Genomic DNA, 144179 nt, shown 5'->3' with positions numbered 1-144179 from the left:
AGAGAAGGGGGCTTAGACAAGAGCCTTGTGGGAGGCCCATGTAACTTATTCTGAGTGTCGCCAAATCGCCATATGAAAAATGCATGTGCTTTTCTGACAATAAATTGTATAAATAATTATTTAATATCGGTGAAAGACCACATTGATGTAGCTTCTCCGAGAGAACATCAATAGAGACTGAGTCGAATGCTCCTTTTATGTCTAAGAACACAGACGCCATTTGTTCTTTTTTGCGTAAGCGAGTTGGATTTCTGACGAAAGTAGCGCCAGACAATCATTCGTTCCCTTTCCCCTCCGAAAACCAAACTGGGTATCTGATAGCAAGCCGTTCGCCTCAACCCAATTGTCGAGACGTCGTAGGATAATTTTTTCCAACAATTTCCTGATACAGGATAGCATTGCAATCGGTCGATACGAGTTATGATCGGAGGCTGGCTTTCCCGGTTTTGGAATAGCGATAACTCTCACTTGTCTCCAGTCGTGCGGCACAATGTTCTGCTCAAGAAGCTTATTGAATAAATTCAACAAGCGTCTTTTTGCTAGGTCAGGCAGATTCTTCACCAAGTTGAATTTAATTCTGTCTAGTCCCGGAGCATTATTGTTGCATGAGAGGAGTGCAATTGAGAATTCCATCATTGTCAAAGGCGAATCTATGAAATCGTTACTTGTGGAAGCATCGCGAGTGATTTTCTGCGCAGGAGCAGAATCGGGACAAATTTTCTTGGCGAAATTAAATATCCAACGATTCGAAAAATCTTCGCTTTCATTAGTCACGTTTCGATTCCTCATTCTTCTGGCTGTGTTCCAAAGAGTACTCATTGATGTTTCTCTTGACAAGCCATCAACGAAGCGTCTCCAATAACTAGACTTTTTGGCACGACGTATACTGTCAAATTTGTTTTGCAAAATGAAATAATTTTCAAAGTTCTCACGTATACCCCCTTTCTGTTTCATAATCTCTTTGTAGGCAACTTGTTTAGCTTCATATGCATCAGAGCACTCTTTGTCCCACCAAGGATTAGGGGGGCGTCTATTTATTGTCATTCCAGGATTGCATTTCGTTTGGGCTTGTTCTGCTGCTTCAATAATTAAACCCGCTAAGAATTCATATTCTTCGGTAGGGGGTAGCTCTTCTGTAGAAGCAAGAGAAGTGGAAATTAATGTTTCGTATGTTTTCCAATCAATATTTCGTGTTAAGTCATAAGGAACATTGATTGAATTCGTAAGGCCTAATTCACTGTTAATTGAAACAACGATTGGCAAATGATCGCTACCGTGAGGATCAGGTACAACCTTCCACGTGCAATCTAACCGAAGTGATGTCGAGCACAGAGACAGATCTAATGCACTTGGACGTGCAGGAGGTCTGGGGATGCGTGTTGTTTCGCCAGTATTTAAAACTGTCATATTAAATTCGTCACACACATTGTATATCAAAGAGGATCGATTATCATTGTAGAGGGAACCCCACAATACTCCGTGCGAGTTGAAGTCTCCCAGTATCAGACGCGGAGCAGCCATGGATTCCACTACCTCAAAAATTTGATGTTGTCCAATTTGAACTTTGGGAGGTATATATATATAGAAGCGATAGACATGTCTTTGCCTTTAATGTTCGTTTGGACAGCTACAGCCTCAATGCCCGCAAACAAGGGGATGTTAATTCTATAGAAAGAATAGCACTTTTTAATTCCTAGAAGCACTCCTCCATACGGGGTGTCTCGGTCTAGGCGAATAATGTTGAAATCATTTAAGTTGAAATTAATGTTTGAGGTAAGCCATGTTTCACATAGAGCAAAAGCATCGCATTTTAAATTATGCAGTAAAGTTTTTAAGGAATCAATTTTAGGTATGATACTTCTGCAATTCCACTGTAAAACAGTGATGGAATCTTTCATTGGTGGAGGTGAATTACCCATTGAAAGATACAATCGCTGCAAGGATGGGCCATTGAGCAATCAGCTGCTCTAAAAATGTTCTAATTGTTGGGAGGAAAGCTGAAAGTATACTCTTTAGTGGTTCAGAAATATTGAATGCTTTAAAAATCCAATCAACAATTTCAGAAAATTTCAATAATCCTACCCCCGGCTGAGGCTCAGAGGAAGTCGAAATTTTATTATTTCCAGTAATGGTGTTCTGTTTGGATTGTACGTTCCCAAAACCGGGCGGAATTGATTTCGGTTTTGAATCGGAATTTTTCGGTTTTGGGCGCAGTTTATCTATTGGTGGAGAAATTTTAAGGCCCTTTCTTGGCAGCTTGGGAAAAGAAGACTGTTTTCTTTTTCTGGAATTTCCGGGTAAAACAAATGATGTACCTTCGCACGCTCCGTCAGAGTCAGACTGTTCCGAAAATAGAGATGTGTAAGTGTTTTCTAAGAAAATGGGTTTAGGGGTAGCATTTTTCAACATTTCTGCATAGGAGCGCTTAGACCTCTCCTTCAAGGATCGTTTAATTTTATCCTCACGCAATTTATAAATGGGGCATGCAGGGAGCTCATGCGAGTTTTCTCCGCACATTAAACATTTTTCTGAATTTTCATTGCATGTATCCTCTTGATGAGAACCCCCACATTTGCCACACCGTGCCTTATTGGAACAATAAGTGGCTGTGTGGCCAAGCTGTTTGCAATTAAGGCAATTCATTACACGAGGAATAAAAAGGCGAACAGGGAGACGAATCTTATCGATAATGACATAGTTGGGCAGCGCAGACCCAGCGAAAGTCACTCGAAATGAGTCAGACAGTCGATAAACTTTTTTATCTCCTTCGTGTGATACTGAATGCAATTGCTTGCATTCAAGTATTTTTACGTCTTTAAGTATGGTGTCTTTGAAACGACCAACCCCATGCTTAATTATGTCATCAACAGTCAAACTCGATTCTGTGATGACCCCATCAATTTCAATTTCCTTTGAAGGAATATACGCTCTATACTCACGCGTAAAAAGCTCGCAAGAAGCAATTGCATTGGCTTGTTTGAGACTACCAACGACAATGCGTATTTTATCTTTATTGACTTTGACGATCTCTTTTACATCCGAGAATCGCGAAGTCAAATCTTTAGAAATTTGAATAATATTTAGCGCCTTTACTTTACGCCTAATAAATACAATCCATGGTCCCGTTGACGACTCTGGGTAAATTTTAATTCTAGTCGGATTTACATTTTCAGCATAAGGCTTAGGGGGAGGGTCTGTTACTCGTTCTCCCATCTCTTCATCCATTTTACCTAGCAAGAAAAACTATCACAAAAAGGAATGAAAAATATACCTGTTATACCTGTAGAACACACCTCATGTGTTACGTTGTAAACTCGGTGTCCGTTGTTTGACAATGTGACACTTGCTGTCCTTCTTCGTCGCGTTGCTTCTTCAGTAGAGAAATAGGCCTACCTGCAACACTTCAAAACTCCCGGTTAAGCTGCTCGTCGGTATCACCACCACAAGCGCGCTCTCTCCGTTTCCACCGCCGCGGTAAACAAATGTGGCTACCTGTGGCTTGCTGCGAAAATCGCACTGTCGATGCGGCACTTTTCGGTGCCACTTGTTTTCCTTATTCGTCGTACCACTTCTGCGGTAGACGAATAGAGCAAATGACCTGTGACGCTTCCCCTCTCGTCGATTAGAATTGCCCGACGACACCAATACAATATATTTTTTCTGTGTGTACAGGCACGATCACTGTCGATTTCTGCCACCGCGGTAGGCAAATTCGTCTACCCGCGGTTTGCTGTCAAAACACCGAGGATGCCGTTGACCACGCCTCCGACGTATCAACTGTCGACTCACACTTAACAAACTGGTCTCTCTCTCTCTCTCTCTCTCCCACAAAAACGCATACAGCGTCTCGCACTCCGTCACTCTCTCGAGAACAAAACCTTCCACCTGGAGGCACAACCGTCTCGGCCGGTTGCAAAAACTGTTATGGATAAGTGATTCTTATGTAAAAATGTCTGAGGAACACGACGGCATTAGAATTTTCAAAATTAAAATATGTGTATTGTGAGAAAAATTAATTTTTAATATTTAACTAAAAAAATCGCATAGTTGGCAGCACTGCCTTTAAAAATTAATTTTTTTTTTTTCTAGACGCCTTGAACAATTTTCTTCAAAAGCCATCTTGCGGTTTGATTCTAGAGTAAATAGACCCAGAGATATGATCAAAAGGAAATCAAGCGTTTTGGCAATTTGTCAAAACGGGGGGTGCTCCCATGACCCGAGGGGTAGTCCAACTGACACAAAAATTTGGCTTTTTGCCTTTCTCATATAGAAAGGTTATGCAATCACTCTGAAAAACGCCAAGCTAATCCCGGCCCGGAGGGCCGAGTGTCATATCCCATTCGACTCAGTTCGTCGAGATCGGAAAAAGTCTTTATGTGTGTGTATGTGTGTGTGTGTATGTGTGTGTATGTGTGTGTATGTATGTGTGTGTGTATGTATGTGCGTATGTGTCAAATAATGTCACTCATTTTTCTCAGAGATGGCTGGACCGATTTGCCCAAACTTAGTCTCAAACGAAAGGTGCAACCTTCCCATCGGCTGCTATTGAATTTTGGATCGATCGGAATTCTGGTTCCGGAATTACGGGTTTCAGAGTGCGGCCACACAGAAATTTCTCATATAAACTATAGGAAAAATTAAAAATAGAATTTTTATTTTTGATGCTAAATGTGTTCAAGGTGCATGAAACGTCGAGATTTGATGCAAACTGGAAAAAAAAATTTGACGACGGTTCACTTTTTTGGATTTTGGCACATTTTTGCCTTTCTCATATAGAAAGGTTATGCAATCACTCTGAAAAACGTCAACCTAATCCCGGCCAAATTTTTTTTTCGACTCGCATAAGGTTTCTGAATTTTAACAGGGGCGTAGTTGATGGTTTACGGAGAGGAGTTACACCCCCCCCCCCCCCCTCTACTGTTCACTCCCCTCCTTTAAAAATCTCTTTAAATCACCCCTCAGACCACCACCTCATCTAGCCCTCATACCCCTCCCTTTCAACCCCATCATCTTTAAACCACCACTATATCACAAAGCATACCAATTTAAGCTGGGGAGTCGTTCGTTCATGGGACTTTCGCCCTCCTCACATACCCACCCCCGCATGACAAAATGAGTTAGCAAGCAGATAACATTGATCTAATGCTGATTAGGCTAATGGAGTATGATATTTTTTTGTTTCCAGTGTTTCACCATCGTAACGTAGTTCATCAAGTTCGTGGATGGCATGCCATTGTATATAAGTGCAAAGTGTACTAAGAATGTAATAGACATTTCCACAGTTATGTTGAACATAAAAAGCCTCCGTGCCATAGTTTAGAGAAATAAGAAAGTCACAATTGCACCGCTAGGTGGATTAAAACAGGTTTTATATATTGTCCCTAGATGAACAATTCTTCCTAATTTGGTTCAAATCCGCGAAGGTCGATTACACGTGCCTTGTTCACTTCGCGTGGAATGACCCAAATTTAAGTTGCAATTTTTTTTTTTAATTTTATATATTTTGTCAACAACAGTTTTCCAACAACAACTTTTGGCATATTTTTATAATTCATACTATTTGCAGTCAAAAATACAGTTTTATTTAAGAATAAATCGCCATTTTAAATCAAAATGCTCTTAACAAAAATTTGTAGTTCTTTAGATAGTTGTAGTTCTCTAGATAGTTTAGATTTTCTTTTAACAACACAATTATTTTGTTTTATTACGACCTTTTCATAAGTTATTCGCGTTTCTCCAACAACAACAATAGGTTTCTCAAAATGCCCATAACATTTCCTTTAACTTTTCCATTGACCTTAAGTCGATATTGTAAACAATTTGAAAGCTATACAAAGACAATCAAAATATTATTCAACCATAGGGTCTAATGATTTAACTATATAGTTGAATCACATTTCTGTTGGTTTCATGTAGCTTTCAAATGGTTTAAAAATCGCCTCGATGTCAAAGGGAAAGTTATAGGAACTGTTACTTGCATTTAGAAAAACCTATTGTTGTTGATGGAGAAACGCGAATAACTTGTGAACAGGTAGTAACAAAACAAAATAATTGTGTTGTTTAAACAAAATTTTAAATATTTCGAGAACCACTGGATCTCAGAAATTTTTTGTTATAAGCATTTTGATTTAAAATGGTATTTAGAATCATATCCAAAAATAAAATTGAATTTTTGACTGCAAATAATATGAATTGTAAAATTGCGTCAAAAGTTTTTTATTAAAAGCTTCTCCATGATCCAAATACACAAAAAGTTTCTTTTATCTTTAAATCGATAAACATTAAATTATTGTCATTGTATGATGGGGTAATGCGAATAACTTAAAAAAATAGCATAATTACACAAATAATTGTTTTTGTTGGAGCGAAATTCCAAATATCTCGAATACTATCGCATTTTGGAAGATTTTAGTTTAATGCATTTTGATTTAAAATGATTATATTTTTTAAAAATTATAATTTTGTATGTCAATTAGTATGAAATTTAAAAACCTGTTTTAATCCACCTAGCGGTGCAATTGTACCTTTCTCAAACATGAACACGAGAATTTTTGCGTTGTTTATATTCATTATAAGCTTCCAAATGCATATATTACATTTTTATTATGCACGACATGACAACTATATACAAGAATAGAAATCATTATTCGAGTTCTAAAACTTTGTAAAAGAAAAACAGCCACATTAATATTAAATTGAAAAACCTGTTTTAATCCACCTGGCGGTGCAATTGTGCCTTTCTCATTTCTCTAAACTATGGCACGGAGGCTTTTTATGTTCAACATAATTGTGGAAATGTCCATTACATTCTTAATACACTTTGCACTTATACACAATGGCATGCCAGCCACGAACTTGAGTTGACGGTGAAACACTTGAAATAAAAAAATATAATACTCCATTAGCCTAATCAGCATTAGATCAATGTTATCTGCTTGCTAACTCATTTTGTCATGCGGGGGTGGGTATGTGAGGAGGGCGAAAGTCCCATGAACGAACGACTCCCGAGCTTAAATTGGTATGCTTTGTGATATAGTGGTGGTTTAAAGATGATGGGGTTGAAAGGGAGGGGTATGAGGGCTGGATGGGGTGGTGGTCTGAGGGGTGATTTAAGGAGATTTTTAAAGGAGGGAAGTGAACAGTAGAGGGGGGGGGGGTGTAACCCCTCTCCGTAAACAATCAACTACGCCCCTGTTAAAATCCAGAAACCTTATGAGAGTCGAAAAAAATTTGGCCAGGATTAGGTTGACGTTTTTCAGAGTGATTGCATAACCTTTCTATATGAGAAAGGCAAAAATGTGCCAAAATCCAAAAAAGTGAATCGTAGTCAAATTTTTTTTTCGAGTTTGCATCAAATCTCGACGTTTCATGCACCTTGAACACATTTAGCATCAAAAATAAAAATTCTATTTTTAATTTTTCCTATAGTTTATATGAGAAATTTTTGTGTGGCCGCACTCTGAAACCCGTAATTCCGGAACCAGTATTCCGATCGATCCAAAAATCAATAGCAGCCGATGGGAAGGTTGCACCTTTCATTTGAGAGTAAGTTTGGGCAAATCGGTCCAGCCATCTCTGAGAAAAATGAGTGATATTATTTGACACATACGCACATACATACACACACACATACACACACATACACACACATACATACATACACACACATACATGCTTTTTCTGATCTCGACGAACTGAGTCGAATGGGATATGACACTCGGCCCTCCGGGCCGGGATTGGGTTGACGTTTTTCAGAGTGATTGCATAACCTTTCTATATGAGAAAGGCAAAAATGTGCCAAAATCCAAAAAAGTGAATCGTAGTCAAATTTTTTTTTCGAGTTTGCATCAAATCTCGACGTTTCATGCACCTTGAACACATTTAGCATCAAAAATAAAAATTCTATTTTTAATTTTTCCTATAGTTTATATGAGAAATTTCTGTGTGGCCGCACTCTGAAACCCGTAATTCCGGAACCAGAATTCAGATCGATCCAAAATTCAATAGCAGCCGATGGGAAGGTGGCACCTTTCATTTGAGACTAAGTTTGGGCAAATCGGTCCAGCCATCTCTGAGAAAAATGAGTGACATTATTTGACACATACGCACATACATACACACACACATACACACACACATACATACATACACACACATACAGACTTTTTCCGATCTCGACGAACTGAGTCGAATGGGATATGACACTCGGCCCTCCGGGCCGGGATTAGGTTGACGTTTTTCAGAGTGATTGCATAACCTTTCTATATGAGAAAGGCAAAAATGTGCCAAAATCCAAAAAAGTGAATCGTAGTCAAATTTTTTTTTCGAGTTTGCATCAAATCTCGACGTTATGCACCTTGAACACATTTAGCATCAAAAATAAAAATTCTATTTTTAATTTTTCCTATAGTTTATATGAGAAATTTCTGTGTGGCCGCACTCTGAAACCCGTAATTCCGGAACCAGAATTCCGATCGATCCAAAATTCAATAGCAGCCGATGGGAAGGTTGCACCTTTCATTTGAGGCTAAGTTTGGGCAAATCGGTCCAGCCATCTCTGAGAAAAATGAGTGACATTATTTGACGCATACGCACATACATACACACACACATACACACACACATACACACACATACACACACATACACACACATACACACACATACATACATACACACACACATACAGACTTTTTCCGATCTCGACGAACTGAGTCGAATGGGATATGACACTCGGCCCTCCGGGCCGGGATTAGGTTGACGTTTTTCAGAGTGATTGCATAACCTTTCTATATGAGAAAGGCAAAAAGGTGCAAAATCGGCAAAGTCCCAAAAAGTCGATTTTTATAAAAAAAAATTTCGTTATAACATAAAATCTCGACGAAAGATGTTTGGCATCAAAAATACGAATTCGATTTCTGAAATTTCATGGGGACCCCCCTTTGAAAAAGTTTTTGTGCTTATATGGGAATTTCATATGTGACCGGACGGTTTAGTCTATATTTCCGGACCCATATAAGCGATCCGTACGAAATTTTATAGACATCTGTGGGGATATTATAGCTATCATTTGGGACTAAGTTTGTGAAAATCGGCCCAACCATTTCCGGGAAACTGATGTGAGTTCGTCAATTTTGAAAGATGTCCGCTTTTCCGGGCACTTCCGGAACCGTCTATGGTGGTCAATGTAGTCAACGAAAGTTTGGTTGGCCGTCGGTGACCTAGAACAGCAAATTGAAGTTGTTTGAGAGACATTTTAGCTAAATTTTTACCCTTTTTGCTTTCATCGGAGTATCGGTTTGAATCACAATTTGCTATGTGATCGCACGCCACAACCTGTAACTCCGGAACCGGAAGTCGGATCGGGATGAAATTAAATAGCCATTTACGGGGACGCCATACCTTTCATTTGAGGCCAAGTTTAGTCGAATCGGTTTAGCCATCTCCGAGAAACCGATGTGACTGTTATTCTGAATTTAGATACTTCCGCCGGGGTTTCCGGAACCGATGATGGTGGCCAATGTGGCCAAATAGACTTTGAATGGATGTTAGTGACCTAATACTACAAATCGAAGCATTTGTGGGCATATTTTGGAAAAATTTTCACCTTTATACATTCATTGCAAAATTTATTAAAATCGACATTTTCTGCGTGTTCGTACTCATCACCCTGTAATTCCGGAACCGGAAGTCGGATCCATTAGAAATTCAATAGCAGCCTATGGGAACGTTGCACCTTTCATTTGAGACTAAGTTTGTCAAAATCGGTTCATCCATCTCTGAGAAAAATGAGTGACATTTTTGGTCACATACACGCACATATGCACATACACACACATACATACATACACACATACATGCACACACATACATTTGCCGAACTCGACGAACTGAATCGAATAGTATATGTCACTCGGCCCTCCGGGCCTCCGTTAAAGAGTCGGTTTTCAGAGCAATTGCAATACCTTTCTATTGAGAAAGGCAAAACGTTTATAAGTTATTGTTATAAAAACTTATTTTCTCCATCATGCAATCACATTCAAAATGTTTCTTTTCTCTTTAAGTTGTTCTTGACAAAATATAAAAAAATAAGAAAATGGGGTTTTCAAATTTAAATTTTTAACATAAATTTTTGTATTGTGAAAAATGACAACATTTTTTTCAGTGTATTAGCTGTGGAAAATGTGTAGTCTTTCAAGCCGGTGTAACTTTTAAAGTTTCATCGGAATCCAAGATGATCGGTCACGATTTTAGAAATTTTCGTGGAATTCCTTACCTGAAAGTTGCCTTAGCATGCTAAATAGAGAAGGTATTCGTCAATGTCACTCACGTAAAAATTGTAGAGAAGAGGGCTTAGACATGAGCCCTGGGGAAGGCCCATGTAGCTAAATCTAGATGTCGATAAATCGCTATGCGAGAAAGGGATGTGTTTTTCAGATAAGTTGTGCAAAAAGTTGCTCAAAAATTGGTGAAAGACCATGCTGGTGCAGTTTCTCAGAAATAATGTTGATGGAATCTAAATCATAATCCCCATAAACATCAAAGAAAACTGATGCCATCTGCTCTTTGTGAGCATATATCATATTTCTGTTGAGAGCAACGTAAGGCAATCGTTCGTCCCTTTGCTTTTGCGGAAGCCGAATTGTGTATCGGACAGTAAGCTTCGACCCAACTGTCGAGTTGAGACAAGATCAGTTTTTCGGACAATTTCCGAATACAGGACACTATTAGACAATATTTGTCAGCACAAAATGTTGGAGCGACTTACATGGGATTCCGTTTCCGTTTGTGATTCCACGCACTATCAATTCCGTCAAATTTTTCCATTCTGCAACAGGGTTTCTGCCCGAGGATGCAAAATGCCTACCTTTTCTGCGGCTGTAATTTTTTTGCCTACATTCTCATTTCTCTTTTGACGCTGCTGTCGTTCGCTATTGCAGGACGCCCAGCGCTGTACGGCAGTCTGTAAGCAAAGCAGTAACATGACAAAGAAATACTGCCCCCAGTACAGCCACCAGACGCGAGCGGTACAGCTTCTCTTTCCTTATTTTACACTTTTTTAATATTTTAATCTATTCAATATTTTCAATCATAAACGGCGGCAATAAATGCGGTTCGTTCACGCCACGACCGGCATCATCGCTTTCGTGTGCGGGCCTCTCCCTTTGACTACGCAGAGAAAAGTGTACAAAGCGAGAGAACAAACTTTACTAAGCCACACTCTCACCGAGTAGTCGGAGTACAGCAGCAAAACAAAAATGTATTCTACTGCTGTACGGGAAAATGTACTCGATTTGGCTACCGTTCTGGCAAGAGCTGTAGTGATGCGTCGCTGTAGCGGGCTGTACGGCTCGTGCAAATGTAAATATACCGAAAAAATGTAGTTTACCAGTACCTTTAACATCCCTGTTTCTGCCACGCAGATTGTTCCCACTCACAGGCGATTTTCTTCGCTAGCAAAAATCTTCACTGCACTCAGAATTTATTGTGGGTAAATGTTCACAATAGCCAAATAATCACTCGTGACGGCGGACTTGTATTTGTGGGTAGACAAGCACTGTACTGACTCGATCGAGATATTGTTTTCGGCTGCCTTTGTTAGCTGATTTACCTATTACATCTCACACGGTGCAGCGATCATTCTTTCTGTGTACCGGTGTGGTGTATGATCGATTGGTACGGTCTTGCTATCGCAGTTTTATGCTGCATTGCGGGATTTTGAGCTGATTAAAAGGGGGCACACCAAGGGGTGAGTCGCTTAGCACAAATCGAATTGTGCCCACAATCAAACAGCATGGTAGCTTGTGCCGCTATGTGCCACGGTGTGCCACGATGTGCCATGGTGTTCAGTAAAACAAAAGCAATGGTTGCTATGATTATTTAACTACACTTTGTTGACAATTTTTGAGTTGTCAAAAGTGTGCCTCATTGTGCCACACATTGTGGTAACGAGTGAAATGATCGTGCATTACTGTGAATCGTAATCTCATATCGTGTTATCGTAGGTGATACAGTGTGTATGGCACATTGTTGTAAGCGACTCACCCCTTGGGGCACACCTTCTGTTCGGGGCTTAGGATGGTAATTTTTAATTGGCTTTAGGCTCACTGGATGGCTAGATTAATAAATCACGCTTGTTTGTAATTAGGTTAAGTGTAATTTAAGTTTAGATATTTAGATTTCTGAGTTAACATAACGCATTAATATTCCGGCCAGCGCGGACGGAGAAGCACACGAAGGTTTCGTTGTACTCTTTCGATTGTGCACAGTTGCGTTTCGGCGAATTCATGTAGTCTGTTTACAGTAGCCTACACCCTATACGAAAAACGGTTTAATTGGTAAGACTCGCAAGGACGGTAAGTTTACCATGGTTTGCTAGATCAAGCGAGACTTGCGACACTCATGGTACGAGCGACGAAGGAGGTCATATACTCCGATTACCCATAACTTCTGGCACATAGTTATCGAGTGCCTCGCGAGGTGCATACTCGTATGCTTCATCTCGTTGGAAACTATGACCGGCTGGAGTCTCCCACTGACTCGGATAACGCCGTCTTTATACAGCTCCGGGTTCAGCCACATAAATGAAGCTGGAAGGGGGTCATGTCGGGCTACATTGCTGAGCATTTTGGAAAACATCACGGCTAGATCAGCCTCGCGTAGATCGGTTGCGGAATTATATTCAGATGGCTCTGGCTTGATCTCTTGGGAAACCGGTCGTTCAGAGCGAGAATATCGCGGCCAGTACGCGATGGAATGGCTGAGCTTCGTATAACTGGAATATCGGCTAAACAACCGTTCGGAAAACAATACATCATCTACGATGATTGCAAGATCAACCAATTCGAGCGATTCGTCGCGATTGGAACACCAGGGAATGCGAATAAAGGGACGGTCCTCGAAATGCATGCGGAACCTCACAATAATCAACAGCAGGACCGCTTTCGTTGTAGTGTTGGATTCCTTGAAAACAGAATGGTGTAGAAGGTAGCAGTGAGTTCACGTTGTCTACTGGATCGACGAGCTTTTTCAGGTGCGCCTTTTGTGCGAACTCGTCTATTGATTTGCAGTTCTTGGTGGGTCACGCTCTAGTTGTTTCTCAAGGCTCAGAAACCGACATTCAGCGAAGGCTTCGGATTCGCTGAAGTTGACTAGCGGATCGCGGGTGAGTGGCAAACGAACGAATTTTACAAAAACCCTAATAATGCTTAAATCAAAAACTTCTCGATGTAGTGATTGAACAATATTCTTCCAAAAATATTTTGTACAATATTTAATTAAATTAGTGAGCATCAATTTTTTTTGATTCCAAATTTAGTTTGGTGGGGAGGGGTGTTAGCCCCTAAACCACCGCCCCCTGGCTACGCCACTGCTGAGGAAGTAATTTTCGCCTATCTCCCAGTACAAAAATGGTATTAAAGACACGGATGTAGAATCTAATAATATAGCCGTACTTAACTTGTATAACGACATCCACATGAAAAGTCACATTGCTGCTTCACTATTCTACTAGGCGAATACCGGGAAACGCGCATACACAAAAGAAGAAAACATGCCGAAAGCTCGACGAGGCGGAGAACGCTTCAGATAACTTTTATTATATTGTTACGTTGCATGGACTGGGGATATTGGACCGAGAGTCGCCGAACGAATGTCTGAAACTACTTTGAAATCCAAGAAGGCTACCTCCGGCTTGAACGAATTTTTTATAACCTCAACAATATGGGTATGTGGTTGAAGAGAAGATGACGGAAATCGATGTCGAAAGCTATTTTTTCTTTCAGTTTAAATTCTCTATAACCTCAACAATGGTGGTATTTTTGTGCCAAACATGCTTTTCTATCTTTTATACGTCAAACCTGTTTCAAACTTAAACCGGGAGCCACCATCTTGGATTTCGAAATGATTCAGAACATTCACTTTCATCATCTACTCTTCAAACCCGTTCCAAAAATATCAATACGTTAGGATTATCGTATGCACTAAATGTCCATTTCCATCATCTACATGTCAAGAATATTCCAAAATACCCATATTGCCAGATTGTTATTGAAAATATTGCTCAACCGGAAATCGCCATCTTGGATTTCAAACATGCATTTCTATCATCTACATGTCAAACATGTTCCAAAAATATCCATATTATTAAGGTTATCGAGAATATTTCTCAACCGAATATCCATTTTCATCATCTACTTGCCAAGCCCGTCCAAAAATACCTACGATAGGGTGATGAGCCTATTTGCGTTATGTTTCTATTATCACCCTATCCATTTGAAGCCGTTGGTTAGAGCAGTGTCTGCCATCTTTGTTCAACGCATTGAGTCAAATGGTAGCGCAACAATAGGGACACTCGATTCGAGTTTTCATTGTGCTCAAACACGAGAATTTTACTGTTTTCAACGCATTTGTGTTATTATATTGGTTCTTAACAACGAAGCAAAGCGGTTGATGTCAATTTTTACGCATTCCATTGATTGTAAGGCAAAAGATTACCGAATTAGTGAGGCACCTTGCTTAGTATGGTGAAAATAGGCTCATCACCCTATATGAAAGGGTTTTCAAAAGCATTGTTCAACCGAAAGTCGCAATCTTGGATTTCAAAATGGTACGAAATATCCATTACCAGTATCTACTCGTCAAGTCCGTTCTAAAAAATAGCCATATTGCTAAGATTGTTGAGTATATTGCCCAACCGGAACTCGCTATCTTGGCCTTCGAAATAGCGCCAAACATTGGTATTCATCATCTTCTCGTCCAGTACGTTGTAGGAAAATATGGATTAACTTCACTTCTTTTTGGACAATTCGCTGTTATTGCCATTTTTGCGGCGGCAACGCTTGCAGACCTGTACTCAAAGACGTTATCGGTTGACCTGCGTCATCCGTTGAACTTTCTACTGTATTGAACTTAATTTCATGAACCTCATGGATTTACAGAAAAAATCATTAACTTGTTACTTAAGGCGCTGTAGATCTTGTGTTCTGTATTTCAGAAAGTTCTTGGATAACCATAAACATCAATAGGACTCAATATCTTACTCAACTTTATATTATAACCCTCTATGAGTATGTACCGCATCCACAAACGTCCGAAAGATATAACTGGTTACGCTTGTTGATCTTGCGACATACACTCCAGGAAAGTTTTGGAATACCTGTAACATGAGAAATACTATAACCATACCAACCTAACTATTTAATAAAGAAAATTTTTATATTATATAATCATTCAATTCTGTGAACTGCTTTAACGAAACGATTTTTTTAATAATTTGAAGCAAACTTTTTTTTCGAGCTTTTCAAAAATAACGAACATTTTTTCACGAACCAATTCAATTTACGAACTCTCAGTTTGCTTCGTAAATGGAGGTTTCAGTATAGTCCTCGCAGACAATTGTCAATAAGCAGTCCGACAAGTGTTCAGGAAGAAGATAAAAAAGCGAAAAAAGAGGTTTACTTCATGCACGAGAAACAGCTTAACAATGCAACTCCAACAGCATCAACCCCAAGGCTCTCGATTTACAAAGTTGACAGAAACGCTGGGTCATAGTGCGGAAAATTACCACCGCCAATACAGGCGAACATATTCCACCAGCATAGTTTTATTACTCAATTATTGTTATAGTTCACCTGACTTCAGAAAAGGAAATTGGTGCTTTGGTCCAATATTTTCGGTAACTCATTTTTAATTATAGTGGTAAACCGCGATGACTTGTGCAACCTCATACTTCGCCATGGAAATTCTTGTCATATCAGGCGGCCGTTTGGTTGCAAAACAATTGAACGGAGGTCAATCGATCGTGCGGACCTCAAAATCTTCGAGTCATCGCAGAAGAATAAAGATCTTATAAGTGCTGCTGATATACCGTCTGATAATGCAAAAGGACCAACATAGGGTTGTCAGACCAAACTCTTACACCACGACGTCCTTTCACTTTTCTTTAGCTGGAAGATGTCATTTTAGGCTCATTTTTAACCATATCATGTTCGCCTCTTTAGAGGTTGCATATAAATTAGTAGAAGACATAAAAAGAAAACAGATCGATGTTAATAATAACAGATTAAATGCAACATTAAATTACTGTAATAAGAAGCTTTGTCCAACCGATTTCTTATTCAAAACTGTATCATTTTCGGATTTCTCTAATCAATTTACCTTTATTTGGTGCATTTGATGTCCTTTGTTTCGTCACGATTAGGAGAGCGCGGGGTAGCTGGCAGTGTTTTCATTTTGACCGCTTTGATTTAGGTAGATCGTTCAAAATAGAACACGTTGCGTAAAGGGCAGACTTTTGGCGACGTCTCTGAATTTTATCAGTGTTCGTTGCCATGTTTTCAATTTTCTATACAAAAATATGTGACGCGGCAAGCCCGCCAACTTACTCCGGCGCCAGGATAAGTTGACGGTATGTTTTGGATAGTTGGCGGTACACCAGAGAATAAGTTATCAATTGGAATTTAAATTACCTATGCAACGTGTTAAATGTTTTTTCAAGAAAATTGTAAATTAACCCATTCCCCGCATGTGATGTCATATCGTCGCTGTTGTGCTGTCTTATGACAAACGCCATTTTGGGGTAAACTGAATTAGGTATGCCACATCACTTGTCTAAAAAATCTTTACAATGTGTCATTTTCAGAATGTTGGGATTCTGCTTGGTTACTGAGATATAGCGAGAAACGTGCTGAGAAATTTTTAATTTTTGTTTCAAATGACTGTGTCTAGGGATTGACTCAAGTTATATTGAAGCATCAAATGTTTTTATGTGTAAAACTTTCTGAGAAACACAATAGCATAATCATTTTCAAAACAAATATACACGAATGGTGAGAAAAAGACAGTTTAAACTTTAAACTGGAAATATAGCATATTTGGCAACACTGTAACCAAAAAAACTATATTTTCTAGATTTCCTACTCATTTCCTTCAAAATGCATCTCACCAATTGTTTAGAGACCAAATGAAGCCAAAGATATGAATACAAGTTAATAATTGATATTTTTGTCTATGGAAAATTTTCCATGCACGATTATCACACGCCATAGAGTGGATGTACCAATAGTCGCATTCTTAAGGAAAACTTTTGCTAAAAATTCGATAAAAGACCTATGGGTAATGTTAATACATTAAACGAAAGCTTTCAATCCCTACTTCATAAGAAAAATATAAAGATGGTTTAATAACCAGCTTATGTATTCAAAACCGCCTGTACCACTATAGGAACACGTGTACCAATAGTGGTGCAATCACTAATTTCGGTTCCTATTGTTGTAAATCCCATTGATTTCTTATGGGACTTGCAACTATAGGTACATTATATCACCTATAGGTGCAAGGGAGCTCAAATTTCAAAGAAAATCATTTTTTCAATAGTTATTTCAGCAAATTTCAAGGATAACAGTTTTACTGTCGCATAATTTTAGTGCGATGAATCGATAAAAAAATATTTGTTGATGGTTGGTACCTTAGTTAGGCGTATAGCCCACTACTGCAACTATTGGTACACCTCAACTATAGGAGCACTAATCCTACAAATTTTGTCTGTCATCAATACACACCTATGACACGTGTGAGAGCGACTTTTGTGTACATTTATAGTAAAAACTCGCAACATATTCGACCGATCTTCGGAATATTTAAGAGATTAATACAGAATAGATAGACGAATCAATTGTCTTTTATGTATTGTTTATACCATTTATAAGTTTCAAGATATTCAATCTCTAGCTTTAAAAATCGTTTTTCTCGAAATGTGCTGAATGGCGCTTGTCATAAGATAGCACAACAGCGACAATATGGACATGACTTGTGCAATTTTACCGTAATAGCTGGATTGAGCACATTCGAACTGGTCAGTGGCGGGTCCTGGGGTCCGGAACCCTCCCGAAAATTTTCAACTGGTTGAGAAATTTTAAATTAATTTGAATTTTATATTGGTTTCAAACTCAAAATCTTTTCAAACTAAATCTGACCACCAATACTGATTTTCATTAAATGAGATTTTATTGTAGATACAATGTTCATTTTAAAATCCAAATTTCGAATTCCTCCCGATTTTTTTTCGGGATACAAAAAAAAAGATTCTCTTGCTTTGGTGTGAATTGCAGAAATATAAATATTTGATGAATATTTTTGCACTGTGACTAGTACTACAAACTTACAAAAAAACATGCTCCAACAGATTTGATTCAAATTTAGCATAGGAGTTCGTTGAACAATTACGAATTATTCTAACTTGGTTCTGTAGTATTAATTTTTTTTCATTCATCCTCGTGCCACCCTAACGGGCAGGCGGTTTCCTCGATGCGCCACTATCCAGGTATAATCTAATAACTATCTTAAAGTAATTGGCTGTGAAAGGTTCAGCAGCACTGATGCACGCAATATGATTGATGATGTTTGCAATACCATCACACCTCCCAGCCTAGGGGATGAGATTTTGAATGGGCTACTTATTATACAAATATCAAATTATTACAAATATTTAAATAAAGGTCTTTCCGGATCAGGTGATGCAGAGCCGTAGCGTGCGATTGGCCACCTCAGGGGAGCGCTAAAATCTTGATCTGCTTTTTAAAATAAGTGAGGTTAAGTCATGAAATCAGTCAGGATAGGAGTATCATTCCCAGGTACACACAAAATTATTGTTTGAAAGTCGAACTGAAAAAGAAAGCCAAAGCAGACAGCAAAAATGCGCATATCTGAGACTCTACCAAAGGCATCAGAAGACTACGCTACGGTCCTGTTAGTCCAGAATAAACAACAAACAAGACTTTTCTACAAAAATAGCGAAAAAATTGCAAACTTTTCCGCTCGTTATCTCATTTACATAGGAACAAGGGGAACGGAAATGCGGTCATAATCTTGCTTCAGATATGTGGCAGATCTTTTTTTTGCTGGTATATTTCGCGGTCTTTCAAAAGAGAAAAAAATATTGTTACGAAGACTCATTTGCTTGTAATTAGTGCAATACAATCAAATCGATCCTTGTCGAAGAAGACGCAAAGCAATCTCGCCAAAAGGTCACCCGACACTAGTTTGAAGGTCCGATGCGATTGTCACTCAAAATCATCGCTCACTGGAGCAATGGGCCATGGAACCAGATAATCCCGTCGCTCAGTAGATCCATGCATGCCAAGTTCGAATCAATAACTACATCATCGATCTCAACTTTGTGCGCGGGCATGCAAACGCGTTAATTCTTCATGAAAGGTTTGTCTCCAGTAACGTCATTTGTTTGCTTTAGACAAAATATCTCAATCCTGAGCTTATCTAGGCGAACTTTCGAGATATCTGGCACAGCTGAATATTTCTGCGTCTTGCGGAATATTATAATACCGTCGTGTGGGGCTTCTTTGCGCACTTTTTTATCAATTTTTCAATTTTGACGAATTATAACTCCTTTAATAATTGATGGATTTGTATCATATGAGCACAGATTTATCATCATCGTGTGTGTATTATTTATGGCAAATATGAGCAGAATTGGTTTACACATAAAAAGTTGTTCATATAGCGTTCAAAAATATGTTTGTGGATTATCTGGGGGCTACTTTGCATACTTCTTGAATTCGTTACAAAATAAAAATTAACCAGTTTTATTTACTTTCATTGAAATATTATTAATTTATACTGATATCAGACGCTTTTTCAACAATAAAGCATCACACATTTATCGCATTTTCTAAAATAAGGGATTTATTTTAATTTAACATTTTCAACGTCACTTGTCAGAAAAACTTGAGTGGGTTGAGACTGCATATTGTTTTTCCTATAGAAAAAGGAAAATTGTGAAAAATTACAATATCAGTTTATGTTTAGTATGTCAGAATAGGTTTTTAAGAGCATTTAAAGATTTTTTGATTTATCAATTATAAAATAGCCAGGTGGGATTGTAAATCTCGCAAAATAAAAAAAAATGAAATAAGGAGCTTATGACTTATGACGTATATTTGAGTGCCAAATTGAGGGCGTAATTAGTACATCAATCATATTATGCACTTTTTATGTCAAGAATTCTGAAATAAAGGTTCGAAAACAGTTTTTTCACGGCTAAGATCACATTATTTCGCAACCACCAACTTTGGAGGTTCAATGTCTTCAAAGAAACTATACAACATAATACAGACCATCTCTTGAAAAGAACAATTTTGGTAATTAATTCTCTTGGACATAATTACGGAGAATAAACTCAAAACATTATTTAGAGGCTTCGTATCTTCGGTAAAGTTGTTGATAATGATATTAAAAACAACTTTTTTAAAGACACAAAAATCTTCAAATACTCATACAAACCCATCCTCGCATACTAGAAACAAACGAAAAACGCCCTTTTTTCATCACACAAAAACCTTCAAATGCTCATAAAAACCTATCTGGACGTATTAGAAACAAACGGAAAACGCCATTTTTCATCTTTTTGCTTCTTCTTTCCGAAAAACAGTATGTGGTCTCGGTACACTTAGGATTTTCTGTTTTGTTGAGCAGTCTTATTTTACGAGCTTCCAATCACTTTTATCGACCCTTAAAGTGTTTTGTTTGTTTTGGTAATCAGTGTTAAGGAAAATGACAAAAGGCATATGCAACATGTTTAAAAGACATGGCTCTACAAATGTCAAAGGTATAATAAAACAAATAAAAGCGCGTCTGTTAGTAAATATTGGAAAACTAAAGTGTGACGGTACTTCGCGGACCATCTTTGATCCACAAGATGGTCGGATACGGTCGAACCCACTTCAATATGTTTGATTTTAAATGGAAGCTCGAAGCTTTGACGACGAATCTTGTTCGACATCAATTTTAGGATCATGTGGTCAATTGAGAAGTACACTTAATATACGGTAGAGTGCTAATTTTCATGATCTAAAATTTCAAATCTGACACACCTCAAAAGTATTGGTACCTCTAAAAAAGTCACCGTGCAAAATTTGAGCGCAACCAAAAACAATGTCATGGAGTGTCGAGATCTGATGTTGAAAAAATGTCTTTGTGGTATAAGGAATATTTTTTAATTGAGATGGGACTTGAACTTGGAAATGCAGTTTTTTTGTATTCCGACAATGTTTTAGAAATCAATGAAATGCCTAAATCTAGTGTCAATTCGAAAAGAAACAAATTTTTTGATTTATTTTTAAAAATCTCAGTTTAAAGATTAAAAATACCAGACAGGAAAGTTTTGTCAAAAACAATTTTTTATGGGAAGATACAAGACCCTTTTTTTCATGCCATTCTAAGCCAATTGCCATAGAAAATAAATTAAAAGCAGCCTTTTCAAACTCCAACTCAAATTCAGAATTTTCCAAGTTTCAGCTATCTTAAAACAAAATTCAGGGTGGCAGTAGATATCGACGTTTCATTACATCCTAAGCCATTTAGCACAAACAAATTAAATTCAATTATTGAATATTCTAAGGGTTCTTTTGTGTTTTTTCACGGGTGACAATTTGTGCACTTTGGCCGCTTTGCGCAATTCCTTAATCACGTCCGATTGAGCTAAACTTTTTTGTTGAGGTGCGTCCGGTTATTAAATTCGACGATCACCTGTTTTCATACATGCCATTGGCACTCTAATATACAATCGTCTGAATAGATACTCCCTCCATCGCCTTCAAACACCTAGCGTCAACTGATTTCCTAAATGCACAGTAAAAGATTTGTGGAATGTACATGACATGAACAACGGTCAAACATGAATTAAGTAGGGAGTAGGTGGCCCATTTCCATGTACATACACAAATTAGGGTAAAGAGGTCTAATACGCCCCCCTTAAGCAAAAATAGCTATATTTCACCATTCGACGCTATGATCTTCTCACTAACTACTCTAATTTATTGTTATATTAGTGAGAAATTAGTATCCGTTTCATTTTTTATTAAAAACATCCTGATACAAGTACTATCAAACATTTTTCAAAGATGCCTAAATTCTAGTTTTTTCTTTCACCCAGGGCAAAATGTCCCCGGTGAAAGTGTAATATGCCTCACAACAAGAGGACGGTATGCCCCACAGCAATCGGTGAGTATGCCCCACAACAATGGGTGGGGCATTTTGGCCGGTGATGAGCTATTGTGAATACATGAATAATTCTACACACACATAGTTATAAGCCAAGCTAAAAACTAAGATAGTAACTATAATATTCTAGTAAGCTACTTGAAATAGTTCTATCGAATCCGACTGTTTCTAATTGGTTGTAATGCTATTGGAAAAAGTCGAAGCTTACAAAAAGTAGCTCTTTTGAAACTTTTGTGTATATTGTTGTTTTGCAACATATTAAAAATACCAAACTAACTTAGTACGTTGATTTCATGAAACGATACTGTTATTAGTCATTTTTACTTTTTAGATAATTCAGGAATCCTGGGAATCGAAGAGGAGCGTTTAGCCCCGGTGGGGCGTATTATACCCTTTTACCCTATTATTTGAAGGTCGAACTGAAAAAAGTCAATGTAAACACCAAAGGGGCGCAAAACTGAGACTCCGCCAAGGGCGCCAGAAGACCACGCTACGGCTCTGGGATGATGTATAAATGATTAAAATGCTTCTAGGAATTATAAACGTGCATAGTTTCGTTACATATGAGATATATACGAATTTAGAATTACACCTATCCCCAGATAGTGGAACAAGACATTTTCAATGTCAAAAGAAGCGAGTGACCCTAGGATAAACACCCCTATAATCAAAATTTGAAAACGAATACAATAGAATGTAGGTGTATAATAAGAAGGGACGAACATAGCGTAGTCGGTAAGTTGATTGCCTTGCGCGCAGCACCTTGCACCAGAGCTCGGTCCAAAAACCCCGCATATAGAGTTAGAAACATTTCTAACCCGAAAAAAGATCCGAAGAGCCAAAAGGTTTTAAACCTCTACAATCGAAACAAAAACAAATAGTATAGAACAGAAGAGAATAAAATATAGGATAGATAAAATATAATAGAAAATAATTGAAGATAATATTGATAACTATTGGGACTAAATAACATTTTTCCCGTAGCAAAATGAAGACCGAATCAAGTTTTTTATTACAAATGTCTTCATAGCCCATTTGGAAGGATCCGAGTAGGCTCTGGTGAGAGATGGACGTTAGTTTTCAACTGTCGCGTTTTTTCACGAGCAAAAATTTCCGTCGAATAAATGCAGGATGGTTTTAAAAGTGGTGCATGGAGCTGTACTAGCCAGTGATTAACCACCTGAGCACGGTGGTCAAGTCGCCTGTGTGTGAATCTTAGAGATCCTTCGATGACTTATCAGTGATAGCGGCAGGTTCTGCTGCCACCTTGTTTGCAACAGAGGAGGAGGAGGTGACTGGCCCAGGGCCGCCCGTAGACCCCATTTCGATTGCAGTGTGCAACACTGATAGTGGCGTTTCGCCGGAGAGCTCCCACACGGCAGCAGTAGTGGCAGTTTGCAGCTACCATATCGTCTTCATTGGCACGGAGCATCCAGTCACAATCGACGCCGACACGACAGCAGGAGCAATGGTGAAGGCACTATTAAATACTATGATGGCTTTTGTCGGTTCCAACAGATATGCCGGCTCTGGTGTTTCGTTGCCGCATATGGTCCCTTCCAAACCATCTCAGAAGTTGCCGACAAAATGAAAGGAATCGAATCAAGGAGGATGTCTCTTTGAAGTAGGATTTTTTTGGTCTCCAGATTTATTATCGGTAAGCTCGTTCTGATTATTTGATTATGCAAATCTTACTATATATATATATATATATATATATATATATATATATATATATATATATATATATATATATATATATATATATATATATATATATATATATATATATATATATATATATATATATATATATATATATATATATATATATATATATATATATATATATATATATATATGTGTATATATATATATATATATATATATATATATATATATATATATATATATATATATATATATATATATATATATATATATATATATATATATATATATATATATATATATATATATATATATATATATATATATATATATATATATATATATATATATATATATATATATATATATATATATATATATATATATATATATATATATATATATATATATATATATGTATATATATATTGATATCTAATCCTTCTCAAAATTTGACGTAAACTTGATTACGTGCTTCTGTAGTGTTTCTCTCTGTACCAGTAGTATGCCAACAAAATAGTGATTAAATCAAAACTCGCAGAATTGAAATTAGAATCACTTTTCATTAGATAATTAAATGAGTGCAAATATTTTGCGTGCTTTTAGTTGTTTAGGCGTTTTAATCTTTATGTTTAGTCAATTTTCTCTATCATTTCGTCAATTTACTCTATCATTATTTCAGAGAGCGAGTGAAGGCGCTATAACCTGGCTCATTAGCCAGGACAGGGCTAAATACCTGTCCCATCTCAGGAACCAAGGGAGTGACATAACCCTCTTAGCAAAGTCACTCCCAACGACTTATCAAACCCCCATCAAATTGAAACGGTTGTGTACGGTTGTCCACGTTTCTTCCTTATTCAAGGTCCAAAATAATCCGTTGATTAAATTATTCATTGAATGAATAATTTGATTGCCGTATAATTTTGAATCACCTTTATTTTTTACGCTGCACAGTTGGCCTGGCCGCTTTAATGCTTGTGTCATATTCAATATGTGCCAAAAACATTAATAATGACAAGGAAAATTGTGGACGAACGTCTGCAATTTTCCAGGATCCCTACATGTATTGGCTGTGTATGTGTAGACTAGACTAGACTAGACAAATGTCTTCATAGCCCATTTGAAGAATTAATTATGACGTTAACTCATAGATGACGCATTAATTCGCCAATTTATTGATACCAATGTCCCCGTTCTATTCAAATTTACCAAAAATTTTGGACTCTCTGTTTCCTCTTTAGCGTAAAATCGGTCATCAATAATATTTCATTTTAGAAGCAGCAGGCACTTGTAATGATAACAATAAAGTTTTATTACTCACCACAGTTCCATGTTCGATTGTTTCAATTTTTCAAATTTGTTCTTTTTTTACTTTTTGGCTTCATTTCAGGTACAATTATTGCTTCACCCAGCCAGAGGTAATGATAACCTGTCGTGGCAATTTTCGCGCGATTACTCCTTAATGCGAGGTCTTTTATTTCAGACTTTCAAATTAATTCCTTTTGTTTTATTATTTCCCGAATATCGAACCGATGAAAATTTATTAGCTAAAATTATACTCTCAAATCGTTTGGGTGTTCTTTCGTTCTGAAGTCCAAGGTGTAAAAAGTCCTCGGTTCCTACAGAGTTTTTCTTAACAGGGGCCTCGAAATATACAGTCCGGTAACGAACGAACATTATTCGAATATCTGCAATTAATTAACTTTCCAGTTGTTCCATTCGAGAAAGGTAGTTTTGAATTTCTCCTGCGACGCATGATTTATTCCATTTCGAGTTCAAAGTATTTTTGATTTCAGGCCATTATCGATATTATGCAGTAGTCATTCATTAATTTAAGGCAAAGAGGATACCTTCAGCAAGTCGGTTGTTGCCACAATGTAAGCCAGAGCGAAGGGGAAAAGGCAAAATTAAAATGATAATTTAATAACACTTCTGAGATTCTTTCATGTAGCTAAACAAAGTGCAAGTTATAGCTATAGCTTCTAGCGTAAATCTAAAGACATTCAGAAATTGTATTTTCGTTAGCCACCAATATTCATTACCAAGGAGGTAGAGTCTTCGAATACATGTCTGAGATTAATTACTGTTTCTCGATATTTGCTATACATCAGCGCTCGTTGTGTCATTTTGTTAAACATGTATGTGTTTTGCTTTAAGAAGATTTCTCGTATTTGGAAGATTGACGTGGTTCATATCATCAATGATACATATGTCAGCTAAATAAATCTAAAACCATTTAAATGCATTTCCTTGCTCCGGTGGTTGCTGTAACTCATGCAAACGTAGATTATCGCTTTCTGCCAATACACTGACCCGAACACTTTAGAAATGACAGATGAATATTTCTGAATATATTATCAGCACTTTGCTCTGAACGCCTTCAGCGTTCATCGTTGTTGATGGATTACCGACCACATACGTTCAAGAATAATTTATGAAACCATAGTGAAACCAATTGACTGCTCTCCGTACGGCATCTGAAGCTTTGAGCGACTTGAATCATGCATGTAAAGTCGAAGGGTATGAGCTAGGGAGAGGATTTCCAGCTGCCGAACCGGTCGCGTAGGATCTGGACTATCATCGAGACACACCGACACCAGCTGAGCTAAACCAACAAATCGCATCAGTTAATATCATCATCATCAACAGTTGTGCTTTCGGCAGTTTGAAGAACATCACAGGAAGAAGGCTCAAACTATGCGATCTATGGTGAAAAATAATTGAATTGTCCAGGTTTTCCAGTTAATCTGTGATAGATTCACATAAATCACAGGTATGTCGAAAATATTCTCATTGGATATCGTCGAACCATCCTAAGTAGCTGTTATTCATAATACGTATTAGGGACTGTTCATATACCGCATAGACACAAAAGCTTATTGGACTCCTTGTTCCCCTCCGAGCCCACATGACACGCGTGAACAATTTTAACAACACTATTATCTTGCCTGGACGTCGACGTGAACCTTACTGTTTGTACAAATAACTGTTTAACCCTCTAGTTTCCAACACCGCCGCTAGGCGGTCTTTATAAAGATCCAAATAAAACTACCAAAACCAAAGAGAATAGGAAAAGAGACGAATAGTGTGAAGCCAAAAATACCTTATTGAGCAGACCAATCGTGCAATGTAAATAAACATTACTCATGCCTGAGTTGGAGGAGATAAGTATTGTAAATCTATCAAAAAAAAATTTGAATTTTCGTCAGAATTTAGTGCAATCGTGATTGTAAGGTGCATTCTAGAGTCTATGTATGAGTAAAAACAAGTTTTAGAATTATTTAATCTCTTTGTTTCGAAATGGACATCGTTTGATAAACAAATCCAACGATCGACAAAAGGTTTGTTTTCAAAATATAATAGGAGTCATTTAAAGTGCTGCCTTTGGAAACGGTTGCCAAATTCTAGTGTTGAAATCATCGTAAAGGGAGTGTTGCCGTTTTGACTGATTTTCACTCCGCGTCTCTTTCACTATTCTCTTTGACCAAAACATGATTGTATCACAGACCTACCAGACATGACACTCGAGGTCACGAATGTGTTGCAAAAATTTAACGGCTTTTTCAAACGTTAATTGCTCATTACTTTCCGTGCTCGCCGCAAGAGGCGCGCATCCATATGACATAATTGACAAGAAAGCCCAAACACACACTATTGAGCGCCCGTGGCTGTTATTGTTATTGTGCCACATAAACGGTTTTAGATTGAAACTAGATTAAAACTTAGGTTCGACAATTACTTTTCATAATCGTTCGTCTTGAAATCGAGACTCTAAGTGAGTATGACGAAAACGGGGGTGTAAATTTTTGAGAAGATAGTTTGGGGAGCAATGTCAGGAAAAAGCAGCGGACATCTAAGTGCACCGCAACGACGATGGTTAATTGCACAGTGAGTTAATCATGTATTTCTGCTGAAGTCAAATGAGAGTAGATTAGAATATGAAATTCATAATAGCTAAGGGTAATTACATTTGCATATCAAATAACTGAATCAATGGCATTGTGCGGAAATATTTTATTCTTCAAATCCAATTTAACAGCAAAAACACTGGTTTGTACACTTTCCACTAACTTCAGAAACTGACTTGTGGGGAATAGTGCACATCACAGCACCGAAACAATAAGATTGCCCACATCATATTCCATGTTAATGGGATAATCCTTCTTGCTCACATACTTTTCCAGGAACTCGATCGGCAGTACAAATAAGGATCTAGGCGTCTCTTCAGACGCACTCCCCGCGGACACGGTGAGCCAGTTTAATGTATTTAGCCTGAAAGTTATGCGCTTGGCTCACTATTTTGCATCCTCGAACAAACCGACCAAGTAGGCATCGTTGGCTTCTCGGGGCATCATTACGACTGAGCTTTGTAAGCGTAGCTCGACTTTGCAGTCCTGTACAATCTCTCGAACCAGACGCTGGAACGATAGCCTACAGATTAGTTGCTCTGTTGCCCTTTAGTTGGGGCGAAATTCTTGCAGGGCGACAGTTCCTGATCGGTAGTTGGTTGCGATGGGCCACCAGTAGCTGGGGCACTTTTTCGGACCTTCGTCATTGCCAACTGCTTTCCGCCGGTGGACTTGCTGCTTGCTAGTACTTGAACGAATACAAATGACGAGAAAAATCGACCGACAGATATTTATATAATCGCGCTAATATGCACTACTATCGCTCTCTCGCTCGTTTTCGTGCCATTTCTTTCCGTTCGGCTACCAATACTAGCATAACCAAAACGAATATTCTGTCTTTCCATCGCCTTCAATCTAGTGGCCAGTGCTAGCAAACTTGCATGTTCAGTTTTTCAATAACAACATTCCAACAATATTTTCAAAGAATGTTGAAGATTTGAAAAGAAGGAAGGAAAAGATTTTCACAAATTTAAATTCTTTTGTCTTATTTGTTAGCGCTGATACTGGTCATGGGATGGGGGGGGGGGGGGGGAATACGCACATTCGTTTTATGGAAAAGCAGTGCACGAAAACGAGCGAGAGAGAATAATTTAAATTCTCTTTCTTTCCTTCCAAACATCGTATTTCTTATATAGCTTTCTGAAAATTATTTGTTATGCACCATAAAATGTAAATTTCAGTTTAACTCTTATTAGAACACAATTAATTGGTCCTGTAAAGAACCGTTTTTTGTTTTATTGCGGGAGCATAATTCAGACGCACTCCCCGCGGACACGGTGAGCCAATTTAATGTATTTGGCCTGAAAGTTATGCGCTTGGCTCACTATTTTGCATCCTCGAACAAACCGACCAAGTAGGCATCGTTGGCTTCTCGGGGCATCATTACGACTGAGCTTTGTAAGCGTAGCTCGACTTTGCAGTCCTGCATAATATCACGACCCAGACGCTGGAACGATAGCCTACAGATTAGTTGCTCTGTTGCCCTTTCGTTGGGGCGAAATTCTTGCAGGGCGACAGTTCCTGATCGGGTTGCGATGAGTCGCCAGTAGCTGGGGCACTTTTTTCGACCGTCATCATCGCCAACTGATTTCCTTCGGTGGACTGGCTGCTTGCTAGTGCTTGAACGAATACGAATGTTGAGAAAGACCGACCGACAGATATTTATATAATCGCGCTAATATGCACTACTATCGCTTTCTCGCTCGTTCTCGTGCCGTACATGAGCCTTTCTTTTCCGTCCGGCTTCTAATGGCCTAACCAAAGGAATATGCCGTCTTTCCCCCACCAACTGCTCTCGTCAAGCAACCCAATGCGAATAATCATAGGAACAAACATGTAGTGGACCTATATATAAACTTTTCATTATTTTATTGTTCGGTTGGTCTACCATATTGACGGCTCTCTGAGGGATGGGCTGAAAAATTTTCACTTTTCCGAGTCATACATACTTCAAATTTTAATACAGCATAGAGGAACATATTTTCAACAAATTGGCCTAAAAATCAAATCATTCTGTTAGGTATGATAAAAACTATTAACGTTCAAAATCTGACGCGGCGCGGCGCCGCAGCCGATATTTTTAAACGGGACCCCTATATTGAAAGCTTAAATGTATTCTACATTAAAATCTGCAGCTAAAATCAAGTCTGCGAATTTGCAGACATGTCTGCAAATCTGGCATCTCTGGCTTTTACTTTGAAGCTTTTGAAAAGCACAAAGCTATGCTAGAAAAATGAACAAGCATTGCAAGAGAAGATCCTCTACATTCATTTGCAATAGAGACTGATTATCGCTCCTATAGTTCGCTTATGTTCGACTGTCTCATTGTCTAGTGGCTCCACTGAAATCAGCTTGCGGTGCAACTGCACTCAAAAAATAAATCACGTTTCTTCTACGTGAAAACATATCTGAATCTCATACACCGCACTTTTCACGTAAGTTCTATCGGATGCTCCGGTAAATTAAAATCATTTTCAATATCTGATTCATCAGGTAAAAGTTACGTGTTTTAAGGATAATTAGCAACAGAAATTCACGTAAATATTACATGAAGCCTGACATAACAACTACATGAAGCCAAACGCAGTAATTATGTGCAACCGAACGTAACAAATATACGAAACCAAACGTGAAAATTGCTTGAAGCCGTTCATAGATTGCATTTTCAATAAATTTGAAGAAAAATCTTTTAATGTCAATTTCTTTCAATTTATTTGAATCCTTAATTGCGATAACTAAACATAGAATATCCTAATTTTGAATCGTGTTCCTCAGAATTGTGTTAAAACACTCTCGAGAATAAAGCAGATTTGTGTAACAAATCCTTTTTTTGAAGAGCAAGAATCAATTTACTGTTGACGACGTCTTGGGCCGTACAATACTGGAGCTATTTCTCCACCCCGAGATGCAAGGTTGGGCAGATCGATTTCCAATTCGCCATGTGTCACTATATGAAATGAAAATATATAAACACGTTAGTAATCAGATTCAGTAACTGTGATAATGGAAATAACTTACCATGTATGACGGACTCGAATAGCCAGAAGATATTTTTAGCGGTGCCTATGGTTGACAATCGTTCATCCAACGAAATACCTATTGGGAACTCCTGACGACATGTTTGACATCCGTGTGCGCCATCATCCATCGGAGATGGCAGTAGTCACCGCGTATTCCCCGGATAAAAAGTTTAATTTGTCTCTATCTATAATTAAGTCAGTATTATTTCGGAATAATTTAAACAGTGGCTGATGTTTCAGCCATTTTTTTCACACGGGAAATTCACGTGAACTACGTTACGACGGTCAACGTTGCATCACTTAAAGGTTACGGGTGAATCAAATAAATTTTACAGGATTATTAAATGTCGTTCATATGAATCACGTAATGTATGTTAAACGATGGAAAATGTTTATTCACGTGACAATTCATGTAAATTCAAAGTAATTTATTTTTTGAGTGTGCGGCTATATTTGATGCGCCTTTCAGACGCCCGCAATGTGAGATTTTATTATAAGCGCAACAATACTGGTAATCATATTTTTTAGCGTTAATGGACTCAAAATTATATTCCTCTGACTATCAGGCCTACACTGTACCAAAACTGAAGCGTTATTCCGAATGATATTCAATATGACCCGGCCCTTTAACATTTGTCAGTTGTGTTTTGGATGACAGCCTTTTGATTTTTGTTGCAAGTTACTTTCCACCCCTGTATGCAAGTATCAAATGATAGACATTCAGAAAATAGAAGCAAAAGTTTCGCATTGCAAAGCAACAACCGATCAAGATTGAAATGTTAACATTAACTTTACAATAACTAAAACGTCGAAATTGATAAGACATCCCCATATTCAGCGTATATACCAAATCAGAAAATCGAAATACTTCCATTATTTCTTAGCATAAATGTCATCGAAAAGTTGAATGAAAGTTGCTCAAAGAACAAGACGATATATATTTGGTTTTAAGCAGAAGATCAGTTCAAATCAAGGAATTGGTTGTACGTATATAATTATTCTTGAAACAGTTTATTGCATTTTGCAAACGTAATTTATTGTTATTGGTTTCTTAAAAACTATTGATCAAAATAATATATTCTAAAAACATCAAAACACAATCCAAATGCTTGTAACATGCTACCGTTGTATAAAAAACCTCATATTGAATTCAAACTTTTGACACTTTGCTTAATATAGTTTCGTTACCAACACACAGAAAAAAAATATTGGTAAAAGTAAGAGTGTTCCGCTCTTAGCAAAAAACAACTAACGCCTACTATCAGGTTGAAAGTAAAACTTTTAAATTAATCAAGAATAATAATCAAAATAAAAGTTTTCCTTTTAAGCTAATGAAGAATAGTATTCAAAATAAAAGTTTTATTTTCAAACTAAGAGTATGCGTTGGTTCTTTTTTGCTAAGAGTGAAAAACTCTTATTTTTACCAACATTTTTTTCTGTGTGAATGTCATCATGACAATCTTACAGCTTTAGCACCCAGTTAAGCTCAGCCGGAAATGAACCGGAATTCTGGCTGGTTCCAGTTCGTATTCCGACTTTAGTGGCTAATTAGAATCGGTTGTGTTACTGGAGCCAGAATACGAACTGGAACCAGCCAGAAATCCAGTTCATTTCCGGCTGAACCACAACTTTTTTTATCGCTACTCCCCCGGTACGTGAGTCTTCAAAAAAAAATTCTTCAGTTAAAACATGTTACGTAACATCGGTGACTACGAAAGTAAACGAAGAGAGACAATTACGCAGTATTCAAATTTAACGGTAAAAATTTGTTGCCTTCCTTCAGCGGAGAAAGTTATATCTTATGTGTAATATAACTTGTTTTAGTTTAGTGCTAGGGCGTTTAGTGACAACGGTTTGCCTTGCTCTCTTGGTTCGATCTCGACTATAGGTTCTATCTCTCGATGCTGAATCATGGCAGCTAGCAACGGAATTATTCTTCAATGTGAAATTTACCCAGCAGTACCAGAATATAATATTCGCGCAATCAACGAAGAAAAGTTTCCGGAATTTGCGTCGGAGTCAGTCGAAACTTTTCATAGTTTCGATTGATACCGTTTCCGAGCTAGTGCTTTTTTAAAGATATTTTTCTGATGAGTCAGAATTTGTAATTCCGGACATATTCTCTTGTCTAGTGCGTAATTCTACTGGATCGTTGATCGACTTTTAACAATCGCACCGGGAGGTTGCTGATCTAGCTCAGTGCCTTCAAGTTTTACGGTAAACTTAAAAATTGCTGGGTGACTTGGTTTCTTGCTTGAGCGCAAAAGAGTGGTTTCCTTTCTGCTAACAATGATTAGGTTTGTTCCAGTACACGGAAGTCACTCCCTGTTGCTCCGGAACAAAACATTCTTGCTCCTTTTCACTCCGATTTGCTACCAAAAGAAGGAAAAGAAAAGAAGATAATACAGGAACGATTTTCTCCCTGTTTTCTCTGGAGTACTTCCAGTTTCTCCTGGTACTGGAACAAACCTATTGCTACCAGTGTTCTCTTGCGGCAACGTTGGTCCATCACAGAATCTCTTACGTTTGTGCGGTGCTGGTGTTTTCTGAAAAGAGGAAATAAATCACTATTACAGCAAGATGGTGAATAGTGGGACGCAATTCTTGAGCGTTTTTTCAAAAAGTCATATCTGCAATGAGTTACTCTCTTTGTTTACTTTCTCTTCTGTTAATAATTCGGTCACTTTAACATTTATCCCTCAAGTCTGGTCATAATATGCTACTTAAAACCACCGTCTTTCGATCTGTACTGTAAAATAAGTGAAAAGCGTTATAGTGACACCGTAAAAATCGAAAGAGAAAGTAAACAAAGAGAGTAACTCATTGCAGATGTCTTTTTGAAAAAATTCTCATGCGTCAAAATATTCGTAAACAGGCGTGTGTCATGAATGCCACCTGTATATTAACCACAATCATAGTACACTTAAAAAAGTAAACGTTATGCCTATTGGTTTATAGATTTTTGCACTATTGCGGAAGTATACGTTTACGACACTATTTACTGGCACATAAACCTAATGTGTGTATTTACAATAAATATTAATCTTACATTCACATTTCATAATTATTAGGCACATAAAACCCCATTCTATAACAATATGCACATATAACTTATGTGTGTGCATACATAGTTTATACAATTGACACATAGAAGGTATGTGTGCGCTCGATAACAATAGCATTTCTTCTTCATATGAATTTTAAGCGGTTTGAAACAAATAGAATTAACGTTTCGATTTTTTTAGTGTACTTTTGTGCAGAGAATATTGTAACAACATAACGATAAAGTCAAAGTAACACCTTTCCGATCCGCTTTGGCAACGGTTCAGTACCGTGCACGAATGCCAATATTATTTTACACGCTTCAAATGTGAGCACACAGCACCGTGCCGGACAAGTGTGAATGCTCGCTTTTGATTTGTATGAAAGAATATTGGTGTCCGTGCACGGAACTGAAACGGATCGGATAAGTGTAAATAGTGCTTAATGCTATAAATTGAACCCTTCCATAATAAAACTGAAATACCTGCGTCAGATTGTTTAATTGATTGTACATTTCCAAAGGTAATCAGCATTGTGGGGCAATGTAGTTCAGCCGCCATGGTCATCGGGATAGAACCAAAGCAGATCGAACATTGGCTCTTCATGTTGCATATCATGCGATCCGTCTAGCTCTCGAATCTGATTCAGGGACTAAGACGGCTATGTGAAACCAGTAGATTTGGCCATCACCTAGTGCCGGTCGCGTGGAAATTTTCCAAACCTTGGGATAGGAATACCTGTAACTACAATCTCTTGGGACTCGTGGTTCCTAGGGCTGTGATTCCCGTACGATATTGAATCGTTAGTGCCACCATTTCACCAGAATAATAGTTCCGATCAACATAGTCATCAATTGACAGCTATTTGGCATCCATCCTAAAAAATATGATCGTGAAACTAGCTGTGCACAAACTTACGAAACATTTTACCTATTGTATATTTCACTCCCTTTCCAGTACTCCCTCTTTGCCTTGCATACTATGGCTTTGACCAGTTATTTGCACTAAATAACGGCTATTCCCTGTATGTTGAAAGACACCATGTCAGTGGCATTGCTCCAAAATATGCAAATAAATCCTTTGATCCGGACGCTAGTTTCTCTCCCAATACCAGGAAATCAGCTCCAAAGCAATTTTTCTAGGGTACGTTAGTCTTGAAGATGACAAGCAGCAGTTTTTTCACGTTTTGATGTTGCGAACTGACTTTTTGCGACTGCACAGAAATAATGAAAAAACTTATCTCGCAAACGCATGAAGCGCTTCAAATGACTGTCATTCGAGCCAGCCCAAACACTGGAAACAGATGAAACACGAATGATCAACTACTGTTAGTTGAGATGATAATAATAAGCACTATCGTTTACTTTTTTGGGTGCAAATAATTCATATGGCGTTATGTCTATCCTTCGAATATCACAGACTGTTCATTCCAATACAGACATGAAGTCATTCGATTTTGAATCCACCATTTTTTGGATGATTGCCATTCGAAATCGTCAACATTGAGTTTTTATGTCGTTCAAATGACAAATCATATGCTATATCGCAACAATTTTTGTTCAGTGTAAGTACCTGTACTGAATACTCTCTATACACTGAAAATAATCTACACGATAAAACCATATGCAATTAAACATCACTGTCATGTGCGTTCTCATGTTAAAAAGTAAAAGAAATGATTTCCCTTTGAATTTCACATGAAAATCCATTAAAAAGCATTTCATGTGGTGTTTCAAATTAAATTCAAACAAATTCCACGTGAATGCGACATATTTATTCATTGAATGTTCATTGCCATGTTATTGAGTCGTAAAGTATGAACTTTACACATAACTTTCGCATGAAAAACATGTAGTGCATTTCTAAATGTAAAACAATTGATTTCACCATTCAATGGTATTTCTTATGATGTTGATGTGCTTTACAGTTTGCATGAATTTCATTTGAAAACCATATTTCTTACACTTGAATAGATATTGAAGTGGCAACCGTTTGCATTTCAAGGATTGAAATAATTCAATAAATTTCCACATGATGTTAACGTGTTAAGTGTTTTCAGTGTACATTTAAAACACTGTCCTAAATATGTTTTAAATTAAACACCGTATTAAACAGCGCCAAATACTAGTTTAAAATTTTAAAACAAAACTGTTCGAAACTATAACGAAAACGTTCTGCTGGGTACGCGCTGAACTTTATATGGGGGTGGGCGAGGCGTAGTTGGTAAATCGATTGCCTTGTATGCAGCGCACCTGGGGTTAGAAATGTTTCATAAGAGATTTTTCTAACTCGAAGAGGCGAATGATTTTAAGGTTATAAAACCTCTATAATCTAAATAAAAAAAAACTTTATTTATGCATCGATAGCATACTTTTCTATCTGCCTCTCGTTTCTTCAGCTGTAAATTTTATGCATTGGACATATTCGGTCTATCCACTCGATGAATGCTCACTAGAACCAGAATATGCATAAAAATCACAGCACAATAAAAGAGACGGGAACAAAAACTATGCTAACCATGCATATCTTTGTTTCTCAGTGTATGTGATTGTTTCAGTTCCAGTTCTACTTTGAAACTCCCATACACTAATAAAATAAAGTACCCATTAATGCGTAGAAAACTACGCATTTTCAATAAAAGTGGAATAACCCATTAAATGGGTAAATAGTTTGTACTATAGTTACTATATTCATAGTTAGGCGAGACACTGAGCGGAGCCAATTGAACATGTCAAATGGTGGAGCCAATCGAGCATTACGTCACATAACATGTTCTCTTTGGATGTATATGGAAAAGGTATTGTGATTATGATCATAATTATTTTACTCTTTTCTTGTGTTATCGAGTGTAGAGAAACGAAAAGAACAAGATTTTTTTTTGTAACACAAATAGATATTCGCACAAGTATGAAATCATATCATCAGATCTTCGAATTGGTATTCCATTCGTACATGTGAAGTTCTAACTCACGACGACAATGAAATCATTAAGCTAGAGCTTGAACATTGGCATGGGTTGCCAGTGTTTTCTTCCTGGAATAAGAGCTGCCAGTTTTCCGGCTTTTGTGTCCGTCTAACTCTATATATAGGAGCTCTAGTTTGTACGCATAAATGAGTATAGACCTTGTACGTCAACCTGGGTATAGTTTACCCATTATTTTTCGCGGAATTGTTCCACCAAATTTCGTAAAAAATACCCATTTATGAAAATCGCGCCAGAATTAAAAATACTGTCAATAGAATTGTTTCTGAATTTAAAAAAAAACTTAAAATAGCACTCATTTCACATTATTGTCTCCTTACAAAAGTATAGGAATCTAGATAGAGATCCTATTCCAAAACTCCTTAACAAAATAAAACCGCCGACTGTATATATTTGTAAATGGCTGGATCTTTTGGCTGTTCTGAAAATGCCGAACTAGTACATATTTGCAACATCCTCAGTAGTCTAAACAGCCGTTGTTTTCGGAGCATTGCCGAAATGTTCCGTTTCCACCACGGACTCCGATGCAGGCCGATAATTTGCAGGTTCCGCTACGATCCTTAGTTAGCAGGTTAACTTGCTTGAAATAATTCTTAAGGAGTTTTCACCCATTGTTAAGATCAATATACGTATTGATATTACCGCATCGAGTAGTTGTGAAATGGATAAAAAGTACTCATTGTTAGAAACAAAAAAATACCCATTTTTTGCCAGCTTGAATAATTTCCGAAAATGGGCAATTTGAATACATAAAATGGGTAAAGTTTTTTTTACCGTGTACCAAATAAAACGCTGCTGAACATGCTCTTTACTCATGGCGATTTCGCTTGAACCTGAAACTGAGTCAGGTTCTAACCCCAACCGCTGTCAGTTCATACATTTTGACAGCAGTTGGGGTTAGGAACTGACTCAGTTTCGCCTCAAAGGAAAACCACATCAGTTAAACTCATTCCGGATCCGGTTCGGATTTCTGAATAGAGCCATTATGGATTCCAAATTAAATGCAACAACCGATTACGACTCAGAATCGGTTGTTACATTTGATTTGGAATCCATAATGACTCCATTCAGGATTCCGAATCAAATTCCGAATGGTTTGACCGGGTACTTTCTTCGATTTTCGTCCACATTTTTTTTGACCGGGTTTCTTCGGCTACTAACACATTGAAGTATGACGTTTACTCTCATGTTGTAGATACAGCTCATTGTTCGAGAAGAACAATGTTTTGGTGAATGGGTGCATTGGTGCAAGGCAGTTTTCACAATATTTTTCATTGAAATAACTGCTTAATATTTGTAATTTTATAATTCTATTGTGCACGATAAAGTATGTCGTATACCTTGAACCAACTTTCGGGAAATGCAATAGCAACCATGCGTAAGTATATTGTTGAGTATATAATAGTATATATTATCTTCAAAACATTATTCTGCAAGAATTTTCGAAGTCATCGATTTTTTTTCTTGTGCACAGACCCCATAATGGGAGCAATTTCCAGTGCAGGCGGCTATGTTGCTCAATCTAATTCATTACTATCTAGTTCTATGGATTATTGCCGCAAACAAAATCAAATGCAATCTGGAGCAGCTCCAATGGATTTGGAATCAGCTTCCGAACGTGAATCTGCCAGAGAAGGATCGTCTAATGAGAGAAAGGAAAGAATGGTTCAAAAAGCTGGGCAGTTGGGAGTAGATGGCACTGGCCAAATTTTGTTTAACCAACTGATCCCACAACCACAAGGATTTATGATGATGGCTCCAGGTATGGTTAACATGATGGACGGATCATCGCTTATAGGAATGCAAACATTCCCTGTGATGACGGCGCAGCAGATAAGTACGGGAATGGACATAACATCGCAGGCGATGAACATGATTAGATCAGAAGATGGTAGCAAAGAGCTAATTTATTGCAAATCATGCACATTATTTCCACCCAGCCCTAATTCTCCTGGTCCGAAGACAATCGACCGTCCGCCAGGGTGTCGAACCGTATTTGTTGGCGGACTGCCGAATTCAGTAACGGAAGAAATCATACGGGAAATATTTGAACGATGTGGCGAAATTACGACGTTACGGTTTTCAAAGAAAAACTTTTGTCATATTCGATACGTGTATGAAGCTTCGGTCGACTCTGCTATTTATCTGTCTGGCTATCGTGTCAAATTGAATAGCGGAGGATTTAATTACACTACACCGGAACCGAAGGATCCAGCTACTTTTGGTACATTACATGTAGATTACGCTCATGCTCGTGATGATCAGTATGATTACGAATGCCGGCAGCGTAAACTACAAAGAGAAAGGCGTCATCGCGAGCAAGTTGATGATGACCAGGCTCGCTCATCATCTCCGCAGCCAATAATCCACTACACTGACCATGAAGCAACATCTATATCGGATATGCTAAAAAATGATGAAAGTTTTGCGAAAGCTGTCCAAACACTTATTACCTGGCTTGAGAGGGGCGACTGCAGTAAAAAGAATGCCAATAACTTTTATACGATGATCCAGAGCACCAACTCTCACGTCCGGCGACTACTGTCGGAAAAGGCAATAAACGACGAAGAGCTGAGCCGTGCCCGAGAATTCTACAGGAAGCAGATGCAGTGTATGTTGGCGCAATGTAAGTACTTGGTTCTCTACTCATTTGAAACCGTACCGAACTCGGCTCCGTGCTAGATACAACCGCCAGGAAAAGGTCAGATCCCATATCCTACCTTCTTTAAATCCCTGCCAATCGATCATCGCACTTAGAACACCGTAAACCATCCTATTAGCGTTTGTTGAACAAAAACTGTAGCACTAGGAATTTTCGATCCTTTTCTATCTGAACCTGATTGAAATTCGGTCAAGCGATCTTGCTGTTGGTTGGTCATTGCGTCAACTGTAGTGCAAAATAATTATATCGGATATGCATATGATATGTTCATAATTATTGCTGTTAAACACTTGGTAAGTTTGTATCAATGCCTACATTTCTAATTAGTCGGTTTATTCAGGCTTAAAATCCATAACTTGATGAAAGAATTTGCTTAAAATATTCCAAGTGGTATATTGCGTTAATTATCAGAATCATGATTATTGTTTGATATTGCCGAACTTGACAAATAGGGAAAAGGTGCACTGGCACTGCCGTCAGTGGCGGATCCAGGGGGATGGACTTGGGGGTCCGGACCCCTCCCGATTTTTTTTAACTTGTTGAGAAATTTTAAAATTGTTTCTATTTCTATTTTAATTCGTTCTAAACTCAAACCCATTCCAAACAAGATTCGACCACAAAAATGATTTTAATCAGATAAGGTTATTACATATTACGTATTGTACAATGCACATATCAAAGTCGAAATTTCGGACCTCCTCCGAATTTTTTTCTGGATCCGCCTGTGATTGCCGTGAAAGCAGTACTATACTGCTCATTATCATAAGATCTCAAAGAACGACACAATTACTAGTATGCGCAGAATTGTAATTCTAAGTAATGTCGTTTCAATTAAACGAAGTGCAAAAACAAAACAAACAGACACAAGTCGCTTGATTGATAATGAAATTCAAAAGAACCATACGGTGCTTATTCTTGATGATCATTCACATCCCATTCTACATCGGTTCTACCCTATTATAACTAACCTATGGGTACATTAGTCGTCGAATAGTAGATAAGTGTTCCAAGTGTACTATGAAAATAATTGTCAAAGGTATTGTATTTCCGAAATTAACTTCTTTTTCACACCAATCCAACTAGATCTGTCCTGGAAAGAGGGTGAATTTAGATCATTTTGAGGGTCCAATTCTTACTCTCCGAAGGTATGTAGACGATTATTTGGTATAAGAGAGCTTAGATAACCTGCGATAAACTTTCCGTTTGATGGTGATGATGGCTCACTAGCTTAGTGTGAGCAATAGTTATGGTATTTTACTATGTAGCATAAGTGTAATTTTTGTTCACCTTTCTCTGTTCTTTGGTATATTCAGTCCCAACACCATCAATCAAATTGCTTTGGCGATTTCAAATTTTAAAATCCCTAAAAATCTTGAAAACTATCGTCGCGGATATTACGAGTAGTGAAGAAACTACAAATCTTTCGAACTATAATCTATCTTCCGTTTGATCTTCATTGTAGACGAATGAATTCTCGTGAAAAATTCACCCCTCCATCACCCCCCACCGTGACCAATGAATATCCATTCCCCATTCCTTTGAACCAGTACCATTCACTAATACACACACTGCAAAACCGGAAAATGCTCTATCATTATTATTACTGTTATTATTTTCCACTTCACTCCAATTCAGTCAATCAGATTGAAAAAGTATTCACAGCGGCCAGTCACAAGAAGGTTTGGGATCATTTTTCTAAAGCCCAGAGAAAAAACATCGACGCATGGAAGAAGCAATCACTGGTATGTATTCTGATTTACTTTTTTGCATGCTGTCTTTTGAAATCCTTGCTTATAGTGCACGTTTATGTACCTGTATTTATGTGTGTTATCATTTCCACTATCTGACTAACATTTGATTTAATATTTAATATTATTTAATATATTTTGTTATTAGTTACTAGAAACTCATCAGCGGTGCATCGCTTCCGTAAAGGTAGTGGTTGGGTGAAGGTATACTCAAGACCTTTTCAAGTCCGCGTTGATTACAAACTCTGGAAAAATATTTCTATTTTTGAAAAAGCGCGAAAAAATAATGCTTTTTTGTTTTAGTAATACTCAAACAACGGATCTGTGCCTAAAGAACCAAATTTCAGGTATATCAAGCGTCCCAAATGAGTCTTTTTAGCATCTATGCTAGTTTTACTAAAATGCAATGTTAAACGAAAATGTAAAATGAGTACAATGACATATTTACCATTTCACTATGACTTTAACTGCGAGGTGGTAGCATATTTATGATAATGTTTGGTCTATATTTGTAAATTTATGAGGGGGTGGCAATTCAAATACTTTTTACTCAGTTCAAACATCGACATATTTCATGAAAAAATTAGAACCAGTTCTCCAAGCCATGGTTTGGTGTTCGAATCCATATCCGTAGGAAGTGTTTTGAGGTTTTCGGATCCGTAGGAAGTTGCATATATTTTCAGAGATTTTTTTGGCCAGGCAATATGGTATCGATTTTTGTAAGACTCTGTTTTCATAAATCAGTCCTCGCACAGTGGACTGGAAGCCACCTTCGATGAACAGAACTTATAGAGGCTTGAACATTTTAGAATTTTGAAGCTCAAGAGTTTTAAAGCTCTCCATTTTTAAATTTTTGAACTAATGCTTCGAAGACACTCGTAGGGGAGTTCGGGGCTAGTTGGCGATTGGGGTAAGTTGGCGGAATTCCTTTTTCTCCGTTTCTATTAGACATATGGCGCAGCCTCTCGTTGTGTACCTCAAGTGATGTGAAACACATTATCCAATGTGTTTTTGTTGCAAAACAATTTGTATTGTAGAAGATCCTCGGCATGATACTGTACTTTGACGTGGTCAGGGGGCTTTTCCACCAAAGCAGTACTACAGTGATGATACCACATAGAAGCTTGAGATACGATTATTTTATTTTTAGTTAAGCTACATTGTGATCAAATTTAGTACTTAACTTGGCGACCTTTATTACCTACTTATGCCATGGTCGAAATAATGTACAATGTGGGTTTGGGGCCAAGTGCTCTCTGGAGGCACCTTGGGCTTAGCGACGAGCCCCGACCTGGGACTCTCCTAAATTTGGACTGTACCATGTCAGGGCTCCCGAAGATGAAAATATACCAAACAATCTTTGAGAGCCCTACGCGATAACTCATGCACACCTACGCCCGCGATCTACAAAGCACGATAGTACCTCGTTGATAAAATGGTCGTGATAGCATTTACAAATGCTAACCCACAGGCTCTCGTGTTCGCGCGGTCACGGGTCGATCACGTCCGGAAGTCTGCTCCATGGCCGCACGACTACAGAACCGAAACTATATTCGCGAAGCTGCATCACACGCGACATACATAGGCCCACGCGCTCGAGTACGCTACCATACAAATGTCAGTCCCTCGTCATGAATTGGCAGGGGCGAACATGCAAATGCGATCGTCCTCCAATACATCCAAAATCTCGAATACGTGAAAGTGATATGGAAGAACGCACTCTCTTTTAGCATCTGAGCCATATTGCGAAAATTATGTATCAAATTCATGGTCCGCTCGCGAAAATCTAAGAACACGCGCGAATAAGCGAATGGAAACACGGTTATAAAATCGAATTTATACATGCAAAGTTACATGCACGCTACCACACGCGACATACAAACGCGCGCGAGTTCGAACACGCAAACGGACAAACGCTCGAGCCCCTCTTGATGATGCACGCGATCGTAACGTCCCTGTGTTTGCACATGTCTGTACCGTACAACAAATATCATAAGAAGATCACGTACGGTCCGGCGGCCGAGCATGGATATACCTTGAGCGAGGAGTCAATTTTATTTCGACCCATCTACCTTGAGGCGAGTCATTATCAGGGGAATCCCTTCTTGCACGGGCCTATTACCCAGTGCATGTTAGTGGAAGAACCAAGAGAGGGGAACGCATTAAAATAACGGTAGTTATCTTTTATTTATAATGGTATGCAAGCAGTTCACAAGATGATACACACTGCTCTGTTGGTCGCATAACTGTTAACGGTTAAACACAAAAGTAGAAACAAATTCAAAACCCCGAAGAGGCACAGGAGGCTCAGGATAACCTTGAAAGCGGATTAGCTTGCTTTGCTTTATTGCACTACTGCACAGCCTCCTGAACACTAACGATAATATGTCGCATTTACTTTGACACCAGGCTCGATCAAAACGATTGGAAAGCGCCCATCTGCGGTTACAGCGACCCAAACCGTTATTTGTATGAACGGCCGTATGAACGGCCGGTCAAGTGAACCCAATCGTTTTAAGAGTTTGCGAATGGCTCAATTTGAAGACTTTTCTCGTAAGAAAACATGATGTTCGTAATTTGACCGCTTTCGGCCAAGCAAGCAACTTCATCGCTCTCTCAAGTCTAACTTGTTGCTGCTTCGATGTGAGGTATAGGCCTTTTGGAACTTGCAAGCCTTCGACTTGAGCCCATTTTCCAACTTGCGTCAGATGCTGCATTCGGATATTTTCAGTTATTCGGCCATTGGCACTTCGTCGTGGGTTTCGCTCAAGTCACTGCTTCACTTTTCGAACCATGACACGTGACGTTGCTGTATTTTAATGATCACCTCCATGGCGTTTTGCGATGTTAACACATAAAGAATCGTTCAACACAATTGTTTTTTTTATTTATTTTACTAGCTTATGACTTGCAATTTGATGTTCTACAATAATTTGTAGGCAAATGTCAACCACAAACACGTTTTGCTATTTTACATTTCATTGGTCCAATGTTGGAATTCTTTTCGAGAACGACTGGAGAAATTTTCTGAATACGCACTCAATGTTGACCTGTAGCTCATCAATGGTTTGCTGTTTGTTGGTGTATACATCGTCTATAGACGATAGACTTGACGTAGCACCATAAAAAATCCAAAGACGTCAAATCGCAAGAACAATGCAGCCAACCGACATTACCGTTGTTCGATAGAATTCTATCGAATATCTTATTCAATAAATCGATGATTGCAACACATGTATGGCTTACTACCCATCTTGTTTAAAGCAGAGGTCTTCCAAATCTCGTGTAACAACAACTTCGACAATGTCTCGATATTGCGCGGCGGTGATGTTGACGTTGACTCCAGCAACAGTTTTGAATAAAACGCATACCACTAGTGTACAAGTTACAAACCGCATAACACAGTCACTGTTTTAGCATGCGACTAACCATTCCTTCCCTTTCCTTCCGCGATCTACGTTCGGGCCTGGCCGGCGCCGGTATTGATCAAAAACACTTTAGGATTACCAGGAGTTGCACATTGAAAGATGTTTCGCTACTTCCAAGCATAACTATATACTGATTCCCTGTGCAACTTCAGCTAGTCCCGATCGATAACGGAGTAGCAGCCAGGGGTGGTCGCACAAGCTCAAACTAGCAAAGAAAACTTAACTAATTATAAAAATAATTTAGATCAATTTTAAAAACGAGGTCATTCGCCTATACAGCAGAATTATTTCCTGCTGCTCTTTCTGTTATTCCACAATGAACTGCATCAATACACATAGTTCAATCAAATACTTCTAGAGACGATAGCGTTTTTATATGTTCGCTCAATTGCAACTACATTACTCAACTTGCAAATTATCGATTACTGTTATTTTTTAAAACAGTCAAAGTAGTACGTTAATAAAAATCTGCTTTGAATTAGAGTCAAATCCTAAAATAAGAGTAAATTTTAGATCAAATATACAGATTGTGAAATTGTGTAATTGTGTAGCCCCAAATTTAGATATAATGGACTTATGGCCATTAATTATCAAACAACCAAAAGTAAGGACAAAAAGTACAAACACAAATAATTGCATTACATTGCCAGGTTAATTTCACGGAATCTATATCCCCTTATTTAATAATTTGATTAATATATCACACTTTCCCAAGACAATTTAAGTTACAATATTTTTGCGTATATTTTATGTTTCAGTTTCATCGCCTACTACGATTACTTGCAAGCATTTTCTTAAACCTATATCCAATTTTTACATTTGAGTTGAATCAGCGAATAATACTATGTTTTGCTTTTATTTATTTATTTATTTTTTATCTGACCTACATGGTCTACATGAAATATAGAATGAGGAAAAGCCCATTTGGAGAAAGTCCATCGAACACCCTCGAAATGCGCGTAAAAAGATTATTATCTTTTCACATAGACGTATTAAACAAATTTTGCACATTACATTACATTACACTGTGTTGACCTTAATAATACATCTAACAAATCAAAATCACTATCTACATCACATCTAATACACTAAGTTAGCCGTTTAAGCCTATTTTTAAAAACATCACTTGATAGAGAGAAGTCAAAACATTCATACACAATACACATTAGAGTGGGGGGACACGGTTATATGAAAAAAAAAATTTTTGCTCCGAGTAACTTTTTGGGTCCTATTTAGCTCTCAGAACAACTCTGCAAATTTTTAGCTCGATCGGTGAAACTATATTTTTGCGCCCAGGGTTTAAAGATTACATGGGATTTTGCATGGAAAATCGTCTTTTGCAAAATATTTCTTCCTAGGGTCACCCTTTACCTCTTACCAAATAGATGTCTGATTTTCACAGGAAATTTGTCAAGGAAACAAAGTCTTGAAAACCGCGAAACGATCTGATGCATACGGAAAAAGTTATTAAGCAAAAACCGATTGATGCCCTAAAGATTGATGAAAATTTCACTTTTCATAGCATCACTGCTACTGATGGTCGAATTACATACAAATTTTTTTAACTTTCTCTTATCATGTACAAAAGAAGCCTCAATTTATCCCTCTAAACTCGTGCGAAGTTGCCAAACAGTATGGAGAAATGATTTAGACACATTAAGAGAAAATTGAAACAAAATTGCGTATAATTGGACAACCAAAAGCAGTGGTGCTAGAAAAAATGGATATTTTATCAATCGTCAGAGCATCAATCGGTTTCTGCCTAATAACTTTTTCTCAAGCGTCAGATCGTTTCGTGGTTTTTAAGACTTTGTTTCTTTGTTAAATTTCCTATAAAATCTACATAACGATTTATTTTTAGGAAGTAATGAGCGAAATTATTTTGTGAAAGTTAATTTTCCCATGCAAAATCCCATGTAAACTTTAAATAGTGGGCACAAAAATATAGTTTCAGAGATGGAGCTAAGAATTTGCACAGTTGTTCTAGGACCCAAATGGAACCTAAAAAGTAGTTCGGAGCTGGAATCTAATATTTGTCCCACCCTACTACACATCGCCCTTATGGGTTCGTTCTGTCCATAATATGTACTTTGATAGTCAAGTCTTAAAAAATCCCACGATCTTGAACTTCTAGGGGGCACACTCACATTAATCTGAGAAAGTATATTTGGGGCATCTATTTCACCGGTTAGAGCTTTTCCTACAAACACGGCTCTGGATATATTTCGCCTTTTTGAAAGACGGTCCATGTCAAGCAGACGGCAGCGTTCAATGGAAGGTGGCAGTTCTATCGGGTTGCGCCATGGCAGGGTTTTTAGAGCATTTCGGAGAAATCTAGCTTGCATAGATTCAATTCTGTTAATCCAGATATTCGTGTACGGGCACCAAATGGTAGCTGAAGCTTCCAGGATGAGCGTACAAGAGAGAAATGCAGTGCTCTCAGGCAGTATGGATCAGTAAATTCTTTGGCCATTCTAATGATAAAACCAAGGTTCCGGTTAGCTTTCGCAATGATCTGGGAATAGTGATCTCTAAACGTCAATTTAGAATCCAGCTGTACACCAAGGTCCTTGACAACTGACACTCTGATCAGTAGTTTCCTTGAGATAGTATAACACCACAAAATTGGATTTTTTCTGCGCGTGAGAGAAGTTACTGAGCATTTGGATACACTGATAGTTAACCGATTTCGAGTACACCAGTTACAAAATTCATCTAGTTGTCGCTGTAGTTCAATGCAGTCAAATTCAGATCGCACAATAAGAAACAGTTTAAGGTCATCTGCGTAGATAAGTTTGCATCCTGGTGGAAGGACATTACAAACGTCATTGAAGAACAAGGAGAACAGCAAGGGTCCAAGATTACTACCCTGGGGCACACCTGATAAATTTATGAAGTTGTGTGATTCGACATTTCCTAGTTTGACAGATAAGGTACGGCCTACAAGGTATGATTTGAGCCCCTTAGTGAAGTTGAGTGAGGCACCCAATCTTCGCCAGTAGGAGCGAGTGATCAACACGATCGAACGCTGCTTTGAGATCTGTATAAATAGTGTCCACTTGTGCTCCGTATTCAATACTTTCAATACAATGTGAAGTGAATTGTGCTAAATTTGTGTACGTGGATCTACCTGGGAAGAACCCGTGTTGATCTATCGATATATATGTTTTGGCTTCCTGGAACAATACATTGCTTACTAGAATTTCAAACAACCTGGACCCCGCACAGAAAGAGAATATGCCCCGATAATTTGCTATGTCCTGCTTATCACCTTTTTTAAAGACAGGAAACATAACCGATTTTTTCCAATACAGAGGTAACGTCCCTTGCGACAACGAAAGATTAAAAATCAGCTTTAGGGGAGCGGAAAGGGCACTCGCACATCTTTTTAAAATAATGGCAGGAATCCCATCTGGACCAGCCGATGTTGAAGATCTCAATTTTTCAATAGCAGCAACAATGTCTTCTTCCGTAAAACGGATGTTACCTAGGTTCATTACACCCCTGGGAACATCTCGTAGTCCGATTTCAATCTTTACTGGAGTAGTCGGAACTGTTTCAAATGCACTCGAAAAATGTTTTGCAAACAGGTTACAGATGCCGCGGGTCGTGCTAGAAGTTTCATTTGCCAAAGTCATACTAGAAGGAAGTCCACTCTCTTTACGCTTCTTATTTACAAAAGACCAGAAACGTTTGGGATTTCACTCAAGGTCAGATTGCGTTTGTAACACATGCCGAGAGTAGAGGAAGCGGTTATAAGCTTCGTAATTGTTGGTAGCATATATGAATTCCCTCTTTGTATTGGGATTTCGTCGGTTGGTGTAGCTGCCCTCAGTCGTTTAAGTTCTCGGAGACGTCGATTGGACCAAAGTGGTTTTGGTTTAGGACGCGGCGCTGGGACATATATTTCAAACAGTTGGGTCAGGATCGTTGATAACTTTTCTACTGCGCCATTTACATCGGTTGCGCTATTGAGTCACCAAGTCAATCGTTTGAAGTGAGTCAAGGAAAATCGGTTTTTGAAAAGTTATACTTCAAATCGTCAAGAATCTCGTCAAAAATAACCTGTCCGGGACAGATCTGCTCAACTAAGAGTGGAGGGTGATGCAAATCTATTTCAACGAGTAGCTCATCTGCACGATAGACATGGCAGTTCTTGTATGCATCTTCATTTACAAACAGAAGATCTAACGTGCGGTTTAGTCTGTTCGTGACCGTACACATTTGCAGCATGGGGGTGGGCGTAGCGTAGTTGGTAAATTCTTGTACGCAGCCCACCTGGGTTCGAGTCTCGACCCCGCACATAGGGTTAGAAATTTTTCATAAGAGATTTTTCTAGCCCGAAGAGGCGAATGACCTCAATATTAAAACCTCTATAATCGAAATAAAAAAAATTGCAGCATGTTGAGTAATGACATCCCATCTAGTAAAGCAATGCAAGATCTCGAAAGGGATGAGTCGGAATGGTCGGCGTAAGCATATCCGAAAGAAGTAGTTTTCCACACAAGACCAGGCTGGTTGTAATCTCCAAATAACAAATGAGAAACTTGGGGTTCTAGCGAATTAGCAATGTCAACTGCGGATTGAATATGGTTCTGAATAACGTTTATGTTATCCGCGGAGTCCGGAAGGAGGTATATGACGCCCACGCATGTGTTAGTACCATGGCTATTAAGGTTTACCCAGAGTTGTTCTACGCCGTTACTGTTAAAACTTTGTTGTTTTGACGCTAACCGATTAGAAACAGCTATAAGTATACCCGCCCCTTTTTTACCAGCAACGACGTGGTCACGATCGTTACGATAGACCGTATATCTAGGTCCGAACAACTGCAGAGAATTTATTTCGTCCTTCAGCCATGTTTCTGTCAGAATAATGACATCGTGCTCTGCGTCGGATACTGCTACGAACAGCTCATCGATCTTTGTGTGTAGTCCTCTCACGTTCACTTTTGTCAAAATATAGCGTTAAATTTGAACTAGAAGCTCAAGTATCATTCTTTAAGTAGCGCTCGTGGCGTAAAGTAACCACCGATGACTGTACGTCAAAACATAAAATACGATTTGAGGATGATGCTACATCTCCTGGTGATAATTGGTTCAATTCTCAACCCCGCACATAGGGTAGTGATATTTCTAAAAAAAATTCTAATGCGAAAAAAGGCGAATGACACTAGGGTTAATAAAACCTTTATGAACGAAACAAAAAAATCTGGTGATCAAGGTGTTTATTCTTCAATAGCTGTACCGACCAGGTCCTTCATACCAGTTTTCATCTATCTGTATTGTTGTTTGAGCATGCAGTTGTACCTCTATTTTACTAACCCTGTCATACTCAATTATATGTTATAGGTTTTAATGGATTTTTTCATTTTGGCCAATTTGTTGTACTGCTTGCTTGTTATGATTGAATCTGGTAGGTGACTTCTGCAAGCCAAAGAACCATTTTTACTTTTTGTTTCTGAGAATCAATCATCTTGACAGATCGCCGCGGCAGAATAAAATTAACGTTTTCTTAGGTATATCCACTTTCTAAGCACTTTTCAGCTACAAATCTTATTAACTGTATCACATAAATATATAAAAACCATCAATCTCATACTCCAATAGACCCTTTGCATCTGAAATAACGTAACATTATCCCTGCAAGTGTTCCGCTTGAAGCTTGAACTCACTTTAAATTATTAAAAATGCACGATTCGCTTTTGCTACACATTCGACTGAAATTATCATCTCATATTCAATAAGAATATAGGCACTATCACTGTCAAAACACGACGAGTAAAAATACTGAAAATGGTAGCTAATTGTGAAACGCCAAAGGTAAGTAGTTAAGCCCGTTTTAAGAACTCGGGAATAGTGTTAGCATCTGGTTGAAGCGTGTACGCAATTGAAATCAATTGGTTTTGGCCAATACTGGAGATATATGCATAACCGTCCCATGTGCTATGGGATTCCCTATACACATAGGACAACAATGCGTAGAGCGTCAGAATAGTAGTGTTAACAAGCAATATTTGCTTGTCGTTTTTCAATTTGTAACAGTTACTCTTCACTCTTTTGCTAACGCAATCACGATTGCCATGCGTCAAAGGATAAATGCTCAATCAGGATACCTATTCGTAGACAGTAAATTACTATTCGAATAATAAAAATTATATTTTCTACTTAATATTAATAATAATTATGATGATAATATATAGCACTAAGCTATAAAATATCGTCTTGGAATGATATTTTCATATATTTGATGTTGTTTCTTCCTTTTTCTGTCTAAACGATGACTGTGTGATAACAGGAGATCCGCTGCGGTCAACTAGAAGATGTTGGAGAAGACGAAATGGATGTGTCCGAAGACGACGGAGTCGTTCCCAAAAAATCCCGTTGGGATGTACGACAGGTGAGTTTCCTCGGCAATGTTATAAACTTCTTAGATTATCAGTGATTCACCGAGTGAGGAATCGGCACAATCACCAAACCGGGAACTTTAAAGTAATATGATATTATCGCGCTTGTAATAATCTTTCACATTACACATAAAACAGGCATTTAAATTACTTGGCACTCTTCAGGTCGTTACCATCATAACTTCATTCCATATCTATATATAAAAATGAAATGGTTCCGGTGTATAATCGCATAACTTAAGAACGACACATCGGATTTCTTTGATTTATATTTTCTCAATCCACCCATCAGATCAATTGTGCTGTTCTCATGTATGCACCTTTTTGCCGTGTGTAATCGCATAACTCAAGAACGACAAGATGGATTTCTTTGATTTTTGCGCGTTTTTGTTGGTTATTTTCTGTGGAAGGTTCTTTGGCATAAAACTGAAATATTGAAATTTTCCTAATCCACCGATTAGTGCAATTGTGCTTTTCTCATGTATGAACGTTTTTGCTGGATATCTCCACATATAAAAAAGAAATGGTTCCACATATAAAAAAGAAATGGTTATGCGTTGTCGCATAACTCAAAAACGACATGACGGATTTCTTTGATTTTTGCGTTATTATGTTGATAATTTTCTGTGGATGGTTCTTTGGTATAAAAATAAAATATTGAAAATTTCTTAATTCAATTTACAGTTCCCGCAGCTTTCTTTATTTGCGCCAGCGTACTTTCATCTTTCTTTTTCTTCAATGCTGCTTTTATTAGGGAATGGGCAAATTCTGAGTTGATCGGAGTTTACGAGAGGGGGGGGGGAGAGATTTGCGAGTGTGTTCGTCAGTGAGACTCTGTCCTCGCAGCAGATTGACGTTGCAGCTAGCGGCGTGGCCCAACTCGAACGGTCAGTGAGTGAGATTCGTGTAGAGCACTCGGATATTGTATCAGCAGCATCCAAGCTTAAAGCATCGTCATCTCCTGGGCCAGATGGGGTCCCTGCTGTGTTTTTGAAAAAGTGTATATCTGGTTTGGTGGAACCTCTCTGTCAACTATTCAAAATGTCACTGACAACCGCGATTTTTCCTCAATTGTGGAAAGCAGCTTTCATCTTTCCTGTCCACAAAAAAGGTGATAAGAGAAACATTGACAATTATCGAGGAATTTCTACGCTCTGTGTCATTTCCAAGCTCTTTGAGTTAGTCGTGGTGGAGTCAGTGTTTTTTCACTGTAAGGAATATATTTCTAAAGACCAACATGCCGAATCGATCTACGTCGACGAATCTACTATCTCTAACCTCTTTTGTGTCCGAAGGGTTTGATGCGAATCAACAAACTGATGTTAGGCCATTACAAATCTTTTTTAAAAATTATGTCCAAGTACAAATTTTTTTCTGAAGGGGGGGGCAAACAAAAAATAAATATTTATTTTAATAAACACAATTTTTTTTCTTTTTGCATTTTCTTTCGATTGTTCTCGTGGACGTTTCCGCAGGGTGATTTCGTATAGCGGGGTTGAGCTATTTGTTTTACTAGAAAAATTCAAGCAAACATTACTGAATCAATCAAAAGTTCACATAGGAAAGGGATGCTAAAGTTTTCGTTTTAAATAATTTTCCCAACAGTGCAATTTTTAAATTCCCAATAAAAGCTTGAAAGTTCTCTAAGAACTTAATGTAAACATTTAAGAGTACTTTAAGGTATTAACTTTTGGTTGCTTGAATAGTTTTCGTTCCGTTGTAGCGGCACATGGACCGACTGTACACACAAGGCATGAAAATCGGTCAAAGGTGAACCTGCTTGATAACAATGTACAGAAACAGGATTGCAACATTTCACTTATGGACTTTTGGAAAACATTCTGGAATGAATCCAAAGGTAAAGTGTGCGTCAATGGAATTATTCATCTCAGATATGGTTTTCTCTGATATTTTTTACTATTGCGTATTTCGTATACAGTAGCCTGGCGAACGTACATCCTGTGCATACTATACTTTTTCGAACTCTAGTGGAAACATCAGCTTTGGTTTATCGCTTGTGCTTGAAGACTTGTAGATTTGTTTGTTTGGTACATGATAGTAATTCGGCTCGGTTCCGTGTACATCTTCGAAATCTTTGCATTTTTCTCCATCTTGTTGCGCAGTAGGTAGCCAGATAAATTCATTTGATAGTCGTACGGATTTATGAAATGTATAACAATCATCAGTTCATTTTTTTGCCTTTTTCATATAAGGAAGACTATGCAATCACTCTGAAACTCGACTTTTTAAGCTATACCCGGAGTGTCGAGTGTCATATACAATTAGATTCAGTTCGTCGATATCTGAAAATGTCTGTATGTTTTATAGTATGGTTAAATAGCTTCAAAAGTGCATTGGCTCTAGGTGGGATTCACTTTTGTGCCTAACCGCTACTAATGGTCCTTACTTCTCTTCCTTCCTTTTGTTCCACGAGACTGTATCGAAGTGTTATATCGTGGGGAGGCTGATTCAGTCTTAAGACAAAATGATACATTAGAGTGGTTTAGCTCCGAACACATATCCGACTAATCGCAGTGGTGAACTTCCGTTAGCCATTTGGCTCCCGTTTCTGTGAACCATTAAGTTCCTGTTTTCGCGAGCCATCTCAATTCCTCGTCGGAAGTTCTCCCGATACCGATGCCTGTTGCGTGAGTCATTTAGCTCCCAGTTTTGTCGCAATCTTCTCGCATAGTCCATAAATCCTACTCAAAGGGCCAACCAGTACTTGGCGAGGACGGTTCGGCGATACCGAATGGAGCGTAGCTTCTGGTTCGCTGCTTCCGGTTCGTTGAAAACTCGACGACCCACCGCTGGTGCTTCACTCGACCTACTCGATCTTGTCCCTGACGGTGAAACTAGTCTGCTCACATGCTTCGGTCCGGCGATTCCAGCTGGTTCGTGGTGCCCAGTACACTGGCGCCTCAAGCAAAGCTGTGCTTGCTCTCTCAGCCTTCCCCTTAACATAATCATTGTAACTTTAAAAGTTCAAATCGATGATATATTTTCCGACCGCGCTGTCTTTCGGCTGCTAGTCATCACCAACTCTGTTTTATGATGGGCAATCGTCTTCGTGTCGAGTGTCTCCTCTTCTAGCGATTGTCCGATTACTTGGAACACCACATCATCCGTGAAGCCGAAAATCGTTATATCCCTGGGAAGGTTCAGCTTCAATACTCCATCGTACACTGCGTTCCACAGCGTCGAGTCGAGGAACGTCAGTTGTAGTTGTGATTCTCCCTTGTCTGTCTCGTAGATCAGTGTTCGGTACTGAAAGTAGCTCTATAATATCCTGCAGAGTTACTCATGCTGTTCAGCGAATGGGCGATTGCTTCCCAGCTAGTACTATTGAAGAATTCTTCACGTCTAAGGGAACCACCACGCAAAAACGATATCCTTATCTCTGCTGTCTCCAAAGCTCCCACAACCGTTTGGATGGATTTCACTGTAGACCTGCCTATAAGGAAGCCGAATTATATGAGATGCCGTTCTCACGGTCCGCGTACTTCGTTAGCTTGTTCAGGATTACTCCTTCTCTCTAACATTACCAAGGGATATATTGACTACGCTGAAAGATCTCCATGTTGTCCCGGCATCGGAAGCAACATCAGCTTTTGTCGCTTCCAATTATCGGATCGTTTTGAACATATCCGGGCTCTCATGTATCACTTCACTTTTATGGCTTTCGCCATCTCGATAAGCTGTTTGTTGGTAAATCGATCTTCATCTTTGTGATCATCTTCCTCACTGTACGGCGAAAATAGATTCATGTTGTGGGGAAAACCTTTCGAAGGTGACCTCCATCTTTTCCGGGCACCTTTCAGGTGGTGCAGCTGAGTCTTTTATCTTTGTTATGCCAACTTTGTAGGTCTCTCCTAAGGAAATTCGCGTTGGCTTTGTGGCAAGGCTTTCTTGTACAGCTTGACTGCTTTGTTGAGAGCGGTTCTTGCAGCTCGCTTCCCTTGAGCTTTCTGACTTCTGTTTTGATTTTAAATATATTTGACACGGCTCAATGCGTTAGCACAACTGAGCCGTGGAGCGCACCTTGGGGGTCATTTGGTCCGTCTTCTCTCGCGTTTTCGTTAACGTCCATGTCATCATCGGTACTGCATTCATCTTGCTCATCGTCGGATGTTCTTATTTGTTGTTTGTGCTTACGGGTCGCTATTGTAAATCCTTCTTCATCGGTATTAGATTCCTTATTGGTGGTGTTGGTTGTTGGTTTGGAAACATTTGCTGTAATCGTTGTTACTTCGATGTTGGTAATGGCAGTTGGTTTAGTGGTACTGGGGCCGATCGTTGTCGAGCTGGTGCTTGTGAATGCCCGGTCTGCAGTCGTTGGTTTAACATACGATGATTGTATACCGGCTTTGGTCGTATTAGGTGGAATTTCTTTAGCATTCTCTGCGCAAGGTTTCCCGTGGTGTAGCGGATGATCACAATATTGACAGGTAGGAATCTGTCCTGGATGCGTGACTAGTACTCGTTGAGAATATTCAACACCATGAGGTGATTTGCATGTGAAAGTCAAGTAAGAGGGAATAGGTTTTGTCGGACGCATTCTCACCACACGAACGCCGTTGCGGAGTCTTGGGAAGAAGTTCCTCCAAGTATCTTCCTTAACACTATTCACCTCTCCGTATTTCGACAGGATTTGTTTGATAGCGAAGGAACTAGTACGTGGTGCCAGGTCATGTATCTTTATTTCAATACTGTCAACATCTATATACGTTTAGATACTGTATAAAATGTCATTACATTCGATGACGTGTTTCATGTTGTTCTGGGAAGCGAATGATTCTGCTTGACTAATGTTTTTTTAACATATTCAGTACCGCATGACGTAAATGGTGGAATTGCACCGCATAAAGTACCGCAAGCTACGTTGAACTTCAAGTTCACCTTCAACATTTGCTCCCCTTCATGAATTGATGGTATTACCGGATATTTCGTGTAGTCAACAGCAACACAGTTTGCCCGCATCGTGATATACTTTTGCTTTGCATTGTCACTCATTGTTTGTTCACGTTTCATACACTAGGCAGAAGGAATCAATTTTTGTCTTTGCAAATAGACCAAGCGTCGCGCGGGTAAATTTTTTATTTGCCCTGCTATTGCAGCGGAGCGATTTCTAGCTTCTGAACTGAGCGAGATAAGAAACCGAAGTGATCTCCGACTTCTTCTCCAAGCTCGGAGGCAACTTATACGTAGATCGATAATCGTCGTATTGCACCCGGCGACCGTTTCTCGGTTTCCCATCCCTTGGTAGGGTCGCATTACACGCCCTTGTTAGTAGTGCCGTGAACTCGTTCGCATTTAGGTTGAAGAGGATACCCTCAAATTCAAGTTCTTCGACGGACACGTTCCTGTGAAAAATCGCTGTTTTCCATCTTCACTCGTTTATATATCTCCCACATATTCATATTCATGTGTAGTTCATAGTCCTGTTATCAATGCTGTACCAGATCGCTTGGTGGTCGCTGTGGATATATCCTCGCACACTTTCCAGTCCATCTTTCCGGTTACTCCAAGGCTACAAAAATTGACATCGATAATGGATTACCGGTTCCCCCTGCGGTAAGTGCCGATGATACCATTATTTGTAAGATCTATATTTAGCTTTGCTAGAGCATTCTTGATCCCTGATTGCCAGACAAAGTTCTTTTGATTCCAGCGTCTATCTCGAAAATTTCTCATGTTTCTGGTTCTTGGAATATTTCAGAATTAATGTCTCTTCGGCTTCTTGGAAAACGACTTATTCGATTTTCACAAGCTTAGCCTTAAATGGAAGGTTCGGTAGCAGATTTTGATCTGATCAAGTTCATAAGAATCGCACATATGGCTGCGGAAATACGGTATGAACACTACGATCCCATATGAAATCTTTAATTGTCAAAAACTTTTCGGTAAAGCTCATGTATATTGAATATTGAACCACATATAAATCGCCAGGAGTCTGATTTGAATTCAGATTGTTTCCTTATCAAAATTATTTTCGAATGCAACGATCGATTATGTCTCTATCGACTGTTGCGTTTAAAATGGAATCGATTCAGAAGTCGGTCTGGATTAGCCTTTTCATGAGATTTTCGTTTGATGATACACAGATGGGTCCTTCCTTCCGCGACCAGCAAACGTTTCATTTGTTGTTGGACTGGATCGATGATCTCATTTAAAATTCACATTTACCCGAGAATGGTCAAAATAAAAATTATCATGGGATGGTAATTTCTAAAACTACCATAATAGTTTTCAGTTACGAAAAGCAAAACTCTATGGAAGCTATTGTAGCTCTATAAAACGTGACAATTTTTTGAATTTTGGTTATTTAAAAAAAATTATTTGCCCCCTGATTTTTTTCAGCGATTTTGGAGGGGGGGGGGGTGACATAATTTTTAAAAAAAATTTGCAATGGCCTTATATATACTGACTTATCTGCAGCTTTCGACAAAATCAATCACGATATCGCAGTCGCTAAATTGGAAAAACTTGGCTTCAGTGGATCACTCCTGCGATGGTTTCAATCCTATCTCGTTGGCCGTCAACTCAGTGTGAACATAGGTGATGCATACTCCAAACTGTTCTCCGCAACGACTGGTATTCCACAAGGAAGTCATCTCGGTCCATTAATATTCACTCTCTATTTCAACGATGTAAACTATCAGCTGAAAGGACCACGGTTGTCGTATGCAGATGATCTAAAAATTTTCAACAGAATTAGGAGCCGATCGGACGCACAATATTTGCAGCAGCAATTCGACACTTTCAGCAGATGGTGTGAAAACAACCGAATGATTCTGAATCCGGCGAAATGTTCTGTGATATCGTTCACCAGAAAAAAGATCCCATTGAGTTTGAATATAACTTGTCTGGAGCTCTTGTTTCCCGGGTGAGCTGCGTTAAGGATCTTGGAGTGCTGTTAGATTCGAAACTTACATTTAAGAATCACATTTCGTATGTTGTTGGTAAAGCATCGCGAAGCCTGGGCTTCATTTTCCGTACGGCTAAATCCTTTACAGACATTTACTGTCTCAAAAGCCTATACTGCTCTTTAGTGCGCTCTACGCTGGAGTATTGTTCGACAGTCTGGAACCCGAATTACATGAACAGCAGCGATCGAATTGAAGGCGTTCAACGAAAATTTATACGGTATGCTCTTCGACGCCTGCCTTGGCGCGATCCTTTTCGTCTACCAAGCTACGAGAGTCGGTGTCAACTCATCCAGCTCGATACCCTACAGCGCCGTAGAGAAACTGCAAGAGCCTTATTCATCTCTGATCTTCTGTCAGGACGCATCGATTCTCCAGATTTACTAGAGCGAGTCAACATCCAAGCAAGGTCCAGAACGTTACGCGGAAACGTTCTTCTGAGGGTGCCGTTTCGACGAACTATTCAAACAGCTAATGCCGCTATCACGGGACTACAACGCCTCTTCAATCGTGTGTCGCACTTGTTCGGCTTTCATTTGTCTCGAATATCATTGAGAAATCGATTCCTGCGAGTACGGCCTGTTGATGTGCGTGATTAATAAATAAATAAATAAATAAATAAATAAATAAATAAATAAATAAATAAATAAATCTGACAACTTCAGGCAAGCTTACATCGGCAGAGGATTGTAGGCCGATGGACGAGTTTTGTTCGCGGTTACAAATGCTGCCAGGAACTTCTCAGGAGGAAAAATTTCAGGATTGCAGGGGCAATATTAAACAATTTCCCTGGATTCTTATCTTTTATTTCTATTGACAATAATTTTAATTTATTTTTATTGCTTATTTCTCATGTATATTCTTTATAATCATCAATATTAGCATAATATCCAATTCCATTCAGAAAAGGGTTAGCATTTCACGAATTCCAAAGTGCATATTGCTCTACGCTAAATTTACATCTCGGCCAACCAGCCCTGTACAAAATTCGGCCAACCTACCTCAATGCATATTCTCGAGAACAATCACGATGTACACATACAAAAGTAAGGTTACACTGGAAACCGTTATGCCATTTTATTGGGTTTTTAATACCCTTTTCAGTGATACCACTTTTTGGAAATCGGATTGAAATGGATTCAAATTACACACATTACTCTACAAAAACAAAAAAATACTCACCAGTGTCAGGAAAAGAACAAACGTGCTCCTGTGCAAACGACAACACAAAACACCTGAAATTACCTCGGTACATGGGCGACCTAATACCCTACCAAACTCACTATAGATGGCGCTACTGAGCATAATAGCCTTTTCATAAAAGACACTCGGCCAAACAGCCCCGGTCTCCCCTAATTAATGAATTAGTTAGGTTACCTCCTTAATAGCGCGAAAATAGGAACTTTACCCTATCAGGAATCAGTTTTTACACGTGAGTATTGTAGGTTTATAACACTTTCAGTTTGATTGATAATTATTGTGACACTTTCAAACTTGCGTAACTTTTTTTCATATTTGACAGAATCTAACCAATTTTTGTATAATTTCTCTTTAAAGCGTTGCGAAAACTGATCAATATACACTCAGTTTTTTTTTACGCGGGGGATACGAGCCGCGTAAATGAAAACCGCGTAAATGAAAACCGCGTAAATGAAAACCGCGTAAATGAAAACCGCGTAAATTTCAAAATCCGCGTAAATGAAAACCGCGTAAATTTCAAAATCTGCGTAAATGAAAACCGCGTAAATTTCAAAATCCGCGTAAATGAAAACCGCGTAAATTTCAAAATCCGCGTAAATGAAAACCGCGTAAATTTCAAAATCCGCGTAAATGAAGACCACTTAAATTTAAGAATCCGCGATAAAGGGAACCTCATTGATGGATACCGCGTAAATTCCAAAATCCGCGTAAATGAAAACCGCGTAAATTTCAAAAACCGCGTAAATGAAAACCGCGTAAATTTCAAAAACCGCGTAATTGAAAACCGCGTAAATTTCAAAATCCGCGTAAATGAAAACCGCGTAAATTTCAAAATCCGCGTAAAAAACCGCGTAAAAAATACCGCGCAAAAAAAATACCGCGTAAAAAAAACTTGAGTGTACATCATTTCATAGTCTCAAAGATCTTCCAAAGGTACCAGTAACAGATAGGTGGCAATTCAAAATATATAGCCCGTTAAGGGGAATTCAGTTTTTCTATAAATAATTGAATGCAGAACTAAAATATTTTATTCGCAAGGCATTAGTAATAAGTCCGCCTATTTAACCGTTATGTATCCGACGCGGTACCCGGGTACCTTTTTAGGTTTCAATTAATGAAATTCCTATGTTTTATCTATAGCTGGAAATTGAAACTATGTGACATCTTAGAACTTCACTAAGTCAAGCTTTTGGGTTAATAATATTGTTGATATTGTAAGGGGAGATTTAGAAGGGGCTCCTGATTTTTTTTACTACGTAACAGGCCGACGTGGGTACCCGGGTACCCACAAAACTAAAATGCCAATAACTAAGATAATTTCCAACCGAACTTGATGCTTTTTGGTGTTTTGGATTCAGGAATTTATCCGCTTCTGAACTTGGTAAAAATTAATCGGGTTACTTCATTCAATTCCCGGGAATCCGGATTTCCGGAAGCAAGTTCCAGTACTGGGATACTATTTGTGAACTAGCAATATGGGTATCAAAATTCTTGGAATTGCATCAGTAGGCTGTATCTCGTGGTTTTGAAACTGTTAACGACGCAACGTCTACCAGCAAGCTAATGTCTGTGTCACCCTGCATACCCCTGGTTGAAGCGACCGAGGTGAGCGTTGGCTGCACCCATGGATCGACGAAGGGATCGGCAGCCTAAAAGAAGGTCAAAACGAACATACATTGGCAGGAAGAACGTGGAGACAAAAAATTGATTACTGTTAAAGTTATTACTCCTTAAATTTATATTATTAACATATTTCTACCTAAATTGTTTATTCTACCTAACTAAACGGTAAGAGAATTATACAGTGAACTTAATATCTATCGAATTAAACCTAAATACACACTATTAATCACAGGAATTGCTACAAAATAAGTGATCGAAGAGCATATGTAAGATTTCAACTTACTGAACATTAGGTGAGAAATGGGAAATAGCACTTAACCTAAAGCAAAATTATTAAAAGGCTTATTTATTAAGGTTTTTAGGCTATATATATACATACAGTTAAAACGTTATATTGTTGCGCGATAGCGAGGAAAGTACTACAGTAGGTATGCATTTAATATCAGATAACCTCAAACTGATGCCTTTTATGTACTATCGCAGGAATTTTGTAATCTTCGCAAATATATTGACAGAATTAGAAACTTCGCCTTTTTATCGCCAACAAAATTTACAAAATTCTGTATCGATCTGAGGAATGGCAAGTCGACAGTCAAAAGACAGGTCCCAGAAGCGACGGGCAAGGGTAGCTCAACCCATGTTGGAGGTGCGGGCCCGAATAATGCGAACCATTCGGTGGAATCAGTTAAGCCGGAGATGATAAGACAATTGGAGAATGCCGCTCAACCTAGTCCTATAGTTCAGGTGAACGCAGTACCGCAACAGGTAATCCAGCCCGACAATGGGAGTCATTCAACGGTCGCAGTTATTACCTGCCCTAAGCAACAAGCCGCCGGAACAGGGAACGAGAATAAAGGAGCAATACCCAAGACTACTGATTTAAAGCCTATTGGAAAGGTTGCGAATAAAGCTGGTCGCTGTGGGTTATGCAACGAGCCCGACAAAGACGGAATGGTTCAGTGCGACAAATGCGACACGTGGTACCATTTCTGCTGCGTTGATGTGGGTGATTCAGTCACTGAAGTAAGTTGGTTGTGCCCCGGTTGTGCATACGTGGCAGAAACGACTGCCAGCACGACCAGTAAACCAGTCAGTGATTCCGCGTTGCGAGAAATCACCGAAAGGAAGCAAAATTCACGGACCAACGATGAAATTTCGGCTAAATCATCATGTGTTACAAGTAGGCGTAGCGAGACGAAGGGAAAAATTAAGCTACAGCTTGCAAAACTCGAAGAGGAAAGAGCATACCAGATGAAATTCCTGGAACAAAAGTACAACCTGCTGCACGAGCTAGAGAGTGAGGGTTCGTCTGTAGCAAGCGAGATAGAATCATTGGTAGAAAATGTGTCGAAGGTACAGCAGTGGATGGAAGGTACGGAAAACTGTGGCGAAGACTCCGGTCTCGTCGATTTATATCCCGAAGACGATCCTGTACCGAGTCTCCTCCACGAACGTCAAAAGCGCCTACAGGAAAGATCTACTGACAACGCACTCCCAGCTCGAGTTAACTTGCAGATGGCAATTGATCGTCGGAGTAAACAACAGGATTACGTCAGTGTGAACTCGAGAAATAATACAGGGCCACGAGTAACGTTTGGCAGCACACGACCAGATACTGGCGTAGCGTCTGGGGCTCCTGTAATCCTAAGTAGGACCTTTGACCAAGGAATTCCTTCTCTGCATCAACGAGAGGCTCCGTCTCCAAAGTTTCAGCGATCGCAACGACTACAAGATGCTCGTCCTGAGGCAAGTTCTTATCCCATGAATCGAGGGGAAACTGGAACGTTTGCTGGTGGGTTGAACTTCATACCCAGACAAGGATCTACTCCGGTTCGTCAGTCGCTGCCGTGAATCATAGACTACACCATGGAAAACGAAGGGGTAGAAACTGTGTGCCCGCTGAATCGAAGTCAGCTAGCCGCTAGGCAAGCCGTATCGAAGGATCTGCCGGATTTTGGTGGAAATCCAGAAGACTGGCCTCTTTTCCTCTCGATCTTCAACTCGTCTACCCAGCTCTGTGGATTTTCAGATGAGGAAAATATGCTGCGGCTGCGTAAATGCCTCAAAAACAAAGCTTTGGAAGCTGTAAAATGCCGTCTGCTCCATCCATCAAACGTGCAAGGGGTTATGTCAACCCTCAAGATGCTATACGGACGACCGGAGTCAATTATTCAGGCAATCGTCAGGAAAGTGCGTTCACTACCACCCCCAAGCATTGAAAGACTGGATACTGTAATTCAATTCGCGCTAAGCGTAGAGAATCTCGTGGCGACAGTCGAGGCTTGTGAAATAAGAGATTTTATGTACAACGCATCATTGAGGTACGAACTGGCAGAAAGGCTACCACCAACCCTAAAGCTGGATTGGGCAAAAAACTCTCGTAATAACCCTACTCCTAACCTTCTGGACTTCAGCTCGTGGTTACGCTTCGTTGCAGAAGACGCCTGTGCCGTTTCGATTTCCGCAGGCAGCGACCTCATTAGAATGACCAAGAGAGATGGATACTTGAATTTTCATTCAGAAGAGAATCTTCAATCAGTAAGAAAACCAGAGTTTGGTCAAGTAAAAAACAAACCACTCGCTTCAAATAAAATTGTCAAAGAATGCCTCGGCTGCAAGGGAAGTTGTCCAACCTTAGCCCAGTGTAAACGGTTCAAGGAGCTTAGTTACGACTCTAAATGGGCGGTAATACGAGAGTTCAGCCTGTGTCGAAAATGCTTAAGAAAGCACAAGGGCCCATGCAAACACAATAAGGAGTGCGGTACTGACGGGTGCTCCTACCGGCACCATCCTCTTCTACACTGTGAAGGAAGGCAATCCACGCGTCCATCTCCTACTTCGATGACAATTCCTCCGCCAGTAAGAGGAAATCAACGTAATAATACCAGCTGCAACGTCCACCTGGGACAGTCTGAAATTTTACTAAGAATAGTGTCAGTCCTCCTTCACGGTCCATCAAAGACGCTTCGAACTTACGCCTTTTTGGACGATGGATCAGAACTCACGCTGATGGAGCAAAGTTTGGCCGACGAGTTAGGGGTGCAAGGACCCCTGAAATCCCTATGCCTGCGATGGACTGGAGGCGCTACAAGAACGGAGGATCTGTCTCAAAAAGTTAGTTTCCAAATTTCGAGCGTTGCTAATCCCTGTAAGAAATTTCCGTTGTCCGAAGTGCATACTGTCGGAAACCTGCAACTCCGTTCTCAGACGCTACTAGTACCCGAGATGCGAGAAAAATATCGTTATCTGGAAGGTCTACCGCTTGAGTCATACGAAGAAGTAAGCCCACGTCTTCTGATTGGGCTGGATCATGCAATACTGGGCAACGTAACGAAATGTCGAAAAGGTAAGCCGAGCGAGCCTATAGCAGTCAAGACTCGGTTAGGATGGATGGTTTACGGGTGTTGCTCCAGGGATGTGAATTCATACAGCCAACTAAATCATCACAGTGTCCAGCGATGTCAATGTGACAACAAATCCAACGAGGATCTACACGAGGCCATGAAGCAGTACTTCTCAATGGAAAGTCTCGGAATCAGTAAGCCAAATAAACTGCTGCTATCCAAAGACGACCAAAGGGCGAATGAGCTTTTGCAGTCCTTAACCAAACGCACGAGTGGTCGATATGAGTCCGGACTTTTGTGGCGATACGACAACGTGAGGCTTCCAGACAGCGAGCAAATGGCGCTAAGGCGCTGGGAATGCCTCGATAGACGAATGTTGAAGGATCACGAGTTATCTCGAGCATTGACCTCAAAGATGAACGACTACCTAGCTCAAGGATATATAAGGAAACTCACTGCCGAGGAGTTGGGTACAGCTCACAGCCGAATCTGGTACCTTCCGATGTTTCCGATAGTGAACCCTAACAAACCCGGCAAAATACGACTCGTGTGGGACGCGGCTGCAACCTCCTACGGCGTTTCATTGAATTCCGTACTCCTCAAAGGACCTAACCAATTGACGTCCCTCATGTCGGTCCTAATTCGGTTCCGGGAGTTTCGTGTCGCGGTTTCCGGAGACATACGGGAGATGTATCATCAAGTCCAGATGATCCCTGCGGACCAGCACTGTCAACGCTTTCTATGGAAAGAGAAGAGGACAGATATAACTCCCAGTACGTACGTTCTGCAAGTGATGTCGTTCGGAGCATCTTGCTCTCCAAGTACCGCCCAATTCGTAAAGAATACCCATGCAGCTCAATTCAAACAGGATTATCCGGAGGCTGTCCACGCTATTGTTCACCAGCACTATGTGGACGATATGCTGATCAGCGCAGAGACGAAGGAGAAAGCAGTACAACTGGCGACTGATGTAAAGTTGATTCATGGATCCGGAGGCTTCGAAATGCGAAACTGGATCTCGAACTCCCCGGCGGTCGTTGCTGCGCTAGACTCAGAGGAAATCAAGGAGAAGAGCATGGGCATCGGAGAACCAGGCACCACCGAGAAAATTCTTGGGATGTGGTGGGACACTACTGCGGACTGTTTTACGCACAAGCTATCTACCCGTCACGATCCCGAGTTATTGTCCGGGAAGAAAAGACCGACGAAGCGTGAGGTTCTACGGACACTAATGATGGTTTTCGACCCACTCGGTTTGATCAGCCACTTTATGATGTTTCTCCGAATTCTTTTGCAAGAGATTTGGAGATCATCCATCGACTGGGACGAGCAGATCAATGATTCTCATTTCGAAAAATGGCTGACGTGGCTGCGGATCCTCCCCCAGGTGTCCGATATCAAGATACCTCGCTGTTACAGGACCAATACATCGGCCGATGATAGTAACGAAGTGGAAATGCACACATTTGTAGACGCAAGCGAGAATGGATTTGCGGCTGTTGTCTACCTACGCTTCAAAGAAGGCAACACAGTGGAATGCGCTCTAGTGGCAGCAAAAACTAGGGTTGCACCGCTGAAATTCCTGTCCATACCCCGCTCCGAACTACAAGCAGCTGTCATCGGGGTGAGGCTGGCGGACACGATTCTAGAATCCCTCACGATTAAGGTACGAAAACGCCATTTCTGGACAGACTCGAGGGATGTCATATGCTGGATTCATTCGGATCACCGACGGTACAGTCAATACGTGGGAGTGCGTATAAGCGAAATCTTAGAATCCACAAATGTGCGAGAGTGGCAATGGGTCCCAACGAAACTAAATGTGGCAGACGAGGGAACAAAGTGGAAAGGCACTCCTGACCTCAGTAACACTAGCCGTTGGTTTCGTGGGCTCGATATCCTCTGGAAACCGAAAGAAGAGTGGCCAGCCAAATTGCAACCTGTTGGCGTTACCGACACGGAACTCCGCCCGCACCTACAGTTTCATCTTAAGGGTCTCGAACCAATAATCGATACGAACAGATTTAGCCAGTGGTCTGTTCTTCTAAAGACTACAGCATATGTTTTCAGAGCCATCAGGAACTTCCAGAGGTCCACTCGGAAGACACCAAAGGCCGATGGACCACTTACACATGTCGAATTAGTCAAGGCCGAATCCTACTTGTACAAGATAGCGCAGAGAAGTGCATATGCCGAAGAGATTTCAACAACGTCTGCAAATATACCAGAGCAGTCAAGAAACAAAATTCGGAAGGGAAATCCTCTATTCGGTCTCCATCTGTTCATAGACGGAAACGGTGTCCTGAGAAATCGCGGACGAACAAACGCGTGCCAGTTCATCAATAGCAGCGCAGCTAATCCCATCGTCCTCCCTCAAAAACACAGCGTAACCAGACTTCTAATTATGGACTTTCATAAGAAGTTTCTCCATCAAAACCATGAGACTACAATAAATGAGATCAAGCAGCGCTACTACATACCCCGCTTGAAAGTCGCCTACAAATCAGTACGCAACAGCTGCCAGTTCTGCAAAAACGAACGTGCTCGCCCGCAGCCGCCACTGATGAGCGACTTGCCATCTCCACGCCTTGCGGCTTACAGCCGTCCCTTCAGCCACATGGGAGTGGACTACTTCGGTCCAATGACAGTACGTGTCGGCCGCCGAACGGAAAAACGTTGGGGTGTCTTGGTCACTTGCCTCACGATACGTGCCATTCACTTGGAGGTTGCACACTCGCTCACAGCAGACTCTTGCATTATGGCTCTACGCAGCGTAATCGCTAGGAGGGGTATTCCGATTGCCATATATAGTGACCGCGGCACGAATTTCGTGGGAGCCAACAAAGAATTAACAACAGCTCTCAATGGACTGGATCATGAGAAGATCGTGTCAGAACTTACCACACCGTTCACTACGTGGAGTTTCATCCCTCCTATGTCTCCTCATATGGGAGGTTAATCCGTACAGTCAAGCAAAATCTGAACAAACTGCTCCCGGATCGTGTGCCAACTGATGAAACGCTAAGGAGTACACTCATAGAGGTAGAATACATCGTCAACTCGAGACCTCTGACCGACATCGCCCTTGAAAATGACCAATCGCCGGTGCTAACTCCTAACCATTTCAGCATTGGAACATCCAACGGGCTACCTCCGTGGACCTGTTTCGATGATAACCCTGCCACATTGAAACAGAACTGGCGTCTGTCCCAAATCATGGCAAACCAGTTCTGGCGCCAATGGCTTCACGATTACCTCCCGACGTTGACACGGAGAGCAAAATGGTTCACAAAAGTGAAACCGATTGAGATCAACGACATCGTGGTGATCGTCGACTCGAGATTCCCCCGCAATCGCTGGCCAAAAGGCCGAGTGATTGCCACCAAGGTAGCACCAGACGGTCAAGTCAGATGGGCCACGGTACAAACTATACATGGAATATACGAGCGACCTGCCGTAAAGCTCGCCGTGTTAGACGTTGGCGTAGGAAGAAATGCCACTCAGTCAGACCTTCGAGGCATTGAAGGGGGGAGTGTTAACGACGCAACGTCTACCAGCAAGCTAATGTCTGTGTCACCCTGCATACCCCTGGTTGAAGCGACCGAGGTGAGCGTTGGCTGCACCCATGGATCGACGAAGGGATCGGCAGCCTAAAAGAAGGTCAAAACGAACATACATTGGCAGGAAGAACGTGGAGACAAAAAATTGATTACTGATAAAGTTATTACTCCTTCTTAAATTTATATTATTAACATATTTCTACCTAAATTGTTTATTCTACCTAACTAAACGGTAAGAGAATTATACAGTGAACTTAATATCTATCGAATTAAACCTAAATACACACTATTAATCACAGGAATTGCTACAAAATAAGTGATCGAAGAGCATATGTAAGATTTCAACTTACTGAACATTAGGTGAGAAATGGGAAATAGCACTTAACCTAAAGCAAAATTATTAAAAGGCTTATTTATTAAGGTTTTTACGGCTATATATATATATATATACATACAGTTAAAACGTTATATTGTTGCGCGATAGCAAGGAAAGTACTACAGTAGGTATGCATTTAATATCAGATAACCTCAAACTGATGCCTTTTATGTACTATCGCAGGAATTTTGTAATCTTCGCAAATATATTGACAGAATTAGAAACTTCGCCTTTTTATCGCCAACAGAAACCATTTGCTGATTTGGCCCCGGAACGGACATTTCGGAGCAGGTTCCCGTGGGGGCCGTGAGTGGCCATTTCATTCCAATTCCATTTTTTAAATCGACGTTATTAAAATTTACAAATCATACCCTAATATTGGAACATTATCCCGAAAAATCCATTCATCCGATTCAATTTTACAAATCGATAAGTGGACGAGTTCCTGAATCCAAAAAAATCTAAAAGTGTCCAAATCGGATAAAGGAAGCCATAGTTATGAGCATTTCAATTTGTGGGTATCCGGGTACCCACGTTGGCCTGTTAAGGGTGTTTTTTTGTTGGACACATAACGGTTAAAAGGACATTTTATCGCTTTACCTTTTAGGGTGGATGTACCAATAGTCGCATGCTTAAGGAAAACTTTTGATAAAAAAGTGTTAATGTGGGCAATGTTAATACATTAAACGAAAGCTTTCAGTCCCTACTTCATAGGAAAAATATAAAGATGGCTTAGTAACCAATTTATGTATTCAAAACCGCTTGTACCACTATAGGAACACATGTACCAATAGTGGTGCAATCGCTAATTTCGGTTCCTATTGTTGCAAATCCCATTGCTTTCTTATGGGACTTGCAACTATAGGTACACTACATCAACTATAGGTGCAAGGAAGCTCAAAATTCTTAGAAAATAATTTTTTTCAATAGTTATTTGAGCAAATGTCAAGGATAACAGTTTTATTGTCGCATAATTTTAGTGCGATGAATCGATAAAAAAATATTTGTTGATGGTTGGTATCTTAGTTAGGCGTATAACCCACTACTGCAACTATTGGTACACCTCAACTATAGGAGCACTCACCCTATTTGATTTGACTTTCGAATTTTCTCGCAATGATGCTGTCCCATGCTAATTTGGTCGATGTAATGTTCGAAGTGGGAGGTGTATGAGTTATAAGAAATGTTTCATCACACTGTTAGATGGATTAAAAGCATTTTTTTCATACTAATTGCCAGACAAAATTAAAATTTGTTATAAAGTATGATTATAAATCAAAATGTTTTCAAATAAAATCTTCCAAAATGTGATAGTTTGCGAAATATTCGGATTTTTTTTTTCAACAAATATAACTAGTTCGTGAAATTATACCCTTTTTAGAAGCTTTTAAAATAAAAATTGCCATGTTTCAAAAAAAAAATCCGCCATTTTTTAATTAAAAAACTCCTTTAATCGAAAAATTATCTCGAAAACTCAACATAGAGGTATTTTTTACATAAAATGTGCATGAAAATTTTGAAATAAATCGGTTAAGGTTGAACAGAGAATGGGTAAAAATCGCAAACCAAAAAAGCTGTTTTTCTCACACCGTGTGTTAGATCTTCATAAAAATCAATCAGCAGTACTGTAACAACATTCTACATAAGCTGATTGAATTTTACGAAGACCTAACACAAGGTGTGGAAAAAAACTGCTTTTTTCGGTTTTGGATTTTTGCCCATTCTCTGTCCAACCTTAAGTAGTTTTTGAACGGCAGTTAACACCGCAAATCGTGTTTTGTCCAGAGACGTTCTACAAAAAGCTTCGTCACCGAGTCGCTTGTCGAAATTTTTGCGTGAAAAAAATACAGAATGTTTTTGAAATGATACATTATAATGCACAAAAGTATTGATTAATTTCCTTCGCCCAAATTTGTAAAAAAATCTCAAAAAGTGTTTTTTTTTGCACTTAAAACCTTACGCCCCAATTTCTCTGGGTTTGGTGGGAAGAAGCATAATTTCATTTTTTTTAATTAACTGATTCTTTACAAAATATTTAAAAAGTCGAAGTTAACTATTACTCTGGTTCAGATTTATTTCGGCCGACTAACCCTTGGTTTCAAGGTGGCGAAGATGAGTTCACCAAATATTGCTGATTTGTTTCATAAAGCAATGAAAATGAAAAAAAAACAAATTTACTACAAATTATATTTTGCTTTATGTTACAATTGAAATGTTGTATCCCACTAAGTTGCTCAAAATGGTGTAAAAAGTTATTTTGTTGCAATTTTACCAAATAACTGCACTATTAGTGGCGGTTATCACCAGCTACACCAAGGTATGGCAGATTGTTCTAATCCAACTGACCAGGTCAACATCAAACGAGTTCTTCCGGTGCCCTGCCTACTTGGCTCTTTTTTCCTGTTTGTTGTGGAGGAGAGCAATCAGTCTTCCCATGAACATCGACAACTTTGCACCCGTGTACAAAATTTCGTGCACGCGTTCAACCTCATACATGCTTTGCCTTTGTGTACAGGTTTGCATCGAACACCGAACCCAAGCGAACGATGTGCAAACTTAGGTTTAAACACCGGGTACGTACACCGTGTGCATACACAAGAAAGGCAAGCACAAAACAGAATGCGTCAACGCTAGTGATGATGAGTGAAAGAAAGAGAAAACTAGTGCAAAGATCCGGTGTGTACGAACACCGCGTACGTACATGGGGTTCGGATGTGCAAACGAACACGTGTTTTGGTACGCATTAGCGCGTTCGAGTTTGCACACGAAATGTGGGTATAAGATGAGCACAGAACTAGAGCGAACATGGTGTTCGATGTTCATTGGGGAAGACTGAGAGCAATGCTCGTTCGACTTATCCTCCACAGCGAGAGTAGCGGGTGCTTTTGTATTCTTGGCACTTAGTCGAGGAAGTGAAATACTACACCAGATTAAACCGATAAAACCGTTCTCAAACGTGAAAAATTTACAGCTTTACTTTAACGTAGTAGGAAAAAGTGATTAAAGTGCTCTAAAATGCCGATCAATCATTTTGATTCCTATTTCTCTCAAAATCCACCACCCCCCAGGTCAGTGAAATTATAGTTTTACAGGTTCTGATTTATTAATACATCGAATGCATAATCCGAAAAATTCAAAAAAGTACATCAAAGCAGTGAAAAATGCTATTTACCTCCTAACTTCACGCTACTATAATCAAATATTTCGTGTTTATATATATGTTCAGTTCACCTAATTGTAAAGTGGCAAAAGAAGAGTTGGTTTGTTGTTGCTAAAAGAATTTTCGTGTCGATTGAAAGCTCATAACTAAGCCGCCTGGTGGTGCTGATAGCCAATATTAGTTCAACGTAATACGCCTATCTGTACAATGATAAGTGACTTTAGCCTTTACCGAAAATGGTTTTTAATACATTTCGTACTTACCGCAAGTCAGGAATTTGTTGATAAGTCTCCCGACGGTTTGCTCTGCTGAGCTCGACGTGTTATTAGGAATCTCACTGTTGGTAGCTGATAGTATGGGTTGAATGAATATTATAATACTCCAACTTCTAAAAAAATGAATTTACTATCCAAAGTTTACACCTTACAAAGCAATAAATAGTAATGTTCTTTCTTCTATCTGTCTGCTGTCAAAGAATAAACTAACCTTCTTGTTAAACTTCTACCATGCAATGCACATCTTTTCCTAAAGTTTGCTTTCACACTCCTATCCATTCCAGGATCAGTTGGACACTTCTTCCGATGCAGAGGCGCAGTCAATCAGATCAGACCTCGAAGTTAAAACAATGCAAATTCAAGTTCTACAAGAGACAATTCGCAATTTACAGACGCAACTTCTGGATAACAAATACAAAGAGATGGCGCGCCATACTAAAATCACAGAATTGGAAGAAAAGTTGAAGGAAGCCAACGTTAAACAATTATTATTGAAGACAAAAATTGCCGCCAACCAATCGAAGTTGTCTCTTTGCACAACGAATACTTCATCCACCAAAGGAGATTCCGAAGTAGACGAGCCCGACGTACTGGAGGTGGATGTAAAACCTGTACTTAGTGCTATTGCTACTACTGCTGCCACTGTTGCTAGTGATGTTGCAACTCCAGTAGTCACGCTGACGCCCATTGAAACCACTACAACACCAATGATCGATCCCAATGAGGCTAGGGTCATTACGTTAGTATCAACTTTTTTGGTGGTGCATCCTCATGGTGCTAGCATCGATTACATCTGGTCATACGTTAACCGGTATGTACCGGAGCTGAAGGTAAAACTTCTCGAAGAAATACTGCAACGATACTTGAATCTATTTCGTGAAGAAGTCAGTGGCATTGGAGCTAAAATCGAAAGAAATTGGAAATTTGTGGGCTATGAGTGCAAAGAAGAAGAAAAGTCATGAATACGCATTCACATTTTTATATTCTAGTATTTATTGGATCTCAAGCCGTGACCTAAACATAAAAGTATGTTGTTTTGTACGACTAGAGTTTTCATAAAATCGTTTTAACGTTCATCGGCATAGTTTTACTTTCCTATGAAATATCACCCGGCAAATATTGACTAAAACATAGTACGAATTCTTATAAACCTTGTAACAACATCAAAGACAAATACAACACAATCTACGGATTATCCTCTTTTTTCACAGCCAATAGTTTTTTACCCGGTTTCAGTAAGTTTACTCCCGCGTCTCGCATTCGTAGTCCTTTTAGTGTAGTTCTAAGACTCTTTCGTCCGTGTATTTTAGTCCAGAATTGATGCTGTGCTTCGTACACTAGATCCCGCTCCTCGTCTTCAATGGAGTTCTCCTTTTCCATTCGCATCTGACGGCGGATTCTCTCCCGCTCCAGTTCCTTTTCCTTTAGCTTCATTTCCTTGATTTTGGCTTCCAGTAGACGCTGTCTACGCATCTCCCGCTCCAGCATGCCAGACAGTGCAGGTTTGTCGTTTGCCGAGCTGAACGTTAGGTTGTCTGATATCTCTGTTAGATAGATGGCGCCACTTTCCGTGCCGTTAGCTATTAGTTTTCCACTTTTGTGAACCCGCAACGCCAGCAGTGGGACATCGGAAAGCTGTTGATAGACGCGATATGTAAGTATATTGATTGATGGAATAATAGTTTTTGTATGGATAGAAATGCTGATGTTATTAAAAAGGGAATCTAATAGTGGCCTAAAATTATTTTTTGTCAACTTTTGTCGTATATAAAGGGCTCAGTGCAAGAACTGCCCCACTGCAAAAAAATTTGTTCTGAGATGTAACGGAAAACAGAATTCGTTTTTACGTTTTATTTGCGTCTGCTTATTTTTCTTATTTTCTTTTTATAAGGTAAAATGGTATAATGCCAGGATAGTTTTGAACATAAATTCAATGTTATTAGTTCCATTTATAAAAAAATAAAATCAACTGGGCAGCGTAGACAAAAAAAACGAAATTGCCAATACATGAACGTAGGCCACTAATTATTATTGAGGAACATATCAACATCGTTATCTTCCGCTTCTTCTAGAAACTGTGCATAACGTATACGGTACGTATGGTAGCAGCTACTGCAGGTCATTGTGTTTTTGTGATGTATTAGGCGTTCTTCAGGATACAGAGAGCATAATGAAATTTCATTCATGTTATGTGAACGGCAAGTTTTCTTCCTATCTACATTAACCGAACTCAACTAAGCTAAACATTCTCGGTGGATTTCCAGCGATTGACTGAAATTAAGTTGTAATTCAAAATCTGGAATTAAGTTGGATTTGAAAATCTATTGGATCACGAACGAATTACCATCTTGAATATTACGGAATTCAGCAACTTCAACGCCAAATGAAAATCAGTGCTTTCCGAAGAATTAATGTTATCAGATGGCACATAGTCTAATTCCGATTGGGGCTATCCATATACCACATAGACAAATTAGGGGTGGATAGTGGTCACGAGAAAATCCACGCTTGTCCACGGAGACGGAGGAAGCTGGATTGGAAATGTCCACGGGGACCTTACATGACATTTTTGCCTTATATAAGAAATTGAAACAAATTTGTATTTGAATTTTTTATAATTTTGAAGTGCATCAAATTCTTTTTTTGCACGAGGGATGCGTTCCGTGCAAAAAAAAACCGCGTAATAAATCCGTGTGTTGCAGCAGAGCGCAATTACTAGTCGTCCTCTCGCCACTCATTTACGTTTCTGCAATTGAAATTGAACATGTGATATGAAGCAATAAAATCAGTTCAGTCTAAATCAGCCACCGCCGGCGGCGGTCACTTGATCGTATAGTTCATTGTTCCTTTCCATTTATATCACAGTCCGTCTTTGTGTTGGCAGGAAACAGGTTCTACCGCTGAGAACGAACACCGTGTTATTTAGAAAAACCGTGTAAAAAATCCGTGCTATTTCGAGAAACCGTGTAAAAAACATCCGGTTTATTTTGAGAAACCGTGCAAAAAAATCCGTGCTATTTTGAGAAACCGTGCAAAAAAATCGGTGTTATTTTGAGAAATCGTGTAAAAAATCCGTGGTATTTTGAGAAACCGTGCAAAAAAAAATCTGAAAAAATATTTGCTAACAGCTATTTGGTTATGGTATTTAACAATGAATACTGTTGGACATTTTAAATGCAGAAGTTTTTTAATTTTTCGAGGAGTTTTTTTTAGAAAAATGTAAGTTTTTTTATTCGTTAAAAGAAGTTATTGTCCGTTGAAAAGCAATAGTTAAAATGGTAAAATGTTTCAACTATTTAGAGTTTGTCAACTTTTTGTAGATTTCACTGTGCTACAGTGATTTTGAACTTTTAAAATGAACTAGTATAGCAAATGCGATACAAAATAATGTACACACGAAATATTGACAGACCCCTTCTTTGCATTTAAAATTTCCAAAACTGCACTTTGATTAAAAATTCTTCCTTGAAAAGTTGAAAAATTCGCTATTTTACACTTAGCGCAGCTAATTTTTTTTAACGACTGCAACCTATGCCTTGGTGGATATCGGTCCGTCCCGCGAGGCAAACTTTGAAAAATCGTACGAAATGGCGACTATCTGCCAATTAAATACCGATCTTCAGGAGGACGATAAAGTTTTGTGCATGTGTGTCTCAAAAAGTGTGATGTCCTCTAATTTGATCAATCAACTATTAATAAATATGATAAAAGATGCCAGCAGTATTGGCCCTTATTCGCAAATACTTTATTCACTACAACAGTGATGTACCGTTAGGAAAAATTCCATCTTCCCGGGTTTTTATTTTTGGGTTTTAACCGGGTTTTTTCCCAAATCAATTTAACCCGGACGAAATATGGGTTTTTTCGTTTTATCGAATGTATGAAGTTCATTTAATGTTTTTTAAAGAATCTTGCATTTACATTTGAGAGACCGAAAATAAAAGTCGCAAGAATAAAACATACTTTGTAGAACCCACTCCAGATAACTTAGCATGTAAAAATCGAATATAAACATGAACCATAAAAATCGGACAGAGATCCTTGAGCATGAGAATCGCTTAGAATATTCTCACCCGAAAAAGTCGGTAGGATAAACCTCCAGTATAATTCTCTCACAGAAAATTCCGTACAACGTTACATTCAAGATTAAAAGTCGGATAAAGAAAAGTCCTTTGTAAGAACCGGAATACTTTTTTACAGTTTTTATGCTGTAGGACTTAATCGAAAAACTCCTGTTCGATTTTGAAACTTGAAGTTTAAATCCAATTTTCACATACTAATATATTTATAACGGATTTTACGGAGCATTTTCTGTTCCTGCTACTTCAATTTCGGTCCATTCCATATTCCAACTTATTTCATACAATAATGGGAACAATATTCATTGTTACTCTGACTAGTGAAAATTAGAATAATCGTGTTATGCCTAAACTACTTTTATTCTGCTTGTTACTCATTTTATGGGTTGCGAAATGAGGTAGGTATTAACACAAAATTTAGAAAATACCTATGTAGTTCGGTGAAAAGTAAAAGTGAGTAATATACAGAAAGCGAGTGTCTTCTTTCGGCATCAACTACATCAGAAACAGTAGAAAAAATGTTTAGTACGTGTAGGTGGATTCACAGTAAGAAACGCAGTCGACTTAGCTCAAAACATGTTGAAAAGTTTTATCACTAATTTAACCACAATATTTGTAAAGAAATGTTGGATCACCGCTATCATTGTTATAGCGGTGATCCAATCGAAGAAAACCATTCAGAATTTTTATATACATGCAAAACTTTATGACAATAATGGTCATAAATAAAATAAAAATGTTTGGATAACAATACATTAATGTTCAATTACTAAAATATCAAAAAATTGCAAAAAACCCAATCTTCCCGCGAAAAAACCGTTAACCGGGAAAAAACCTTGGGTTTTTTCCCCAAAATTATAAAGACCCGATTATTCTCGATCTTATAACAGAATTTGAAAATCTCTGTTCTAAATAGTCGCTATTGGTAGTTGTTATGATGTACAATACATTAGGAAAATATGCTAGAGTAGTGACAATATTTTTAAGTTCCATAGATACAATCTCCTTTTATTGGATATTTCAGAGTTATTCGCATCTGCTCTCGGAGACCACCAATCCTCCAAACGACTCAATCTGCTCGAACCGAAAGCACATTTCAACCACTGAGCATTCAACTCGAACATATCGAACACTCGAACAGTCGAGTGAAACAATCAACATTCTCGCAGGTGCCAGTCCTGCACACCTTCTTGGAACCAGCTAACATACCCAAGCTCGACAGCTAGCAGAAGTCACATATATCTCCACCAGGCCCGATGAGAGGGGGAGGCAGCCAGGGCAATTGCCCTGGGGCCCGGGTCGTATTTGGGGGCCCGCATTTTTACCCGGAAGAAGGAAGAAGGAGTGAAGACACGTTTTTATCAGCCCCTTGGCGAATTTTAAGCTGATAAAATCGGGACATATATTTTTCTGTCATTTTAATAAACCGAAGCTCTTAAAATATTTGGTTCTTAGATATAGCCTCGCAACCTTTTCTGATTATTTTCTTTTAGTTCCCCTTAACGAGGTCTGACAGCGCAAAATTTAAAAAAAATGACATTTTTATTTTTGCAAAGGATTCGAATTCAACTTGGTTCATCTGTTAGAACCCATCAAACTACCAACTATCAATTTTCATATGAAGCTGATAAAATCGGATCAAAAAGCTGATAAAATCGTGGGTAGATAATATCGGGGGTAGATAAAATCGTGGGCTGAAAAAATTGGGTGCTGATAAAATCGGGTCTCCACTATAGTAATTTCTTTATAATCATTCGCTTTGTTAAATTTTTATATGATAAAAGTATAAAAAAAACCCGTTTTAATCCACCTAGTGGTGCAATTGTGCCTTTCTCATTTATCCAAACTACGATTCCATGGCTGGTTATGTTTAATATAATGGTGGAACTGTCTATTAGATATTCAGTGCGATTTACACATACGTACAATGAATCGACCACTACGAACTTGAGTTGCTATGTGTCGACGCTGAAACACTTGAAACCAGCGGCGGATCCAGGACGAGGGTTCGGGAGTTTGGACCCCGCCAAAAAATCTCAACTTGTTAAGAAATTTTAAATTGTTCTCAACTCAAAATCATTTCAAACCAAATTTTTCACTGGTTTTTCAGACCCACTAGGAAAGTTTATTCTAGAGGAATTAGAAAATTCTATTCGCGTGGTGGGGTACTTGCTGAGGGAAGGGCGGTTTAGGGAAGGGTGGTGAGTGATGTGGGGGGTGCCCCCACCGTATCCCCCTAACTACGACCCTGTTAAAATATAGAAAACCTGCAAGTCAAAAAAAAAAATGGCCCTCCGAATGGTATATGACAGACGGCCCCTGGGCCGGGATTAGGTTGACGATGTTCAGAGTGATTGCATAACCTTTCTATAGGAGAAAGGCAAAAATGCAAACTTTATTTGATAGTTGACATTTTATAAAACAAACGTTTTTGAAGGAATTGCCTACTTTGTGTACAAGTTAAAAAACGAGTTTTATTGCTTGAATTGACGGAATACACTACAAAATATTGAGAAGCTATTTCAAAGTATTTTCGAAGAAAGCAATAGAGCGTCAAACAAAAATGCGAGCGTGCGGACAAATGCATCCGCCCTCTTCTACGTTCGCTTCTTTGCTGGTGGTGCCGGTTGTTGGCTTAGAGACACTGGTCGTGATTGTTTTTGAGTGAATATTTGTCCGTGTCAGATCCATAGATATTGGTTTTGTAGCCGTTTGTGGTTTGGCATAAGATAACTGTGTGCTGTTTGCGGTTATAATAGGTGGGCTGTTCTTAGCTGGTTTTGCACAAAGTTTTCCACTTTGTGACACTGCACCTTTTTGTATAGGAATCTACCATGGTTGCATAACCAGTATTGTCTGATGAAACGTCCCATTTTCGGTTGATCCGCATAAAATGGTTACGTATGAAAAAGTTGGATTTTATCGTGCATCTATAGCGGAACGATTTTTAGTTTCTACTCTAGGCGAGATGAGAAGGTAGACTGACCTTAATTAACCGCTGATTAAAATGGATAATTGTTATACTTTTATAGCACGTTCAAGGAATTTTCTTCTAACAGTGCAATGTGTTGAGAAAAAACGGTGATTTTGGGCCTCGCCCAAGTAACCACGAAGCATTATGTAATGGCTTTAGATATGTTCTAAATTTTCATACAAAACATATGCTTTACGGCTTCATAGTTCTATAGAGATCATTAAAGCACACTTAGTGTGCCAGAATAGAGCTAGTTCAGAAGCACCTTAATGGCTGTCAATGTTAATATAGAGCCATATAAAAATAACTTTTCCTCCTTTATCGATACAGCAAAAGAAAAAATAAACTTTCGATAACACACTCACCCTTCCGCTCTTCTTTCGTTTGATGTGCGGCTATTTAAATTGACGATTTAGTGCCTATAGAAATGGGCTTCAATCCCCAGTCGAAATGTGGTACACGCGTTTGATCACTGGTCTGTGCGAAGATTTGCTTGTATATTTGGTTTATTCCAAACTCTACCTAGACGTTTAGTTGAATTTTTTTCGAAGAATCGTGCAGAATTTGCATTTTGATTTTACGTTATTTACGTATCTTTTTACAGACACAAAATGAGAGTGAACGAAGATTTTGATAAAATAGTGCAGTGACGCCAATCGTAGTGCAATTCTAAATGTCTAAAAGGAAGCTGTCGAAATTCACCTGTCTGGCACGCTATCTGTGGATGTGGCAATATGAGTCAACCAAAGACTAATAGAAACTACGGACTCATGAGTTTCTCATGGCTGAAGAGGTACTAACTCATACTGAACTAGAGGGCTTATGTTGTAAAGGGCCCGGCAGTAATACATGCCTTGGGGCCCGACGCGACTGTCGACGGCCCTGGTCTCCACCCAAGCGAAGTGATCAATTCACTTGTAGGTAGGACCACTCATCCACAAACCAGTCATGAACACATCCGTACCAACGAGAATGGATCATGCCAGACGAAGGCCACAGGTCCAGCACCAACTTGTCCCATCTCAGTAAAAATAGACTTGTGCCTGTCCCTAACTCTTTGAAAGCTCTATTTAATCAGAGATCACAAATTGGTTGATAAAAAGAAACATCAGTCGTTATCTCCTTAGACCAAACAATACGTATTGCGTATCCCTGCATATTAAAATCTTCGCTATCAGTTTCTAGCTTATCAAACTGAACAAGCAAAATTAATATACTTTGTGCAGTGGCACTACCCGGGGGAACTTGGCCATATACCAATTGCTCCATTGCCAATGCGATGTGATATATGAACCGGAATATTATTTGATGATATCTTAAAAGCATACAATCCTATAAAAACCATTGCCCAACATTATTGATTTTCAACTACCATAACTTGAGTTTTGATTACCAACTCTTTTCCTAAAATTCAAAAATATACGATTTTTACACATTGGCAGATCATCCCCATTTGCATTGCAAATATCCAATGCCATTTATTTTCAGCTGCCGTTACTAAATGCCCATTAAAAAAAATATTTTTTTGCACGGTTTTTCGAAAAAACACGGATTTTTTCTGCATGGTTTCTCAAAATAATACGGATTTTTTTTTTTGCACGGTTTCTCGAAATAACACGAATTTTTTTTACATGGTTTCTCGAAATAGCACGGATTTTTTTTGCACGGTTTTTTTTTCACGGGATGATCAAATCATTAAACTGGTATATCGCAATAGGTATTTTATACATAAAAATCGTGTTATTTTGCAAAAAGTTCGTGCAAAAACAGAATCCGGTTTAGTCAATAGCATAGTGTGTGTATGTGCAGGCCTTGATTTAAATTGAATACATTTGAGAATTTAAATATTTTTGAATTTGAAAGCTTGTTAAAATTGCGCGCCAACTCAATCATCTGTCAATCTAATAGCTTACAATGTCGCTTAGAAATGAGACATTTCCATGGAAATTTCTCAAAGAGATTGTATGATATTCTGTGCTTAAGATTCCGGCAGTCGCGCTAGTGTACTGAGTGCACGCTGCTCTGAAAATCTAGCGAAATCGTCTTAGGGCACCAGCGACTGCTCGTACAGTGGGCCATAAACACGACTTCCGGAGGGTTAAAGTCAACACACTGGACAATTTTGTCCCAGAATTGAAAATCCATTTCTATTTTGGTTCCACTGCCGGTACCCGCATAACCGACCCATATGCAAAATCATCATGTCGAGAAAAGGCACGCATAAGATTTTTGTTTTATTTTGTTAATTTTACGTGTTTACAATTACAAAACCCTACACTGCTGCTCAGATTACTGCACTACACAACAAATATATCTTTGCAAATCGAATTAATAGTATGACGTACGTAATAAGTCAAAAAAAGTAATTTTCATGTGGTGGGACTCTTATGCGAGTATTTTTTTTTCAGTGCATGAAAAAGTACCTGCATCCCGAGCAAACGAAAAGCCCATAATACCCCCATGCTCATGGGGTTTGACACGGGTGTTTGAAATGGGATCAACCCATGAAAACACCATCACAATGGTCCGGTAGATCCCATATAAAATACCATATATTGGTGTATTTATGGGTTATTGAGACCATTTTATGGTGTCTTGATGGTTGTGAACTTTGGCACGGACCATGTTTAAGGCCTTTTCAAGGGGCTATGTGGTGTTTCAGCCCATGAGTATTTGCTCGGGATACTGGTCCCATTGCTCGCTCTCAAATGTTTTGTTTACCTTGCGGGTTGGTGGCATATTTTCAGTTTTTGGGTTACTTTTGTTAGGAATGGTGTAAATATATCTGCTCTTGATTTAATAAAAGTGTATTGTAGTAATTTTCATTTGTTTATTTGATAGTACAATAAAAATGAGACCTAACCCTGAGGTTAACTCAAAATTGATTAAAAGACATATGGGACTGTTATGCGAGTACTGGCAGTCCACCACCCAAATAAAATTCAGGAGTCACGTGGATATCGCGGGTAAGGAGGCAGGGGTACAGGAATTGTCCACGCTTGTACTCGGAGGGGGTCAAAAATGAAGATTTTTTGGTTTACATGGTATATGAACGGCCCCATTCTGAAAATCCTTCGACCGGAGATTGGGACGAATCCGACATTAATCTATCTATCTATATAAAAGTCAATATTTGTATGTATATGATTTATAGACTCCCAAACGGCTTAGCCGATTGCCGCCAAAATTTATACATAGTAGACATTTGTTATGGAGCGTGTTTGTGTCACGGTGTTCCTAAAACCGTTATTAACAAAAAAATGACCATAAATTTGTCATACGGCATTCGAAAGATACAGTATCCAAGCTTCTTCTCAGTGAATTTCAAAATGATCCATCGAGGGATTCGAGAGAAATTGCAATTTGAAGTTTTATGACACGTTTGGTAAGGCTACCAGCAAACACCCACGGGTTTGGTCCTATCTCTACAAACAAAACAAATTTTTTGTCCACTTATTTAGTACATGGCATTCGAAAGATATAGTAATGAAGTATATCCCCTGCAAATTTGAAAATATTTCATTGACGGAATCGAAATAGGCAGCTATTTTTAAAACAAAAATATTTACTAAATAATGATAATACATATAGTTGAGATCAACTATATCGCCTATTTATTGATGTAGATGACTCTGTTTCAAATTCTTCTTAATGTAAATTAACGATGAAACGTCTACTTGTTCAATAATGATAAAATAATTAGAATCGGTCAACAAACCATTGAAATATGGCCTTTTGAAGTAAACATTGCGACTTGTATCCATTTTTTAATTTACACATTATATTTAACATTTGGTAGACAACCCTATTTTCATATTTTTTCAGTGTACCATATAAATAACACCTTTTGTACATTATATTTATGTAATTAAATGGTCAGGTTTTCCTTTAAAAACCGCGGCACGTATAAACGATCTAAATAGTCAATGGACAAACATGGATTCACGCTTGAAGTCTGGTATAAAACCCATCTATGACCGCATACCACATCCAAACCGTTATAAATTTCGATTCCGTCAATGAAATATTTTCAAACTTGCAGGAGATATACTTGATTACTATATCTTTCGACTGCCATGTACTAAATAAGTAGACAAAAAAAATTTGTTTGTAGAGATAGGACCAAACCCGTGGGTGTTTGCTGGTAGCCTTATGAAACGTGTCATAAAACTTCAAATTGCAATTTCTCTCGAATCCCTCGATGGATCATTTTGAAATTCACTGAGAAGATGCTTGGATACTCTAGCTTTCGAATGCCGTATGGCAAATTTATGGTCATTTTTTTTGTTAATAACGGTTTTAGGAACACCGTGGTGTGCTATTGGTTGGGGATTATCTGCCCGTCAGATGGCGCTTCGGAACAACTAGTGTTTTCCTCCTATTTCGTTAAAAGTCGCAGCAACGCGCGATGGGAATTAGCTAGTCTATATATAAAAGTGAGAGTTTGTATGAATATGATTTATAGACTCTCAAACGGCTTAACCGATTTCCGTAAAAAAATATACATAGTAGGCATTTGTTATGGAGCGTGTTTGTGTGCTATTGATTGGGGATTATCTGCCCGCCAGGTGGCGCTTCGAATAAATTGTGTTTTTCTCCTTTTTCGCTGAAAGTTGTAGCAACGCGCGGACGGTATTAGCTAGTCCAATATAAAAATACATGCACCGAATAGAGAACGTTATATCTGTAAAGTTTGACATGATGTAAAAGCAACTCGTTTTAAGTGTTCTATATGTAAAAGCCGCTATGTAATAAAAATGTTTGGCGTAGTTGGTAAGTCGATTGCATTGTACGCAGCTCACCTGGTTCCCAACCCCGCACATAGGGTTGGAGATTTTTCCAAAAAAGATTTCTCTAACCCGAAAAGAGGTGAATGACCCTAAGGTTAAAACCTCTATAACCTAATAAAAAATACTTTTGATCATCCGCATTTAGATTTTTCTCGAAATATATAGCCAGATTTAGTTTCTCACTTAAGTTATGCGAAGAATTGGGGCAAAACGGATTCACATGTTCCATGCGATTATTATAGACGAATTTCGTGCTAAATCGTATTCAGAGTTGGCTGCGCCCTCTCTGATTTTAATGACACTTTCTGTACATGAAGACTTTGTCACAAAAAGCCACTTTGCATACTTTGTTTTTCCAGAAATGATCTAGACTGTCTTTTGAAAAGGAGCAAACTTCTTTTCCAATTTTTTTTCAAAGGGCTATAGTCTAAAAATGACAACTCCTACAAAAAAATGTTGTTGGATTGATTTTCACAAAATTAGTAAAATTGTTCAACAAAAATATTGAAAAAATTCTTTATCGACCCCTACACTGAAAAAATCGATTTAAAAATTCAAAGTCGATTTACAAAAAAAAACATCTTTTATTTGGATAGAATTTTGTTCCAAGATAAGTAATTATGTCCCCTACCTACCGTCAAAAATTCAAGTTGGGCACTTTTAAGGAAAAAATGTTATTTGAAAAAAACTTCCTTCCTTCAGTGTATTTTTATCGAAAACTAAACCAATGATAATCATTATCATCTCAGAATCCAATAAAACTCAGTTTGTGAGAAGATATTGTCTAATTTAGCATCTAAGTATATTTTTATTTATCAAGAATCCCATTGAAAAAAGTTTATGTCATTACCAATTATTCCATTATTACTTCTTTATTTTCTTGTTTAATTCTGAGGAAGGACCAGGGAAAGAAATAACCACCAGACATTATGAATTGAATTCTACATAATTATTTATTTATTTTTATATACACATTTGTTTTAAAATTATCTTCATGCATGCTATTTTGTATTATTTCTATACAAGGAAACTATTTTTGGTTCATCTTCTGAGCTAGAATACCTTTTCGCCTCTACTTTGCCATCAGGAATAGACACAAAACTGTGGAATTTGTGAGTTCCAGGTACTGTTTTGGCGTTATTATACAGTTCTTTAAGTTATTGACATTTTGTTATAGTGTTCAGTGGATATGTGGCAGAAATTTAATTTTGTGATATTTTTATCAGTTTGTTCAACTGCCCAGTTATATAACTCTCGGGGAATTGTTATAGTATTTCCATAGTCGCAAGCAAGGTTGGCTCTATTTGTTATTCGCTTGAGTGTGCCACCAATAGCATCACAGGACCCTTTTCCAAGGGATGTTGCAAAAATGCCATTCTGCGCTTAATTCATACAACTATCACGCAACTAGCAGTTGGGAAATTGGATTCTGAGATGATTATGACTTTCAATGGTTTATTTGACGATAAAAATACACTGAAAAAAATTCCAAACAAGGGAAAGTTTTTTTTTAACTTTTTTCTTTGATAGTGCCCAATTGGAATTTTGACGGTAGGTAGGAAACGTAATTACCTATCTTGGAACAAAATTTTATCGTAATCAAAGATGGGTTATTTTGTAAACTGCCTTTAAATTTTTAAAATCGTTTTTTTTTTTTAGTGTAGTAGTCGATGAAGAATTTTTTCAAAAATTTGACTAGTTTTGTAAAAATCGATCCTACAACATTTTTTGTAGGATTTGACATTTTTAGACTATACTACCCATGATCGCATATTTGTCCCGTTTTCTTTGGGATTTCCTATCTTTATGGGATTGAAAAAAAATGATAAAAAAGTTTGGCCCTTTTCAAAAGACAGTCTAGATCATTTTTGGAAAAACAAAGTATGTAAAGTGGTTTTTTGTGACAAAGTTCTCATGTACAGAAAGTTTCATTTAAATCTGAGAGGGTGCTATCAACATTTGTTTAAGTTGGCGCGAAATTCGTCTATCTTCAATTGATTCCCTGGACTATTTAGTATAAAAACGCACCTCTCTACCAGCCGCATCAAGCCTGCTTCCAAGATTTTGAGTTAAGTTTAACTATAAACCCGAAATTTGGAAAGAATTTTAGCACAAGAAACTTCTTTCGAGCAGTCGTATCAAGGTTACTTCCAAGATGTTTAGTCAAGTTCAATGAAAAAACCGAGATATGAAAAGAATTGGGGTTAAACGGGTACACACGTTTCGTGCGGTCATTCTAACATTTTCACATAAGAAGCACTCATGTTGGATAAAAGCACTTAGCCCTCTATCGTGTGACGTAGACAATGATTTCCTGGCGCACCGAAATTTGTTTTACAACAAATTTATTGTATTTCAGTTAGACCCGTTGTCGTGTTTGTTACTTATATTTATTGAACAAAGACAAAATATTCCGAATTGTATATATTATTGTTGTGAGAGAACATTATTTCCGGCTGGTGTGTGAGGAACATATTACAAAGCAGTGATGGAATAATTAAAACCCGGCTAGTTTAATGAAGATATAATTGATTATCGTGTTCTGAACATTTACGAAGCTAAACAGCATTTGTCGCGCATGCAGCAAATTTATAGCTTCTTGTACGATACCTAAACTAGCAACTAGTTGAGGACTTAGACTTCCCACTGTACCAACTCGTTTGTCACGTTTGAACGACATTGAAGAAAGAATAATATCTTCTTGTGTGCCGTTCATGCAAAACCGTAACATGTCCATGTGTGCTTCCATCCCCCGACTTGGTATAAAAGGAAGTGTTGTGCACATACAATTCGATATAAATGGAATGATTACGTCCATTCCACGAAATTTCGACATCTTGAACAGTACCGGCAGACTTCAAAAGGAGATTAAGTTTGATTTTTGGGTTTCAAAATCATCTCATCTCGTCAGCAACTAGTACCAACCGGGTGTCTAGTTAAACGATGCATCAAAACTAGTACCCAAATTATCACTAGTTAGACACAAAAAAAAACAAACAGTTCACACGACACATGTGAACGCCTAAAATAACTGGTTTGTCCTGAGTGATGTCCCGGGAAGCAAATACAGAAGCTCTGGTTTGATAACGAGAGAGCGAAAACGAACTCTTATCTTTTGGTTAGGGAATCAAACGCATGGCATTATACAACATTCTTGATTTTTGTGTTTCGAACTCATCTCGTCAACAACTAACACAAACTTGGTGTCTAGTTAGACAATGTATCTAAACTAGTACCCAAATTAGCACTAGTTGTGGAGGTTAGATAATTCCTCTAGTTATTAAGGAGGGTTCATGCACCCAGAGTATACAGTTGTAGCGCTTGATTTTTTAACAAACAAACCGAAGAAAGGCAATATCAGGCAGGATCCAATTTTTTTTGCTTCACTAGAAAACGAATCACTTTAACTTTGAGAAGAGCTCAACAGCAAAATTTGGAGATGGTGAGTCAACGATCACCTTCATGACGGGGAGGACAAATGTCTACTTTTCGATTATAATGAACTGACCGCTAACAATGCAATGCTCGTGTTAGCACCAGGTCAAAATCAGTAATCCGTTTCTGTACACAGTAATCCGTTTCTGTACATTGGGGATATCTAAGCCTTCCCAATATATTCGCAGGTCAAGTAAGGAACATTTCTAATAGAAATATCACGCTTTCGGATATTATAAAGTAGAAAAATACATACATGGTGTTTGGTTCATGACTAAGAATTTCTCGATGTATGTGCAGAACGGTGAAATATGATAGTCTATCACCCCTCGAAAGGTTCTTAACCATGAATCAAACACTCTGTATTTTGCTTCAAAAACAATTTCTCTTTTATTATATTTAACAAAAATCAAACTAGAACGCAATATTATTAATTATATTCAAACTTCAATCAAAAAGAGAGAAATTGATAAAGGTGCACCGGTTCTAGAGGCTCTTAATTCAAACTTTTCTGCTGATTTAAGACTGCATAATGAGGGCTTGACTTTCATAAGTCATATAAGATGTTCAGCAATTTTTTTTGTTGGAGTCGAACGACTGCGACTAGTATTTAGATCTATTGTGGTAATGCACCAAGATAATGGCAATGATTAGACAAGTTAGCAAACCAACGATTTTTCTGTGTCTGCCGTCGAACACTCTTGACCAGAGCTGATGCAAGGTTTAGTATTTGAATCGTCAGGGACGACTGCAGCTATGGATCTATCAGCTGACCACAAACATCGGCCTTTTAAAGATAATCCAGTATTTACAGCAAGATATCATGATAATAAAATAATAAAGGTTATTACTCATTAAACGGGTTTTTTCGCCCATTTCACGTGACAGATCACTTTCGGCGAAGAGAATTTCAACAGAAAGGATCTCCTCGTGATAAGATCCTTTTATTCATGATTGGAGGTACACAAATAGACCCAGAATATGCATGCGAGTTTTACAAAAGTGATTGAATTTGTAGAGAGCACCAGCGAATATAATGAGTAAAATACATTCTGCCAATATTTACGTCATAAACACACAGATACTTGCAGTAGAGGTAGAAAGAATAAGAATAAGAATCGTGCAAGTTCAATTTACCGAAATTTGTTATGCACAAGACAATGATTCTCGAACCATTGACATTTGATCAAAAAACAATTGGTGTTAGAGAAAAATTGCGAAAAATCAAAGATCTCATGGAAGTGTTCTACAAAAGTAAGAATCGTATGCATAAGGACTTCGAAGATATTTTGATTGAATTGGGCATGTCAGTAGAAGATTATAATACTGATATCAGATGCTCGGTAACGAAGTTAACATTATTTTATAAAAGGGACCATCCATAAATGATGTAGCACTATAGGGGGGAGGGGGAGTTTTGTATTTTGTGATGATGTGTGACGATAGGGGGGTAGTGGGTCATATCATGCTACGTAGCTTTTATGCAGGGGAATAACTAACATCGTTTTTCATTTTTTTTAAAAAAAATTCGGGGCAAGGCGGGGAAGAGTTACCGTCAAGCTACGTAATTACCAGAGGGGGTATTTTGAGGTTTGTGACGAAATTCTACGATGGGGGAGGGGGTGTTAAAAATCATTCAAAAAATGCTACGTCATTTATGGATGATCCCAAAGAAGATGCTGAACATTAACACATATAATGTTACGTTACACAATCTAATGGAGTAAAATCAGGATGCTCAATATATTATAGAGGAATACTCTGTGGCTGATTACATAGCGAAAACAGAAATTGGTTTACCAAAAAAATTGAAGGATCTTCAAACCGAACTAGATGAAGGCGATCGCAGCTTACTAGATCGTTTTCGATGTATTGCAAATAAATTTTAAAATGCTAATGTTATGTCAGCCTCTGAAGCAGTATATATCATTGCTTAGAAACAAGTCTTTAGGACACAAGTAGCTTTTGTATTTTTTCAAAAACACAAGTGATAGGGAAAACAGAGTAAGAAAATTGGATTAAACAAATTTGCGATTAAGGGCACAAGACCTAACTCAAAATAAGTTTGATTTTTGTGTTTTGAGTTCATCTCGTCAATAACTAGCACCAATTGGGTGTATAGTTAGACAATGTATTTAAGCTAGTACCAAAATTAGTATTAGTTAAACGCAAAAAGAACCAAACTGTTCACACGACATATGTGAATGCCTAAAGCATCTGACTTGTCCCGAGTGATGTTCCGAAAAGCAAATACAGAAGCTCTGATTTGCTGATGAGAAAGCCAAATCAAACTCTTGTCTGTTGGCTAGAGAACCAAGCGCCTGGCATTATACAATATTGATTCCCAAAATGGAAAATTGCATTAAACTAATTTGCGAATTAAGGACACAAAACTTAAATTATGTTTGGTTTTTGTATTTCGAAATCATCTTCGTAAGTAACTAGCAGCAACTGGGTGTATATTTAACCAATTGACCTAACTTAAATTATGTTTGACTTCTGTGTTTCGAATAACTAGTTCTAATTTGGGTACTAGTTTAGATACATTGACTAACGCCTAACGTTTTACATTTCTTATGAAAGAAATGTATGGATTTCGCTCAAACTATCAAGATTTTTTCCGAGGCCCGGAGGGCCGAGTCTTATATACCAATCGACTCAGCTCGACGATTTGGGACAATGTCTGTGTGTGTATCTGTGTGTGTATCTGTGTGTGTATGTAACGGACAAACTCTCCTTTGTGTTTCTTAGCAATGGCTGAGCCGATCTTATCCAAACCAATTTTTAATGAAAGACCTATTAGCCAGACAGAACGCTATTAATTTGTTTTTGATTCTGATGTTTAGTTTTCAAGATATGAATGTTTGAATGTGTAATAATGGAGTTTAAGGGCAGTTTTTTTTTTAAATTATCTGCCGAAATTGACGACATAGTTTAACACTTTATATATTTTTAGACAGCTTATACGAATACCTTTCGAGCAAGCTATGGATTGTTGAAATCGGACTATTATCAAAAAAGATATTAACCATTAAGTACGGGCCAAAGATTTTTATCATTTCCCATTACCAGAAATATGACCAAAAATATGTTATCTATTATTAACGCCAAAACGGCTAATTTTAGGTCAATAGTATCTTCGGAGAATTTAATGGAGGCATTATGCCCTTTCTTTTTGTATTGAGCTTTTGCTGATTAATCCTCCTACGAGTGAAATATTTCCATAAATTTTCTTGGAAGTGATTGTATTGAAATGATGCCTTCAGCAAATTTGTAGCTCTTACTTTTGCAAATAACTTTACTGAAGACATAAAATATCTATTTTGAATACTTTAAAAGTTATGGCTTGTTGTTTGTGGATTACCCTTTGTCGCCTATTTATTGTTCAATATAGTAATAATCCATTTAAATAAGCCAAACATTATTTCGATAAAACGTAATTTGTATTTCATTTTTCTATCTACAACCGCTAGAAATAATCACCGAACAATTCCAAGTTGTCTGATAACTTATCAGTGCAAAAATGTTTATTTGTGCGAACCTTCTGACTGCATTTTTTTTCTGACTTATAACCGGATCGATCTGAAACGCATCTTGAAAAATGAAAAGCGAAATAAATAACTCCAAGCAAAAGCGTAGCCAAGAGAAGGTTCTGGGGTTTAACACCGTAACACCCCCCCCCCCCCACCACACCCAAAAAAATTATTGGATTCAACTTAAAAATTTATTGGTGCTGACTGATTTAATTCAATATTACATTAAGAATTATCTGATCCGTACATTGATAACCTGTTGTTGTAAACATCATGAGGACTTTTGATAAATTGTCAAAATGGGGTCCTGATATGTAACTGATCTATTGGTCTTGATTTCACAGTTGTCTAATAGCATCAATATCAAATAACTGCCTGAAAACATTCCAATAGAAAATTCCAGAGTTGTGAAATCAATCATAATCCTCAGTTTTCCTTTCATATTGAACTCGCTTTTGAAGAGATGTACTGTAATAAGGGTCTTTATTTAACAGGAAGCAAAGTTAAATTGATTTAATGTCTATGAAACATAGAACTGCTCTCCAAAAAATTGCATAACTTTCAACATTTGCTAAAAATGTTTTTGCCTTTCTTTTTTTCTCTAAAAATCGTCAAACTAATCCCGGCCCGGAGGGCCGAATGTCATATGCCATTCGACTCAGTTGGTCGAGATAGGAAAATGTCTGTCTGTGTGTGTATGTGTGTATGTGGAAAAAAATGTTACCTCTGTTTCTCAGAGATCGCTGGACCGATTTGCACAAACTTAGTCTCTTCGGCTGTTATTGATTTTTTTATTGATTGGACCTCCGGTTCTGGAGTTACGGGTTGAAGAGTGCGATCACACAGCAAATTCCCATATAAACTGAAATGAAAAATTCTCAAAGAGGGGACTAAGGGACAATTTCAAAATCAAATTTGTATTTTTGATGCCAAATGACTATAAAATGCATGAAACATTGAGATTTGATGTGAACTCGAAAAAAGTTTTTTGACAAAAATTGACTTTTATGGACTTTGGCACATTTTTGCCTTTCTCATATAGAAAAGTTATGCAATCACTCTAAAAATCGTCAATCATCCCGGCCGGGAGGGAGTATACAGTGAGGGGTTGCTACTTTAAAATTGAAAATAGTTTAAAATTTCTTAACAAGTTGAAAATTTTCGGCAGGGCCCGGACCTCCCGGATCTTCCTTCTTGATCCGCCGCTGGTTCCAAGCGATGTTTCTGTATCGACACATAGTATCTTAAGATCGTGGCTGTCGATCCATTGTATGTATGTGCAAATCGTACTGAATATTTTATATACATTTCCACCATTGTATTGAGCATAACCAGCCATGGAATCGTAGTCTGGACAAATGAGAAAGGCACAATTGCACCACTAGGTGGATTAAAACAGGTTTTTATTTTGGGAATGTGTCGAGTGAAGACAAAAACGTTATATGATTAATAACGAGAATAACACTTTCCGAATGTAGAGAGAAATTTATGAAAAATGGCGTTTTCCATTCGACTCTAGCAGGTCCTGATCGATTTTGATGAGCATTTGATTTTTGTTGTATGACCAATAGACCGGCAACAAAATTGACTTTTTTTTCGGAACACTGCTAATTCGAATGGTAATTGGTAATGATAATCATATGCAAAATATGAGCTTTTTCCGATAGCTCTAGTTCACCCACAAGATGTTTCAAGCTTCTATAGTAATTTATATGGAAACTTGGAAATAAAAGCTTTAATTCCAATACAAAATATTATAGTAACTCTGCGTACCATAAAACTTACGGTCGCGTAGTTTATTCCATAACGAATAGCTTTGCTGAAGATCGTATGTTGATTGGAGGTTCCCCTAAAAAGTTATTTAACTTTGAAGACCAATGATTTTTTTGAAATTTCCCATTCTAAGCATGTACGAGAAAGAGAGGCAACATACAACTTCATATGAGAATATCTCTATACTGCAAATTCGGATCAATTTGCAGTCTGCGGCAATGTTGATCCTTACACCTTAAGCTACAAAACTGCAGATTTTGGGATGCACAAGACAATATTGGCATTTGGTACTGAATTTATTTTTCCAATTGCCTATTTTTCATATATTTTCACATACATACCTGAATAATCTTGTGTGTGAATTAGAGCTCTTGATAAAAGCTCATATTTGACAAGTGGTATGTGAAGTCCAAATTGTTGCCGGTCTAATGAACAATTATATTAATAGGTCAAATATTCAAAAACAGTAATTTAAGTTCAAGATATCATCATTTGGAAACCGCTAATTTCGGAGGTTTAGTATCTTCGATGAGTTTTACAAACGTTAAACAGCACATCCTTTGATAAAATAATTTTGACGTTATATCGCTCAAGAAGTATTTATGGCGAATTTACTCAGGTTAATATTCATGTCTACAATAAAGTCTCAACAAATTCGCTAAAGACACGAACTCTGTTACTTTTTCTAAAAATTAGTTCTGCATAATATTAAAACTTCAAAAATTACGCTTTCGGAATTATGCCGTTTGGACAGTAAGTTCGATTTTCACCATTTCACCACCCCCACCAAACCGAATTTCTGGCTACGCCGCTGACTTCAAGTAAGAAGAAACAAAGTCGTTCTACAGTCGTTCGAAAGAAACTTCTTCGAATACTGAATATCTAATATAATACATTGAAAACCCGATTTTATCAACCAAATATGAACATATATTTGGTGGGCTCTAGCAGACGAACAAGACTGAATTCGAGTAAATCCTTTCTTGAGCATGTTTTCCATATCATGAAGATAGAAATAAGCAAAAATAAAAAGTTCATCATCTTAAATTTTACGCTAGAAAACCCTTTAAAAGAAATGTATATTAAATAAACAGAAATAGTTATCAGACTACATCAAGGGACGGGAAGAATATTTTAACAGCTTCAGTTTATTATAATGAAATGAAAATTCCCCGATTTAGTCAATGTCCCCATTTTGTCAGCCTAAAATACACCATGAGACTGATAAAAACGGGTCTTTATTGTATGTATTATGCACTGTGTTCCACATTTATAGGTACATTCCATTTTTGGGGATTTTTTATTACTTCGAACTACAACCATTTTTAGGTAGTTTTCAAGGCGTTATTTTATCGACTTCTTCCAAAATTTGGCAAACCTATTCCAATTCGTATACCAATTAATTGCTATACTTAAGGGTTTATATGTTGCAGATAGAGAAAATACTGAAATTTTAAGCCTTTTTTCCTACACAATATAACAAAAGCTTATTAAACATTTTATTCTCATAAATTTGTGAAAATTATCCGAGTGTTCATAGACCAAATGAAGCCAAATTCATGAATAAAAGTAAAAGCAATAAATAATAGGGTAAGGTGGGGTAAATCCGACCTAGTAAATGGTTTTAGCTGTAAAATGCTCATTTTACATCGGATCAAGTCGTTTAATATACCAAATTAAAGGTTAGACTCCTGGGCAACTTTCTGTATATAGTATTTTATTTGGATCTTTGGAATATCTTGAGATACAAGCGTTTTACAAAAATGTTCATTTTTGCTGTTTTCAAAAATGGTGGGGTAAGCCCGACCCCCTATGTTTTTGGTTGATTTAGTGCAGATATTACTCAATTTCATGGTTTTTCAATGATAAATCAATGAATGTTGTTTTATTGAATTGCAACATAAAGAAAATGGAGCTCAATATCAATCTTGGAATGCTAAAATCACGAGCAGTAGCACGTAATGATATTCCCATTTGCATCGGAGCAATTGCTCGATGAGTACTATAATCATCACTTTTTTGTGTCTTTCGTTTGTAATTATGAATCATTTTTCATAAAAAAACCTGTTTTAATCCACCTAGCGGTACAATTGTGCCTTTCTCATTTCTCTAAACTATGGCACGGAGACTTTTTATGTTCAACATAATTGTGGAAATGTCCATTACATTCTTAGTACACTTTGCACTTATACACAATGGCATGCCAGCCACGAACTTGATGAGCTACGTGTCGACGGTGAAACACTTGAAACAAAAAAATATCATACTCCATTAGCCTAATCAGCATTAGATCAATGTTATCTGCTTGCTAACTCATTTTGTCATGCGGGGATGGGTATGTGAGGAGGGCGAAAGTCCCATGAACGAACGACTCCCCAGCTTAAATTGGTATGCTTTGTAATATAGTGGTGGTTTAAAGATGATGGGGTTGAAAGGGAGGGGTATGAGGTGGTGGTCTGAGGGGTGATTTAAGGAGATTTTTAAAGGAGGGGAGTGAACAGTAGAGGGGGGGGTGTAACCCCTCTCCGTAAACCATAAACTACGCCCCTGTTAAAATCCAGAAACCTTATGCAAGTCGAAAAAAAAATTTGGCCCTTGGCCGGGATTAGGTTGACGTTTTTCAGAGTGATTGCATAACCTTTCTATATGAGAAAGGCAAAAATGTGCAAAATCCAAAAAAGTGAATCTTCGTCAATTTTTTTTCGTGTTTGCATCAAATCTCGACGTTTTATGCACCTTGAATACATTTAGCATCAAAAATAAAAATTCTATTTTTAATTTTTCCTATAGTTTTTATGAGAAATTTCTGTGTGGCCGCACTCTGAAACCCGTAATTCCGGAACCAGAATTCCGATCGATCCAAAATTCAATAGCAGCCGATGGGAAGGTTGCACCTTTCATTTGAGACTAAGTTTGGGCAAATCGGTCCAGCCATCTCTGAGAAAAATGAGTGACATTATTTGACACATACGCACATACATACACACACACATACACACACATACACACACATACATACACACATACACACACACACACATACAGACTTTTTCCGATCTCGACGAACTGAGTCGAATGGGATATGACACTCGGCCCTCTGGGCCGGGATTAGGTTGACGTTTTTCAGAGTGATTGCATAACCTTTCTATATGAGGAAGGCAAAAATGTGCAAAATCCAAAAAAGTGAATCTTCGTCAAATTTTTTTCGTGTTTGCATCAAATCTCGACGTTTTATGCACCTTGAATACATTTAGCATCAAAAATAAAAATTCAATTTTTAATTTTTCCTATAGTTTTTATGAGAAATTTCTGTGTGGCCGGACTCTGAAACCAGTAATTCCGGAACCAGAATTCCGATCGATCCAAAATTCAATAGCAGCCGATGGGAAGGTTGCACCTTTCATTTGAGACTAAGTTTGGGCAAATCGGTCCAGCCATCTCTGAGAAAAATGAGTGACATTATTTGACACACACGCACTAGGGTGGCACAAATTTTAGAATTCAGTAGAACCGATTTAAAACTACTCGCTATACGACATCATTCAACCATGCAAAATGTTGATTTGATAGGTTGCACTATATTTTAGCACAAGTGGTTTAAAGTTTGTATGTGATTTAACATGGATAAACGATCCACATTATTTAATATTTCGTAGACACGTTCCTATGTATTCTAATAATATATGCTATGCTAATTTCGGTAGATACGAGTACCGTGTACAACTTCCCCGAAGAGTGTAATAGGCTGTGACTTCTGGTTCAAAAGTTATTCTTTATACGGTGCTTAATTGTCTACATCGTTGGTGAAAATTGAATTTATCTGGATACTCTGGCTGATACTTTAATCAAGTTAACCGTGATATGCTAGTCATAAACCGAATTAGACAGCTATCAACATAGGCAGTTTTATAGTTCAGATGCGAGCGTCATAAATAGACATTCTGAAGGACATGACTTCGGTTCTTAATTTTAATATTTATTTTTTTATTATGTAGAATTGTTAGTTTCAAATAAAGTAATAAGAGAGATCGTAACCGTTATTTCTGAGTGTTGTTTTATTTTAGTAAATTCATGTTCTAACGTCATATTCACGAAGCTACTCCAATCTTAATCCCTGGATGATACGTTAAGTTTTGATTAAAATCAAATCGTGCTTCATGGCCGGAGACACTCTTGCTGGCGTATAGTGGCAGATATTGCCCGGCTTACTCAATTAACCTTAAGTTTACGGGGCACTCCATAGCAGTTCCAATTCCAGCTCCACAGGGATGTGGTGAACACCGGTCGAGCTTCAAAATAACGGGAATCTTGCCCGCTTCTGGCTCGTTTCAATTTTAATTTGCTCAATATATATTATTGTGCAAAAAAAAACATAAAAATAATTCTATTACACAATTCGATCCCAAGTCCTTTAGATCACATGTTTCGGACGATACCATCTGGACTATATTTCCGCTTTACACCAACGGTAAATCTGGTGATCACAACAAATACGTCAAGGTTCACTTGATTGAAGGTTCAGATCGCCGGGTAGCCAGAGACAATACAATTTGCATAACCTTCAGGGCAACGAAAGTTTAGTTTTGCCATAACTCATGAACCAGTTGGCATAGCTATGAACTGTCTTTAGAAGAAGTTGTTCTACTTGACTGAATCTAAAGAATGTAGCATACAATATATTTTTCAGGGGCACCTGGCGGCATATTTATGAATTTAATGAAAATGCATTATTTTCTCATAGTAAACTCCATACAAACTTAGAATCATTTGTGCTAAAACATGCTCCAACAGATTTGATTCAGATTTGGCGTAGGAGTTCGTTGAAGAATTACGAATTTTTCTAACTTGGTTCTGCGGTGTTCAATTTTTTTCATACATCCTCGTGCCACCCTAATACGCACATACATACACACACACATACACACACATACACACACATACATACACACATACACACACATACAGACTTTTTCCGATCTCGACGAACTGAGTCGAATGGGATATGACACTCGGCCCTCCGGGCCGGGATTAGGTTGACGTTTTTCAGAGTGATTGCATAACCTTTCTATATGAGAAAGGCAATAATAAATAATAACAATAAAAATATATTTCAATTTGTTAAATAAAAATTTTCTTAGCAAAAAAGCGGTCGGATTTACCCCAATATTTAGAGGTCGGATTTGCCCCACCGCGTCATGTTTCATTACGATGCAATTAAAAAATATATGAAAAAGGTTGACTTAAATTCATCTATGCACTTTGCAGGACTTAAATCAAAGAATTTAAATCCACTTACATTTATTATGCAATCACTTTAACAATCAGAAATATCCTGTATCCAATGATGCACAATAGTCAAATCAAAAGTTGTAAAAACACACTTTTTGTCGTATGACCATCTCAATGTAGACTAATAAAATGCTGTCATGCCACCATTATGATTATTTTCGATGCTCTACACGACAACATTGATATTAGTTCGCGTAGTGCTCCTGATTTTTGGTAACAGACGAGGGTCGGGTTTACCCAACGGTCGGATTTGCCCCACCTTACCCTAATTGATGACTTTTTGCACGTTTATGACACGCCATACAAATTTTGTCATCAATACACACCTATGATACGTGTGAGTGCGACTTTTGTTTACGTTTACAGTAAAAACTCACAACATAGTCAACCAATCTTTGTAATATTTGAGAGATTAATACAGAAGAATCATCAATTGTATTCTTCTTAGTGGAGAAGATTTTTTAGGAAAAAACTCTTTTTGCTCCACTAAGAAGAAAATTGTTTAAAACCATCTTTGCGCGTGAAGAGCACGAAACCTATAACTAAATTAGTTATCAGATTCGCGTTTAGACTTCGTCTCAACAGAATCCAATCCTAACTTAGTGACCGCGCCGGAGTGACGCTATCTCCAAAAAACGAAAACATTATTTATCCGCCAATGCACAGTGCATACTTTAGATCAAGAGGAACAATTTCTTGAATAACACATTACTTGTTATTTGCTTGCGGTTTGTCAGTGTAGATGTGAAACTTGATGTAGCACCATGAAAAAAATTCCAAGAATTTGAAGGAACGAGACAGCCAATATACATTACCGTTTTTCGATAGGATTCATATACTGAACATCGTCTTCAATAAATCGATGGCCGCAACATGTTACACTGCTTTATGTAGACACGAGGTCTTCCAAATCTTTTGTAACAATATGTAGCAGCAATCAATCCTATACCATGTCTCGCAAGTGATGTTGTTGTTGACTCCAGCATCATTTTTGAAAATTTTGGCCCAGGATGCCATTCACTGTACTCATCGCACCACACAGTCACTTTAAAAGGACGTTATTGGGGCTTTAGCATGACGGTGCTGGTGGTTGAGTGGTAAGTGTGACCGCCACTCATTCCAGTTAGCCTGGGTGCAATTCCAGCCGAGGTCGTTGAGATTTTTCTAAGGTGAAAAAATCTGTGGTCACGTCTTCCTTCGGAAGCGAAGTAAAGCCGTTGGTCCCCGGTCCATAAGTTGATGTATCGATATCTAGTCCATATAAGTGGAGTCACCTCTCTGGCGTCGGTAAAGAAAAAGTAGAATCCAACTTCTATACTTACTAACAAATATACCTCCTCCCGTGATAGTTGTGGCGTGCGCTGTAGTATATACTTTAGGATTAACTCCACACACACACATGGAAATATGTTTCGCTACTCACAATCATAATTATCTAGGGTGATGAGCCTATTAGCACCATGTTTCTATTATCACCCTACCCATTTGAAGCCGTTGGTTAGAGCAGTGTCTGCCATCTTTGTTCAACGCATTGAGTCAAATGGTAGCGCAACAATAGGGGCACTCGATTCGAGTTTTCATTGTGCTCAAGCACGAGAATTTCACTGTTTTCAACGCATTTGTGTTATTATAGTTCTTAACAACGAAGCAAAGCGGTTCATGTTAATTTTAACGCATTCCATTGATTGTAAGGCAAGAAATTACCGAATTAGTGAGGCACCTTGCTTAGTATGGTGAAAATAGGCTCATCACTCTACTTATTCCCTGTGCAACTTCAGCTAGTCCAGATCGATAACGGAGTAGCAGCCAGGGGTTGTCGCACAAGCTAAAGCTCAAGTTTTGTTGATTCATTACCCCATAAACCAAAAATGAGCTTCGGTTGAAATGAAGATATCTGGGAACCAATTGCAAAAAGTTTGCTTGCCCAAACGGTCTTATTTGATTGAAAATCCCAAAATTTGAAAGCGTAAATTTTGGTACTATAAAATTCTAAAAAAGTGTTGGTTCCCAACCTACCTTAATACGAAGAACAGGACCATCTAAACGATGTATTACATCCCATGCATCCATCACTCCATCCATACGACAGATAAATACCAGAGAGCATCGGGTAGGGCTCCAAACTCCACAGGTTAGTTGAACCGCATATTCTTTAGTCCACACAATAGGGCTATCGCGACAATCTTCCGTCCAGATCTTTGTTTGCCAATCTCCAACGCTGATGTAATTTTTTATAAACAGTGGATTTCGTTCCACTGAATATACTGGCCCAGTGTGAGCATATGTTAGGGCTTGGATCTTATCAGCCGGGGTTTTATATTTTCTACTACAGCTGTAAATAATTCCGTTTTCAGTTCCTACGGTGTACTTATTTGGCATTGTTTGTTCAAATTCGACAGCACAAACACCGAAGCAACGCTTTGGATCCACATTTTGAGCATCTTTTGGCGCGAGATTCAAATAATCGTATGGTTCATTCAGGTTACGCATGTCCCACCAAAGGATTCTTCCATCGGTTGATCCCGATAGAAACTCATTCGATGTTTTCGTACCGGTCCATAACACCTTTGTCACTACGTCTTTGTGACTGGTCTCGCGGAGCGTCACCTCAACAGGTTCGTTCGCAACCCGAATGTCCCATATGGCAATCTGGCCAGAAAACAGTCCGCCCGCCAGCTGACAACCATCCTTGAAGTTATACTCCATGCAACGTGCTTGATATGGGGGCACCAGGGTCTGCAGTGGCTCATTGGGATTCTCTGGAATAATCAAAATAATTATATCAGAATCAAAAACGACAGTGCATTCTATTGCTCACCAATATCCCAGATGTACGAGTCGCTAACCTTGTTGTTCATCTCTCCTATGTTGCAATGAGTTGAGGCAAAGTGCAATCCTTCATCAGACCAACTAATGTAGCTACATGAACGTTTCACGTCCAAATAATCTTTGTAAACGTGTACCGTTTTCGAGTTGAACTGTTCGATAAGTTCGTGTTGTTCGACGTCTTCGAAGTAATTTTGGTATATATCACACGCGCTGTTTTGTAGAATTGAGTGTTCCATAGTCTAGAGTAAAACAAATATCAGTATGTCAAATTAAAAATGCATCGAACATGAAAAAAAACTAATTATTTTCTCGTTAGGCACGGAAGTGACAAGATAAAAAAAACTAGCCTTGTGGAATCGTGTCGTAAGTAAATTTCGTTTTGATTTTTTCTAGTGAAAATTGATAGAGTGATGAATATGTTTGTGTAAATATAGGTGTAAAAAGGCGTATACGTAGTTAATATTTTTTTTCTTTTACCATTTATATATTTATTTAACCAAAATATATTTCAACCATAAGGTCTGTTGATTAAACTATATAGCTGAATCATATGTTGGTTGTTTTCATGTAACTTTAAAATGTTTCACAATATCGCCTTGATGTCAAAGAGAAAGTTGCAGGAAAGTTTACGGGCCTTTTGAAAAACCTATTATTGTTGATGGAGAAACGCGACTAACTTATGAAAAGGTCGTAATAACACAAAATAATTGTGTTGTTAAAACAAAAGTTAAAATATCTCGAGAACTACTACATTTTAGAAAATTTTTGTTAAGAGCATTTCGATTTAAAATGGCGTTTAGAATCATATTCAAAAAGTAAATTGTATTTTTGACTGCAAATAGTAATAATTATAAAAAAATGTCAAAAGTTGTTGTTAGGAAAACTTTTTATTGAAAGTTTCTCCAGGATCCAAATACACTAAAAAAGTTGCTTTTACGTCTTTAAAACGATAAACATTAAATTTTGACATTTTTGATGGGGTAACGCGAATAACTTTTAAAAAGAGCATAATTACACGAATTAATTGTTTTTGAAGGAGCAAAATTTCAAATATCTCAAAAACTATCGCATTTTGGAAGATTTTTGTTAAATGCATTTTGATTTTAAATGGTGCTTAGAATTATACTCTGTAATAGAATTACAATTTTGTATGTCAATTAGTATGAAATTTAAAAACATGTTATTGTTAGGAAAAGTTTTTTTCCTTTATGTTTTTTTCCATCATGCAATCACATTCAAAATGTTTCTTTTCTCTTTAGGTTTTTGGTAACAAAATATAAAAAATTTTAAAAAATGGGTTTTTTCGCAATTTAAATTTTTATCATAAAATTTTGTTTTTTTTTTTGAAAAATGACAGCATTTTTTTCAGTGTATATTTTTTTCAGACAGTATTCATTCCCTGTAACTCGTTCTCAGATAGTTTTGCTGTATAAAACACAGTAATCGAACAAAAAAAAATTGAAATTCATACACGTAGAAACGTTTACGCCCTTTTGAAAAGTTGCTCTTGAGTCAAAATAATCTTATTACCTGTGGAAAATGTTTAGTCTTGCATGACGGTGAAATGTGTAAAGTTTCATTGGAATCTAAGATGGTCGGTCACGATTTTAAAGATTTTCGGACGGATCTTTGTGGAATTCCTCTAAATCAAAAACATTTAGCTGCGTAAACTCACATTGCTCCGATCTAACGACACTACCAAAACCATATCAAGCCAAAAAATAAATCCGGTAATCATACTATATTATCTAAATTAAATATATTGTTTCCAAGTGACGAGATCATAGCAGATGAACCGCACACAGTTGAACAAGTCTACATAAAGCTACTGAATATAAAAAATAATAAAACAGGCAGAGCCGTAGCGTGGTCTTCTGGTGCCTTGGCGGAGTCTCAGTTTTGGTGTTTACTTTGGTTTTCTTTTTCAGGTCGATCATCGAAGAATATTTCGTGTACCTGGAAATGGCACACCTACTTCCTACCTAATTCATGTTTGACTGTCGTTGATTTCATGTAAATTCCAGCTACAAATCTTTTACTGTATATTTATGAAATCTGTTGACGGCGACGGAGCTAGCACCTATTTAGAAGACTGTTCATTAGGGTGCCAATGGCATGTTCGGGAAATTGGTGATCGTCAAATTTAATAACCGGACACACCTCGCAAAAAAGTTACGTTACTATCGAATTCAGATTATTCTTCAAATTAAACCAAACCATGATTTCTGTCTTTTCCTTCCTATTCTTCAGTTTTCGCTTTGCGTCTTGCTCTAGGTCCGTGCATAAATTACCTCTCCTGAATTGACCCAAATGATCCTAAAATGGATGTCGAACAAGATTCGGTGCCAAAGACTACTAGCTTCCATTTAAAATTAATCACATTGAACTGGGAATTTCGTTGGGGACTAAAGCTGAAAGATGTGCTACTCGACTCGACGGTGAACGTATCACTCGTTCTGAACGCAAAGTGGGTGTCGCGGCAAAACAGGCCCGAATTCAACAGGGAGAGCAAAATGTGCAAAGCCAAGAACATTTTCATGATGAGGAAGGTGAGCTCTGCGGACCCGGTATAATAGATTATCTAGTAAGGTACTACAATCGAGTTATACACCATACTTTATCTTTAAACGCGTTTTCCCGAAGGTAGTGTTTTCTAAGTGGTCAAGTAAGACTTTTCATACAAGTACTGGTTCGATTTCAATAATTTTTTCTCCAACTGTTCAGAAAATATACCGCTATGTTTGGTCGAGAGGGATTTGCAAAATGTCAATTTGTTCCATTTTTATAACCCTTAATAGGCAGAAAATAATGCAAAATATTGGAAATTTTCACAAATCGTTACATAACTTTTACAAATTATAATATAAAAATCTAAACATAGCCAATGTGACTATGATTATAAAAAATATGAGTTTTTTGGTTACAGATTACCCAATTTGCCAAAACTTTACTTAAGCGGGACTCATGCAGTTTCAACATCAATGTTATCAATGAATTTTCAAGGTCGCGAGTGATTTTTCTTTTCGTCTTCAAATGTAAAATTGAAAAGTCAAAACATGTATCTTCAAAATAATAAAAAATGTTTCAAAATCCATTGAGTAGATACTTCACAATTTATTCCCAAAAAAGTGCTCAATTTTAGGCCTCGCGAGTAGAGGACCCCCTTAACCACCGTTCAGCGGCTTGCGGGTTATGGCTAGGCACACGATTGCACAGCAAAGAAAATCCATGATGCGCCAATCGACAGCTGTGACTAACTAGATTAAGTTTTTATAACGCAATTTATTGTTTTTTTGCTTCTTAAGGAGTTTCTCCAATAAATATTTCATAGGAAAACATAATTTCATTGTAAAATAAAAATAAATGGTGGTCTGAATTTCCCCATAGGGTGGTCCAAAATACCCCTACATTGTAAAAGGATGGAAACACGTAGAGTTTTGCAAATAGTCGCCTAGCGTTGCCATGGAGTGTTGCAAATAACGGTTTATGGCATCAAAATATAGCTGAGGTTTCATACTAACAGTTAGGACTTTTGACCGATAAATTCTTTCAAGTCTATCCACCTAAAATGGTGATTTGCTTAGATAGATAAGATTTTCCATATAACTTTCTGACACAAGAAGCTAGAGTTTCCATATGTTTAGATACACTGTTCCTTCAAAAGTATTTCTAAAATTACGCTGAAAATCCATTCATTTCTCTACAGCTTTATTTAGTGGTTAGCTGGATTGTCTTGGAGTCTTCGACAAATTTGTTCGGTATATCTTCAAAGTATTCGGATATTTACAGCGAATGCTAACGAAGATTTTGTAAACTGCAAGTTTCCCCCATATATTTTGACCAAAAATCCCAAATAATCTTTAAGCTCCTTGGGGGAGGAGTTAGTAATTTCAAAAATAGTCTTTCCATTGTCACCCTAATGGGGAACCATGCCCCGGACATATTCTCAATGTCAGTGGGATCTGCATCTGCAAGTGTCCCGAACATTGACAAATTGTCGTGAACACTTTTTGAACCTGGTCGAATTTCCACATATAAATTGTTATACCAAGAATTTGCAAAAGTTTTCTCTTCAATACTAAATAATAGTAATAAGTAATATTCTTTTTAATATTAAAAATTATAATAATTTCAAAAATATTTCAAGCTCACGAACTTTTCCAAAAAGAATCACATCCTCTACATATCATATTTGCATTGTTTCCAAACACGCGCCTTTCCGTGGAATATAATAGACAAAAAAGCTATCTTGAATGCAACATGCAAACGCGGCGACTGCCACTGGAAACCACCGATTCTAATAGGCTATTTGTGCAGCAATGAAGAGCAGTTGTACGAAAACTGTCAGTCAGTCTGTCAAGGCTACCCCCGAAAATTGTACAATTTTGAGAATCAATATCCTATGCGCTAACCTTGGAAAGTCCTTTCATCTGACATAGATATGCCTCGCTCTTTTCCTGTTTTCTCCTGTATCTTGCCGTCACTTCTTCGTCGTGCGTATCTATATCCTTTGGCCATCCGCCCTCGTAGTGGGTTATGCCGGTTTGCACCAAGCTATTGTGAAACGTCCAAACAGGGGTATTTAAAATCCACGGAGTACTCTGAATACCTTTCTCGACCGGACTAATGGTCTCAAAGTTTTTCGCTAGCGATTTATTAGTTGGAATAGAAGCTTGGACTTCGTTCTCTTCCTGGAACTCGACCGTTTTCCGAAGGGATTTAGTATCGGTCATTACCATGTAGCGGGTCCAGTTCTGCTGCATCTGACTGCAGCTAATGTTTCCGTCGATTTTCATCTTGAGAGAAGATTTTCCTCCTATTTAAAATATAAGTCAAGGTTGCGCGACGAGACGTCTTACAGACAGTTGGTGCACTTTTTAATATTTCACTTCGATTACAACTTAATATCCTTTTCACACGCGATATTCCCGCGAACGTAACATCATGCCAACCAGAGCACGTGTATAACTGCCACGCCCTCGTGGCACGGAACCGTTTGTTTTATAAGCGACGCGTTTTTTGGAAAGTTAATTTTATCAACGACTTGTCTACACAAGTTTTGGCGATCAAATGTTGCTCGTCGACTTGATGTTCAACTGAAATGCAGCTTCAGTCTTGCATTTGGTTATTTAATCGATTGAGCTGTTATGGATACCTACTATAAAGAATACAGTCGCATCCCTGCTTATGGGTTTAAAGTTATCATAGAATTGGATGCATCGCCATCGGTGATGGTGTTCCTAGTCAATGCAATTTATTTTCACCAATCCAAATAAATGGAATCATCACTGTTACCACGTTATCATATCTTGGATGCAGCCGTTTTACGATTGCATTGCTAAACGTCCGCGTCAGTAGTACATACACAATTACTCCATAATTCGCCATTGAAACAGTACTACGTTGGGCCACAGATACAACCGAGCAAGATAAAATTGAAAGCTATTTGAGCCTACATCTCAGCAATTGGAAATCGTTGAACATTTTTCTAAAAATATCTTAGATTTCGTTTTTGATTGAGTCGATACTGAGTTAGGTTCTAACCCCAACTGCTGTCAATATGTATCAACTGGCCGTGGATGGGGTTAGAACCTGACTCAGATTTGGGCTCAAGCAAAAACAACACTGCAGTATTCGTCAATTGCAAAGTTCAAGAAAGTAAACATATCATACTAAAACAAGCTCAGAGTATGAAATATAGAAAATCGTAATACATTGAAAACCCGTTTTTATCTTTTAAGAAAACCCGGATTTAAAAATATTTCGTAAGTATCGTTTTACAGCTCAAATCGCTCCCTACGTGTAGTTTCCATTTGTTTTAAATGAAAGAGGAAAGAACTGGAAGCACTGATACATACCAGTCGTAGATCTTCGTGCTCTATAAAATCGTTGCATTTAGTTAGATTAGCTGATTAGATTGCCCAATACCATGGGCAGATTATTAAAATAAAGTAATTAAAATCATTATGTAATATGTTTAGCTCGTGTTTAATGAAAAAGTTTAGTTATTAGTTTCAGCGTGATAAAACACATTTTTGCGATTTTTTTTCTAGAAGTTCGGGTGAAGCGAATTGATCAAAACTTTTGTACATTGTAATTTATCATTTCAATAACATTCTATAATTTTTCTATACAAAAATATCGACAAGCGACTCAGTGACGAACCTTTTTGTAGAACGTCGTTGCAAAATGCATGATTTGCGGTGTTAACTGCCATTCAAAAACTATTTGTTTTGATTATAAAGGTTTTAACCTTAGGGTCATTCGCCTCTTTTCGGGTTAGAGTAATCTCTTTTGGAAAAAATTCTAACCCTATGTGCGGGGTTGGGAATCGAACCCAGGTGAGCTGCGTACAAAGCAATCGATTTATCAACTACGCTATGCCCGTCCCCATTCAAAAACTACTTACCCGATTTACTTCAATCTTTGCATACACATTCTATGTAAAAATACATAACCCCTACGCAATCGCAAAAAAGGGTTTTTTCACGCTGAAACCCTTAAAAAAGATCTATCAGCAGATATCGTCCTAGGTTTATACCGTGCGTATGAGTCGTGCAGGCAAGGCTCAAATAGTTTCATAGAATTCTCGTCTCGTATCACAAGACATAGTTATCAGCAAACCATCCCACAGTGATGCCACTCAGAACAAAAGTTGGCCAAAATCTCTAAATCTGTCGAAATCACTAAACTAGGTTATTTTAGTACTCTGGATTCCATTTTGGCATATACGATTTCATAAAAAATGGTTTTGGATTGATTAAGGTGGTCCCAACACACAAATAAGAAATTTAAATTTTCTACCAACATAGAAAAGGTTAGTTCTGGCTTTTGGCTGTTACAATCTGGTTGAGCGGTATATTATTCAAAACCAATACATTTCAGGTATTTTACCGATCTTTGCAAATATCGTTTGTGCTTTCTATCCGTTTATAAATACATCGTTTAACCAAGTCTTATCATTTCCTACCATTATTATTCGAAGTCATCCTTCAAAATGAGAACTCGCACCAATCAGAAAAGACAGTTTCAATAGTGAAAATTTAAAAGTATGTTTTACGCCATCCGCGGTAAGCTTCTATCTGAACACTATTCCAAATGTTGTTTCTTTCAATCTGTCAACGAACGAAGGGTAACTTTCAAATGCGCGTACATTAACTTCACAGCCTCGGAATATTGATTAGTTTAAAAAACAATTATAGGTCATAGATGCGTTTCATCTTCTGTTATTATTTAATTAGAAAACATTTTTAAACATATTTATAGTACGATTTTTCAACATACTAAACAGTAAAACGCACTATGTATTTGTGAACGCAGTCGGATATTGTACTCTAGAATGTATCGAAGCAGCTAATTGCAACACCAGCTTGGTTTATGCAAAATTAATACGATAGGAAACACGCGTAATTGCAATAAATTCTTCCTTCTCTTGATATTTCATCAAACCTTTCACGAAAAATAGTTACCTATCAAGCTTGGCGCAAAACGGCGCAATACACCGCTATGATATTCTGAAAGATGATGAAATTTCCTATAATAGGCGACTAATGGTGTGCTTTTCCGATTTTTCCTTCCTTAGTAAAAGTTATGATGAATTGTATGTTAAGACGGTATTCTTTATCATAAAATTCTAACATTTTTAAAATTTTCAAGTAGTTGTTAATCCAAAGTTCATTTTCGTTGCATGTTGAGGTAGCATGCATGAATTTTAAAGATATTGGGAATTAACTTGCGATGAATATGTTCTAAATTCAATTATGAGTTAGAAGTGTTAGATGAGGCCGAAACCTTAAAATGTATCATTTCTAACCAGCTATCAACATCCAAAAAATACTGCCACCACAATTTTTGCAGGTTATTAATTCAACTATTTTGGACCACGAAAGAAATATTTTTGATGCTAAAAATTCTATTACATATTTTTAATTTTGGCCAGCTTTGCGTCACTGTGCGTCCATATGAAGACGAATTAATAATGGAAAAAAAATTGAATTAGAAAATTCCTTGTATGAACTTGTACTAATTTAGCGTTTGTTTATTCTAATTCTGTACCTTTCCCATCAAAATATATGCATGTGGGTCGGGATTTCATTCGCGTGATGTCTCGGCTCATGTCCAATCACTACACGCTGGACGCACATCTCCGGCGTATTGGGCTCGTGGATAGCGGTATCTGCGCTTGTGGCAACGGTTATCACGAGATCGAACATGTTGTCTGGGCATGCGCCGAGTACTGTTCTGCCAGATCTCAACTATTCGATTCCCTTCGGGCCCGAGGAAGATCACCCAATGTCCCGGTTCGAGATGTACTAGCAAGCCGCGATATTCTCTATATGTCCCTTATATACACGTTCCTCAAAACCATCAATATCTAAATTTAAATGCCCCTATCTTTTCTCTTATCATTCCCAGAAGTGCCCTCTTCCGCCTACCGTACCCCAACGATGGTCTGATACGACTCCAAGACGAGACAAAACATCTGTCGAATGAACCAACAACACGAGACATACAGTACAACATCACACGCGCAACGCGGTGTGTTTCCGATCCGTACTACGAAATCGTCTGGAGGAATCCCTGCCGGCTCGAGGGAAACCGCCCGGCGTCCCAATACTTGATGCATCCGTTCGAATCTGTAATCCTGGCCGTTGATACAAAGAACACACAAAATGACCCGTCCCCCTAATCTTACGAATATTATATTATCCCCTCTTTTATATGTATAAGTTAGCTGTAAAGTTTCTTTTTTTTTAGTTTCATTATATAAAGCAAAATAATATTGAAATGTGTGACCCTCTAGTTTTAAGAAATTCAAAATGTAAAACATTGAAAAAATGGCACCTTTAAGCTAACGCATACGTGCATTATCAAATAAACAAATTGAAAAAAAAAATATATGCAAATATTCTTAAAATTAATAGTTTACAAACCCGAAGGTTTTTACAAAACCCACAAGAAAATCAGTTTATGTGGCAATCATCTGCACCGAAGGGTTTATAAAAGAGATCACCGTGTTTTTTTCCCGATAAATTACCTTTTCCCGCTCGGTTTACTTGAACTCGATCTCGATGGGAATTGACCGCTCAATTCACCACCCTGCACCCTTGCTACGATATACTAGTCTTTAACTTCTTTATTCACAACTGACAACTATCTACTAAAAGAACAAAAATTAAAGTTATTTAAATCTTATCTTATTAGTGGCCCTTGATATCTTTTTAGTACCTTGAGTTCTAGACGCGCCGAGCACTTCTAACTTGCTTGAAGTCTTGCACGAAGTAGAAGGAATTAGCAAAATCGTGGCAACTAGAAGGTAATAAAATACCATGTACTACGTTCTTTTGACAGGCCCTCTATAACCCATCGCGAGAATCATGTTGCTTTCTAAATCCACCCCCCTCCCTCTAACCAAAATATTTGGATTGAAAAAAAACTTAAAGCTGACTAATTTAATTGAATATGGTACAATAAAAATCTTTGAAGGATATTGTCTGATCACTACATTAAGAATCTATTGTTTTAGACATCATGAGGACTTTTGGAAAACAGTGGGAATTGCATCTTGTAACTGAACTCTTAGCCAGGGTCCTATAGTTGTCAAATTATCATGAATTCTTTTTGAAGGGATGCTCCGAAATATGGATTAGGGACAATGCTTCGAATGGGAAGCAAAGTTTGATTAGATTGATTGTCTATAAACACAAACTTCCTCACCGAAAAATTGGATAATTTTAAATTTTTGCTAAAATGTAAATGTGATTTACAACGATAATAATATTGTGAAAAATAGAAGGAAAATTATGAAAAATTATTTTTTTCCGTTTGGTCAGGATCGGTTTTATGTGCATGTGATTTTTGTTGTGTAATAAATTTTATGAATAGCCTTTTAAGCAGGATTGAAAATAATAAAATTTCGAAATATTTAAAGTTAGTGGCTATAAATGGTGCATATTTGAGTGTTCAGACGGCGCCGGTGGTTGAGTGGTAAGCGTAACCGCCACTCATTCCAGTTGGCCTGGGTTCAATACCAGCCGAGGTCGTTGAGATTTTTCTGAGGTGAAAAAATCTGTGGTCACGTCTTCCTTCGGAAGGGAAGTAAAGCCGTTGGTCCCCGGTCCATGAAATTGGTGGATCGATATCTAGTCCAAGTAGTGGAATCACCTCTCTGGCGTCGGTAAAGAAGAAGTATATCCAACTTCTATACTCTACAAACAAAATTATCCTCCTCCCGCGATACTTGTGGAGTGCGCAGTAGTATATACGGCCTCTAGCAAAAGCAAGTATCGGACTAACCATTCCTTCCCTTTCCTTCCGCGATCTACGTTCGGGCCTGGCGCGGCGCGCCTGTATTGATCAGAAACACTTTAGGATTACCAGGAGTTGCACATTGAAAGATGTTTCGCTAATCCCAAGCATAATTATTTACTGATTCCCTGTGCAACTTCAGCTAGTCCCGATCGATAACGGAGTATCAGCCAGGGGTGGTCGCACAAGCTCAAGCTCCAATGGTGTATATTTGAGTGTTCAATTGAATGGTGTAATAAAATGTTGTATACGAGGACTCGTTTTGAATTTGCGGGCTTTAATAGCGAAGAAAAGATAAATTACTGCTCGAAAAAAATTGTTAACGTTCACGCTCACGTTATTTCGGAACTGTCAACTTTGGATATTTGGCATCTTTGAAGTATATTACAACGTAAAGCAACACATCTTGTAATAAGGTAATTTTGTAGGGTAATCATCGTAAAAGTAATTATGAAGTATATTTTCTTCAAACAATTTTGGTTCGAGAGTTAATGCCTTCAGCAAAATTTTCGAAAATGCTATTTCAAACAACTTCGTTGGATGGGGCTGGCAAAGCGTAGTTGGTAAGTCGATTGCCTTGTACGCATGTCACCTAGATTCGATACCCAATCCCCGCACATAAGGTTACAAATTATTCTAGCCTGAAAAAAGTGCCGAAAGACCCTATAATCAAAATGAAATGGAAAACTGTAGAAGACATTCCATAACTAAGTTTGAAGAAGGCATGCATACTCAGTGTGTTCAGAATATCGAAATATATTAGACTATATGCTCGGTGTTAAGTCAGACCGGACTAAGTGACATTGCATTGATTTCGAGAAAAACGAGTTTAAAGTTTGAATCGCAGCATCTTTTACATTATAATTTGAAATTAATTTTTGCTATAGTTCTTGCTCTCTGTAACATTTTTGAAATCAGCTAAAAGTAGAATGTAGCTGAAGAATTATTTATCCAGCGCTATGATTATCTCATTTTTTTAAGGTTTTGCGACTCAGCCCGGTCTGACTTAACACCGGCCATATGTGAAACAACACTTTTAAAACGAGTTATTCTGATCGTACTGTAATTGATAAATCTCTTCTGCTGTGTATAAGCAATAAATTCACATTTTATTCAAGGTAGCCTCTAAAGTTTTATAAAAAGATCTGGCTTTAAGAAAAAAATTTGAATATTGTTTTGTAGGGTAATTTCGGGAGAGATGCCGCGTCAGGAGAGATGCCGCACTCTCAATATCTCGTATATGGGGTCACTTTTATACGGTAATATGATATTGTGAGTTTATCTTTCGAAGAATTATAACTCTAGAGATGTAAAATAATCCTTTTTAATCACTCACGAAAATTTTATTAATGACTAGCTGTAACCCGGTGCGCTTCGCTACACCCATCAGGACTAAACAAAATAGTTTAAATATACCAAAAATAACAAATATTTTTGTTACAAAGAAGAAACTTATTGTAATTATCGCAGATAGACAATGTTCTTGGTTCGATCACCTGGAGCACAATTAAATAAATTGATCTACTTTCCTGTACACAATCGTTTGAAATCCCTTGGTATCATTCGAATTCGAGGTAGCAGTACATCTGCTCCTTTATATTTTCTAGATACAATGGTCGCTTAAATGAATTTTTTCAACCAAGTCACAGTTGTAGTGGGTCGATGTTGCGCGGTAACTAATATAATAGGTACACAAAGTTTCAATTGCAACACATGCGGTGCACAGTGTTGCAAAACAACGTTTTCATGATCAAAATTCAATAACTACTGAGCCATTGGTTTTGGAGAATGGATTTCTTCGAAAAAGTTTCTAGATATAAATAGACGCATCTTTTGATATAATGAATTGAGTGATTAATCCCCCTAAAAGTGAGATAGAAGATTTATGTCCCCAAATAATTTAGCTAGAAGCTCGCGGTCTTCAGTAAAGTTCTAGAAAATATTATTGTGAAAAACTTTACTGAAGCTCTATATAGTAACAGTAGCGACATATGTAGGTTTGCTTGAGATAAACCTCTTAAAACATTTTTTTCTAATATAACTTTTTACGAATACTTTCTACGAAGGTGACTATAAGAATCATTCAATAAAAGAATGCACATATAGTGGAAAGTTCTGTTTTCGAAGCATATTTCCAATGATACGAAGACATAACGGAGTGTTGGCGGACGTGGATAAAAATAATTCATAAAAAATGGCAGATTTAAAAAAATATTTTGGCTATACAGAGAGTGTTAGTTAGGGGACCCAGGGCTATTAAGACAGTGGTGGTAATTGGGACCCCCTCGATTTCACAGAAACTAGCAAGACTTTCTGACTATCATACATATTCGTGCAACCGCTATTCTGAAACATTAATTTTGAGAGCTGAAGTTGATTCTTTGTTCTTTGTAGAAAGGAGATACAACGTGTTTCGTTGTTTTGCCATTCTCAAAACAAAAATCATTATGATGGAAAACCCGTGATTAAAGCAACAAATAAAAATGAAAAAAGTAAGTGTTTTGGAAAGCTTGAGGCTCCTATTTTATGGGATGATTTTCAAATACATGGGCCGCCAAACGACATACTATGGCATACCAGATTAAGTTTTTGTAAAGCAATTTATTTTTTAGGTAAACATAATTCCATTGTAAAAAAATTAAAGAAAAATGACGGTCTGAATTGCCCCGTAGGGAGGTCCGAATTACCCCTACATTGTAGAAGGATGGAAAAACGTAGAGGTTTGTAAAGCGTTGCCTAGCGCTGCCATTGAGTGGTGCAAATAATATTTTTATGGCACCAAAATATAGCTGAGATTTTAAACTTACAATTAGGACTTTTGACCGGTAACTTTTTTCACATCTATCCACCTGAAAGGGCGATTTGCTTAAGTAGGTCCGAATAGCCCCGGGTTCCCCTATATTCATTCACTGTCCATATAATCACTGCACAATTCAACAATAATTCTTCAAATATCATAGCAGAATACTGAAAATTGAGCCAGTGACAGAGAATCTCTGGGGGTATCTCGTTGAAAACTTGTTTTGTAGTGTACATCATAAATCAAAATATATTGGACCAATCGTTTTCAAGGTTTGCACAGTTCTTTTACATATCCCCAGGTATTGATCGAAGCTTCTATTTTTTTCTTGATATTTGAATTTTTCGTAGCATTCTACAGCTAAAAATGCAATTTTCGTTAAAAAAATCATGAAACTTATTTTTGTGAACAAAGTTATGATCTTTAATGATGTTATGATATGAAGGAGAACTGTGCAAAATTTCAAACAATTTGGTTCAGTAGATTTTGAGTTATGCTGTACATCGCATTTATTCGAGGTGTCTCCTGAAGATTCACTGTTACACACCTAACTTTCAATATTTTGCTGTGAACATTTAGGAAAATATTGCTTAAATGTTGCATTATTGACTGAATAGACTAACACTCTCGGTATCGTAAATTTTTTTTTGTGCGATATTTTTTTCAACAATAATCTTACCCCCTTAAGCAAGAACTGATTTCATCAGTAGGTGTCGACTAACGGATAAAATTTGACGAAGATCGTGGACCACGCCACCAAATATTCGATTAGTTCCTTTTATGGTCCTCGTGAATTCGTCCTATATAACAGTGTTGCATTCTTTCAGCATTTTGTTTACATCCGAATTTTGATTGATATTGTAAGTAAAGTTTTCCGCAAGCGCAAGATTTAGTAGTTATTTTAGGGCAGAGCTGTTCGTCCATAATCCAGCAATGTTGATTTAACTTCAGATGAAGCGATCGCAATTGCAATTTTCAACTTAATTTTCAATTTTCGACAAATTCATGCAATTCATCAGTATTATATTGTCATTCGCGTAATAAATCTATATAAAATAAATTCTTGCCATTCCATTTATGTGCTGGCAACAAAATTTTAGATTTTTGAAGTAGTTGTTAGATATTGCATCAGAAACCCTCCCTTTCTTTCAGATTCCGAAATCAACAATCATGTCCAGCTTCTTGGTGGAAGAAATACCTATGCCAGATCATATATAATATATATAGCTAAAAAAGTTCTTCAGTACACCCCCCCCCTCTCCTTTTCCTCGACTCACCCTCCATGTCGTGCACAAAAACCACCCCATGTCAAAATTTTATTCATCGCTAATAATCACATTGAATGAATAGATAAGGTTTACTTCAGAACTCTCTTCTCCCCCCCCCTTTCGTGGTCCACTCCTATCAACCATTGGTTCAGTGGGAGAAATACATATGTCAAATACTAATAAATTTGGAGATATAAATAATTCTTTGCCTAAAAAACACCCCCCCCCCTTAAACTCAGTTTACCTCCCCTTTTCCCAAAAAAAAACCATGCCATGAACATCTTCTTGTGGGAAAGAATACGTATGCCAAATTTCATCAAGATCGGACTTGTAGTTTAGAAGTAGTTAGCGGACATACATACAAACATACATTGATTTTTATATATATATATAGATTTGTGCGTTCAGTTGCATCACGGAGTTCCGAAAATTTCTGGAAATGGTAGTACCCCCTTAAGAAAAGTGAAGGTGCTGGTCTATTTATAGGTGTAATCAAACTTCATGAAACTCAGCTGAAGACACTTAATCACAAAAACATCAATGAGAACCAAAAAATACTTCACCATTTTTCAGTTTGTGACCGCGGTGCGGCGTCTCACCCACACATGCGGCATCTCTCCCGCAATGACCTTTTTTTGTAAAATGTTCATGGAAATAGGATAAATTTTTTTTTTTCATTGCAAAAACCATTTCACAGTATTGTAGAAACTTGTCGCAATTGATAAAAATGATTTCATCAATTATTAAATGGTTTACTTTAAAGCAGGATCGATTTTTAAAAATGTTCGGCATCTCTCCCCAAATTACCTTATATCGATATATTGCATTTATGTTGCCTTCATATTTTCCACAAATTACAAAATATGAGCTTTTTCTAAGTTGTTAAACCTTCAAAGTTGATGGTTTCAAAATTATATGATCTTTACCTTTAGAAAAGTTTTTGAACATTTAAAAGTTTAGAACAAACATAAGGCAAAATAGAGGCTATGTTCGTCAGGAAACGGACGGTCATGAATTGACAGTTCATGGATTTATTCACCCCTTCACCCCTACTGATCGAAAATTGAAAAATATTTGTTTTTGTTACTATTTTTTTGGAACCCATGTAATTAATTAATAAGGCTTTTTTATTCCCAACATTTCTTTGCATCCTCTTAAACTTTTTTCTTGGTTCAAGAGCAATAGTCGTTCGAAAACTGTTCATATATCGATCAATTTTTTCCTGCTTTGTAAGATTGTGGAATTGAAAAGGTTAGATCGTAAAAATGGCAATCTTTTCGCTACCTTGTTTTTCGCAAATTTGCTAATTTTCAGTGATATCATGCAACTTCACATGAATGCTGTGAATAATAACGATAATACATATAGTTGAGGGTAATTATGTTGTCTATTGTTTGAAGTAGGCAACTCTATTTTATAATCTTCCTAATGTAAATTATTGATGAAACGTTTACCTGTTCAATTATGAAAAAATAATCGGAATCTGTAAACAAACCATTGAGATATGCCTTTTGAAGTAAACATTCCAACTTTTTTTTATTTTAACATTATATTTAACGTTAAGTAGACACCCTATTTTCATTTTTTTTTTCTGTGCACCATTTAAATAACTTTTGTACATTATATTTATGTAATTAAATTGCAAGGTTTTTCTTTAAAACCGCGACACCTATAAACGTTCTAAATTGTCAATGGACAAACATGGATTCACGCTTGAAGTCTGGTAGAAAACCCATCTATGACCGCATACCACATTCAAACCGTTATAACTTTCGATTCCGTCAATGAAATATTTTCAAACTTGCAGGGGATATATTTGAATACTATATCTTTCGAATGCCAAGTACCAAGTAAGTAGACAAATATTTTTTGTCAATAAAAATCAGACCAAACCTGTGGGTGTTTGCTTATGAAACGTTTCATAAAACTTCAAATCGTCATATCTCTCCAATTTTTCGATGGATCATTTTGAAATTCACTGAGAAGATGCTTAGATACTGTATCTTTTGAATGTCATATGCCAAATGATGGCCATTTTTGTTAATAACGTTTTTAGGGACACTATGACACTCTGGTGTGAAAGAAACATGACGGCCCTTAGTGTTGCAAAATGTTTTGTCATCAGCTACTATCGCATGAGAAGTATATTTACCTTGAACTATAACATCTCAGAAACTCAGCTACAACGCGTTGACCTCGTGAAGCATCTGGGAGTCATTCTTGATGAAAGGCTATACGTATACTCATCACGTCTTAGCGACCATCGACAAAGCCTATCGATTGCTGGGAATTCTTTTCAAAATTTCCAATGAATTTTGGGATCCTCTGTGTTTCAAGGCTCCTTATTGCTCACTGGTACGCCTGCAGTTGAAATTTGCAAACGTCGCCCTTATCAGGCTACGTGGAGCCATATGATTGAAGCAGTCCAGCATAAATTCATACGATATGCGTTACATCAATTGCCGTGGAACGATCCGTTGAACCTGCCACCGTGCGAGAACCGTTGTCGTCTTTTAGGACAACACATCGGAGATACGCGGCACAGACTACCTTCGTGTCAAAGATTCTGCTGGCTGAATATAATGATCCGGAGGTACTAGTGCAAATCAGCCTCAACGCGCCAACCCGTACCCTTCGTTCGCCATATCGAAAACAAAAACGACCTTCTACCTTCAAACTGTAACAAAAATTGTACCATATATTTTCAAGGATTCAAACTGACCTCAATTTTCCAACACAAAAAGGTATTCTTCCTTAAGCTCCTGAATCAGTCTCATTATACCTCAATAAAGTAGGGAGAGTGAGTACTTTTCAATGAAATAAATATTTTAATAGCAAAGTTCGCCAGCTTGTAGTCAATTCGTATTGTAAGAGCTATGAATAATGTTTAAATCCTGTCAGTAATATGAACAGTTTTGAAAATCACGTCAAAACTAGGTTTTTGTAAAAACGTGTGGTAACTTTATCCCCCGCCTACTAGGCCTGAAGAAACAAAGCACGCTATGACTTTTAGGCACGAAAGTTCAGCAAATCCTGACATATTAATTAATAAGACTAACTTTTTAGATGCACGACAAACTTTAACCACAGTAGAAAGTCAAATCAAGTATTTAAGGCAAAACAGTGCTGTTTAACTTGCTTTTCCAATCTTTAATAACTTATACCATATTTGTTCACGGAAAAAAACATTTTAGATCAGTGCCAGGTACATTATGGAAATGATGTTTTTCTATTTCTATACATTTCGAAAGTGTTTGAGAACTAATGATAGGGATCAAGAGTACCCAATGTTACAGGGATCAAAGATACTAGTTGTATGAGGTGAACAAAATTTAAATTTTTTTGTATGTGTTGTGAAACTTTTTATTCGAAAAACGTGTTTTTCTAGACAAAAGCCCTTAGAGTAATCGTACTTGACAATATTCAAACATAATTACTTCGACGATCATAACCGTTCAAAAAATTTGTAAAAAGATCTTCGAGATGGATTTGAACACATATTTTCTAAAATATTATATAACTTTTCCAAACCAAATGTAATATATCAGAATGTATTTTTAAACATCATAAACGACCAAATAGGGTGATGAGCCTATTTGCACCATGTTTCTATTATCACCCTACCCATTTGAAGCCGTTGGTTAGAGCAGTGTCTGCCATCTTTGTTCAACGCATTGAGTCAAATGGTAGCGCAACAATAGGGGCACTCGATTCGAGTTTTCATTGTGCTCAAACACGAGAATTTTACTGTTTTCAACGCATTTGTGTTATTATATTGGTTCTTAACAACGAAGCAAAGCGGTTCATGTCAATTTTTACGCATTCCATTGATTGTAAGGCAAGAAATTACCGAATTAGTGAGGCACCTTGCTTAGTATGGTGAAAATAGGCTCATCACCCTATTTCATTTTCTTTTAATATTGTGATAACTTTCTGCGTATAGATTATGAGATATGACAAGGTAATCAAATATCCCCAAGGAACAAGTGTCCTCACTCTCCCTACTCTTCCGTGCTCTCTTTTACAGCTTGCAACCATAGGTGATCCTTTAACGATAAAGACCTAGAAACTCTTGATACATTTTAAGAATAACACTACCTATCTGATTGTGTGAATCCGGAAACGGCTTCTCCGAGAAAAGAATGACACCTAACCCAGATAGTAGAATACAGCATTTTAAATGCCAAAAGATAAGGCTATGATGTGTTAAACAAATTAAGTCAAAAACCATGTTATGTTTTACTACCTTACATTACAATCTGTTTCCGACTGACCTATCAAAAATGTTGGCATGTCACGAGGTATTGAAAAAGGTTATGTTTTACGAGTTTTATTGAAATTGTAAACCATATGATTGTAATACATGTCGTTACATTTTTGCAGCCAATAAATATAAGTCGATAAAGGTGTTCATTGCTTTTCAGCACGCTCAAACAAACATTTTTCCCGTTTATTACAATAGTTTATCCGTTGAGCTCTTCATCGAATAGTTGCTCGTCTGTCAACTGTTGTTCAATTTTTCTTGGGTCATAATCTAAAATTGAAAGAGGAAATGCCTTTTGTTTATGTGAGCTCGATCAGTGTGGACTCCATTAAACCAACCTTCATCGAACTCCTCGGGTTGGCGCGCTTTACGTTCTTTCTCCAACGTTTGAAGATATTCCTGTTCGGCAGCTTCACATGCGGCTAAAATAAAACGCGATTAAAATTAGATGAATGAAGCCTCAACATTGTCTTATTCACAGAGTTTTTCGGAAACACTAGGATTCTATTATTTGATTAGGAAAATAAGAGTATATATATAAAATTGATTGCTCGAATTTGTTTATTATTATTTTTAACGGGCTGTTAGCGTTGCAATATTACTTAGGGCCGATTTCTTCACCTTCGCCCAACGTTTAAAGGAGTCTTCTACTCTCACCATTTCATGAAATCCATTTGCGAAATTTCGTATGATATTCCGTGCGAAATTCCGCGCGAAATTCCGTACGAAATTTCGTGCGAAATTCCTTGCGAAATTTAGTTGGAAATTCCGTGAGAGATTTCGTGCGAAATCCAACTCGAAATTCCGCGCGAATTCAGTGCAAAATTCCGTGCGAAATTCCGTGCATAATTCCATGAGAAATTCCGTGCGAAATTCCGTGCGAAATTTCATGCGAAATTCCGTGCAAAATTTCGTGCGAAATTCCGTGCGAAATGTCGTGCGAAATTCCGTGCGAAATTTCGTACGAAATTCCGTGCGAAATTTCGTGCGAAATTCCGTTCGAAATTCCACGTGAAATTTCGTGCGAAATTCCACGAGTATGCCGTGTGAAATTCCGTGCGAAATTCCGAACGAAATTCTGTGCGAAATTCCGTGCGAAATTCTGTGTGAAATTCGGTGCTAAATTCCGTGCGTAATTTCGTGCGAAGTTCCGTGCAAAATTCCTTGCGAAGCTTCGTGCGAAATTCCGTGCGATATTTCGTGCGAAATTCCGTGAGAAATTTCGTGCGAAATTTTGTGCGAAATTCCGTGCGAAATTCCATGCAAAGTTTCGCGCGAAATTCCGTGCGAAATTCCGTGCGAAATTCCGCGTGCAGTTCCGTGTGAAATTCCGTGCGAAATTCCGTACGAAATTTCGTGCAAAATTCCGTACGAAATTTCGTGCGAAATTCCGTGAGATATTCCACTTGAAATTTCGTGCGAAATTCCGTGCGGGATTCCGTGCGAAATTCCGTGCAAAATTTCGTGTAAAATCCCGTTCGAAATTCCGCGTGCAGTTCCGTGTGAAATACCGTGCGAAATTACGTGCGAATTTTCGTGCGAAATTCCGTGCGAAATTCCGTGCGAAATTCCGTACGAAATTCCGTGCGAAATTCCGTGTGAAATTCCGTACGCAATTTTGCGCAAAATTTCGCGCGAAATTCCACGCGAAATTCGTGGCTATTTCGTGCGCAATTTCGTGTGAAATTCCGTGCGAAACTCCGTGCGAAATTTCGTTCGAAATTCCGTGCGAAATTCCGTGCGAAATTCTGTACGAAATTCAGTGCGAAATTCCGTGTGAAATTCCGTACGAAATTTCGAGCGAAATTCCGTGCGAAATTCTACGCGAAATTCGTGGGAATTTCGTGCGAAATTTCGTGTGAAATTCCGTGAGAAACTCCGTGTGAAATTTCGTGCGAAATTCCGCGCGAAATTCCGTGCGAAATTCCGTGAGAAATTTCGTGAGAAATTCCGCGCGAAATTCCGTGCGAAATTCCGTGAGAAATTTCGTGCGAAATTCCGTGCAATATTCCGTGCGAATTTTCGAGCGGAATATCGTGCGAAATTCCGTTCAAAATTCCGTGCAAAATTTCGTGCGAAATGCTGTGCGAAATTCTGTTCGAAGTTCCGTGCGAAATTCCGTGCAAAATTTCGTGCGAAATTCCGTGCAAAATTCCGTGCAAGATTTCGTGCGAAATTCCATGCAAAACTCCGTTCGAAATTTCGTGCGAAATTCCGTAAGAAATTCTGTGCGAAATTCCGTACGAAATTAAGTGCGAAATTCCACGTGAAATTTCGTGCGAAATTCCACGTGAAATTTCGTGCGAAATTCCGTACGAAATTCCAGGTGAAATTTCGTGCGAAATTCCGTAAGAAATTCCGCTCGAATTTCGTGCGAAATTCCGTGCGAAACTTCGTGCGAAATTCCGTGGAAAATTTCGTGCGAAATTCTGTGCGAAATTTCGTGCGAATTTCGTGTGAAATTCCGTGCGAAACTCCGTGCGAAATTTCGTTCGAAATTCCGTGCGAAATTCCGTGCGAAATTCTGTACGAAATTCCGTGCGAAATTCCGTGTGAAATTCCGTACGAAATTTCGCGCGAAATTTCGTGCGAAATTCTACGTGAAATTCGTGGGAATTTCGTGCGAAATTTCGTGTGAAATTCCGTGAGAAACTCCGTGTGAAATTTCGTGCGAAATTCCGTGCGAAATTTCGTGCGAAATTCCGTGCGAAATTCCGTGCGAAATTTCGTGTGAAATTCCGTGCGAAATTTCGTGCGAAATTCCGTGCGAAATTCCGTACGAAATTCCGTGCGAAATTCCGTGTGAAATTCCGTACGCAATTTTGCGCGAAATTTCGCGCGAAATTCCACGCGAAATTCCACGCGAAATTCGTGGCTATTTCGTGCGCAATTTCGTGTGAAATTCCGTGCGAAACTCCGTGCGAAATTTCGTTCGAAATTCCGTGCGAAATTCCGTGCGAAATTCCGTGCGAAATTCTGTACGAAATTCCGTGCGAAATTCCATGTGAAATTCCGTACGAAATTTCGCGCGAAATTCTACGCGAAATTCGTGGGAATTTCGTGCGAAATTTCGTGTGAAATTCCGTGAGAAACTCCGTGTGAAATTTCGTGCGAAATTCCGCGCGAAATTCCGTGCGAAATTCCGTGAGAAATTTCGTGCGAAATTCCGTGCAATATTCCGTGCGAATTTTCGAGCGGTATTTCGGAATTTCGCACGGAATTTCGCACTGAATTTCGCACAAAATTTTGCATGGAATTTCGCACGAAATTTTGCACGGAATTTTGAACGAAATTTCGCACGGAATTTCGCACGAAATTTCGCACGGAATTTCGCACGGAATTTCGCACGGAATTTCACACGAAATTTCGCACGGAATTTCGCACGGAATTTCGCACGAAATTTCGCACGGAATTTCGCACGGAATTTCACACGAAATTTCGCACGGAATTTCGCACGAAATTTCGCACGGAATTTCGCACTGAATTTCGCACTGAATTTCGCACAAAATTTTGCATGGAATTTCGCACGAAATTTTGCACGGAATTTTGAACGAAATTTCGCACGGAATTTCGCACGAAATTTCGCACGGAATTTCTCACGGAATTTCGCACGGAATTTCGCGCGGAATTTCGCACGAAATTTCACACGGAGTTTCTCACGGAATTTCGAACGGAATTTCGCACTGCATTTCGCACGAAATTTTGCACGGAATTTTGAACGGAATTTCGCACGATATTTCGTGCGAAATTCCGTTCAAAATTCCGTGCAAAATTTCGTGCGAAATGCAGTGCGAAATTCCGTTCGAAATTCCGTGAGAAACTCCGTGTGAAATTTCGTGCGAAATTCCGCGCGAAATTCCGTGCGAAATTCCGTGAGAAATTCCGTGCGAAATTTCGTGCGAAATTCCGTGCGAAATTTCGTTCAAAATTCCGTGCAAAATTTCGTGCGAAATTCCATGCAAAATTTTGTGCGAAATTCAGTGCGAAATTCAGTGCGAAATTCCGTGCGAAATTTCGTGCGAAATTCCGTGCGAAATTTCGTGTGAAATTCCGTGCGAAATTCCGTGCGAAATTTCGTGCGAAATTCCGTGCGAAATTCCGTGCGAAATTTCGTGTGAAATTCCGTGCGAAATTCCGTGCGAAATTCCGTGCGAAATTTCGTGCGAAATTCCGTGCGAAATTTCGTTCAAAATTCCGTGCAAAATTTCGTGCGAAATTCCATGCAAAATTTTGTGCGAAATTCAGTGCGAAATTCCGTGCGAAATTCCGTGCGAAATTTCGTGCGAAATTCCGTGCGAAATTTCGTTCAAAATTCCGTGCAAAATTTCGTGCGAAATTCCATGCAAAATTTTGTGCGAAATTCAATGCGAAATTCCGTGCGAAATTTCGTGCGAAATTCCGTGCGAAATTCCGTGCGAAATTTCGTGTGAAATTCCGTGCGAAATTCCGTGCGAAATTTCGTGCGAAATTCCGTGCGAAATTTCGTGCGAAATTCCGTGCGAAATTTCGTTCAAAATTCGGTGCAAAATTTTGTGCGAAATTCCATGCAAAATTTTGTGCGAAATTCAGTGCGAAATTCCGTGCGAAATTCCGTTCGGAATTCCGTGCGAAATTTCATGCGAAATTTCGTGCAAAATTTCGTGCGAAATTCCGTTCAAAATTCCGTACAAGATTTCGTGCGAAATTACATGCAAAATTCCGTGCGAAATTTCGTGCGAAATTCCGTGCGAAATTCCGTACGAAATTACGTGCGAAATTCCACGTGAAATTTCGTGCGAAATTCCGTGAGAAATTCCGTGCGAAATTCCACGTGAAATTTTGTTCGAAATTCCGTGCGAAATTTCGTGCAGAATTCCGTGCAAAATTTCGTGCGAAATTTCGTGTGAAATTTCATGCGAAATTTCGTGTGAAATTTCATGCGAAATTCCGTGCGAGATCCCGTGCGAAATTTCATGCGGAATTTCCGTGCGAAATTCCGTTCAAAATTCCGTGCGAAATTCCGTTCAAAATTCCGTGCAAGATTTCGTGCGAAATTCCGTGAGAAATTCCGCGCGAATTTCCCCCGAAATTCCGAATTCCGTGCGAAATTTTGTGGGAAATTCCGCGCGAGATTCCGTGCAAAATTTCGTGCGAAATGCCGTGTCAAATTCCGTGCGAAATTTCATGCGCAATTTCGTGCGAAATTTCGCGCGCAATTTCGTGCGAAATACGGTACGAAATTAAATCGAAACGTGCAAAATTTCGTGCGCAATTCCGTTCAAAATTCCGTGCGAAATTCCATGCAAAATTTTGTTCGAAATTCAGTGCGAAATTCCGTTCGAAATTCCGTGCGAAATTTCATGCGAAATTTCGTGCAAAATTTCGTGCGAAATTCCGCTCAAAATTCCGTGCAAGATTTCGTGCGAAATTACATGCAAAATTCCGTGCGAAATTTCGTGCGAAATTCCGTGAGAAATTCCGTGCGAAATTCCGTACGAAATTACGTGCGAAATTCTACGTGAAATTTCGTGCGAAATTCCGTGAAAAATTCCGTGCGAAATTCCACGTGAAATTTCGCGCGAAATTCCGTGCGAAATTCAACGTGAAATTTCGTGCGAAATTCCGTGCGAAATTCCATGTGAAATTTTGTTCGAAATTCCATGCGGAATTCCGTGCAAAATTTCGTGCGAAATTTCATGCGAAATTTCGTGCGAAATTTCGTGCGAAATTTCGTGCGAAATTTCGTGTGAAATTTCATGCGAAATTCCGTGCGAGATCCCGTGCGAAATTTCATGCGGAATTTCGTGGGAAATTCCGTGCGAAATTCCGTTCAAAATTCCATGCAAAATTCCGTGCGAAATTTCATGCGAAATTTTGTGCGAAATTCCGTTCAAAATTCCGTGCAAGATTTCGTGCGAAATTCCATGGAAAATTCCGTGAGAAATTCCGCGCGAATTTCGCACGAAATTCCGAATTTCGTGCGAAATTTTGTGGGAAATTCCGCGCGAGATTCCGTGCGAAATTTCGTGCGAAATGCCGTGTGAAATTCCGTGCGAAATTTCGTGCGAAATTCCGTGCGCAATTTCGTGGGAAATACAGTACGAAATTAAGTTGAAACGTGCAAAATTTCGTGCGGAATTCCGTTCAAAATTCCGTGCAAAATTCCAAGTAAAATTTCATGCGAAATTCCGTGAGAAATTCTGCGAGAATTTCCGCGCGAAATTCCGTTCGAAATTCGGCGCGAATTCCGTGCGAAATTCCGTGCGAAATTCTGAGCGGAATTCTGTGCGAAATTCCGTGCGAAATTTCTAGCAAAATTTCGTGCGAAATTGCGTGGGAAATTTCGTTCGAAATTCCACGCGAAATTCCGTGCAAAATTCCGTGCGAAATTCCGTACGAAATTCCGTGCGAAATCCCGTGCGAAATCTCGTGCGGAATTTCGTGCGAAATTCCTTGCGAAATTCCGTTCAAAATTCCATGCAAAATTTCGTGCGAAATTCCATGCAAAATTTCGCGCGAAATTCCGTGTGAAATTTTGTGCAAAATTTTGTGCAAAATTCCGTGCGAAATTTCGTGCGAAATTCCGTACGAAATTCCGTGCGAAGTTTCGTGCGAAATTCCGTGCGAAATTCCATGCAAAATTTCGTTCAAAATTCCGAGCAAAACTTCGTGCGAAATTCCGTGCGAAATTTCGTGCGGAATTTCGTGCGAAATTCCGTGCGAAATTCCGTGCGAAATTCCGTGCGAAATTCCGTTCAAAATTTCGTGCGAAATTCCTTGCGAAATTTTGTGTGAAATTCCTTGCGAAATTCCGTGTAAAATTTCGTGCGAAATTTCGTTCAAAATTCCGTGCAAGATTTCGTGCGAAATTCCATGCAAAATTCCGAGCGAAATTCCGTGCGAAATTCCGTATGAAATTCCGTGCGAAATTCCGCGCGAAATTCCATGGGAAATTTCGTGCGAAATTCCGTGCTAAATTCTGTGCGAAATTTCGTGCGAAATTCCGTGCGAAATTGTGTGCGAAATTTCGTGCGAAGTTCCGTGCGCAATTTCGTGCGAAATTCGGTACGAAATTAAGTTGAACAAATCTATCGGCCAGCTAACAAAATTTTATGGGCTGGCGATTCGGAGAAACTCAAATTCTGTAGAACATATGCGAAATGCAATCTGGGCTTCCCTCAAATACTGCTCGTCATCGAACGAAAATCCCCAACACTCAAATTGTTTCTGGCAGGTGGTCAATGTTGCGACTTATTTGGCAGTTAGTATCTTCAACCAAAAATTTTCATCGATATTATAAGCTATGGAGGTCATGGGAATTACGTTGGGGACTAAAGCTGAAAGATGTGCTACTCGACTCGACGGTGAACGTATCACTTGCTCTGAACGCAAGCTGGGTGTCGCGGAAAAACTGACCCGAATTCAACAGAGGGAGCAAAATGTAGACAACCAAGAACATTTTCGTGATGCAGAAGGTAAACTCTACGGCCCCGGTATAGAAGATTAACTAGTAAGGTATTACAATCGAGTTATACACCGTACTTTATCGGTTAAGTAGGACTTTTCATAAAAGTACTGGTCCGATTTCAATATTTTTTTCTCCAAATGTTCAGAAGACATACCGCTATATTTGCTTGAGAGGGATTTGCAAAATGTCAATTTGCTCCATTTTTATGGCCCCTAATAGGCCAAAAAATCACGTAAATATTAGAAATTTTCGCAAATCGTTACATAACTTTTTTGTTGGAGACGAACCACTGCGACCAGTATTTAGATCTATTATGGTATGCCCCTTCCTTAATTCAAGTGTTATATCTACCAGGCGCGAACAGCAGCGTGAGTGTTATGGGCGACGGCTTTTTTATTGTTTTGCACCGGTGCAAATCAAATATTGAACCAGCATGCATTGTAGCGATATGCTCGTCGGAGCACTGTGTGCTAAACGAGAGCGCTTTATAATTTACGAGTACGTTTCGCAGTTGTGCCGTACATTCACAGCTGACAGTCGAACGCTTGGTTTTCGTGGGTAGGCTAACTGGATGTTTTTGCCCTTGGGGATTTACTAGTTATAAGCGCGTATGTATTTTGGGTGATTCGACGATAATAATGAACCATTAATTTTTGCTTAGCAGAAATTTTTTGTTCTTTGCGTTGCGTTGCGTTGTGACGATGATTTTGGCAGTCAAACACATTGACTTCATCATGTTTGACTGCTGATTATGTAATAAGAGTTGCTTAGGAAATAGTAATCCGACCAATATTAAAACCTCAACAGCATGATAGCTACCATTGCCGGCCGACCCCTCTCCATCGTTCATGGGAAGGATAAAGGATAATGATGTTTCGCCTACTTAATGGAAGGTCGACAATTCATCCGACACTTCTATAGGTGTTGCGGAGTTGATGGTTAGGAAGGGTTTAAGGTCAAGGATTCGCCCCAATCAAGCGATGCGATCTGTAAAGCAAAGTAGTGCAGTTTTATTATATAGTTGTTCAGTTAGTCTTTGAGTACACGATCACTCGAAAAAGAAACGATCTCATTTAGTTTTTGAGGTTTTATTTAAACTCTGGATTCATTGAATTGCATATGAAACATTTGAATTTCCATTCTATTTTGTAGAATTAATGTATGATTTTAAACAGGTTGATAAACGTATCAACCTATGTTATACAGAAGGAAAAATAATTCTCGCTGTACAAAATAAGATTCTATGTTACTATGTTTTAATTGCCGCAAGGTTCTACTGTATCGATTTTTTTGGCTATTTTCGGCAAATTTGAGACTAAGAGAAACGAAAGCAATGAAATTGAAAGACGGATAGGTATTCTAGAGCGAATCAGTTAAAAACTTAGAACGGAAAACTAGAACTAGGCAGGCTCATATGGGCATGATCGAAAGGAAATGTGAAGAATTCTTTGCCTTCTGCAGAGTAGGAGTTGGGCGTTGCACCCAAGTCTACCGCATGGTCTATGGTAGAACATAACTCATCATCATGTTTTACCGCCAACGCCGGCGTTTATTCACATTTCCTTTCGATCATGCCCATATGAGCCTGCCTAGTTCTAGTTTTTCGTTCTAAGTTTATAACTGATTCGCTCTAGAATACCTATCCGTCTTTCAATTTCATTGCTTTCGTTTCTCTTAGTCTCAAATTTGCCGAAAATAGCCAACAAAATCGATACAGTAAAATAAGATTCTACATTGCATGTTAATTCGAATCATAGCATGACTTATTAAGATTGGGCAGAGAAAGGGCAAAAATCGAAAACGAAAAAGCACTTTTTTCCATACCGTGTGTTAGATATTCATAAAAATCAATCAGCTTATGTAGCATGTTGTTACAGTACTGCTGATTGATTTTTATGAAGATCTTACGCACGGTATGGAAAAAACTGCTTTTTTCGTTTCCGATTTTTGCGGTTTCTCTGTTCAACCTTAATATTCAGTAATGTCTTTAAACATGGTTGTGTTGTTTAAATTTAAGTTGAGAAATCTTTTTTACTACCAAGAAGTGATTGCCTACAAGGATATGCTATATTTTTGCTTTTTTTCTGCGTAACTCACCTGAATTAGGTATCGCACAAGAAGTGACCATAAATCAAAATGAAATAAATACTACCGACGTGGATACCAAATTACCTGTTTCATAAACCCGTACCACTTGTAGTCATAAATAGTATCACTGGTCATATCAACCATTTTAATAAATGTAGAATGTTCTAGGGGAAGTGGTTGGGAAATAATACATAACTAAATATATGAAAAAATGTTCATCAAATTTCTTGATTTTACAGTTATAGTTAATTAGTGGTTATGTATAGTATTTTACTGTTATTAGTGTTGGGATAAGTGCAGAATAGGGCATTGCAAAAAAAACTTTTTTTTGAATTCTCAAAGGCCCCCCCTCCCATATTGTGACAAATGTCAAAGTAAGCTTAGATGCCAAATTTCACATCATTTGGACAATTTTAGAACCCCGCCCACTTCGCTTGAGATTTTTGAAATTGGTACTATGGGAAAATATAAAGGAAAAATATACTAAATGCTATAATTTTTTAAGTAGCTATCAGAAAATTACAATTTATATCTCTTTTTAAAAGAAATGACCTAAGTCTTTGAAGGGAGATATTCCTCTATCTAGAAAAATAGGGGAAAGTGGAGTACTGGGTCATTTTGGCCCCAAAATCCCCTATTTTTCATAATTTTTCTGCTTTGTGATGCAAATCATACATATTTTGGAGTTTTTCTAATGTAAACAAATCTCAGAAATCGAACGGAACCTTTTTGACCTTTGTCCGAATACGGGAAGTTGGGGTTATAGGACCTTTTGTCATTAATATTAAATGTTATAATTTTTTCGTGCATATATCTATTATTCTTCAATCAATTTTCATGAAATGTAGCTTGTTGAACGCGGAAAGTTCTTATGAATACAACAAAAATGAATTCGTTAGCGGTAAAATTCAGAAACATCAAATTTTTCAACATTAACTCTACAAATCACATTTTTTTCTTTAAATGTCCTAATACCTCAATTTTCCCTATTTTTCCAGGATGGAAACTTTTCTCATGTGATCCTCAAGCGTATTTTACACTAAAAGTAGTAAATTGAATAAGAATTTTGTTGTTAAATTGAGTTAATATGTGCAATTTTATGATTAAAATGTAAAATCGAGACTATGTATCAGATAATTTGATATTTCTGAATTTTACCGATAACGAATCTATTTTTATTGTGTTCCTAAGGCTTTTTCACGTTTAGCAAGGTACATTTTATGAGAATTGATTGAAGAATAATAGAGACTAGCCAATTCCCATCGCACGTTGATGCGACTTTCAACGAAATAGGAGGAAAACATAATTTGTTCCGAAGCGTCATCTGGTGGGCAGATAATCTCCAACCAATGCACACAAACACGCTCCATAACAAATGCCCACTATGTATAAATTTTGACGACAATCGGTTAAGCCGTTTGGGAGTCCATAAATCATATACATACAAACATTGACTTTTATATATATAGATATATGCACGAGAAAATGATAAAGTTTAATATTAATGACAAAAGGCCCTATAACCCAAACTTCCCGTATTCAGACAAAGGTGAAAAAGGTTCCGTTCGATTTCTGAGATTTTTTCATATTAGAAAAACTCCAAAATATGTATGATTTGCATCACGGAGCAGAAAAAATATTAAAAATAGGGAATTTTGAGGCCAAAATGACCCAGTACACCACTTTCCCTATTTGTCTAGAAACAGGTAAGTCTTCTTTCAAATACTAAGGTTATTTACTTTAAAAAGAGGTATAAATTGTAATTTTCTGATAGCTACACACCAAAAAAATCTGAATTTTATCGTTGACGTAATTGCAAACATGACACAATTCAACAAACCGTAATTTACGAAATGACAGAACATTACCGTGTTCCATTTAATTTTACATGAAACATATACTTTACATGCGCAATGACTTAAAATTACACTTCCTACCATTCAGAACAAACGCTGTATGTGGAGTAAAATTACATGATTTACGAAATTAAACGTCATGTAAAATTAAAATCAAACGTAAAACTAAGTCATTTTTGATGCTCGTATATGTCATGGTCAGGAGACGTAAATTTAGACTATTTTTTCTAGGTGTGTACTTCAAAAGTTATAGCATTTAATATATTTTTCCTTCATATTTTCCCATATAACCAATTTCAAAAATTTCAAGCGAAGTGGGCGGGGGTCTAAAATTGTCCAAATGATGTGAAATTTGGCATCTGAGCTTACTTTGACATTTGTCACAATATGAGAGGGGGGGCCTTTGAGAACCCAAAAAAAAATTTTTTTGCGATGCCCTAGTGCAGAAATTCCTTCATTTGTCCTCAAAATATAACATTATTTTCCAAACAAGTGTTAGTTTATACATAGATATACACTGTGAAAAAATACTAATAAGAATGCATGTCATTTTGGAGAATCATCTTAGTGTGAACGAATAAAAATGACACAATTGTAACATTTGGTGCTTTAGACTACGTTTTGATAATATTTAAAGTAACTGGTTACTTGTTTCAACTCACTTTCATTGCTGTTTCAACTTACATTGGCATGAGGAGAGTTGAAACAAAGAGAACACTGTCACAAACATCAATATACTGATGCTTTGTTATTGATTTTTACCAGTTATTCTGATGTAATTTAATAAAGCATAAACAGAAGTAAGAAATTTAAAAATAAGCAATCATCGAATGACAGATTTTTTTGATTTATATAACAAAAACAAAAAATTGTTTCAACCCTCCTCGGTCTCCCCAACTCCAGTAATTCGCAATCTCGCTTCTGTTGTGCTATCATCGCTGGAAACTACGAATTACAAAATCGTACTCTTTGGCAGCTCATGTAAAATGGCTACATTTAAAACATGGCAACATGGCTTTCGCTTAGTGATAGAGTTTCCCGCATTCACTGATTTTTATGTAGGTTTTCGAAAATTGCGGATTTGAAAATTATAAATTATTTAATAAATATTTTCTTTTAACGTTATTGTATTTGATCATTAACCAGCGCAAAGTTAGGACAAGTTAATAGACGAAATGTTCTAATTCAATTCTTTTTCCTTTATGTATTCGTCCTAGGACGGCTTGCTGATAATTGTTTTGGGATTTGGGTCGAGAATCCCATGATACAATTCGAACCTTGCCGGCATGACTCATACGCACGGTATAAACCAGCAGTTCACCATATCGTTTCTTTTACGCCATCGTCGCTTGGAACTGTGGACAACAAATTGCTTGCAGCACACACAGTCAAACGCTCCACTTCCATGACTCATGTAAAATGCGAAATGTAACAACTATTCATCCAGCAGCAGCAGCGATTATCTCACTCGTTCTGCCATTAGAGAGTGGGAAGGAATGCGGTCAGATACATTCCTTTTATATCAAGCGATGAAATGTGTAGGACGTTTGAGTCTCGAGATGAGGTCTGTGTTAGGGAAAGTTTTGCGCGAATTTGTGAAAATTGTTTGTTTTCCCTATTTTTGACTGTCTGTTTCTTACATTTTTACAAAGTTTTTGCAATAATACGGATTTTTTAATAGTCTACAGCTACAATACCAAATCAAAATAACAATCAATTTTAAGTTGAACTTTTCTGAATCGATTAATATTTAAATGACGCAAATTTATCAACAATTAACAGCGCAATAGTCGTTAGAAATTATGCCACATTTCGTGACGCGGTACGAATGTCAAACACCTAGCCCCAGACCCATATAGTCGAATAAAGCAAGTCAAAGGTAAAACTGTAAAGTTTGATATGGCGCTCGATATTGTATAGCTGTCCTGAAAATTGAGAAAACTAAAACCTAAACTTTAAAGCGATAAGTGGGGGAAACCGGGGCTAGTTATTGCAAATGTTTTGCAACAAAAACACATTACATAATGTGTTTCACATTACTTGAGGTTCACAACGAGAAGCAGCGCTATATGTCTAAGAGAAGACAATCGCATAGCTAATTTGATCCAGTCCTAACCTCAATATTGAACCAGCTTCTGATTGGTCGTTTTGCCAGTCAAGAGCGTTCATAATATTTACAAACGGGATAATAAACACTGCTGCTGAACCTATTCTGACTACTTTTTATAAACGTCAACATTTCATACAAATTGAATAAAACATCCTGGATGACGATACAGCTACCTGTATTGTTAAGACGAACATGAATTAAAATACAATTTAATTTTTATATGCAGCAAGTATCGGGAATTCTTGGTTGAGGTGCAATCTTTAAGGTACAACTATTTTTAGCAATTGTGAAAAGCATGCAAAAGGAATCTGGCAAGAGCCTAGTAGAGAAAATTAAGAAGAACAAGAAGCTTGTTGTCGTCTCTTCTCTTAGGTATAATATAAACGGAGAAAACGGGATTCATCCAACTTACCCCAACCGCCAACTAAGCCCCGGGCTCCTCTACTCTAGAGACGCTATTTTTTGCTAATCTGCCTAACAGCGCCATTTGGCGCGGTAAGTTCTTTTGCTCATAAGCTTAATTTCGAGTTAGTAAAACAAAATTTCAACGCTATGGCAAAGTGCTAGTTTAAAATAACTCAGCAAGATTTTTTTTCAAGAAGTTCGATAATTTTTCAATTGAATTGTACTACCACACGCATGTCCAAAGGCACGTCAATTCATAGTTGTAATATACGCTTTAGCATAGCTTCTGTCTGACACTTTTCTGCTACAAATTGTACTTACATTTACATTGAAATAGCTTAGGTTTCTCCTCAACAACGTCCTCCTGACGATTTAGAGTGCGCACCTTCAGTTTCATTTCCCGTGATTTAGCTTCAAGAATCTTCTCTCGACGATTTTCCCTCTCCATCATCTGCGAATAAAAAGATTTAAACTTCTACTCTGCGCAACCCGTTTTCTCACTATACCGCCGTCATCAAAGGTTTGTCATTCTTGATCGTAGTCATGTTGTCAGACATTTCCAGCAAAAACGTAGCACCTTTGATGCTTCCAGCACCGACCAAATATCCCGCTTCATGGGCGCGTAAACACTTCAAACTTTCGTCACACACTTTGATGCTTAGTATGGGTTCACACTGCTGCTGAAGTAAATCCCAGGCATCTAGAACTCCATCGGCCCGACTTACGTAAAAAATGCAATACCGCATTGGATTCCATACACCATCCGTTAACATAACAGAATGGTGTTTCGTCCAAATAATGGAACTCTCGCGACAATCCTCAGACCAAATGCGAGCTATCCAATCCCCGATCGTGAGAAAGTTTTTAACAAATGCCGGATTACGTGTTAACGAGTAGATTGGCCCGGTGTGACACGGAAGCTGCAACGAAAGCAAAATGTTCGAACGCATTCAGATTCATTGTTCAAACAAATTTACCCGATAGACTATCTTCTCCTGTGGAGATTTACCCTTTCGATTACAAGAGAACAGCATCCCTTGCTCGGTTCCACACATGAATCTGGTTGGAATTGAGGTTTCATATTCTAAACAACTAACTCCATATGAACGGGACAGGTCCTGTTCATCAGATTTGATAGGATCCATCAAGAGAGTGTCGGTTGGCTGGGATAATTTCCGTGTGTCCCACCACATGACTTGGCCATCAGATGAGCCGGAAAAGAATTCAGTTCCACTTTTGGAGTTGATCCATAAAGCCGAGTTAACCGTAGATCGATGGGAAGTCTCACGTTCACTAATCATCACCGGTCCTTTTTCGTTTCTTGTGTCCCAAGCGGCGACCTGCCCGTTATACATTCCACTTACTAACGTGGTTGGATCTTTCTGATTATATTCCAAACAGACCATAGAGCTCTGAGGAGTGAACCTCATCAGTGGAACATTCGGGTTTTCGACCTCCCATATATACGAACACACCGCTTTCCCACTCGTTTCCTGAAAACTCATATTGCAATGGGATATGGCTAGCTTTGACCCTCCATCAGGTGACCAAGATAAATGGGAAACAGGTTGTTTGTAGATCGAAGGATCTCGGTAAACATTTAATGTCCTAGAATTGCTTTTTTCCATCAATGGCGCCTGTTCCAACCCGTCAAAGTAATTTTCGTAAATGTTCACGGCGTTATTCTGATCGATGCAGTTCTCCATTGGTTTCATTATTGTTGTCAGTTGACTCACATAGTTCTCATCCTTTTCAATCTTTCTGCGGTATCGAACCGTCTGCTCCGGGTCTAGGTAATTAACATCTTTAGGCCAACCGCCCTCCGAGTGCAATATACCGCGGTTTTCATGATCGGCGCTTATCGTATTGACCTCACTGAGTGCCATCTGATAGCTGTATTGTGTTCCCAAATGGACAGGATCCCGGAGGATAAAGTCCTTGAACAAATCATGATTGGCTGGTTCGGAAAACTCAACCTTGTTCCTATCCGAAAACAAACATTGGCGACCAAACTCCCGGCGTTCCTTTTGGTATGGGAATGCAATATCCATTTTTACCTCCAAATATCACCAGAAGATAAAATCACAGTTGAATGAAAAAACCTTCCTGAATCCGAGAAATTTTACTTTTCCCGTCAAGGTTGTTTACTTCTGCTCAACTAGCTGCAATCGTAACGTAGTAACCACTAAATGATTGATGGGCCGTCCAAACAAATTTTGTTAGGCAAATGCGCCTGTCCGCCCCTCACGCACGTGGTTTTTATGATTGATATCACGATACCACGTGTTGCACTGCTTTATGCTAAAGGTACTTCATGGTGATACAAATTAACATTGTTCTAGTTGCAATCAACAGTTTGCCTCTGAGTGATATTAATTCACCGATCGAATCGATATTTGAATCTAGAAAAGTCGAGGAATGTAACCTGCAACGTAGAAATAATTTGCTGACCCTGTTTGTTGATGAAATATTCGAAATGTATCTGGTTACGTTCTTTTAAAGGAAAAGCTATGTTTGCAAATTGAACCAGTACGTTTTTATGTTAACTGCTTTTGCCATGAGTCAAAATATTAATTACACGATGCTACAGTGATTTTGTACTTTTCGAGTGACCCAGTATAGGTTGTAGATCTCATCAATTGCAACAAAAAATTGTGCATTCAAAATGATCCTCAAAATCTTAATTTATAGTAAAAAATATATTTTTCGGAAGTTTCGGCTCTTAAACAATTTTTTGCGGTCATTTATCAACCGATTTTAAATTGTGTTCTGAAATGAAGAAGAAATGACCTTTTCAACGGTATGCTAAGTTGAAAATTTTTCTTAAAAACACTGGGAACTGAATTTTGCAATTTACAATAAAAATTATAAAAACATTTCAACATATGCCTAATGAAGCGACTTTGCTCTAATAAAAATTTAGAGAGAACATGTAATTTCGCATCCAGCGTCCTATTTAAAATCAAAATCGTCAATATGACCCAAAATAAACTTTCAAAATGCGATAACTTTTTATGTATTGCACCTAGAAGTTTGGAAGTTCTTGAGTATTACTCTTTCATAGAGAGCAACAATTTGCAATAGAGTTCAAAATTTTCGGACATTCTTGAAGGGCTGCACCAAAAAAGTTACGAATAAGGTTTCCGCCTTATCCTGCATTACGATGGATCGTTTTTTTTCAACGAATGTGATTTGCATTCGCAATAACGACAGCAAAATCAAACGGGAGCCTACGGTTGGTTAGCGGGTCATATTGTCCCGGATTTCGAACTCAGTTTTAAGACACATTTTCAGCCGAATCTGTATGAACTCGAATTGTTTGTTAAAGTTTCAATGTTCAGTATCAGGTAAATAATAATGTTTCTGGCCAGGCTGGCCAGTGGGAATCAGTGCCGAATGGGGTCATGTTTGGTAGACATAGCTGTATGCAGAATTGTCATCATAGAGTTTATTGACAGAATACTAATGATAAACATAAACAAAACCAAACTGAGAATGTACATATCAGTTTTGTACTGATACGACCTATCTTGGATATTCCGCATTACGATTCCGATGCCGATTCCGCGGTACAATAGCATTTCTCATAATACTGACCAAGCGACAATGTGGTCAATCAATACAACTGATCTCAAAGTATCGTTCCGCCGAACGATCTTACGCCGCAGCAGGGGGTTTTGGGTCTAGTTAGAAGCGTCCTGCGGTACAAGCCACTTCTAATTCTAGACTAAGTAGAGTTTGTGGCACCTGCGTTACAAATACCACACGCTATAGCTTAATAAGCCGGGAATTCCTCGTCCAGTTAGTATCGTTCTACGTAACAAACCAATACTAATTCTGGTCGTAAGACAATTTACTTCCCCGCTTGCGTTAAACAAGGAAGTAATTTGACTTTGGATTTATCAAAGTGAAAAAACCAACGAAGAACTCCAGGGTCTGGGCACGAAGTAAAGGATTTGTGACTGGAGTGAAGTACTACTCACGATTGCTCGATTTCAACTTGATTTTATTATACAATTTTTTGGTTTATATACCTACTTTCCTAAAGCTAGTTATTTACAAATAATCGATTTTTGAATCGATTTTATTTGGATTTGTTTTGGTACAGAATGTTAACAACGAATATTATTGTCAACTCTGCACAAATGTTTTATTATCCGAGCCACCGCGCGAAGGCAAATATCGATATAATTACCGTTTTCGAATGCGCTGTGACCGGCAGTGGCACCGAAAATGCCGATGAAGCATGTAATTTTTGATGAAACTATTGATTGTAATGATATCATTAATTTTGGTTCAGGAGAGTTTAAAAGCAAAAAAATTCTTCTGTTCAAATATTACATAGCAAACGTCTATATAAAAACCTGTTTTAATCCACCTAGCGGTGCAATTGTGCCTTTCTCATTAATCTAAACCACACAAAAAAATTGTTCCCAAAATCTCGAATAAAGTTCCATGAATTCTGGAACAATCACGTTTTTACGATGTGAAAAGACCATGAACAAAACTCATTTGTTTTATAATTATGTTCAATTTCCCTTCAGTAACACCCGCATAACGCTTCTTTTAGTGGAACTATTTGTTTTTGTTTTGTGAACTTCAGTCACGATTTCCGCCAAGTCATTTCTAATGCGATTTTTTATTGTACGCGAACTAGTTCACAACTTCATGCACATTATTCATAAAACCAAAGGTTGACTCATGATGATTTTCATAGATATAGGAGCCTTAGTTCACAAAATCAAAATATTCTAAATATGTTCTCGTGAACTATTTCGCGAAATTCCAAATTATATTCATGAATCCATTTAATTCTCGTGAACTAATTCATGGTCTCTAATATATTAGATACGATCCAATATCCGTGCTCGTGAAATAGTTCACAAAATCATCAAATATTTTTCATATATTCGTGAACTTGTTCATAATTCTTAATATATGTCACGTTCCAATATCCATACTCGTGAAATAGTTCACAAAATCATGAAATATAATTCTTGTATTCGTAAACTGGTTCATGATATCTAGTATAAGTCACAACTCACGTTCATTTTCGTGAAATAGTTCACGAAATCATTAAATATTTATGTATTCGTGAACTGGTTCATGATACCTAGTACATGATTTACAATCTATTTTGCGTGATATTTAGAAGATATCGATAATCATTTACAATTTCATGCAACATGATAATAAAATTTTCCCGTGAACTCATTCACAAAACTTGGAGAATTATTCGTGGAATAATTTTTATTCCATGAAATGTCCAGCTGCTAGGGACCATACTAATAGACACGAGCATTAGATAAAAAACTACTAGGACCTCGAACATCGTTATTCGTTTGATTTATAATTCACAGAACAAGATATCGCGAATCCGTCATATTTTTATGATCCAGTTCATATTGTCACGTTATTCCGAATAAAAAAAATCGATAGTAACCAAAAAGTAACAGATCACAATTAGGCGAAGAAAATTTACGAATACCAAGATAAAACTGTTGATATCATGAACATTAGTCATATTACTCTTCGTGTCAAATTTGGAAGTAGGTTTTAAAATAAAACATTTCGATAACATGACCAGAAATTACGAAAATCATGACTAAGATCCTGAAATTATGAACATGAATTACTCTATTTATGACTAAAATATTACGATAACATGAACAGCAGTTACAAAAATTGTGACTGAGATCCTGAAATCATGAACGTGAATCACTCATCTCATAACAAAAATATCACGATAACGTAAAAGAAATTACAAAAATCGCAACTAAGATCCTGAAATCATGAATTTTAATCCCACTATTCTGATAGAAAAATGCGATAGTAAACTCATGAATAAGATAACACAATAACGTTATGAGAAATCTCAAGAATCGCGAATAAGCTCTTGAAATCATGAACATCATTTCACTGTTCGGCGTCCCAATACTTGATACATCCGTTCGAATCTGTAATCCTGGCCGTTGATTCCTGATACCGGAAACTGAAGTTTATATCCCCCCCCCCCGTTCAGTCTTGTCCACCCTCTCTCCCATGTCTCTGATACACAGATGTATGTCTTCACCCCCTTCTCCCCTTGAATATCTTCCCAAAACTTATGTGCCCCCTTATCTTCTAGTGTTAGTTGATCAATCCATTCGAATCTGTAATTCTGGCCGTTAATTCCTGATGCCGGAAACTGAAAGTTTATATCTCACCCCCCCCCCCCCCCCTTCAGCCTTGTCCACCCACCCTCCCATGTCTCTGATACACAGATGTATGACTTCACCCCCTTCTCCCCTTGAATATCTTCCCAAAATTTATGTGCCCCCCTATCTTCTAGTTTTAGTTGAACAATATTTAATCTCGTTAAGAAATGCGCAACAGTACCACTACTTTAAAATAGTCCTAATTAATTCACCTTAATCTTGAACCACTCTTTCTAGTTATCTCTAGTTAATAAGCTTGTAAAATGTTCCGCTTAGTTAATAATTATTTTTTCTACAATCTCCCTTCTAAAAATCATAAAGTGAATTACTATACAAAGAACACACAAATGACCCGTCCCCCAAATCTTACGAATATTATATTATACCCTCTTTTATATGTATAAGTTAGCTGTAGTTTTTTTTTTTAGTTTTATTATATAAAACAAAATAATATTGAAATGTGTATCCCCCTAGTTTTAAGAAATTCAAAATGTAAAACAATGAAAAAATGGCACCTTTAAGCTAACGCGCCTTATCAAATAAACAAATTGAAAAAAAAAAAAATCATTTCACTGTCGGCTGTATATTCCCAAATCATAAACTAGAATGACAATAAAAATTAAACATGTCTAGGGAACAACAACAGTACCCTAACCAAACATTCTAATGTAACGCCATGTATATATTCAGGGGTGAACTAGTTTTTTGAAAACACAAATAGTTTCATGAACTCCAGGTTTATTATTCATAATTTCAGAAACCTGGTCATGATTTTCGTAAAATGTTTGAAATCGTGACCTTTTGTTCATGAATTTATGACTGTTTTTTCGTGTACGATTCCATGGCTGGTTATGTTCAATATAATGGTGGAAATGTCCATTGACACATTCTTTGGTGACTTTTACAACGATTTGATGAATCTTCATTCGACAAATATGTTATTACTTTATCAAATGAACGCCTACATCAAAACTTATTACAGATTCGGAAAGTAGACAAGATTTCACGAAAAATTCAATCAAATTCAAATTCACAGCTCAAAGAAGTGAGTGGCATGGTATAAGAGTGTCGGCAAACAATTTCAAGCAATTTGTAACTCATTTTAATTATTTTTGCATCATTTATACATATATTGATTACCGGCTTATAAGGCAATTTCCCATGTGGCCACATACTTCACCCCGTAACACTGGAATTACGATTCAAAGGAAATTCAATAGCATTCAATAAGAATATTCTAGCTTTCATTTGAGACTGATTTTGTGAAAATCGAGTCAGACATTTCTGAGAAGCAGATGTGAATTCAACTCAGGCACATAATCACTTTCCCGAAGCTTCCGGTTCCACCGAAGTTGTCCAATGTGGTCACGTTGGGTTTGATTGGGCATCAGTGAGCTGAAACTATAAGGGGCCATGCATAAATGACGTAGCATTTTGGGGGGTAGGGAGGGTATACCAAATTTGTGACGAAGTGTGACGAGGGGGAGGATAGGGTTAGAAGTTGTGCGACGTAGCATTAAGTTTAAAACCCATTGTTTAGAGAAAACAATTTAATTATCCTAATTACCAAGAGAAATGAATTTAAATTCGAACAAGTTACTTTGTTGCAGTTTTTCATGAGGTAAATTTTACGATTCACGGAATTACAAGCTCGCAAAAATACGAAAAGATTTTGTATGCGGATTTAACTTGCTACATTAGTTAGCTAATGTTGCTAACCAGTAGACTCAGTTTGGAAACTGAATTAAATTTTCACTTCGGATTCAACCAAACAAAATTTAGCAATTTAGATGAACGTATGGTTCTTAGAATCATTGGCAGCTGCACGATTGTGAACTGAGAGAACTTGTCTTCATGCTCCCCTTGACATATAACATTCAAAACAAAACTATCAACACTATATTTGTCATGAAATGGGCTTATTTTGCACGCAATTTGCTGTTATAATGAAAATGTTGATAAAAGTCGTCAAACATTTTGAAAGGACATTTAAATTTAAAATTTTAATTTTATTTAAATTATTTAAAATAATTGAAAAACATATGTAATTTTTTTTTATCACTCGGGCGCTTTGCATGGGAAATGCTACGTTAATTACGAGGGGGAGGTTAGAATTTTGTGACCAAATGCTACGAGGGGGGAGAGAGGGGTCAAAAATCGCCAAAAAAAGCAACGTCATTTGTGTACGGCCCCTAATTCCAAACATTTTCGAATACATTTTATGATGTTTTGTATCTTTTACATACCATGCTGATTCCGATTTATATGGGAATTTCATGCGTGACCCTACTCTTCAACCTGTAACTCTGGAACCGGAATTAAATGAAATTCAATAGCAGCCTATGGAAACGTTGTACCTTTCATTTGAGACTAAGTTTGAACTAAGTTGAAAATCGGTTCAGCCATTCCTGAGTAACCGATGTGCTTATTTTTGGTCACATACATACATACACACGCACGCACACACACATACGCACGGACATTTGCCTAACTCGATGAACTGAGTCGAATGGTATATGAGACTCAGCCCTTCGGGCCTCGGTTAAAAAGTCGGTTTTCAGAGTGATTGCATAACCTTTCTATAGGAGAAAGGCAAAAAGCAAACGATGATATTAATCAAAATTTTATTCCTTCTAATGCAGTGCGTGTCACTTTTGAAGGCTCTGCCCTCCCTGATTTCCTGTATGTGAATAATGTAATTTTTAATGCTCGAATTTTCACTCCTACAGATGCATTGCGAACGTTGTCAACTTTTTGGACACACAGAAAAATTTTGCTCTAACAAAATCAAATGTGGTCATTGTAGTGATGACCATAGTACAGTTTCATGTAAGAAAATCACAGAAAATTGTATTTATTGACACGGTAAACGGTTTGTATTTATAACAAGGAAATCACCTATTTTTTCGTTTATGTTCTATTTTTGTAGCAGAATAGACGGCTTTATTCTTTGTATGCACAATAATAAGAACATTAGAACCCCAAACTTATTATATTTGTTCTGATAGTCTAAGTTCTCTATTAGCATTGGAATCACCAAATTCGAAAAATCAAACTCATCATTTGTTAATTCGAGATGTAATAAATAAACTGAACACAGAAGGTTTCTCAATTACTTTTATTTGGGTATCCGCTCATTGTGATATATACGGGAATGAACAAGCAGATAGGTTGGCGAAATTAGGAGCATTAAGAGGTGTTTTATATGAACGTGGTATTCAAAGTAATGAGTATTTTCCTTTGATACGTCGAAAAATCAATTTACATTGGCAACAATCCTGGGATTCGAGTGAAATGGGGCGTTTATGTCACTCTATTTTACCAAATATTAGTCGTAAACCTTGGTTTTATAAACTAAACGTAGGAAGATTATTTATACAAACTTTTTCTCGTATAATGTCAAATCATTATTTATGCAGAAGTCACCTTTATCACATTAATATTATTGAAACAAGTCTATGCAAATGATCAGAATCTTATGAAGATATTGATCACATAATTTTAAGTTGTCCTCGATATTCTGAAACTAGACACCTTTTTCTTTCTTCTCTTTCTTCTACTGGGAGACCGATTTTCAACTCTATAAGAGATGTATTGAGTAATAGAGACTTAGCTATCCTCAAAATCATATTTGAATTTCTTTTAAAATCAAACTTTGATTCTTCATATATTCTAATGTCTTTACAGGTACGCAATGGATAACCGACGATGACTGAATCAAGATGAAGCACAGCTCCGTTATGGTTTGATTTTTAACCGAGGGAGCTAAAATAGTTTAAGAATTTTTTGTATATGGGGCATTCCACGCAAAATTTGCCACAATTTTTTTTTGCCCAGATCAATTTTTTTCTCGGTTTAGTAGTCAAAAATATTCGACACGTATTTTTTTATTTCAACATAGTAGGCGAGACTTTCGAGATTTTTTGTGTTGAATTTCACCATTTGAAAAAAACCTACTTTTTTCAATCGCTCATACTGTCAAAAGTAAAGAAGATACCAAAAAGTGCCCAAGACATGAAATGTGCGCCTTTTTCACAGCTTTCGGATGAAGTATATTAATACTTACTCAACGTATTGGTTTCATGGAAAATATTGAAAAGTTTAAAACAAATCGATTTTTTCAAACTTGAACATGATTTTTTTTCTTTTTTTTTATTGTATGAAATAGGAAAATCATTTTTCTTGTTGCCATAAAAATTTGGGAGTGCGCAATTAAATACTTACGGAGATATGAATTTTTCAATCGCGCCTTGCAAAAATATTACCGCCACGCGCTTCGCTCGTACTGAGACTTGGGTGTATGAAGTTTTACACAAGTTTTACACACAACGCGCTGTGTAAAACACACTTGCAATTAACTTTACTATTTATTGCATTTAGATGTATGTTTAATTTCAGATTTATATTGTCTTAATCGTTCAAAAGTGACGCCGGAATTAAGAGATCTTCAGTTTTAATTTGAAGTCCACGTTCATCTCAACATAGTGAAATGATAGTGGTCCAGGTATGATTTGGCATTTTTCGAAACAATTCTGTGGATTTTTCTCTGCTCTTGCATTAGAATAAATTGGTTCGATTGGCACGTTTCCTATGTTATTCTGAGATTTGAAATTGAAACATCGCGTGACAAAGAAGCGTTCCTTGTCACATCGTACGACTCAGTTTCGGTCGACATTTGATCATCATTGATCATTTGTAAACTGGCTCGACAAATAATGGCTTCGTCGCAAGCACCTTTTCCATGGGCTGTTGTGCGAAAATGTCACTGTGTGGGGTGAATGCAGTCAGATTTGTGGTGAAAAAAAAATAGTACAACGTTTCACATTTCTAAAATGTAGACGAACACCATCAGAAAAATAAATGCAAACATTCAAGATTTTCAAAAAGAATGGAATTAAGAGTACGACGTACAAACGATAGGCAACTAAACTGAAAACAAGATTTAAAAAGCGCCAGAAACTTAAAAAGCATTCGTTAAACATTTTTGCAGAACTGCAAGAATCTCTCTTCAGCAATCATTTATCGCCAGAATACAAATATCATATTTTAATCATTTTAAAAATTATCTCATGCAACGATATTCCCAATCGTTTTATATTATAAAATCAACTACAAAATTAAGTATAAAAAATAATAATCTAAAACAAACATAACGCATTAGCTGTGTATGTTTTACTTTAGGGGGGCGTCTGATGTAAAGTGTTTAAACCGAAAGTGATTTTGGTTTACGATTTTGAAGGTAAGGCAACAATGGACCTCTTTTGTAATGTTAAAGTTTATTTATACATTCATTATGTACGAGAAAAATTGTAGTCACACAGAACCACACAAGCGTTCCAAGAGTAGACGTCCAACCATTTCCACGTCGAGGAGCGCCACGGCGAAT

The 144179-nt window shown here is 37.9% G+C and overlaps 3 protein-coding genes and 1 long non-coding RNA gene across 10 annotated transcripts; 1 reads left to right on the top strand and 3 right to left on the bottom strand.

The window, feature by feature from the left end:
• Window positions 1-31672: 31672 nt before the first annotated feature.
• On the bottom strand, window positions 31673-35206 carry LOC131694169 (uncharacterized). 7 transcript variants are annotated; one of them, XR_009306422.1, is made up of 4 exons: window positions 34588-35200; window positions 34143-34534; window positions 33057-33162; window positions 31684-32988 (listed from the first exon to the last, which is right to left on the bottom strand). It is a non-coding gene; the product is annotated as an uncharacterized LOC131694169 (long non-coding RNA). The 7 variants fall into 7 exon arrangements; XR_009306419.1 differs by having other exon boundaries at window positions 31673-32988; window positions 33057-34534; window positions 34588-35206; XR_009306420.1 differs by having other exon boundaries at window positions 31673-32988; window positions 33086-34534; window positions 34588-35206.
• A 2643-nt stretch (window positions 35207-37849) lies between these two features.
• LOC131694165 (ecto-NOX disulfide-thiol exchanger 2) lies at window positions 37850-72424 on the top strand. The gene is made up of 5 exons (XM_058982643.1): window positions 37850-38018; window positions 38115-39266; window positions 40938-41044; window positions 50776-50877; window positions 71633-72424. The coding sequence occupies exons 1-5, from the start codon at window positions 37970-37972 to the stop codon at window positions 72308-72310; spliced, it is 2088 nt and encodes a 695-aa protein (XP_058838626.1). The 5' UTR covers window positions 37850-37969; the 3' UTR covers window positions 72311-72424.
• LOC131694166 (dynein intermediate chain 3, ciliary-like) lies at window positions 72318-105147 on the bottom strand. The gene is made up of 4 exons (XM_058982644.1): window positions 104463-105147; window positions 100040-100289; window positions 99238-99980; window positions 72318-72983 (listed from the first exon to the last, which is right to left on the bottom strand). The coding sequence occupies exons 1-4, from the start codon at window positions 104844-104846 to the stop codon at window positions 72534-72536; spliced, it is 1827 nt and encodes a 608-aa protein (XP_058838627.1). The 5' UTR covers window positions 104847-105147; the 3' UTR covers window positions 72318-72533.
• A 13650-nt stretch (window positions 105148-118797) lies between these two features.
• On the bottom strand, window positions 118798-134736 carry LOC131694167 (dynein axonemal intermediate chain 2). The gene is made up of 5 exons (XM_058982645.1): window positions 133574-134736; window positions 133103-133516; window positions 132918-133047; window positions 119029-119112; window positions 118798-118960 (listed from the first exon to the last, which is right to left on the bottom strand). The coding sequence occupies exons 1-5, from the start codon at window positions 134645-134647 to the stop codon at window positions 118890-118892; spliced, it is 1773 nt and encodes a 590-aa protein (XP_058838628.1). The 5' UTR covers window positions 134648-134736; the 3' UTR covers window positions 118798-118889.
• Window positions 134737-144179: the final 9443 nt, after the last annotated feature.

This window comes from Topomyia yanbarensis, chromosome 3, assembly GCF_030247195.1.
Source record: "Topomyia yanbarensis strain Yona2022 chromosome 3, ASM3024719v1, whole genome shotgun sequence".
Classification (NCBI taxonomy): domain Eukaryota; kingdom Metazoa; phylum Arthropoda; class Insecta; order Diptera; family Culicidae; genus Topomyia; species Topomyia yanbarensis.
The sequence above is the reverse complement of the archived record's forward strand: the minus strand, read 5'-3'. Positions and strand labels throughout refer to the sequence as shown.

Coding starts and splice junctions, on each gene's coding strand:
- LOC131694165 (XM_058982643.1), top strand. CDS start 37,970: ATGTCGTATACCTTGAACCAACTTTCGGGAAATGCAATAGCAACCATG. Junction 39,267..40,937: donor GCAGTGTATGTTGGCGCAAT/GTAAGTACTTGG, acceptor ACTCCAATTCAG/TCAATCAGATTGAAAAAGTA. Junction 50,878..71,632: donor CCCGTTGGGATGTACGACAG/GTGAGTTTCCTC, acceptor TATCCATTCCAG/GATCAGTTGGACACTTCTTC.
- LOC131694166 (XM_058982644.1), bottom strand. CDS start 104,846: ATGAAAATCGACGGAAACATTAGCTGCAGTCAGATGCAGCAGAACTGG. Junction 100,290..104,462: donor AGATGAAAGGACTTTCCAAG/GTTAGCGCATAG, acceptor GTTTTACTCTAG/ACTATGGAACACTCAATTCT. Junction 99,981..100,039: donor CTCGTACATCTGGGATATTG/GTGAGCAATAGA, acceptor TGATTATTCCAG/AGAATCCCAATGAGCCACTG.
- LOC131694167 (XM_058982645.1), bottom strand. CDS start 134,647: ATGGATATTGCATTCCCATACCAAAAGGAACGCCGGGAGTTTGGTCGC. Junction 133,048..133,102: donor ACAAACCTTTGATGACGGCG/GTATAGTGAGAA, acceptor TTTTATTCGCAG/ATGATGGAGAGGGAAAATCG. Junction 118,961..119,028: donor ACCCGAGGAGTTCGATGAAG/GTTGGTTTAATG, acceptor TTTCAATTTTAG/ATTATGACCCAAGAAAAATT.